Source organism: Vigna angularis, chromosome 2, assembly GCF_016808095.1.
Source record: "Vigna angularis cultivar LongXiaoDou No.4 chromosome 2, ASM1680809v1, whole genome shotgun sequence".
NCBI classification, from domain to species: domain Eukaryota; kingdom Viridiplantae; phylum Streptophyta; class Magnoliopsida; order Fabales; family Fabaceae; genus Vigna; species Vigna angularis.
Window position 1 is genome coordinate 29,711,702 of NC_068971.1, and position 144,179 is coordinate 29,855,880.

General features: G+C 34.8%; 9 protein-coding genes and 1 long non-coding RNA gene across 12 annotated transcripts; 7 read left to right on the plus strand and 3 right to left on the minus strand.

Moving 5' to 3' along the window:
- Positions 1–9,024: 9,024 nt before the first annotated feature.
- LOC108329238 (uncharacterized) lies at positions 9,025–26,132 on the plus strand. 3 transcript variants are annotated; one of them, XM_017563361.2, is made up of 9 exons: positions 9,025–9,164; positions 10,098–10,427; positions 10,649–10,682; positions 10,883–11,110; positions 11,871–11,960; positions 21,820–21,885; positions 21,968–22,059; positions 22,141–22,188; positions 25,530–26,132. In XM_017563361.2, exons 1-9 carry the CDS (start codon positions 9,157–9,159, stop codon positions 25,639–25,641), a joined length of 1,008 nt encoding a protein of 335 aa, XP_017418850.1. In that variant the 5' UTR covers positions 9,025–9,156; the 3' UTR covers positions 25,642–26,132. The 3 variants fall into 3 exon arrangements, with proteins under 3 accessions (XP_017418850.1, XP_017418852.1, XP_052728739.1); XM_017563363.2 differs by lacking the exon at positions 21,820–21,885; XM_052872779.1 differs by lacking the exon at positions 11,871–11,960.
- Positions 17,999–21,810, plus strand: LOC128195405 (secreted RxLR effector protein 161-like). The gene has a single exon (XM_052872780.1). It carries the CDS (start codon positions 18,937–18,939, stop codon positions 19,693–19,695), a length of 759 nt encoding a protein of 252 aa, XP_052728740.1. The 5' UTR covers positions 17,999–18,936; the 3' UTR covers positions 19,696–21,810.
- A 6,475-nt stretch (positions 26,133–32,607) lies between the features above and the next one.
- LOC108327855 (glutaredoxin) lies at positions 32,608–34,556 on the minus strand. The gene is made up of 4 exons (XM_017561578.2): positions 34,399–34,556; positions 34,216–34,304; positions 33,057–33,155; positions 32,608–32,961 (listed from the first exon to the last, which is right to left on the minus strand). The coding sequence occupies exons 1-4, from the start codon at positions 34,452–34,454 to the stop codon at positions 32,882–32,884; spliced, it is 324 nt and encodes a 107-aa protein (XP_017417067.1). The 5' UTR covers positions 34,455–34,556; the 3' UTR covers positions 32,608–32,881.
- Positions 34,557–35,785: 1,229 nt separating this feature from the next.
- Positions 35,786–36,893, plus strand: LOC108328768 (uncharacterized). Its single transcript, XR_001832150.2, has 3 exons — positions 35,786–36,037; positions 36,128–36,453; positions 36,618–36,893. It is a non-coding gene; the product is annotated as an uncharacterized LOC108328768 (long non-coding RNA).
- Positions 36,894–65,092: 28,199 nt separating this feature from the next.
- LOC108328258 (cysteine-rich receptor-like protein kinase 42) lies at positions 65,093–68,845 on the plus strand. The gene is made up of 6 exons (XM_017562091.2): positions 65,093–66,041; positions 66,601–66,717; positions 66,835–67,185; positions 67,288–67,522; positions 67,802–67,946; positions 68,063–68,845. Exons 1-6 carry the CDS (start codon positions 65,228–65,230, stop codon positions 68,444–68,446), a joined length of 2,046 nt encoding a protein of 681 aa, XP_017417580.1. The 5' UTR covers positions 65,093–65,227; the 3' UTR covers positions 68,447–68,845.
- A 3,575-nt stretch (positions 68,846–72,420) lies between these two features.
- On the plus strand, positions 72,421–84,788 carry LOC108327083 (DExH-box ATP-dependent RNA helicase DExH17). Its single transcript, XM_017560795.2, has 29 exons — positions 72,421–72,590; positions 73,311–73,388; positions 73,809–73,992; positions 74,150–74,311; positions 74,641–74,878; positions 74,972–75,008; positions 75,106–75,152; positions 75,380–75,417; positions 75,551–75,572; positions 75,683–75,895; positions 76,031–76,187; positions 76,273–76,324; positions 80,527–80,598; positions 80,748–80,797; positions 80,913–81,030; positions 81,105–81,168; positions 81,237–81,320; positions 81,417–81,542; positions 81,626–81,822; positions 81,902–82,090; positions 82,191–82,442; positions 82,523–82,569; positions 82,737–82,754; positions 83,092–83,171; positions 83,270–83,459; positions 83,556–83,593; positions 83,701–84,054; positions 84,231–84,373; positions 84,510–84,788. Exons 2-29 carry the CDS (start codon positions 73,321–73,323, stop codon positions 84,705–84,707), a joined length of 3,438 nt encoding a protein of 1,145 aa, XP_017416284.1. The 5' UTR covers positions 72,421–72,590; positions 73,311–73,320; the 3' UTR covers positions 84,708–84,788.
- Positions 76,816–77,841, minus strand: LOC108327082 (probable NAD(P)H dehydrogenase subunit CRR3, chloroplastic). Its single transcript, XM_017560790.2, has 3 exons — positions 77,411–77,841; positions 77,203–77,333; positions 76,816–77,111 (listed from the first exon to the last, which is right to left on the minus strand). The coding sequence occupies exons 1-3, from the start codon at positions 77,614–77,616 to the stop codon at positions 76,987–76,989; spliced, it is 462 nt and encodes a 153-aa protein (XP_017416279.1). The 5' UTR covers positions 77,617–77,841; the 3' UTR covers positions 76,816–76,986.
- An 8,544-nt stretch (positions 84,789–93,332) lies between the features above and the next one.
- Positions 93,333–110,618, plus strand: LOC108329237 (uncharacterized). The gene is made up of 9 exons (XM_017563360.2): positions 93,333–93,651; positions 93,819–93,885; positions 93,990–94,067; positions 94,481–94,533; positions 101,097–101,180; positions 103,655–103,707; positions 103,797–103,861; positions 103,969–104,027; positions 110,022–110,618. Exons 1-9 carry the CDS (start codon positions 93,415–93,417, stop codon positions 110,109–110,111), a joined length of 786 nt encoding a protein of 261 aa, XP_017418849.1. The 5' UTR covers positions 93,333–93,414; the 3' UTR covers positions 110,112–110,618.
- A 2,728-nt stretch (positions 110,619–113,346) lies between these two features.
- Positions 113,347–114,063, plus strand: LOC108327476 (uncharacterized). Its single transcript, XM_017561172.1, has one exon. The coding sequence runs from the start codon at positions 113,347–113,349 to the stop codon at positions 114,061–114,063; it is 717 nt and encodes a 238-aa protein (XP_017416661.1).
- Positions 114,064–125,786: 11,723 nt separating this feature from the next.
- LOC108328518 (uncharacterized) lies at positions 125,787–126,908 on the minus strand. The gene is made up of 2 exons (XM_017562395.2): positions 126,629–126,908; positions 125,787–126,337 (listed from the first exon to the last, which is right to left on the minus strand). The coding sequence occupies exons 1-2, from the start codon at positions 126,724–126,726 to the stop codon at positions 126,061–126,063; spliced, it is 375 nt and encodes a 124-aa protein (XP_017417884.1). The 5' UTR covers positions 126,727–126,908; the 3' UTR covers positions 125,787–126,060.
- Between the last annotated feature and the right edge of the window lie 17,271 nt (positions 126,909–144,179).

Sequence of the window (144,179 nt, forward strand, 5' to 3'; positions counted from 1 at the left end):
TCCATAAGAATAAGTTAGGAGGCATTGAGATAACAGAGGAGGAGTTAAAAAAGGCTCTATTATTTTGAATTGTGATTTGATGGGTACTATTCAAATTTTTAGGCATGAATGTAGGAGGAAATACAAACAAGAAATATTTCTGGGACCAATACTGAACAAGATTAAGAAAAAAATATCTAGGTGGAAAGGAAGATTGCTTACAAGTAGTTTAAATTATATTTTTCACAAAATATAATTACAATACAAAATAATTTAAACACTCGTAGATATTCCTTCTTTTCTCTTACAATAGTAAGCAATACAACAATGAAGTTTGAGAGGATTTCTTTTCTCTTTTTCTCTTCTCTTCCTTTTCTCCTCTTCAGTTCAGATGTATTCTTTTTCTTGAACTTTTTGTTTTCTTCTATCTTGAATGCTTGTAGGATGGATGTTTTGTTGTAAGCTTCTCACTTGCCTATCCTCTTAAGCTTGATTTTTCTTTCGAAAGGTCTTCTATTTAAATGATTCATGAGTATTTGTCCGTTAGACTAAGCTTTTAGTCTTGATACTTGTGTTTTCTCTTTCTTCTTTGTACAACAACCGTTAGATAAGTCAACTTGTCAGAGCAAACATATTTTGCAGTACTTTACTTGAAATATGTTGTATGTTTCCTTTAGGTATGGCTTCAAGTGAAGCATATTTTGTGAATATCTCCTTTGTCTCTAACATCCACTTTTGATATTTGATTTGTAGCTTTGTGGATGCAGCAAATATGATTTTTCTTATCACTTTTGTTGATTTTAAATGTTGAGCAATTAATGTCATTTAATGCTTGCTCAAAACAACAAAGTGTTTTTGATTTCCTACCGTTAGGTGACTTTTTTCAATTAAGCTCTTTTCTAAAGATACCAAGTGTTGTATAGAGTCTTCATCGTTGGACGAAGTATTATTTAAGTTCATGGTATAATTTAGTCAAATAAACACTTCTTTTGGTTTTGTCTCTTTCCAAATAGATAGCATTTAGGTTATTAAAGCTTTTTTTTTTAATTTTAAAGATTAAAGTCTTTTTTCGTGTTTTGTCAAAGACATCGTCTCGACTATTTTGTTTCCGAGAGTTATGTTGAATACCTCTTTCAGGCATGATGAGCATCAAGCGTTTTACTTCAACTCTCTTAGACGCTTTAGGCACAATAGTGTTTAGCCATGTGTCTGGGTGTTTTAACCTAGATGTTTTTCTGTTACCAAAAATCCTAAGTGCTTTCCTAAGCTTTTCTATGTTGTGGATTCTAGTTTTAAGTCTTTGTGTAGGTTTTCTATCTTTGGGGATTATGGTTCTAGGTCTTGTGTTTTCACCTTAAGTTGTTTTTGTAAGACTCAGAAAAATAAGGGTCTTAGAAATAAAGTAGTCTTGAGACTCTGGTGTTTTTGTTTGGTAATTAGTGTTCTTGAGTGTACACCTTTGTTAGAACATAATTGTTATGTTATTTCTTTTATTTTATTTATATTTTTTCCTAGGGGCAAAATGATTTTTTACCTTTTATTAATTAGGTGTAAGAAAATAAAACAAGGGGTGTAGAAAGGAAAAACATGCAAATTAAATAATATGGAAAATTAATAAAAAGATATTATGTAAATATTTTAGAAGATTTAGTTGTTGTTATTTTAAAAAGTAGTTGAAATAAAATAGAAGATATAATTTTGGTGGGTTTAGATATTTAAAAGAGATGTTATTATTATTATTATTAGATATTGTAGATATTTTAAATGACATATTGAGATATTATTATATATAATTAGATATTATGGCTAGATAATAATAATAATAATAATAACATATATATTATTGATAGACTCATTATAATAAATTAGAATAAAATGTATTTTAAGTGAGAAAGTATTAGAGATAGAGTTGGATTCATAAAAAATAAGATATAGAGAAAGGGGTGGTTTTGTGTTTAGAAACCCTAGAAAACTCAAAGAGAGAAAATAGAGGAAGAGAGGAGATTGACGTTTTTGGAGAAGAAGAGAGAGAGAGTAATGGGAAACTCTTAGTGCAAAAGAAGATTGATGGTGTTTTAAGGTTATAGATAAAGCCTTAGGATTGGCCAAGGTATGGGGAAACTTACCTTTATTTGTTTATTGTTGTATGATAGTGTTCTTGGTTATTTTAAATTGATAATCCTTGTTGGTACATGTTTGTATGATTATGATTATGATTATATATTGCTATTGTTGGGCAAGGGTGTGTATGCATGAGCATAGGATTTACGAAATATTTGTGTTGGATTTTCCCAATGAATGTATGTATGTTTTGTTGGGTTATCTCAATGGAGGGTTTGATGCTAAGGGAGAACAAAGTTATGATGCTTGAGGGTTTCCATGCAAATATATGTTATAATAGTGTTGTGATAATCATATGATGTAAATTTAGGTTTATTGGGGTATAACATGTATGATGATTGGGTTTGGATGATGCAAGTGTTGTGATGTATGTATTTGAGTATGTTTACATGGATATGTGATGCTTGAATGCACGTATGGTGTGTTGAGTATGTTTTCACATGATTTATAGTTGATGTATGTATGTTTGAATACTTGAATTTTATCCATAATGTGTTTCGTTGCGACAATAATCAATTATCATTAGTTATAATCGATTATCTACGCATCAATGTTGAGTTTGGTTGGGGAATAATCGATTATCTGGGACGATAATCGATTATCAAAAGTGATAATCAATTATCACAGTGTATTTTTGGGGGAAATGGCGAATTTGATGAAGAATGGCGTGGACCAAGCCTAGGAAGCAGTGGAACGCGTTCGTACTCAAGGAATGAGAGTAATGAGTATGTTTAGAGTCAGTTTTGACTTGTGATTGCGAGTGGAGCATGAGTGGAAGAGGAATGCATAAGAGTGTGTCTGATTAATGAGCATGAGGCATGGGAGATTAGTCTACTTGTTGTACCTAGTAAATCTTGGTTCTATCTGCAGATAGGTACTCCCTTTGGCATTGGTTGTTGAAAAGGGGGTGACTCTTTTTGACATTGGTTGTTGAAAAGAGAGTGGCATTCTCTTTGGAAAATAGTTGTAGAAAAGAGAATGATGTTCGAGTGCTGAATCTTCTATAGTGAGGGGGTTAGATGTTCTGCCTTATGTGATAGGAGAACATGTCCAAAGCCAGAAGAAGGATGACTCGAGTGTATCTGTATGGGAAAGCTACATATGAGGCTGTAGGAGTGGCTACAGTCAGTGAGGTAGGGTATAGGGGTGTAACTGAGTCTTGTCATGATGAAGTTCATGGTTTGGTGATGCTCATGGTGTGACTCATGATTGGGATAATCATGTTTATGGTGTACCTATGATGATGATCATGGTATTGAGGATGCTCCAGGTTATGCTATGTTGATAGTGGTGTTAGTATAATGGTTATAGTAGGTAGTTAGCATATATGCTAATGAGTGGATAAACAAGGGTCTATGTGTGAGATGTTAGTGACATCAAGGGTTAGAAATCAATGATCAAGGATGGAGGTTTGAGGATTGGGGATCGAGGATCGAGTAATTCATTTTGATTGAATTATTTATGTTAGAAGATTAAGAATCCTATTGTTATTATTTCTATGTATGGGGTGTTTAATTATGGTTGATATAGTCAGAAAGTATGTATCTTGTGGTGTGTTGATTATGGTTGATATAATCAGTATGTATGTATCTTATTGTTATGATTGTTTTATCGGTAACTTACCTCATACATGTTTGTGTCTGTGTGTTTGTGAATGAAATTATCGGCGATGATTGTATAATGTGTTATATGTGAGCAAATGATATTGCAGATGTTCTAAAGGAATGATAGATTCATGAGATGACAGGGGAAGGATTTCAGTTTCTTTAAAAGGTTATTTTGGTATAAACTTTTGAAACAAAGTAATTGTAGTTGTTTTATTTCCTTAGTCATTTATTCACATGTGTAAGAATGTAATTTGACAAGGCTTTTGGAACTGTTAGATTTTGAATGAATTATGCATGTTGAAAGGTTACGATTTCTTTTTAAAAATATGTTTCTGCGCTATGATAAAGTTTTGAATTTACCCGTTTTAGTAAACCTGTGGCATCTTAGAAGATGGGGCGTTACAGTTTTCCGATTTTTATCTTGTTTTAATGTTATTTGATTAAACTTCAAAACATGCAAACATTTAGGCACATAAAGGATTTTGTCTTAGCAATCTCCCTTTTTTTATGTTTAAAAAATACACATTTAAACGATATAATCTACCTTAGTTCAACATTTAGTTTTAAGTTTTGTATGTTTTAGTTTGTTATGTGTTTTACATCTTTTATTGTTTTTATCTTTTGCATGCGATTAGTGGACATAGTCAAAGAAAAAATATTGCGTATAAAGATAAAAGTGATAAGCAACAATATAAATTAAACAATAGATAAAATGAACAAGTAAACAAATAAACAACAACCAACAATATTTTATTAAAACACAAAACAAATTACATGAATGTAAACATGGACTCCTAAGATAAACTCTAAGAATCTGGAGAAACTCCCCCTGATTCTATGTTATCCTAACTTCTGGTGTACTCCCCCTGGGTACATGCTCCTTCCCCTTATTTTATAAGCATCAAAAGGGAAGGAGAGAAAGGATATCACAACCTGACGAATGGGATCGTTCACATAAAATCATATTATAACAATGGAATAATATGATGATGGGATAAAGGAGAGAAGGTGGATCATGAGGCAAGGGAGGAACGAAATAATGGTGGTTGGGTAAGGATGGTTTAGGTTAGGAGGTGTGTAGGTAAGGTAGAAGAACTATGTGTGTAAGACAGGTAAGTTAAGAGTATAGGAATAGGAAAGGATGTTGAGTTATCATGTGCTTTGTGTTCCGATGGTCGGATGAGATGACAATGACAGTTAGGAGCTTTGGAAGAGGGCTACAATGGTTTGGAATGAAGTACCTGAAAAACACTAGAAAAGGGGGTTGAATAGTGTTTATGGAAAACATTTTTCGCAACCCTTTTGATATTGCATGTTGTCGAACGTATGAAATATTCTTTTAAAGGTTTAGATGCTCGAATTGAAATATATATGCTTTGATAAGATTGTTGTGCTATTCAGAATGTTTTTACTACAATATTTGTAAGAACTTCCTTTAAAAATAAAGGATCGTTTAGGTTGGAAGTTCCTACATTTAAAATATAAAGCTCAACTGTAGGTTTTTCAAGAGGATCGTTAGTTAAGAGAAGAGAAAATAGCATAAGAGATTTTATACTGGTTCGTTCCAACTGAGTTATGTCCAGTCTCTTCCGTAGAGGGCTCCACTATAATCTTCACACGATTACAAATGAATATTAGCACCACTCTTGGTACTCATCTACCTCGTTGAGATTTTCTTTGACTATTAGCATCACTCCTGGTACTCAGCACCTTGCTGAGATTTCCTTTGAGTATTTGCACCACTCCTAGTACTCATGACCTTGTCGAGATTTCCTTGAGTATTCGAACCATTCCTGGTACTAGACTACCGCGCCTAGATTCCTCAACTAAAACAGAGTTCAATTGTGAGTGTTTTAATTCTCTTTAGAGTTGCAATCAATGATTGCTTACAAGTAGTTCAGACTATATCTCTCACGAGAGGATTTGAATACAATACAATGTAGTCTAAACACTCGTAGATGTTTCTCTCTTTTCTCTTACAGTAGTGAGCAATTTGATAATGAAGCTCGAGAGTATCTCTTTCTCTTTTTCTCTTCTCTTCTCTTTTCTTCAGCTCACGATGTATTCTTTTTCTTGAGCTTTTTCTCTTCAGGATGTATATGTCATTGTAAGCTCTTCTTTCTTAAGATTTTCTCTTAAGCTACCCTGTTGATTTTCTTCTTGAGAGATCTTTTATTTATAGGCTTCATGAATATTTGTCTGTTAGACTGAGTTTGTAGTTTATACACTTGATACTTGTGTTTTCTCTTTCTTCTTTTCATAGCAGCCGTTGTGTAAGTCAACTTTGTCAAAGAAGACATATTTTTTCAGTTCTTTGCTTGAAGTACGATCTTTTTAGACTTTGTTTCAAGTGAGGAACATTCCATGAATATCTCTTTTGTCTCTAACATCCACATTTTGATATTTGAACTGTAGCACTATGGATGCGTGTATAAATTAGAGTAAATTGTGCATGCAACAAATATGACTTTTCTTATCACTTTTGTTGTTTTTGAACGTTCAACATTTAATGTCATTTAATGCTTGTTTAGAACAACAAAGTGCTTTTGATTTTGTATCGTTAGGTAGAATTTTACAATTAAGTTCTTTTCCTTGAAGATACCAAGTGTAGATGTACACTTCATCAAAAGATGAGGTACTTATAGAGCTCGTGATATCGTTTAGTCAAGTAAATGCTTCTTTAACTTTTGTCTCTTTTTAAACAGATGAAGTTTAGCTTGTTTAAGCTTCCTTACATATTTTTAAGTCTTTTAATGTATTTTGTCAGATATATTGTCTCAACCTATTTTGTTTTCGAGAGAAGCTAAATGCTTATTCTAGGTATTATAAGCATTAAGATTTTATCTCAATCTCTCTTAGACGCTTTAGGCAGAACATCATTTAGCCATGCGTCTGGATGTTTTAGCCTAGATGTTATTCTATTTCCTAGGACGTAAGTGTTTTCCTATGTTTTTCTATATTTGGGGATTTTGGTTCTAGGTTGTGTTTGTTTGGGGTTTAGGCTCTAAGTCTTGTGTTCTTTACCCTAAGTTATTTTCTGATTATTACTCTATTTTAATGTTATTTGATTAAATTTTAAAACATGAGAGTGTTTGGTTGTATAGAAGAATTTGTCTTTAACATTGTTCTATTTTGCATTGTTGAATTGAGATAATTTTGTTCCAGTAAATTTTGTCCATTTAAATCCATTGTTTTATTGTTTCTAGTGTTTGTGTTTGTCATTCTAGTATTTTAAATGGTGAATTGTTGTTGTTTGAGCCATTTCCAGCTTTAAATTCAATTTTTGTTATGTCTAGTGCATTCCAAAATTCTGATGTAGTTTTTATTTTGTTTAATAATTCTTCTGTGATCTGCTTTGATTGAATGTATTGGTTTGAATTCAAAACCATGTGTTTGCTAAATATCAACCAATTATAGGCAGTGAGATATCAATCTAGGCTTGGTGATATTAGCTAGAACATTAATTTGTTCACTTAACTACATCATTTAAAAATTTTAACTCTTATATGTACATTTATAAAACATAATTAACATTTATATAATTAACTAAATATAAATATAAATAAACCTAATCTTGTTAAAATTATTTAATGAAAATATCAATTTAATAAAAATATTTGTATAAGATCTATATACAAACTAAATTTTGTTTGAATTTGAAAAAGGAAAAATTGTTTAATTTAAATAAAAAAAAGATTAAAATGAGACAAAATGAAAATAGAGGAACCAAATTAAAACTAATATAATGATACGTGATACTGCGTTATACTATTATTGTCACGTGACACCATGTGAATTTGATATGTGACAATTTTTTTAAATTAAAAAAATAAAAAATAATTAAAATAATATTTAAAAAGATAAAAAAAAATCATGAATAAGACGTGACATCTCTTTAAGTGTGTTAATACGATACTAACAACAAAAACATTACGACCATTTTTTGAAAAGTACAAACCCAATTGAGACAAAAATAAAATTAAAAGAAACAAGTAACCAAAACTAACAACCTCAAAACTATTTAATCTAAAACATAATTAATTATAGTTAAAATGTCTAAAGATAAAATATTTTATACAAAATACATAAAATAATTGTTATATAATATTAATTTAACTGTCAAGTTATATATATATATATATATATATATATATATATATATATATATATATATATATTTAAAAGTGTTATATTTTTAAATAAAATACAGGCGTCAAAGCGTTTCGTGTTGTTAATATATCTGTGCCTGTCACCGCCATCTTCAAGTGTCATCCCCACCATCTCCAAATGTCTTCACGTTTTAAGCATTTGATTTTTTAAATAGGTTTTGAAAGAAACTAACCAAATTAATATTTTTTTCGTTTAATTTTTATTATAATCTTTCACAAACATTAATATACTTATGAAAAACGTAACATAAATTATTTTAATGTATAACTTTTCTAATTATATACATAAAAATATTATCTCTGTCCATTATTCATATACTATATGGAAAGAGGTTGGTAAGTAAAGAAAATTGAAAAGCGCCGCTTCATATTTGGGTAGCCACCTCACAAGAACATAACTTTCCGTATCCGTAAGGCGTTTGCGATCTTTCATGCTGCAAAACTTCTCGTGCTTCCACATTCCACGTGCCACTGCATGCCCAACCCCAAACACCACGTGGACAAATCTACCAAGTGAAAGTTTATTCTATTTCATAAATAAAATATCCATAAAGGAAGTTAACTACAAATAGAATAATAATAGTAGTTAATTTTATCACATGGAAGCAATTGTATCAGATAATTAATCACGAGCTTATTGGAAAAAGTCACTCGTGCCATTTTTCTTTTTCATTCAAGTATTTTCCACGTTATAGAACAATTTTTAAAACTGAATTTATTTTTTATATAACTTTTTTTCGTTAAAATAACTACTTACCAACTTATTTTTATTCTGAGTGATGATTAAAAATAATATTCTCTAAATCTAAAACAAATTACACTCTTCCGTAAAATTAAAATAAACAAAGCCCCTAAATACATTGTTACTCGACTTTTTAAGACTCAAACGGTGTAAATATATATTGGAAACAATACTAAAAATGTATTCTCTATTACACTAGCATATTTTATCATCAAGTGAAATTAGTGAATTTATTAAAAATAATATATGTTATACTTTATTTAAAATATTTTAAAATAAAAATATGGAAACATATTAAATTTAAAGAATAAATTATTAAATGTGAAAAAAAAAATGTCCGTGAACACCAACAATGTACCTAAAAATATAATTATCAACAGCAATCCACACATTAATTGAATTAAATAAAGCCTGTTAATTTATTTATTTTTTCTCGAAAGTGAATGGTTCCATCACCAACAAAATCACCCAGGCTTTACGAAACCATAACTCACCGCTTCCCACCTTTCTTCATTGCCACATCCATCTTCTCCTTACAATGTCCTCGTACGTTTCTGAACTTCAATTTCTTTTCACTATTCTTTTCTTTCCTTCTTTTGGCCCTTTACTTTGCTTGCAAGCCTATTATAATGTTCTCTTTCTTGTTTTTCGGAAAACTGTTACATATTAACTTCTATGCATTCAAATTTCTATTACTTTTTTTTCCTTTTTGCATGTTTCAATCTGTCTGGTTTTGTTTTTCTACAGTGCTTTGTTAATGGTAATGTGTTATTGCTGTATTACGGGAAATTAGCTCCACATTTGGTGAAATGGTTGCACTATTTGCTCAGCGATATTGTAGCATTGCTGTTCACATATATCAGTAGGCAAAAAGATTTGAAAGACACTGATGGGTTCAAATTTAAGTACCTATACGATGTGTTATTGTTTCTATTGGGGTCACATATCTTGGCCTAGTTATTGAAGTCAAATTTTGGACTATAGTTAGTTAATTGGGAATTTTCATTCTGACCTGCACTATTATGACGATATTATCAACAAGTGATTTTTGATCAGGGGATTGGATTGTAATCGTTTTATAATATTCATTCACTGCAAGAGTAGAAGCATGATAATCCCTGTAATCTCTTGATGCAGTAGTATATGGGATCCATATAATAACAATTGTTTTATATGTGTAGTTAAGCTGATAAAAACATATTTGTAGTTAAATTGAAATAATAGTGGTCGCATATAATCGTAACAATATATGATTGCATTTTGACCTCAAAAATCACAATATCTGTAGCACAGTTTTATATCCCTGCTAGTGTCAGCCGTACGTACTTGCTCAAACTTATTATGTTTTGGTTTACACTGCTACCGATTTATCAATAGATTGCACTTTATCTGTAAAAACACTTAATATTAAAGTGCAGCAAATAGAATATTTTGGAAACAAAAGTATGTAACTTAATTATTAGCATCATTGTTTATCAGGATGCGGCAGCAGGATGCCACTGATACAACCACCCTCAGCTATTGGTTAAATTGGAGGTTCCTTTTGTGTGCATTTTCTGTGTTGCTGCCAACGATCCTTGCATTTCTTGTAATATGGAAGGATATACGTTCGAGGAAATTCAAATCTGGCGAAGGAGAACATCAGCGAGAGGGAGCTTTGTCTGGTGATGAAGCATGGAAACCATGCCTTAAAGAAATTCACCCTGTTTTTTTGCTAGTTTTCCGTATCATTGCATTCTCTTCTCTTTTGGCATCGCTAGTTGCCAAATTTTGTGTTAATGGTGGCTCCATATTTTTTTATTACACTCAGTAAGTATTCCCTTTCTATTGACGTAAGTCTTGTAGCACAAGTATAGTGACGCCTTAAAGCTATACTAGAAAGCAAATTCAGCATTAAGCTTTATAAACGAGTTTGAAGCCATTTATGGTTTTTAGCTGTCTCAGTTTTATCAGTTTCATTTCATTGTTTTCCATTTCCTTCCCATTAGCTCCAAACACATCTGATGGTGGTTATTTTGAATTTCTTGCAGGTGGACCTTCGCTTTGATTACAATTTATTTTGGGGTAAGGCTTGTAATTTTTCTTAGAGGCCTTCAATGAAATCATTCCTTTTCCATACGTATTAAGTCAGTTTACGATGCTTTATATTCTATAGATATAGTACTTAGGCGGAAGCTTTGTCAGAAAGTGTTATCTATGAAGTAAGTGTTATCTATGAAGTCTTGGCATATTTGTAACTCACAAGATGAAATTTCTTTTTGTAGTGTGCATCTATGCTATCAGTTTATGGGTGTTATCAGTACAACAGACCAAGGACCACCTTTAATGTAGATATTGCTAGACTAGATGCAGAACAAGGGCCATACATGCCTCTCTTGCACCAGGATACCACAAATCGGTCTAGAATCGATCACCTTGCTGATCCCCATGATGAAATACACAAGAATCAAATTACAACCATATGGAGTTATATTTTTCAAATTTTATTCCAGGTATGGAGAAGAAATCGACAGGTTTATAGAGAATTGGATAGGCATGTTAGTTGTATAATGAAAATCAAACTCAACCCTTACTTCTTTGCTTTCGTTATGTTTTTGTTTATGTTATTGTGTTTGTGTCTCTCTTTAACATTTTTATGTCTTTTCAGTCTTACATCTTCTCTTTTTTTCTTCACTTTAATTTTTATATTTTGTTCTTTCCTTCAGATACATGATTATACCATAGATTGTATATAATTTGTTAGGTTGCCAAATGATGAAGTCCAGCCTATGTTTGGAAATCCGTTGGCAAGTATGTTGAGAGAAGGAATGCTTTATTACTTTCAAGTTACATATATATGGGCAGTCTTGGCAACATGTTTCCAAACTTGGTCTAAGTCTTGCAGCTTTGGACCTTATTGCATGAAATTCTGATAACTTTTGCATCACGTTGTTAATGATTTTCAGCTGGATATTATGGGTCTGTTTGGGTAATTTTTTGAACAATTACTTCCTAGAACTAAAATAAGAAGAAAAGATGAAATCATTTTACCCATAAACTGAAAATTTGATTTTGAAGAAAAAATTTAGCTTATGGAAAAAGTTGTCATTTTTTTGTTCGTATTTTCTTTCTCTATAAGTGCTTATGAAGAAGTTCATCTAAACAAACTCAATTTACTTGCACAATGTCAAGGATTTAACTTTATCCTGGTTGACTACGATGTTGCATTAGTATTCCCCTGATTTTATATGCCTTTTTAATACCTTTAAATAGATGAATGCAGGGGCGGTGATGCTTACAGATTGTGTTTATTGGATCATTATATTTCCATTCCTTACTCTGAAGGATTACGATTTTACCTTTGTGAGTAGAAAACTTCTGGATATTCCTAGTTCTTTCTGCTTTCTTGTTCGTGTTAAAATTGACTGCTTAACTTTCTTTACCTTTAGCTAACCTAATAGGTTGATGTGACATCCACATATCATAAAGGTTTGAGTTTGTGGCACATTCGTTCTCTGATTTTTCTATCCTTTTTTTAATTTATATGCTTTTTCCGTACGTCAAGAAATTACTGCATCAATTTGTGTCACTTATTCGTATCCTATACTTTTGCATACTTTACATATACTTACATAAAGTATCTGTTAGAAAAATTGTTTCTAATATTATTCACAAACCAGCAATTGCTCTTATATAGACATGACATAATAATTGGAAATCCTAATTTATGATAGATATATCAATCTGATAGAGCATTAAAGGTATATGAGAGGAAGAAAAAGAGACGAGGGCAGAGTAAGGAGAACTAAGAGCGGGAAAAGGGTAGTGTCAGTTAGTAGTTAGTTTGAAGGGAGGGGAATACTATATATAGGAGGTAGTTGGTAAGGGGGAAGGTTAGCCTTTTTGTACATTTGAGATAGACTGGGGACTTGTTGGAGTGGGAGGGAGATAGGCTTCCTTGAGGGTGATTCTTGTATACTGAATTCTTTCATTCATCTAATAAAATACATACTATTCAGACTGTTTGTGCATGTTCTTGAGAGAAGGAGAGGGTTGATCGACTTCTTGACTAAAGAAGTCTATCACAATCCCTAAAATTCGGTGATCTTGTACAATAAATATAAAATATACTGACATCCTATTAATCCTCATAATTATCACTATAAGGAAATATTAGCTGCAGCATAGATCAAGGGATTTTGACATTCCTCCTCAAGTTGGTGAGTGGAGTAATCTATTCCCAACTTGCCAATAATAGATTGATATATAGCACCAGTGAGCCGTTTTGTTAACGTGTCTAAAAACCCCCTAAATTTTAGAATCTCCTTTGAACTGAACTCTGTGGTCGGGGAATTTCTAAGTAGGCTTTTTTGTGGTTTGAACAATGGCAATGTAGGCCTAGAAGAAATATAGTGGAATAAGAAAGGGTTGTGGTGTTCCAGTAGTGCAGGTTTCACAGGTGAATACGACGGAAGAAAGAAAGGGGTGTAGTTTTGCATCAATGAGGGCCGACCAAGAGATTACAAAACTCCTAAGAATTTTAGAGCTCTTATACCATGTTAGAAAAACTGTTTACGATTTTATTCATAAAGGAGCGATTGCTCTTAAATAGAATACGTGCACATATAATAACTGACAATCCTAATTTATGATATATATAATCTATCCCTGCAATTTATAATCAATCATCTTCTACAATAAATATACAGTATACGGTCAGCCTATCAATTCTCCTAATTATGAAATGTAATTAAATCTCTTATAACTCTAACATAATTCAAGGGATTTTGAGAATATCAAATCTATGAAACACTAGTACTTTTATGATGAAAATAACTTTTATTTTGAGAATATCTAAGAAATGTGATTTTAATTTTGATTCATACAATTGCAATTATATATTTATTATGTCCTAATAATGTTTGTATATTTTTACTCTTGTTTTCAAAATAAACATATTGTCTTATCAGATACACATCGTATCCAATACATGTGCATCATAGTTACCAAATCTTGAAGGAGTTTCTCATAATTCGATTTTTATGTTGGATTATGGGAATGTAATAAGATTTTGGTATCATATGGTTGCTAATCCAAGAGCTCACCTTCAATTTGCTCAAATTTCTCCTAATTTAGTTTTTAGGTTGGGTAATGGGAATGTAACAAGATTTTGGTTTCATATGGTTGCTAATCCAAGAGTTCACCTTTAATTGGCTTGTTGATAAAATTAAAAGGGGTGACGGGATAGATTGTTGGTTTGAGTCCTCCCTACACAACGAAAAAAATACTAACATACTAACCATTGACATTTGCCATAAAAAACTAAATACATTGAGAATGTAAATAATTTGAAACAATTGAAGGTCTTAACTCTTAATTACACAAGTAAATAATTGTTTGAACAAAACTCAAGAACATGTGATTTTGATTGAGTGAATACAAGAAAGTATAGAACATGAAGAAGAAGCATCTGATACTGATAGGGTCTGGAAGGTTTATGAGAGGAGAAAGAAGAGTTTAGAAGCTTAATTGTAATAAACAGTTAAGAGGCGGGAATAAGCTCATATAAATAGAGCTGTTGAATTTTTTGTAGAGTGTGAACAGTTTATTCTTTGTATAGACAGGATTCTGTTATCCTGTGGAGGGGGGAATTGGGCTCCCTTGGGTGTTGGGAACGTGTACAGATTAAAGAAGAAATCAATACAAAAGCATTCTTTTGTTATTTGTGTGTTGTTGGTGCGTGTTGGTGTGACTTTAGATAGGTTTCGTAAACAGAAACCTACCAGATACACTATAAACAAACCTTGCAAAAAATTTCAAGTGCTTTATCTTATAAGTGATTTTGAATATAGTGAAAAACTAGGTGTTAGATGTTAAGTTGTGTGTTTATGTTAATTGGGCTCAGCCCATTCTGTATTTAGGGTTTAACCCTTATCTTACATTATAAATAAACTACCCCATGTGTATGCTAAACACATAAGGGAGATTTCTCCTAATCTTCTCTACTATTTCATATGGTATCTATAGGTTAGGTTTTGTTCCAGCCAGTTCCACAGTCTCCGGTACCCGTCGTCGCCGTTGCCGTCTCCGTCGCCGGAGTTCCAGAATCGACCGACGACTATACCATCCGGATCTTCTCGGTCGGGCGACCACCGTGGTGCAAAGATCACGGCGAACGGACCATCCACGTGCCTCCACGCGCCACCACAACAGTCACCAGATCCGCCGCTTCCCGCTGCACGTGCCGACGCGTCGCCGGGGAGATCCGCCGCCGACCAGGACCGTCGTGATCGCCTCCTCGTCCTCTTTCTGGATCTGTTGTCGTTGCGTCAATCGGAGCACTTTGGATTTTTAGGGTTTCTCCCTCTCCATGGCTGCCCAACGTGATGATCGGAGTCGGTCTCGCCAGCCAGGTAAAGGACGTCCAAAATGTGACCACTATGGTAAGCTAGGCCACAAAATTGATAGATGTTATGCGCTTCATGGACGTCCTCCTCGACCTATAGCAATGGCTAATTCTGATCCACCTCCCCGATCACCGTCTGCAGACTATCCTACTTCATCAAATACCATAAACAACCCTGCACTCTTTCAAGAATTTCTCAGATGGTATGAGGACCGTCAGCACTCTAGTTCCACTACATCTGCTTCTGTTATACGCACAGGTACTCCTTTTGTTGGTCTGACTCACTCTCTCGGATGTTGGGTCCTTGACTCAGGCGCCACCGATCATATCATTGGTAACAAGTCCTTGTTTTCTTCCTTGTCATGTCCGAATGATTTACCCTCGGTAACAATGGTTGATGGGTCTAGAGTCTCATCTCATGGTATTGGTACTGTTCATATTTTTCCGTCCATATCCATTGATAATGTACTTTATGTCCCTGGGTCTCCTTTTAACTTATTGTCCGTAAGTTGTCTAACTCGTTCCCTTAATTGTGTTATTTCATTTACCAAAGATTTTGTTTGGTTGCAAGACCGGAGTTCGAAACACATGATTGGCACAAGATGTGAGTCTCATGGCCTATATCATCTCCGCCCTTCTCCACATGCTGGCGTAATCATGAAGTCACCATCCCTTCTTCATGCTCAGTTAGGTCATCTCAGTCTTGCCAAACTGCAGCAACTTGTTCCGAGTTTGTCGAAATTATCAAGTTTGTCGTGTGAGTCTTGTCAGTTAGGTAAACATACTCGTAGTTCCTTTCCTCGTAGTGTTTCACAAAGAGCGTCATCCCCCTTTTCATTGGTTCATTCTGATATTTAGGGACCTAGTCGTGTTAAGTCCACTTTAGGATTTCAGTATTTTGTTACCTTTATTGATGACTATTCCAGATGTACTTGGTTGTTTCTCATGAAGAATCGTTCTGAGTTTTTTTCTATTTTCCAATCATTTTTCAATGAAATAAAAACTCAGTTTGGGGTTTCTATTCGCACTTTACACAGTGATAATGGCCGTGAATACCTTTCTCAACCGTTTAAACATTTTATGGCTTCTCATGGCATTCTTCACCAAACCTCATGTGCTTATACCCCTAAAAAAATGGGGTGGCTGAGCGCAAGAATAGACACCTTATTTAAACAACTCGTACACTTCTAATTCATGGTCAAGTACCCTCACGTTTTTGGGGTGATGCAGTTCTCACGGCATGTTTCTTATCAACCGCATGCCATCTTTCGTCCTTGATAACAAAATCCCTCATTCTATCTTATTTCCTCAAGACCCTCTGCATCCATTACCTCTTAGAGTTTTTGGGTCTACATGTTTTGTTCATGATTTTAGTCCTGGTCTTGATAAGTTATCTCCTAGGTCTCACAAATGTGTCTTCTTAGGATTTTCACGGTCACAAAAGGGCTATAAGTGTTTTTCCCCTTCCCTTAATCGTCATTTTATCTCTGCTGATGTCACTTTTGATGAATCTTCTTTTTACTCTTCACATCTATCTTCTAGTTCTGTACATCTACCTGCTACTGTTGATATTCCTATTATCTGTGATCCTCCTAGTGATGCTCCACCCATTTTGTCTCCTCCTTCTTTAGACTCTCATTCACCACAGGATCGTCCTTCACCACAGGATCGTCCTTCACCACAACCCCTTCAGGTTTATAGTCGCCGCAATTGTCTCCCTCATGACTCACTTCCAGTGCCGCCTCCTGTGTCTCCTCCGGCTCCAGCAAATGAGTCTGACCTGCCTATTGCCCTCCGTAAAGGTATACGCTCTACCCGTAACCCTTCTCCCCATTATATCGTTCTTAGTTACCACAGATTATCTCCATCTTTTTACACTTGTCTCTCATCCATTTCTTCTGTGTCAATTCCCAAGTCTGTGGGTGATGCCTTAACTCATCCTGGCTGGCGTCTGTTGAGACTTTGGCAAGTGTACCAAATCGTTCAAGTAATAAAACCGGTAAGACCGGATATCGTTTCCCAAGAGACTCGTGTCCTAGACAATCGTATAATATCTAACTAATTTAGACTAAAGAATGATTCCATGTTTTTGGGATTTTCATGCAATTAAATTAAAGATAAAACATAAAGGGTAAAAGTGATCTTTGATTATGCAAACACTTTGAAATGGAAAGATTAGAAATGATATGGAATGATATTGTTGGGGGTTGATTTCACCTACTTCACTCTTATGTATAGAAAATCACTTCCTCTTCATTAATTAGCCAATGTCAATCTTCTAATTTACTCAAACCCAATCCCTTGGTAGAAAGAGCCTAGACTTACTTCTTAAACTCCAATCCCTTGGAAAACCTAACAAGTTCATCCGCTTTAAGAATTGAGATTCAAGACAACCAAAGGTCCTAGTTCTATCCCTAGATACAATTTCCTTTAGGTGTTTAATCCAGTTCTAGATTCACCCAATATTTCCCAATATCAAGCAAACCCTAAGATCAAGATATGGTTGAATTACTCATACAAGCTTTAAGTAGAGGAATTAAACACTAACAATTAATCAAAGAGGCATATAATCATTCAAAACAACTGTAATTTACATAAGAGATCCGTGGTTACATCAATCCCCAACAATAATGAAACTAGCTCTCCATGAATGGAGAGCTTGATCTTACAACAAAGGTGGAAATGGAAGAAGGAGGAGGACCCAAGGATGAAGAAGGGCTGTTCCCACAGCTCCTAGCTCGCCTCTGGACGCTCCAATTGAGAGAATTTGTGTCTGGGATGCCAAAGATGCAAACCCCTTCGCGTTCCAGAACTAAATAAGCTGTTTCTGCCAGATCAGCAAAAGTGGCGCCCGGCGGCCCGACAGACAGGCGCCAGGCGCGCTCTCGGTCAGCATTGTCACGCCCGGCGCCGCCTAGGTCAGTAGGCGCCCGGCGTGACTCTCTGCAGCAGCCTGGGTTCTTCATCTTTTCAGCTACTCTTCTCTCTTTTCTTGGGTTTTGGCAATGTTCTTTGGTGAGTATCTTCTCCCAGCTTCTTTGAATGGGGATTAGCCATCAAATGGGCTAATTACAACTTATAATGTAATCACATACAAATACAAGAAATTGAGTTAAACAAGACTAAAAGTAAAGGAAGAGTTGACAAATTCCATCAATTTGATGTTGGATAATGAAGTAAAATTGGTCATTATCAGCGTCAAGCTATGCTGGATGAATTAAGTGCTTTACAGAAAAGTGGAACTTGGGAGCTTGTCCAATTACCATCTGGAAAGTCTGTTGTTGGTTGTAGGTGGGTGTATGCTATCAAGGTTGGCCCTGATGGCACAATTGATCGTCTGAAAGCTCGACTGGTTGCCAAAGGCTACACACAGATTTTTGGTTTGGATTATGGTGATACTTTTTCTCCAGTGGCAAAAATGACCTTTGTTCGCCTATTCATTGCCATGGCCTCTTCGACAATGGCCTCTTTACCAACTTGATGTCAAAAATGCTTTCCTTAATGGTGATTTGCATGAAGAAATTTATATGGAGCAACCGCTTGGCTTTGTTGCTCAGGGGAGTCATCGGATTGGTATGTCGTCTTCGCAAATCCTTATATGGCCTAAAACAGTCTCCTCGGGCATGGTTTGGTAAATTCAGCTGTATTTTTCAACAATTTGGTATGTCTCGCAGTGAAGCGGATCATTCAGTGTTCTATCACCACTCAAGTACTGGATGTATCTACTTAATAGTGTATGTCGATGATATTGTTCTCACAGGAAGCGACTATCTTGGCATCTCTCAGATGAAACAACACCATTATCATCATTTTTAAACCAAAGATCTTGGCAAACTCCGGTACTTTTTGGGTATTGAAGTAGCACAATCCAATGCTGGTATTGTCATATCTCAGAGGAAGTATGCTTTAGACATCTTGGAGGAAACAGGGTTAATGAGCTGTAAATCTGTTGAGACACCTATGGACCCTAACATCAAACTCCTACCAAATCAGGGGGAGCCTTTCTCAGATCCTGAACGATACAGAAGATTAGTTGGTAAATTAAACTATCTTACTGTTACGCGTCCTGACATTTCCTTCGCAGTTAGTGTGGTGAGTCAATTTCTAAACTCCCCATGTGAAGACCATTGGGATGCAGTTGTTCGCATACTGAAGTATATTAAAGGATCACCTGGAAAAGGTTTGCTATATGGTCCTAACAACGATACAAAAATCGTTTGCTATTCAGATGCTGATTGGGCTGGTTCCCCTTCTGATAGGAGGTCTACTTCTGGATATTGTGTCTCTATTGGTGGCAACCTGATATCTTGGAAAAGTAAGAAGCAAAGTGTTGTGGCAAGGTCCAGCGCAGAAGCAGAATATAGAGCTATGGCATCTGCTACTTGCGAGCTTGTGTGGCTTAAACAATTACTTAATGAATTGAAATTTGGAGATGTCACTCACATGACACTTATATGTGATAATCAAGCTGCTCTTCATATTAGCTCTAACCCTCTCTTCCATGAGAGAACCAAGCACATTGAAGTTGATTGTCATTTTATTAGAGAAAAAATCATATCCGGAGATATCAAGACTGAGTTCGTTAACTCAAGCAACCAGTTGGCAGACATGTTCACCAAGTCCTTACGGGAACCTAGAATTGACTATCTTTGTAACAAGCTTGGAACATATGATTTATATGCTCCAGCTTGAGGGGAGTGTTAGATGTTAAGTTGTGTGTTTATGTTAATTGGGCTCAGCCCATTCTGTATTTAGGATTTAACCCTTATCTTACATTATAAATAAACTACCCCATGTGTATGCTAAACACATAAGGGAGATTTTTCCTAATCTTCTCTACTATTTCATACTAGGTATAGGGTTAATCTCCTTTATGTAGAAAATACACATAGGATAATGTATCTATAATAAAGAGAATGTAGGCTAAGCCCAAACACAAATGAATATGTAAATATAACATAATTAACATAGAGACATGTTTTCCTAATTAACATAAACTGCAATATATCCCCCTCCATTTCGTCTAATAAATCATTGTGATGATTAAATGAAAAGTGCAAATAGACCTTAAGTTAACGTAAACAAAAATTATATTCTTGAAGCTTACTTTTGTATAACAATGAATGTCTTCACCATCTATGCAAATAAGAACTGAGTCAAATACAAGTTTTTTTCAAATACCATTTTGGAATTAAGCACAAGTTTTGTCTGCCAATTATCCTGACACAAGCATATTTCAACTTTGGTCCAATTGTTTCCATAGTACGATGTTCATGATTTGGAGTAAAAAGCTATGCAATATAGGAAGATAAATACTACCACCTATAAAGGATCTTGCCTAAATTAGAGAAGGGCAATTAATGTTGCATGAAGCACATTTAATGTTTCTCAACTTTCAAGTTTGACAAACTATTAAAGAAGAAGAATATGTTTAAAATGAGTTCAAAGCTACTCAACTTCCAAAAAAAGGATTGCAACGAATACTTTCTTCAAGGACCTATTTAAAGACACTTCTTGGAGAAAAAGAAAAAAGAAGAATAGCCATTGTTTGCAAGAGCTAAAACTTTGTCAATTTTTCTCTATGCCCTAATGTTTTGTTAGAACATTGTTTGTGTTCATTTAGAAAACTAGTAGAGAGAGCTCAACCTTGTAGAGGCTATCTTTTTCAAATGAGTGAAAATTGAGATTTTCTTTATCTTAAGCAAGAAGTGGCTTATTGAAAAAATATGTGGATTAAGCCAAGAGTGACTTGTTGAAAGAACACTCGACAGGGATTAGTCAAGAGTGACTGCAATCCAAAATAATATTGTGATTAAGAAGTGGACTTTATTAAGTCTAACTCAATCCCACAAAACTGGCATGTAAAGTGAGGTTTGTTCCCACTTATATACTATGAAATTGCCTTATCTTTAGTCGATGTAGGACTTCCAACACATCCCCCTCACATGAGGTATATACATCTTGTGTGTGGGACTAGTGGAACAATAGACTAACGAAAAACAAATTTTGCTAGGATAGGCTCTAACTCATGGCTCTGATACCATGTTAAAAGGTGAATTTTAAGGCTAACTCAACCCCACAAAATCGACTTCTAAGGTGAAGTTTGCACCTACTTACATACTTTAAATTGGCCTTATCTCTAGTCAAGTTGAGACTTCCAACACACCCTCCTCACGTCTAGCTATATACATTTTGAGCGTGAGAATATAAACATTAATAGGTGGTCTGATAGCAGCCCGATAGCAGGTGGAACAATATGTCCAACAAACACAAATCTCGTTAGGAAAGACTCTAACTCATGACTCTGATATCATGTTAAGAAGTGAACTTTATTAAGCCTAATTCAACCTTACAAAACCGGCTTGTAAGGTGAGGTTTGCAACCACTTATATACTATGAAATCGCCTTATCTCTAATTGATGCAAAATTTCCAATAGGTTGTTTACTTAGTGAAACTTGACTGGTTGGTTAAGAATTGAACATAGTATGTGCTATTAAACCAACCAGTTTAAAAATAGTGAGTAATCTTCCCCGCTTAATCTATCATATTCTATGTTATGTATGTTAAGCTAACTTAAAGAAAGCAGAGTCTTTAAAGCTCAGTTTGTGAAAATTTTCTTATGAGAAACTACAAAAAATGTTAAAACACAATCAACACTCCCTTATGTTTTTCACGATAATAACCACATACAAAGTAGATTTTTACAAAATTAATAAAGCAAGATATTATGCTATATCATTTATTACGATAAGACTTCTTTTTTCCTCCTCTTATCTCCTAATGATATAATCTGATCAGTTCTGCATCTTATGTAGATGACAGTGAACATGCATACACTAAATGTTTTTTTTCTCCTTGGAGACGCAGCTCTAAATTGTCTGGTGAATATTTTAATAATTTTTTGAGATTCTTATTTGGGGTAACTGCAGGAGAGATTTTGAATTAATTTATTGTATGTTTCAGCCAGTACACTGGTCCGGAATGTCTTTCTTCGTGTTATGGACAAGTTTATATGTCATTTTCCAGTGGACTTTTCATGCCTTTTCCTGGATTTGGTAAGCTACACAATGCTTTGGATGTCAAACTTTCCACACGCACTGGTTTTACTAACAATATGATAACTATGATTACTACAGGTGGCCATACCCGTTCCTTACTTTGTCATCACCCTATTCTCCATTGTGGTATGCCATTTTTCTCTACAATAGTCATTTAGATAATTTCAAATCAATTGACAAAGTGGAAAACTTATTTGAAATTTTTCGGGCAAAACTTGTGGATTTGTGGGAACAGCATATTGCCTTTTAATGTAAGGTTTTATTATTGAGTTTTTTTTTTCTGTAAAATGTACTTTAGAATTGTGAAAGGACAGTTTGGATACAATGAATTTTGTAGTCATCGCCTTTGCGGGCAATTGATGTGAACCCTAATAGAATAAGGTATATGTTACGAGGCAAAAAGGGCAATGCGCAGAATCAAAATCAGGAGAGAGAAATGCTTGACTAACTGCCTACCTGAGGAAAGTGGGGTGAGGTATGCACAAGTTGTTTGGAGAGAGAGATGGTTGAGGTGAGAGAAGGTTGTCTGGGTCCACTGTTGAGTCCTATAACAAGAAGGACGATCGTTGATTATGAGGGAGAAGTTGAGTTGTTAATAGTTCCATTGAAGAGGATGGTTATCCACAAGGATAGATTGGTGTTGCCCAAGTAGTTTTCCAAGCTTCCTACCATTTCATCAGAGTTTCATTCATCTCCCCAGGGAGGTCATTTGTGTTTTTGTAGAATCCACAAGCACATTTCATCTGTTTTTAACTGGGAAGGTATGGAAGCTGATGTCAAGCACTTTATGGGTAAGTATGATACTTGCCGACAAAACAAATGAGACATTGTCCCATGCAAGATTATTACATCCTTTGCCTATTCCTTTACACTTATGCTCTGAAATTTCTATGGATTTTAATAGTGGGCCACCTAGGGTATAAGGAAAGGATACAATCATCGTGTTAGTGGATAGGCTCACTAAATATGCCCATTTTGTCGTGTTGCCCTTTACTGATAGGAGGTGGTTGAAGCATTTATTACAGAAATAATTTCATCTGACATAGATACAGTTTTCCTTATTCAATTTTTGATAGAATTGTTCAAGATGGCGGGTACCAAATTCAAGTATAGTTAAGCTTTCCCTAGACAAACAGATGGCCAAACTGAGGTGACCAATAAATGCCTTGAGTCATACCTACATTGTTCTGCATGAGATAAACCACGTTCTTGGCATAAGTGGTTGAGTTGGGAAAAATTGTGGTTTAATACCAAATTTAGTGTCTCCATAAGGATGACTCCTCTGAAGGCATTATAAGGAGAAGGAACCTCTCACCCATCATTAAGGGCCTACTTTTCCATCTACAGTTGAAGCAGTAAATTCCATGATGGCAAGCAGAGATATTTTCCTTAATCAGCTGCAAAACAAAAAAAAGAAAAAAAAAAAAGAAACTGAATGTGGTGTAACAAAGGATGTATAAGCAAGTAGATAAGCATAGGAGGGATGTGTAACTAGAGCAAAGAGATTAGATTTGTCTCAAAGCTGCTCCTTACACGAAATTTGTATAATAACTGTGTTATTGCTGATGAAAAGTGAAAAAGGCTGTCTCTTATATATGGAAAACTTTGGCCGAGAGGAGGAATGAGAAATTGATTTCAAAATTTTATGGCCCATTTCAGGTGTCAGAAAGAGTAGGTCCAGTTACATATTAACTCCCTTTACCTTTTGAATGAAAGATCCATCCAACGTTCCATGTTTGCAAGTCAAAGAAAGCAATTCTAGTTGAGTATGCAACAAATTCTAGTGTTTTACTGAAGATTGAGAAATTCAACCTCAATTGCAAGATATCCTGAAGTTGCGTTACAATAGGGAGGTGCATGCAGAAGTTCTAGTGAAGTGGGTTCAGCCGCCTGATTGTGACAATGCATGGGAAACAATTGAAGACCTTCAACTTCGTTTTCTAGATTTGTACCTTCAGGACAAGGTTAAAGTTTTACGGGTGAGTTTTGATAGGAGAAAAGTAGTTAAGAATGAAGTGTATGTAAGGGCTAATGGAGGGGAAACACAACTGCTACTTAATAGCTTATAAATAGGAGGATAAAGGGTGGTAGTTGCAGTTAAGATTTGATTCATAAGTTGTAAGGAGGAGTGGTCTCTCCAATACCTCATCGTGCCTAGGTCACATTGACCACTAGACATTTGATAAAAGTATAGGTGCATTGCCTTGCACTTGCTTCCAAAATCTTCCATTCAATCAGTTGAATCCCATCAGCTAGCCAAGGGAATATTTAGGTAATTTTCAAAAGCTTGACTATCAAGTGGGAACAAGCTGAACAGAATAAAAGACATCATGGTTCATTGCCCGGAAATCGAACACAAAACTAATGTCAGATGTTTGACAGGCACAAAACCAAAACAATTGTGGCCTAAGTGGTTGAGTTGGGTAGCATACTGGTATAACACCAATTATCATTCAGCCACTAAAATGATTTCTTTGGAGGCATTGTATGTGAGTCACCTACAACACTAGTTAAAAGAGATGTCAGTCAACAATCTATGAAGATTAGTAATTAGAATGACAGTTGAGACGAATGGCATATTGGAAGAGTTGAAACACCAAGTGCTAAAGGCTCAAAATGGGATGAAGCAATTGGTTGATAAGCATATGCGGGAAATTGAAAGAGGTTATAGGGATGTGGTATTCTTGAAGATACAGCAATAGAAGTTGAGTCCATGCTACTATGCACTACGAAATATCAGATGAAACTGGTTTTGTTGCTTATTGGTTGAAATTGCATGAAGGAGCAAAAGTGCATCCAGTATTCCATGTCTAGCTGCTCAACAAACTAGTGACTGCAGAATTATGAGTCAACCGCTCCGTAAATGTGTTGCAAGGATTCGAGTGCAAGTCCAACTAGAGGTGTATTTGGCTATCAGAAAAATGTAAACCGGAGAAGTAGAAGTGATGATTAAGTGGAAGGATTTACCGAACTTCGAAAATTCGTGGGAGGACCTAGCTACCATTTAGGAGCAATTTCTTAGTTTCCACCTCGAGGACGGGGTGTGTGTTAGGAGGCGCAAGAAGGGCGATGCCCAAAAATCAGAATTAGGAGAGAGAAATGCCAAACTAGTTTCCTACTGGCAGTAGGATTAGGGTGTGCACATGTTCTTTGGAGAGAGAGGGGAATGTAAGTAGAAGGTTGAGATGAGAGAAGGTAGGAATTAGTTCGGGCTTGGAATAGAATTGGGCATTCTCCGATTTGTTCTTATTGTAAGTTCTCATTCCGAGATTTAAATCACTTCGGTTCAGACAGGAGATTCCATTACTACAATACGATTGGAACTGCTTATATTGTTATAATTTCGTGGTTCTTATTAGCAACACATAGCATCAGTACCATGACATTCATACAGGATTATTTCTGGGTCATTTTATTTCCTCCTTCTCCTTGAATGTCTAATTCAATGTGTTTTTCATGATCTGTAGGTACTTGTTGATTGCATTGCTACATATTCCATGTTATGCCATGTTTAAGCTGATTGTAGAAATCAAACATTATTTCTTCTCGAAATGGTTCCCTTCCTCCACTCAGTTCTAAAGATTGAGTGGTCTAAGACTTGGGCCCCTGAAGAGCTAGAAATGGCTTAGCCTGCACCGACTACATTTAGCTCTCCCAGCTGCACTGTGGATGGTTGAGGTTTGTTACTTGCTTATGGCTCAAACAAATTAGTGATAGTTAGCCAACATAGTAAAGTGAATCTTCCAAAACCGAGTTTCTGCTACCATTCAACTGCTTTCCAGAGCAAAGTAGAAGCAGGATTTATGTAGGAACGAATAGAGTAAGGAGCCATTAATTTTATGGTACAATATTGTTCTATTCCTCAATAGTTGGGACTAGGAATCATGTTCACTATGTGATTATCAATGTACCACTCATCGACTCATGGTCCCACGTGTAGATTTGTATTCAATATCACAATAGTCCGGGAAATGGTATATTCCCATTTTTGCTAAAGTAACTTTAGAACATCGTTTGTATTGTTTATTGGCTTAATTATTCCTTTAATATTTGTAGTTATATTTATTTTAGGTTCTGATTTCTACACATTAAAAAAAATCATTTTACTCCCTACAAACTCCATATTTATCTCATTTAATCCTCATGCACACTTTCTTCAATTCTTTTTCGTTTCTACTGTCTTAAGTATAGGGATATAGGATATTAATCGAGCAGTTTTACTCTTTTTTCCAAACTTGGGAGATTTGATATAGTTGAACTGAAAATACATTAGCTCGTTTTAAAATAAAATTGTTATGTGTAGCATATTAAGATTGTCTATTGATAGATATTTAAATGCATAACATGATAAAAACTGTGTTCACTTAAGCCTTTCTAAACTCATCACATGAATATATATATATATATATATATATATATATATATATATATATATATATATATATATATATATATATATATATATTTATATATATATATATATATATATATATATTTATATATATATATATATATATATATTTATATATATATATATATATATATATATGCTCACGCACATACAACTGTACGTACAAATCTTTTATGTTGGTTCATTCACTCACAATGGCTTGGTTTGTACTTTTTGCCATGCAAATATTCTTTATACAAAGGGAGGAGAAAATTCCAATTTTTTTATATTGTTTCATTCATAGTAATATTTAGTATGTTTCTACGACTAAAGATTTTTCTACAAATATTCTTTATATCAGTAACAAATAATGGGTTAGAATTCTATTTAAAAGAGTTTGACATTTTCTACAAAGATGAAGACATTGTGAGACATTACAGTATATGTTGTCTCACTTCACGCTTGATGAAAGGTATTAGGTTGAAGTTGTTAGTACATGTTTTTTGGTCAATGAATTCGAAACTTCTATTAAGATATGATTGGATAAGCTAGATGATTACTCAATATTAAAGGAATTTGGTCCAATATACTCTTATTCAGATGATGATAAGCTAGAACCTAGAGTCAGGACTGAGTTCTTGTATGTTATGAAGTAGGAACGTAAGGGTTCAAAATTTAATCATAAGCTTTTTGCATAAAATTTCTTTACTAAAATATAAAGGAAGTTCAAGTAAGTTTGGAGGGTTGACATTGAAGCTGGAGATAGATGACTCTGAAGCAACCATCTAAAGCATGGTCTCGTTAGAGTGATAGGAGTCTTTAAGGCTTATTACAAATTTCTTGTGAAGTCTCATCCTTGGAGCAAACAGTCTTGTACTCAATCTTCTTCGATCCTAGCATATCATCAATGTAGTTTCTATAACTTTCTCAATTGTCCCAATTCCCTTGTACTTGTTAGCCCATCCGTCGTAGTTGCGGTTTTTCTGGATTGAGCACTGGATGGCATCAATGGTTGAATCTTGGTTCACATTGATTTCTTAACTTCTTGAATTGTAATTGAGTTTAAATATGTTATTTTAATTAAAATTTGTCCAATTGGAGTTAACTAAGTTTCAACTAAAATTATTGATTAAAATAAGTTTTGAAGTCTTGATTGACCCTAAATGATCTAGAATGATAAGCTTAGTTAGATGATTTAGGTTGTTGAACTTCACAAGATGATATGATGGATCATCTATGAACTTACTTTTGATGATACGTGACTTATATGTTTTAATGTATATAGATGTTTTTTTGAACGTTTAGCATGTGTTTTGTACAATTGAGGTATAAATAAGTTCATTATTTATAGTTGATACAATGGTTAATGGTCTAATATGGACGATGCTAGCAGTTTGATTTGGTAATTATTTCAGTGCATACGAATAAGGAAATAAAGTGTTTTGTAGATTAAAAAGTTAAGTTGATTCATGACATGTTCGGTAGACTAGATTGTCTTATGTGTGGATCACTAGGTCGTTTAATGTTTCATTATTTGATGTGTGTATCATTAGACTATCCCATGTGTGTACCATTAGACTATCCCATTTGTGTACCACTAAATGTCTTATATGTACACTATAGATCGTTTGATTATGTAAAGTTCCATTGGACCATTTATCATGTTAAACCTTATGTAAAAAGAATTGTTACTTTGAAATAAATTAGTTGAAGCTCAAGATTCTACTTTTGAAATAGATTCATTATGGAGAGAAACATGTAAATAAAGAATGTCACAAGCACAACACATTCATCACTCTAAACACTCATCACACCATGTTTTATACCATTTATCACCACTTTTCTATTTTTTTATTTTTTTATTATTTTCGCATGGAGAGTTAGGTCTTTTTAAAATGATTTTCTTGTTAATTCATAGGAAGTTCTAAGATTGTATTCAAGTTTTGTTCTTCAATTTAGAAGTCTAAATCATTTTTTTGTCTAATTTTGATATTTGCTTTTGAGATTATTGTTAAATATTTGTTGATAATTCGATTATTTTCTTTCAATGAAATTCATATTAGTTTGTTTAATTTTAACAATTTTTTTCTTATTCAAATGGTAAAAGAATAAAAAAAATTGTTTTTGTTATGATACTTAAATTATTGCTCTAATGATCATTTGATGTTTTTATATAGTTATTTTCTATATACTCTAATACTTAGATATCTTTTGTATCCTTTAATACTTATATGTTTATTTCATTGCTATGATATTTCTCTTACTCTAATACATGAATTATGCATCTTTATATTTGCTTTGAACAATGATTTATGACTTGTGGGAAGTCATCTACCATTCATACATTCTCTCATTGAATATATATCTCTCTCTCTATATATATATATATATATATTATGTATATCATTTGCATAAATGAAGGAACTGAAACATGAGATAGAGAAGTTCGATGGAATTTTTAAAGAATTATGAGTTTGATCTATTATACCATCTAGGTAAGACAGATGTAGTGACAGACACTCTGAGCAAAAAGATGGTACATGTGTTATTTATAATTGTTAGAGAGTTAGAGTTGGTTGAGATGTTCAAAGATATGAGACTACAGGTTGAGTTGGAATCAGATTTCATCATATGCAGTACTATCGTGGTATAGAGTGATCTACTGGGTTTGATCAGAGAGCAACAATTGTTAGATGTTGGGTACAGTTCAGGGTAAAGAGTTTGCTTTGGGGATTGATGTTATCTTGAGGTTTAGAGATAGAGTTTGTGTCCTGGAGAATGTTGAGTTGAAGAGGATGATTGTTGAGGAAGGGCATCAGAATCGTTTTAGCATGCGTCCTAGCATGAATAAAATGTATCAAGATTTCAAGGAGTTGTTTTGGTGGTTTGGAATAAAGAGCGATGTAGCAAAGTTTTTTTGTTAATGTTTAACCTGTTAGAGAGTTATGGTAGAGCATCAGCGACCTGGTGGTTTGTTGTAGCAGTTGAAGTTGCCTGAGTGGAAATGGGATAGCATGGTTGTAGACTTCGTTACTCATTTACCACAAAAAGGTCAGAGGTCATGATGTTATCTAGGTTGTAGTGGACAAGTTAACCAACAGTGTTCATTTCTTGACAGTAAATCTGAGTATGTCTTTGGTGAAGCTACATAGTTGTACATCAGAAAGATAGTGAGGCTGCATGGGGTACTATCGAGCATTGTGTCAGATAGGGATCCGCGATTTACATCGAAGTTTGGCAGTCTTTACAAGATGAATTGGGTAGTAGGCTACATATGAGTTTTGCGTATCGTAATGGTCAATCTAAGATAACAATCCAATCTTTAGAAGATTTGTTAAGGACGTGTGTATTGGATCACTTGGGAGTCTGGGATGAAGTGTTGTTGTTGGTAGAGTTCACCTACAATAACAGTTTCCAACCGAGTATCAGAATGACACCGTTTGAGGCACTCTATGACAGAAGATGTAGGACGCCGCAGTGTTAGTATGAGGATATGGAAGCATTACTGGTGGGGCCAGAGTTGATTCGGCAGACCACCGTGAAGGTGAAGTAGATACAGGAGAGGATGAGGGCATCTCTGAGCAGGCAGAAGTCGTATGCTTATCAAAGACAGATACTGCTTGAGTTTGTAGTTGGGGACCATGTTTTCTTTAGAGTGACTCCTACTACTGGTGTAGGCAAAGCCATTCGTTCTAAGAGGTTATCCCCTAGGTTCGTTGGTCCTTATTAGATTTTTTGTCAAGTAGGAATAGTGGCTCATGAGATAGTTATGTCTCCTCAGCTTTTAAATCGTCATGCAGTGTTTCACATTTCAAAACATAGGAAATATGTGTCAAACCCCTCTCATGTGCTAGAAGTGGAGGATGTGCAAGTCAGAGATGATCTTTCAATGGATGTTCAACCTGTTGGGATTGTGGAGAGTCAAACGAAACAATTTAGAGGAAAAATCATCAGTTTAGTCAAAGTTGTTTGGGATAGAAGGACATGTGACTCTACATTGGAGTTAGGTGGTGTCATGAGAGAGTCTTATCCTTATCTATTATCTAGTAAGTCTAATTTTTGAAGTCAAAAACTTTTGTTGTTGGAAAAAATGTAAGAACCTAGAAAATAGAGTATTAAAGTTAATAGGTGCTTTAAAAATAATGAGACTAAATGTTTTAAAATTAAAATAATTCAATAAAATAAATATAATTTCTTAAAGTTGTCTTATTACTCGATGTTTTTAAAGCTACGTTTCGGTGTAAGATAAGGGAAGCTAGTTATTTAACTTTATATTAAGTTGGTGGTGTATGTTTGGTAGTTATATGGATGTTAATTTGATTTAACTATGATTTTGACAGACTTCTTTTGTTAAGAAATATTATATCAGATTTCAATAATTATGTCAGTGTTAGTTCATTTTATTTATGTGTATTTGATTATTGTATGATTAATTTCTAGTGTGATACAAATTTTGATGATATTGTTGTCATGAATTGTAAGTTAGGAATTGATATTGATGTTTGGAATTGGTTGTAAAGTTTATGAAGTAATAAGTTGAAAATATAAGAGTTTTATAGTTAAAATAACGGTTTTAATGTCCAAGATGGTGAAATAGTATTTGGACTAAAGAGGTTTGATTTTCAGGGCCGGTATAGTGGTAATTGAGACTTGTTAGAGTGATGAGATGCTAAAATTTTGATATGGGAAGAGAAGATAGACTTTTCTCCACAATTTTGAATGATTTTAAGTGTAAATATGGAGGTTTGATTAGTGAAATTTTGATATAAGGAGTTGGGACTAAATTTAGAGTTTAAGGTTGTGTTTAAGTCGTTTGGAACTTGTCTAGAGTTATAGTTTGTTAAAATTTGTGTTAAAAGTGATAAAATTGAATTTAGTTAAGTTCAAAGTAGTCAAGTTGGATTTGAGGTAGCTAATTAAAATTAAGATGTGCATTCAAATGTTTCTTATTGCCTAAAAGATCTTAGTAACAAGTTAAACTTATATAGAGGGTAGCAAAGGTCATATCAGAGGTGAATTAGGTTTTGGTATGACGTTGAGTATCCCTTAAACGTTCTCAAACGTGTTTTTTGTGTGAGCTTTGGCCTTGAGCATCCCCTAAATGCCCTTGGACACCTTTTTTGCAAGAACTCACTCGAGCGACCTGAAACACCCTCTAAATGCTTCATTTTAATGAGTTTGGTGTCTAGACACCCTAAATAGCGCCTTAGCCAATTTTTGGGTTCTTTAATTTTGATTTATCTTGTATTTTCTAATGCATTGTTTTGAATCTTTTGTTGTATGTAAAATAGTTTAAAGTGAATTTTATTATAATACATAAAGTTGTAAGTGTATGTATATATATTGAATGGAAAGTTGTGAAAATAAGTTTTACACAGAAATTTCTTGATGGTGATTTTAAATATTGTAAGTATGAATATAAGAAGTTCAATCTTAAAATTTATTTTAAGACTCTAATGATTATTCATTTTTAAATAAAAAGAAGTGAAACATGCAGTTAGAGTAGCAAAAAAATCCTAATTTAAAGATTTTACTTGATTCAAGACAACTAATAGTAAAAAAATCCTAATTTAAAGATTTTACTTTGATTCAAGACAACTAATAACTGACTAACCTTATATAATAATTTGAAATAGACCAGTTGTTTCATCACTATAAGTATAAGAACTATCATAGCTAATTATTCATACTAATCCAGATAGTTTAATTCTTGTTTTGTTTGTATACGATTTGATTATGATTATTCGATGAATGTGAATAGAAGATGATAAAATATCAATAAAACAAGCCCGCAAAAGGATCAACAATCAACAGAAGTATAATCTCCTTAAACTTTATAGATATATATAATTTTACTTAGTTACTTGTATATAAAATTTGTTTTATAGTTATGTTAGATGATAGTAAATCATTTTATATTTCTTGTCATTCTAATTCTAGTTTTATTCTAATTCTAGTTTTATTAATTATGTGATAACTGTCATAGTTTAAGATTATATTTTAAGATATTTCATTTTTGGCATATACATATATTATATATATGTATATATATACGTATAAAAGGCACACAAGGATAAGGATAGGTCAGAAATCAGAAAACTTATCATACCATTCTTTTGCAGTGAATTTGTGCCTATCATTTGTAAATTATAAACTGATATAACTTACCTTTTCATATAACCGCATGCAATAACACTGCACAAACACTGCTACAGACCAAGCCTTGCACCTTGCATAAGTAGACTTATTTATATGGTGCAACTTAAGTTCCTTTTTTCACATAGCAACAAAGATTCGGAAAGGGTAGTTTAAGGAGAATCACACAGGAATAAACACAATAACTTCAAGGACTACAATAGTATCCAACCCATACATGTGGGTGGATTTTTATTATGCTAATTAACTACCTAAACAAGGAATCGAGCTCCTTTAAGCAGTTGATTTGGTAATAGCTCCAGCTGATGTCAGCAGAGGCACCAGCTTACCCTGATTGTGCAGATCAGTTGTGTCTGCCCAGAAACACAAAATGTTTAACTAGCTGTATGAAAATGAAACCTAAAGATTAAGAAACTTGAGAAGATCGATAAAAGTATCTAAATCTTACTGTCACAGCCACCAATGTGTTTTCCACCAATGAAAACATTAGGCACGGTTCGCTGACCAGTCCACTCAAGTAATGCTGCTTGGATATCCGCTCCATCAGCTGCAACATGTCCAACCACTTTCATTAACACACAAAATCACATCCATGAATCCTCTTCACTCATTGCAAGTAACGAGAAAGACACAAGATGCACCCAGAACCCGTTACTATCTTACAGTGAAGCTGTTGGAGAGACCAGGGTACAAAATCACAAATAAAAGGAAATTCAAATATAGAATTCCATACATTTTTGTGAAAAGCCATTAGCTTCCACACGACAACAGCAAAAACAATGAGATTTATTATAAGAAAAATAACTCGGAACCAACCAAAACCTTGTTATTGAGAGGATCAAACAATGCTAAAATTACCTAAACCGCTTAATATTATTAATAATTTCAAATAGTGACGCTTTAAAAGTACAGTTGCAACCCCAGTTCATTAACAACCTAGGAGTAGCGTAAGTAATAACCGGGTGTACCTAAACCAAATTCTCTATTCCACTCTTCTGCATATACACTAAATTTGAAGCCAAAAACAATTATATTAGAAGGAAAATGTTATAGAGCCCCTGTGGTTAAGAAAACATGAAATCTTGTAAAACGAACAAAAGGCCTGTTGGGATACAACGTAGAAGGGCTCTGGAGATTTTTTTTCTACTGAAAATAGACTTTCAGAAGTAAGCTTTCGTATTCCTTCAGAGCTTTTTCCAGTAGAAAAATTCTCAAAAGCACTTCTAGCTTGCATCGAGAAAGGCTCAATCATTATTCTGTAACTGTGAAAGGGATTGACAGATGTCAAACGTTTTTCCGCATTCCTCGACAACTATTTTACAACAGAAAATCAAAAATAGGTGAAAGCCAATTTGGATCTAGCAAATTTTCTCCCAAGCAATGAGGATAACGAAAACATAAGAAAACAGAAAAAAAAAATACAGATAGCGACAAACTTAGTGTTCAAAATCGAAAACCGGCTGAGTCTCTTGTCCTTATTGAACAGCGATTCCTTAAAAAAGAATAACATCGGTAGTGCACGCCATAAGAATATTAATTTATTTTTACGACAGAAAAGAAAGTAAAGGGATTTAGCGAAAAGGAAAAAGCAACGGAAAGACACTCACATTCAACGTCCAACTCGAGGAGCTTGTAAGTGACACCAAGGCTAGCGAAGAGTTGCTTCACTCTGACGCAGAAAGAGCAATAGGTTTTGCTGCAAACGCAATCAGAAAATACGGTTAAAGAAAATATCGATCCAGCATCGTTGAAATTCACATAACAGAAATGGAAGGAAAAACAAGAGAGACCTGAAAACGACGACGGGATTGGACGACACGATCTCCTTAGCTTTGGCAAGAGCCATCTTGATGTCTCACTTTTTCTGGCCTTTGATCTGTATGTCACACTAATAATTTTGGTGCCCTGTTTGGATAGATATAAGGTAAGAAGAAAGAGAAACAGAGAAGAAATGTTACGTCAGCGCATACGTATACCAACCGACTCGCTCTCCGGGATGATTGAAGCCCGCGAAATTCAATGGGCCATGAAGCTATTGCTTTACTCATCCTCTGGTATACTAAGTTGACTCCCCCTGTTAACGAAATTATTTTTGTTTTTTTGTAATCATAGAATTAATAGTTAGTTTATGCACGTATATTTTAATAATGAGACTTATCATGGAAAAAAATAAAAAAAATACAACGAAATTATTTTCCTTGTATTTCTATAGATTTTTTAAGAACACATTATGTTTAGATTTAGATTTCCAATTAGACAATTAAGATTATAGAAAATCTCAACGATTTCTGACCAAATACATATGTAGAAGAGCTTGGAAGCATGGAATCTTACACCACTTGAAAGAGGTTAAATTGAAGTCTCACATTCAGTCATGTAGATGCATTAATTTTATCTTGATTTTGTATTATAATTCTTACATTTTTGTATCATGAAGTATATCAAAGGATCAGGTTCTATAAATAAAGTTTCATTGCTTTATGTAACCATAACTTTGATTGTTGTCTTCTTGTTCTCTTAGATGATATACGACAATAATTTTATTCTATTCTTCTACTCTTTCTGAGAAACTTTAAAGAGATAAAAGTTTTCTTTCTTCCACTACTAAATTTAGAAATAAAGTTTGTGAGAATTAGTGTAAGATTTGATTGATATGACAGATTTAAAAAATTAGTTTAATTGGTAGAAATTAAAGATTACCAAAATGCCCCTAGTTATTAAAGTAATATAAAATGTTATTTGTTAATGTTATATTTAATTGTAAAAATGTTTATAAAGAATAAAAAATTAAAAATAATCATTAAAAATAATTTTTAAAAAGTAAAAAAATTATAATTTAGTAAAATGAATTTATTTCTAAATGTAGTATTTGTTTGTAATATAATTTACTATCAAGTAGTAAATTAATATAAATTAAAAAAATTATATCTATTACGAAAAACACCAAGATAAACCAATTTACAAGTTTGAAGCATCAAAATAAACTTTTAAAAGTTAATGGGATACACTAAAAAAAAATTAAAGGAGTAAAAATGTAAAATATTTAATAGATTTTATGGTAAAAAAAACTAGATCCACAATTTAAAAATTAGTGATTAATATTTATTTAATTATACTAAACTTTGTTTGAAAAAATAAAAAAATTAACCTCCTTTAATACGAATCATAAAATGGAGTTTATATATGAAACGACAAAGAGTGATGTCGTGGTAGAATCTCCGCATCCTCTGAGCAAGCAAGCAGGTAAGCAAGCGAGTGCAGAAAAAACCCTAAAACCCGAATCAAAGAGCAATTGGACCATCACTCTGGCATTGGGTGAAGTGAGAAGCGTGATCAATGGGTGCAAGTCGAAAGCTCCAGCGAGAGATAGACCGTGTTCTCAAGAAGGTTCAGGAGGGTGTTGAAGTCTTCGATAGCATCTGGAACAAGGTGCTTCATTCGCGTCTCTCACTCTTTTTGCTATTCTTTTTTCCAATTACACTGTTTCTGAACAAAATGATGGGTTTTGTTTGGGAATAGGTTTACGACACGGACAAAGAAAGAGAAATTTGAAGTGGACCTCAAGAAAGAGATTACGAAGCTACAGAGATAAAGAGACCAAATCAAGACGTGGATTCAGTCCAGTGAGATCAAGGACAAGAAGGTGGTGGTGGCTGAATGGCCGGGTGCAAACCTTGCTCATGCTCAACCAAATACATTTGCTTCTTCAATTTTTCAAGGGCCTGGAACTGGATACCCAATGTAGCGAACCGAATACAGTGTTTTTGAAAATACTTCGCAGGAGTGGAACCGAATACCACGCTCCTGGAACCGAATACCACGCTCTTGGAACCGAATACGCCTCGGTGAAATTTCATTCCAAGAACTATTCATTGTTTTCTTTCACTCTCAAACCCGCACATTCATAGATTATATATTAAAGTGATATACAGAGATGGAATTTAATCAAACATTGAGGGCACATATGAATTTTTACAATAAATCCCTCCTAATCTCTCCCCCATCGCAGGTGATCAAAAATGTATCCACGCAAATCCGTCGTCGTCCATCCGCTCTTTTCTTCTCAAGCGAACATGAAAGAATATGCATTTCTTTGCTCTCAAAACCGCATGAACAGTTAAATCTGTTCATGCGAACACAGTCTAAAAGATTTGTTATTAGCGTGAGTGATGGAACAACAAGAAGTGTGAGATAAGTTTTTAGATTTATTAGAGTTCATATATAATTTTAGTAACATTTGAGTAATACCATATAGTATTATGCGAACAAAAATGTTTAACTATTGGAGTTGGTAGAGCCTTATAGTCTTGATAACTTCACTCAAGTTTGTAAGATCTTTCAAATTATTGAAAAATATTGATTTTATTACTTACCAAATTTTCTTGCCACCAAATTTATCAAATTTATACCTTGTTTTTCATATACCACAACTTACATAATACATCTGAGATCCATCTTACTTAATTTAACTTAATTATGTTTAACTATAAGATAAACTCACATATGATTGTTGGTGAGAAAATCAAATAATTATGTGATAAACCAAGATGACCTAGAACCTTAATGAAAAAGAAAATACTATATGAGAATTTAAAGAAAAAATGTGAAAAGTGTAGTTCTACCTTTTTAAAACCTAGTGAATTTTAAGGGAAAATTTTCTAAAAGAATGAAATATTCGAAACACCTTATATTTACTATAAGTTATTCAGATTAAATATTAGTTATTATGTTACTATGTTTGATTCCTTTATAGTTTACAAAAATTAATTTACTTCTCATATTGTGTAAATAAGTAATTTTATAAAATTTTGAATTTAAAATGTTTTAAATAACAAATTGATGAACTAAATGAGTATAAAATGTATTTATACTAAAATTGAAAAAAATTATAATATCACAAAAATTAGTTGTTAATTCACTTGTAATTAAGTTAAATGTGTACATTATAGTGTAGGATTAGTTTTTAACCAAATGCAAGGTATTATTACAACATAAGAACATTTTTTTATTTATTTACTATTTGTTGACAAGATAACTTCTAGTACAAGGATTAATGGTAAAAATTTGTTCTTATTTTCTTCTTTTTTGTCTTCACATTATATACATTATATCATGATAATTAAGATTATATTTTTTCTAAATAAAATTTATTTGGCTTAATTATATATTTGGTTCATGTATTTGTTAAGTTAGTTCAATTTCGTTATCGTATTTTTTTTTCTTCAATTAAATCTTTATTTTCTTAATATGATATAATTTGTTCATTTCCATTATATTGACATTAATGTCATGCCTGTATATGTCACGTGTCAATTGGTGGTATTTTTAATTTCTTTAATTTAAAAAAAACACAATGATGGGAGTTCTCCTCCAAGCTATATGATTCAAGCTAAGGGAAGACTCCAAATGATGTGGAAGCTTGATTGTGATCGTTGATAGGTCTATATAAGGTGGTGTTTGGGTGTTCTCAAGAGAGGTTGGACCAATCACTAGTACAAAAACAACCTTTTAAGTCTCTTAATTTAAGTATGTTTTCAAAACAATAGACTTAATAAATGTGCGGTGGCACTTTTGTAAATAAAAGTCAATATTTTAAATATGTTAATCTCATAACAGACTTAAACTTTAATTTTACGTATGTTAAATTTCAAACAAACTTAAATTTTGTATTTGTTGAGTTTTCTACCATACTTAAATTAATATTTTAAGTTTTTTTAATGAAAAGAGAACTTAGTTTTATATAAGATCCATGTCTAACCTAAAAGGGAACTTTTTTCTTCATATATCACATAACACTTCTTTCTCCACTTTCTTCACAGATCTCCCTACCTCTGCCTCTGCCTCCAAGGGCACGCATGTCATAGTCGTTGCCTCGCAGGTCATGTCTCGCCACCCCCTTTCATGTCGTTGTCGTCATGGCCTCTCGCGTTGTCGCGCCGCCGCCTCTCGCGGTGTGTTACCGCCACTGCCTCCTCTCGTGTTGTGTTGTTGTTGCTACCTCTTGCACTGCGCTGCCACAACTGCCTCTCGCGTTGCTGCTGCCTTTCGCATTGTCGTTGTCGTTGTTGCCACTCGCGTTGTTGTTGTCTTCACTGCCTCTCACACCACTGTTGCCTCTCGCGCCATTGTTGTCTCTCGCGTCGCCGCTACCGCTTGCGTCGTCACTACCTCTCGCCGCTGCCGCTGCTACCTTTCTTTTTAAGGTTTTAGATTTTAATCTCTCTATTATAGTAATTTTTAGGGTTAAGAATTTTTGGGATTTTAGGATTTTTTGGGAGTGATTATTAATGGCTCCAATTTCTCTTCTCCTGTTTTTGATTTGTATTATGTTCTATAAAGGATATGATTTGATTTGTGGGTTCTTATTGTATTTCTTTGGTTGTGAAGATAAATTGAATTGGGAAACAAAAAGATGAATTTTGTTGTGGTTGATTGGGGTAACAGCTTAATCTCTTGTAGAGTTGCCAATGGAATATATGATTAGATTTGCAATTTTGGGTGAAAAATTTGGTGAAAAATTTAAGTATATTTCTTAATAATAGATTTAAAATTTAAGTCTCCCGAATCTAAATCTGTTCTAAAACAGATTTAACAAGCTCAAAATAAAAAATTTAAAAAACCTATTTTGTACTAGTGAATTCAAGAGGAAGCGTGGCTAGAGTAAACCTAGAAGGGTGTTCTAGCATTTTGGTGACCTAAGAAAGTAGTATAACAAAAATTTGGCAGCATAATAATACTCAATTCTAAGGTAGTTTTAACATGGGAGAATGATAACAGTTGAAAAATTGTTATTTTTATACTTAAATTTGACATTAAAAACAACCTTTATGACTTAGAAACTAGCTTGGAATCATGTTTTTGCTTATGTTTTTGAAATAAGAGAATTGAATGGGTTTTATGCTTGGTTTTCCATGTTTTTGCAGGTTTTAAGATGAATTGAATGAAAGAAGTGAAGTAGCAAGGAGTTAGATTCAGAAAAGGAAGAAAAAGTGCACAAAAGAAGAGCCACAAGTACCGCTCAACACCACTTTTACCGCTGAGTGGCACTTTGAAGACCCGTAGTCACCGTTGAGGGGCAAAACTGCAACTGAGCGTCAAACTGAAGAATTGCGCTTACCGCTGAGCGCCATTTTTATGGGCCTTGGGCCACTTTTCTGTAATCTTTAGGAAGCTATATAAGGCTTTAGTCAAATTAGGGTTAGTAACTTTTGGCAGAACAAAGCAAAATCACACTTTCTTCACCCCTTAGAGGAGGATTTTGGATGCTTAGGCTCCACTCTTCAAATTCTAGGGTTTTATCTTTCATTCTTTCATTATTTTTCATCTAGTTTCACCATGATTATGGTGAACTAAACCTTCATTGTTGTTGGGGAATCAATGTAATCCTTTGAAACTCTCATGTATTGAATTGGTTCTTTAATTCATATGTTTTCTTTCATTAATTGTTATGGTTTTTCTTTTATACTCTATGCACGCTTTGTTTAACTCATTCAATTGCATGATCATTGATTTTATTTGTATGGACACATATAGATAAATCTAGATATGAAGAAATTCTCCCAATAGTAATATTGCCTAGACATAGGGATAGGAGGATTGATTGTCTTTAAGCTTTTGTGTGAATGTAATGCATGAATAATTGCTAGGGAGACAAGACATTGTAAACTAGTGATTAGGAGTAGGCTTTCTTCACCAAGACATTGGGTTTAAGGTAAATTAGAAAGTGGCATTAACATTAATGAAGAAGATGAATTCTTGAATACATGAGAGTGGATAGGATGAATGAATTGAAAACCCCCAACAACATCATCATTCTATAATTTCAATCACTTTTGCTTCTTTTGATCCAATTGATCAATACATGCATTCATATTTAATTTTCAGTATTTGCATTTAAACCTACAAGAATTTATTCACAAGTCTAATTCAATCAACAAATCACATAACTGTTTAGGCCATGAGTCCTTTGGGAAACGATACTTGGTCTTACCATTTATTATTACTTGATACGATTCGGTTACACTTGCCGAGGGTTAACAAAGAAACACCTTTATTTATAACCTAAGAAACCCTAGAGGTTACTTAGTAAATGGAGAGCAAAAGCCCTAAGTGTGCTAACATTGGGACCAAGAAAAAATCTTCTTCAATCAGGGTGTAACATGTCCCAATGGTGTCTTGCCAAGTGACAAGAGCATGTGTCTCACAAAAAAGAAGAAAAAGAAACTTGGAGTCCACTCCTCTCAAGGGCCCCACAAGCTTTTAAAACTTTTTCCTCTCATGTGCATAAAAGGAGAGTCTTTTTCTAGAATATTTGTGCCCCAAGTTAGGGTAAAAACCCTAGAGTCATGTATCTCCTCAAGGCCCATCTACTTTAGGCCTAAAACCCTACACTACAAGCTCAAGGCCCAAATATAAGACCCAAAGAAAACTCTAGACTAATTAGCTCATTATGCAAGGCCTAAAAGACATTGAATACTACTAAGCTCATAATACAAAGGCCAAAAGACCTACTCTACTAAAAACTCATTGATGGCTTAAGAGAATAAGAGCTTGGGCTTACCTTCCACAAATGACTTCAAATCTTCTTGATTATGCTTGGCCATGCCTAAGGGGTTTTCCATCATTCATTCTTCCTTGAAAAGGACTTTACCTCAAATCAAAAGGGTCTTCTCCTACTTCATTCTCCTTACTTTTGGTTAGGTTTGGTTTCCTTCCTCCCGGATAAATACCTCCCTACAATAAATATAACACAATATGAGGGTTAGATCAAAATTAACAAAAGCGTATAGCTCCCAAGGATCACACATATTTGATCATATGAATGATAAAGGCATTGGAGTTTAGGAGCATATTCTTTTAAGCTCTTATATGCCTTGTGTTGAATCAATGTTCATTTGGAGTGACTCTCTTTTTCAACATAAGGTTTTATTTGGTCTTGTCTTTCCCTTCTACTAGAGAAAGATGGAAAGATGACCTCTTTTGTTATAACATTCATTGGGCTAGTGTTTGTTACTTTAACACTTTGAACATTTAATCTCACTTATATGAGCAGAAGTGTACTTATTTTTCTTTCTATCTTTACCTTTTTCTCTTTTATTTCCCATTTACACTTGATCATCTACCACTTGAGAAGGTGTGAAAGGATGATGTACAAAATTTCCTTCCAAATTAGTATTTAAGCTTAACTACAACTTATATATGTGTTAAAATAACCATTTTAGAATTTATATATCTAATCCTCCACCTAAATATTCAAATTAATTATATTTTTTATATTTTTACATACAAAATTCCTATTTAAACTTATATATTTTTTTAAAATTATCAAAAATGTAAATGTAAAATGACACTTGTAACTTTTAAAAATTTATATTTGTCACATTATTAGAAAATTACAAGTGTCACTTTACATTTATATATTTTATATTTTTTTAAAAATTAGTTTTGGATTTTATTATGTAAAAAAAATTGAATACTTAAGTGAAGTGATTAGATGTATAAATTGTAAAATATATAACTTATAAACTTAATGACTAATTTGATCTTAAATTGGAGAGGGACCAAATTGTTTCATTTTTAAAAAAAATAGAACTAAATTGAATCAAAATATTAAGTATAGGGATTAAATTAAAACCAGACACTATCATGTAGTAGTAACACTAACCCATGTCATGTGACACTATCACTAATATGTAACATTGTCACTACTACGTGACACAATAATAACTTAACACGTGACAATTTATATTTTCTTAAAAAAAATAAAAAATTAAAAGAAAATTTGAAAAAAAAAATGAAAATATCACGAATTGATATATGACATATACGAACATGATGTTAATAAAAATGACTAAATCAAATCAATTTTAAGAAAAAAATAACTTAATAGAAAATATATATGAAGACAAAATTCAACCGTCTAGCACACACCATAATTAAATATATAATATTAAATCAATTTATTTTTTGTTTCATGTTATACCCTCAATTTTCATTGTATAATTTTATCCAATGAAAAGAAACCACTAGTACAAAAATATCGTATAACGTCGTTGTTTTTTGGCCTTTCACATTGAATTTGAGGTCGACGTCATATCGAAAGACGTTAAATTGACGTCGAATTTAAAAAATTCGACGTTAATCAAATTGACATCGAATTTTGTTTATATTCGAAGTTAAACAATTTTTTTGTTTTTTTTAATTAATTGTAATCCATTTTTACAACTCTACTAGACCTGAAAAGCAAAACAACAAACAATTTCAGTTTTTGGTATTTTATGAACTATGAACATGTACTATAATATCAACAACAAATAACAATAACAAACAACAAACAAGTTCAATCAAGCAACAACAACAAACAAGTTCAACCAAATAACAAGAACAAACAAGTTCAACAAAAAATAAACAAACAAGTTCAACAAATAAGTTCTTCAAAACGAAAACTAACCTTCAAAAAGTGGGTTGGTCGAAATAAAGTGTTTCCACCAGTGAGAGAGAAAGCAGAATGCTCCTATGAAGGATAAGAACACGAAAATAATCGGTCTAAACAAACGAAAATTATATATAAAATAGTTAATTAACATGCATTTGTATCAAATGAAAGAAAGATTACATGTGATGGTCGTCAAATTTCGTTCGAGAAAAGTTTGAGAAGAAAAGAGGGTCTCACGCGCTAAGATAAAGTAAATGAATTTTCAATCTCCCGCTCAAATTAAAAAGGGGAAACTTTTGGCTGACAAATAATACGTCGAAGCTCCTACAAAATTCGACGTATTATATGTGATTTAAAAGAAAAAAGAAAAAAAAGAATTAAAAGAAGGTTACTTTTTAGTTTTTGGCTGACAAATAATACATCAAAGCCCTTACAGAATTCAACGTAGGTTTAAAAGAAAAAAGAATTAAAAAGGGTGACTCTTTGGCTTCACTGACAAATAATACGTCGAAGCCCTTACAAAATTCGAGATATTATTTGTTGTTTAAAAAACAATAAAAAAGAAAAAAAAAATTAAAAAGGGTGATTTTTTGACTTCTGACTGACAAATATTACATCAAACCCCTACAGGATTCGACGTACTATTTGATCGTTTAAAAGAAAAAAAAAAGAGTAACACATTGATTTAAATAAACGCGTGACGTTATACGCAGTTTTTGCGTTAACAACCTAAGTTAGATTTTTCTTCCTTAAGTAATTTTCTTTGTTCCTAGTTAATTATAGTGTCACTTTCGTTAGTTCGATATAAATTTATTCATTTTGCTTCTTTTTATTCTTCTTAAATTATATTTCATTAATTGTATTTTCATACCTCTCAAAGGTTCATTGTTATTTCAGTCCCAATGAAAAAAAAATTGTCCTAATTCTTCTATTTCATTCTAGTATTATCAAAAGGTCCATTGAGGTAGGGCCAGATATATCTCACCAAATCTTCAACCATTTTATACATATAATGGAACATTCAGCTAAATTTTCTATATTTAACTTAACTTTAATCCATATATTCATTAAAAGTTAACTAAAAGTATCTATATTTGTTTACTTAAAGGCTATCCTTGAAATAAAGTTGCACTTAGTAATATCTCTTTGAAAATATGTATTACGCATGTCTTGGAAACAAGAAATACGACACGTTTCCATTGGACCAAGAACTCAATTGTGGATATTTTGTCTAGTGTCATCCATCCCAGAGCTGATCCTTGCAATTGGTGAAGTGCGATGACATGTGACAGGAGGAACCAAGTATGCTTTTTTATATACATATATAATTATTTAATAACTTTTCTATAATATTTCTATAAATAAGTTCAAACTATTATTTTATAATATTTTTTTAAAATTAAAATATAATACACCATAAAAATATTATTATATTAGTTTTTATTCAAGTGTTATATTTACAAATATAAATGCATATTGAGTAAATTTTATATATATAATAACTTTTTTACAAGATTTGTATAAATAAATTGAAACTATTATTTTAATTTATTTTTTAAAAATTAAAATATAATACACGATTAAAAAAATACTATTATACTAATTACTAGTTTTTTTTATTGAAATGTTATATTTGCAAATATAAATGCGTTGAATGGACTTTTGTAAGACCCTAGAAAAAAACGAGCACCATTAATCCCCTGTCTCATCCTCCTTAATTGTTCTAAAAACCCTTCTGCCGTGCATTAAAAACGCACTTCCAGACTCACTACCTTCCTACCAGGTGTCGTGATGGAATGTTCCTAAATCAGTAGTGGAAGACAAGTGGCAGCAAGAGAACGGACGTTGGTTTTTAAACAAAAATGATTTTTCTGAAGTCCGCGTCACTCTCTGCATCCACTCTTCTTCTTCCTCAGATTTTAACTTTTCATTTTCTTCACCTTCTCTCTAGAAACCTCTACCTTCTCTCTACTGAAACTTCTTCTTTCTCTTCTCCGTTCATGTTTCAGAAACCGTAGAACCATTCCTGGTGTCGTGAGCTTCGTTTTGAACCGATCACCTCAACGTTCTGATACTGGTAAGTCTCTCTTCTTCGTCGAACATTTTCTGTCTCATGCAAAGCCGAATCCTGGTTGCATGAAGGGTTAAGTTCTTAGTATTTCTTGGTTTTTATGGTTAGATCGGGTTGGAAGAATTAAGTGATCCTGTGAGAGTAGAGAACTGTTAGCGGACGAACCAAACACCTTGAGTTAGGACGTTCACTTCTGATCCAGGTAAGGGAAGCTTATTAAATTTAATTCTTGAGTTATACTGTGATGCATGACTGTTCTGTGAGTTATACTGTGTCGGATGCATGTTCTGTGAATTTTATTGAGTATGATCTATGGTATCAGACTTTACTATATGATTTTGATGATGAGATAATGTACGAAAAGTATGGATTGTGCTATGATATGAGTAATTTAATGTATGAAAGTTTATATTGAAAAATGTGTTACTGTAAGTTGAATTTAAATATGAAATTCTATGATAATGAACGTTCGTTATCGAAACGGTCTTTGACCGATCGGTATTCTCAGTAACTCCTTTGAAATAGTTGAACTCTTTCATTTGGGAAGAATTCTGGTTGAGGATGAGTTGTGTCGGTCTTCTACTTAGAACTCATGATGAATAGTGTCGAACACCCTTGTTAATACAGATCATCCATCTGTGTCGACCGACAATGTCGAGCACCCTTGATAATACAGATCATCCATCTGTGTCGACCTACTGTGTTGAGCAACCTTCTTAATACAGGTCGTCCATCTGGGTCGACCGACCGTTTCGAGTACTATTGTTAATACAGGTCGACCATCTGTGTCGACCAACCCTGTTGATCACCCATGATAACACAGATCATCCATCTGTGTCGACTGACCATGTTGAGCAACCATTGTTAATACGGGTCATTCATCTGTGCAGACCGATTGTGTCGAGCACCCTTCTTAATACAGGTTGTCCATCTGTGTCGAGTACCCTTCTTAATGTAGGTCGTCCATCTATCTTGTAGCCGGTATTACTTTATTTTGGAACGGGGCAAATTCTTCGGTCTCGTCCCTCACAATTGTTCTCGTTATAAAGAGATCGTGAATTTTATGTACTTGGACTGAAAGACAAAAATGAAAATAAAAGTGAAAGATTATAAATGATGAACATTATATGAGATGAATAAACGGTTGTGAATTTTGGACGAGCGTTCCAGGGAGGAACGACTCATGGTTGAATATGGAATTGTGTAAAGTATGACTGTGGGCATGCTAATGCTGGCTTGGTCCATCCTGATATTCCGTGATACTCGTCTTCACGTAGAGGAGAGTAGTTCATGTGTGGGAATGGCAGGTGGTCCTTAGTCCATAAGTTAACATGGGCGACGTAAGAAACGGACTAACCTCGAGTGGCAGCTGTCGAGTGTAATACAGTTACTACATCACTCGGGTGCAAGGACACCTGTAGCTACACAGATTCATACAGTCCGGACGGTCAGTCTAGTATCAGGAATTGATTTGAGTTAAGGGATTGATTTAATTATATGTTATGAAATATTTGATATGTTTGATGTATTATGAAATGAATGATTTTCCTTGAATTAAATTCAATAAGCTTACCATGTGTTCTTTTCCTTGCGTTGTCAATCGTCATTGTATGTCCGTCCTGTCTATGCGATGATCATCCGTGTGGATGTGAGCAGATGGGGACGCGTTACTTGAGGAAACACTAGAAGAAGAAGGTTTGGAGGATGCGAATCTGGTGGAAGTTGAGGTGAAGTCCGAACAGTAGACGTTCGGTTTGTATCTTTGCTTTGTAAATGGGTTGGTCGGGGGCGCTTAGGTCGAGCGTGGTATTGTAATTAACTTCTTGTAAGGCCGTTCAGCCTAAACCCTTGCTTTCGTTAATTTAAGACTGAATTGTTTATCATTAAATGTAATTAATTCTACTATATGGTGTTACTGTATTTTGGGATGTTACATTAGTGGTATCAGAGAAGTTTTGTTCTATTAAAAGGACACTGTAGGTTATGAGTGCACTGTGTTTTTGCTGTGTGCTTAATATGTGTTTAATGAGTTATTTTTTCAAACTCGTTGAACATGACTAACGCTCTTCTTCTCGGTTCCAGAAAACAAATGGCTCCTAGACTCCCTCCTCCACCGCAACCTATTGACCCTGATGCGTCCAACAACTCTAGGTTGTTGGAAACGGTGATTGAGAGACTGCAACAACAGAATACGACTCTGATGGAACAGAACGCTACTCTGATGCAGCAAAATCAGAACGCTCTGCAGAGTCTGGAGGCCGCTCGCGCCAACTCTGAAGCGACACAGAGGCAGTTGATGGATATCCTTGCCGCTACCAGAAGTACACCGGGAGCGTCCTCTTCGAACGCTACTCAACATGCTGAATGGAGTTTGGAGAGCTTTCTTCAACATCATCCCTCCAAGTTTAATGGAAAATGTCTTCCTGATGAGGCAGATCAGTGGCTGCGGGACATGGAGAAGATTTATAATGCGAAGAGGTGCCCTGACGACAACAGATTGGCGTTTATTGAATACCTGTTGACTGGTGAGGCCAGCCACTGGTGGGCGAGCGTGAAGACTATCCTGACAGACGCTCATGCTCCCATCACTTGGGAAGTTTTCAGGAACAAATTTTATGAAGCGTTCGCTACGCCAAGGAAGTGGAGTTCCTTCAGTTGGTGCAAGGGGGAAAGTCTGTATCGGAGTACACCAATGCTTTCAAGCAGTTGTTGAGGTTCAACACTATGGCCACTAGTGAAGAGTGGCAGTGTAGGAAGTTCGAGAATGGGCTAAGGAGCGACCTGAAGGTGTTGATATCAAGTTTATGCATTCGGTCATTTCCTGCCATGGTGGAAAGAGCCAAAGTACTAGAGAAGAATATGGCAGAGGTGGAACGTCAAAAGAAGCAGCCACAGGTGGTTAGAGGACCGGTCGTATCCAGGGGTACTGCTAATATGAGAAGTACTCCTTACACTCGTCCAAGTCAATCAAATACAAGTGGATCACGAGCGCTGATCACTGCCGGACAGTCTGGGCAGCCAGGAAACATTACTTGTTTCCAGTGTGGAGGACCACACTATCGTTCGTCCTGCCCTCAACTGGTGGGAGGTAAATTCTGCACTCGATGTAGAAGAAATGGGCACTTGGAGAGTGAGTGCAACATGGGTGGACGCGCTGTGTTGAGGCCACCAAATGCTGGAAGGAATCAACCGAGAGGTGGCAGAGCACAAGCAGTGGGGCGCGTATATGCTATAACTGGAGCGGAAGCAGCAAGTTCAGGTAACCTTATAACCGGTGAATGCTTGCTGTATGGGATATCTTGTCGTGTGCTGTTTGATTCGGGGGCGACTCACTCCTTCATCTCGAAGGCGTGTGTTGAGAAATTGGGAATAGTTGAGAGAGATATGCAGTTCGACCTGGTGGTGTCGACCCCAACGGCTGGAGAGCTTAGGACATCTACCGTATGCATTAGATGTCCTATTGTGGTTGAGGCGCGTAGTTATAAGGTGAATTTGATCTGTTTGCCTTTGAAGGATTTAGAAGTGATTTTAGGAATGGATTGGTTGGCTACCAATTGCATTCTTATAGATTGTGGAGCGAAGGAATTAATCTTTCCTGGTGAAGAAGAGGAGAAATTGTTAGTGATGCTCGGTCAGTTGAAAGAAGATATTATGGAGGGCGCCAGCTGTTTTCTCATCATGACACATGAAGACGGAGGAGTTAAGGATGCAAGTTTGGAACGATCGTCCAAGGACAATAATAGTGGAGGACGATCGGTTGTGGACAAATTTCTGGACGTATTTCCGGAAGAAATACCTAGACTTCCTCTTCATCGTGAAGTTGAATTCACCATTGATTTGGTGACGACAGCAGCTCCTATCTCGGTTCAGCCTTATCGGATGTCGCCTGCAGAGTTAGCTGAACTAAAGGAGCAGATTGAAGAGTTGATGGAGAAACAGTTTATTAGGTCGAGCGTATCACCCTGGGAGCGCCCGTGCTGTTAGTAAGGAAGAAGTATGGCAGCTCTCGGTTATGTATAGACTACAGGAAATTGAATAAGCTGACCATCAAGAACAAGTACCCGTTGCCAAGGATAGATGACCTGCTGGATCAATTGCATGGGGCTGCAGTGTTCTCAAAAATTTATTTGAGATCCGGGTATCATCAAATCAGGGTTAAGGAGGATGACATCCAGAAGACAGCGTTCAGGTCTCGCTATGGGCATTACGAGTACGTGGTGATGCCGTTCGGTGTTACGAACGCCCCAACAGTGTTCATGGAGTATATGAATCGCATCTTCAGGCCTTATTTGGATAAGTTTGTGGTCGTCTTCATAGATGATATTCTCATCTATTCCAAGACCGAAGACGAGCATGAAGAACATCTTAGACTTGTACTTGGAGTGTTGCGGGAGAAGGAGTTATATGCCAAGTTGTCTAAGTGTGAATTCTGGATGAAGGAAATTCAGTTCTTGGGGCATGTGGTGTCGGCTGGAGGCATCTCTGTAGATCCAGCTAAAGTTCAAGCGGTACTGGAATGGGAGAGTCCACGTTCAGTCACTGAGGTGCGTAGCTTTGTTGGTCTAGCGGGCTACTACAGGCGTTTCATTGAAGGTTTTTCTAAGATAGTCGCACCACTAACGCAGCTTACGCGCAAGGATCACCCGTTCGCTTGGACCGATCGGTGTGAAGAGAGTTTTCAAGAGCTTAAGCGGAAGTTGACGAGCACTCCGGTTTTAGTGATTCCAGACACTGCCAAACCATTTGAAGTCTACTATGATGCCTCTCATCAAGGTTTAGGCTGTGTGCTGATGCAAGAGAGACGAGCAGTGGCGTACGCTTCTCGACAATTGAAGATTCACGAGAGAAACTATCCGACACACGACCTGGAACTGGCGGCGATCGTCTTTGCTCTGAAGATTTGGAGACATCATCTGTACGGAGCCACCTTTCAGGTCTTCAGCGATCACAAGAGTCTCAAGTACCTCTTCGATCAAAAGGAGTTAAACATGAGGCAGAGGAGGTGGCTTGAGTTTCTAAAGGATTATGAGTTCGAGTTACTCTACCATCCAGGGAAGGCTAATGTAGTGGCGGACGCCCTAAGCAGGAAATCATTTCACATTTCAGTTATGATGGTGAGAGAACTCAATCTGGTGGAGAGCTTTAGAGATCTGAGATTGCATTTTGAATTGGAGTCGAACAGTATCAAATGCTGCAACTTCAGAATAGCAAGTGACGTGTTCGACCGAATCAGGATCAAGCAAAGGGAGGATGAAGAGTTGGTGTCGATCTTGAGTGCACTCGGTACAGATAAAGCTAAGCATTTCAATACCGGAACAGATGGTCTTCTACGCTACATGAATAGGACTTGCGTTCCGAATGATGGAGAGCTGAAGAGAATTATTTTGGAGGAAGGTCATCACAGCCGTCTTAGCATGCATCCTGGCATGACCAAGATGTATCAAGACCTTAGGAAGTCTTTCTGGTGGCCCGGAATGAAGAATGATGTCGCTCGTTTTGTGGCATCATGTCTAACCTGTCAACGAGCGAAGGCGGAGCATCAAAGACCTGGCGGATTACTTCAGCAACTGGAAATTCCTGAATGGAAATGGGACAGCATCTCCATGGATTTCGTGACCCACCTACCACGTACGGTCAGGAATCATGACTCAATTTGGGTGATCGTGGATCGACTGACGAAGAGCGCCCATTTCCTGGCAGTAAATTTGAAGATGTCGATGACCAATTTGGCCAAGCTCTACATTCAGGAAATTGTTCGTCTGCATGGAGTGCCGTCGAGCATAATTTCTGACCGAGACACGAGGTTGACATCTCGGTTTTGGCAATCCTTGCAAGGTGAGTTGGGAAGCAAGTTGCAGATGAGTTCAGCTTATCACCCTCAGACGGACGGCCAATCGGAGAGGACCATCCAGACGCTTGAAGACTTACTGAGGACGTGCGTCCTAGATCACTTAGGCGTTTGGGATGAAGTCTTGCCACTGGTGGAATTCACGTATAATAATAGCTTTCAGGCTAGCATTGGAATGGCACCGTTTGAAGCTCTCTATGGTAGAAGATGTCGAACGCCACTCTGTTGGTTCCAGGAAGGAGAGAACGTGCTAACTGGACCCGAACTTATCCAGCAGACGACGGAGAAAGTGAAGTTAATCCAGGAGAGGTTGAAAATGTCGAGGAGCAGGCAAAAGTCCTATGCCGACAAGAGAAGAAGGCCGTTAGAGTTCCAAGCTGGCGATCACGTATTCCTTAGACTGAATCCAACCACAGGAGTAGGCAGAGCTATGCGACCAAAGAAATTATCCCCGAAGTTCGTCGGACCATATCAAATACTAAAGAAGATTGGCCCAGTAGCGTATGAGCTAGCATTGCCTCCTCAACTGTCGAACCTTCACCCAGTTTTCCACGTTTCCCAACTTCGGAAATACATAGCGAACCCATCTCACGTACTGGAGTTGGAAGACGTTCGACTTCGTCCAGACCGAACGTTGGAGATGCAGCCGGTGCGCATTGTTGAGAGTGATACCAAATATTACAAGCGGAAAGCTGTCCGAATGGTGAAGGTAGTGTGGAATGAAAAGACGGGCGACACTACGTGGGAAGTCGAGAGCGCCATAAAGGGTTTGTACCCTCACTTATTCTCGAGTAAGTCTTAATTTTCGAGGACGAAAATTTTTGTAGTTAGGGAGAATGTAAGACCCTAGAAAAAACGAGCACCATTAATCCCCTGTCTCATCCTCTTTAATTGCTCTAAAAACCCTTCTGCCGTACATTAAAAACGCACTTCCAGACTCACTGCCTTCCTGCTAGGTGTCGTGATGGAATGTTCCTAAATCAGTAGTGGAAGACAAGTGGCAGCAAGAGAACGGACGTTGGTTTTTAAACAAAAATGACTTTTCTGAAGTTCGCGTCACTCTCTGCATGCACTCTTCTTCTTCCTCAGATTTTAACTTTTCATTTTCTTCACCTTCTCTCTAGAAACCTCTACCTTCTCTCTACTGAAACTTCTTCTTTCTCTTCTCCGTTCACGTTTCAGAAACCGTAGAACCATTCCTGGTGTCGTGAGCTTCGTTTTGAACCGATCACCTCAACGTTCTGATACTGGTAAGTCTCTCTTCTTCGTCGAACATTTTCTGTCTCATGCAAAGCCGAATCCTGGTTGCATGAAGGGTTAAGTTCTTAGTATTTCTTGGTTTTTATGGTTAGATCGGGTTGGAAGAATTAAGTGATCCTGTGAGAGTAGAGAACTGTTAGCGGACGAACCAAACACCTTGAGTTAGGACGTTCACTTCTGATCCAGGTAAGGGAAGCTTATTAAATTTAATTCTTGAGTTATATTGTGATGCATGACTGTTCTGTGAGTTATACTGTGTCGGATGCATGTTCTGTGAATTTTATTGAGTATGATCTATGGTATCAGACTTTACTATATGATTTTGATGATGAGATAATGTACGAAAAGTATGGATTGTGCTATGATATGAGTAATTTAATGTATGAAAGTTTATATTGAAAAATGTGTTACTGTAAGTTGAATTTAAATATGAAATTCTATGATAATGAACGTTCGTTATCGAAACGGTCTTTGACCGATCGGTATTCTCAGTAACTCCTTTGAAATAGTTGAACTCTTTCATTTGGGAAGAATTCTGGTTGAGGATGAGTTGTGTCGGTCTTCTACTTAGAACTCATGATGAATAGTGTCGAACACCCTTGTTAATACAGATCATCCATCTGTGTCGACCGACAGTGTCGAGCACCCTTGATAATACAGATCATCCATCTGTGTCGACCTACTGTGTTGAGCAACCTTCTTAATACAGGTCGTCCATCTGGGTCGACCGACCGTTTCGAGTACCATTGTTAATACAGGTCGACCATCTATGTCGACCAACCCTGTTGATCACCCATGATAACACAGATCATCCATCTGTGTCGACTGACCATGTTGAGCAACCATTGTTAATACGGGTCATTCATCTATGCAGACCGATTGTGTCGAGCACCCTTCTTAATACAGGTTGTCCATCTGTGTCGAGTACCCTTCTTAATGTAGGTCGTCCATCTGGGTCGACCGACCGTGTCGAGCCACCTTGTAATATAGGTCGTCCATCTATCTTGTAGCCGGTATTACTTTATTTTGGAACAGGGCAAATTCTTCGGTCTCGTCCCTCACAATTGTTCTCGTTATAAAGAGATCGTGAATTTTATGTACTTGGACTGAAAGACAAAAATGAAAATAAAAGTGAAAGATTATAAATGATGAACATTATATGAGATGAATAAACGGTTGTGAATTTTGGACGAGCGTTCCAGGGAGGAACGACTCATGGTTGAATATGGAATTGTGTAAAGTATGATTGTGGGCATGCTAATGCTGGCTTGGTCCATCCTGATATTCCGTGATACTCGTCTTCACGTAGAGGAGAGTAGTTCATGTGTGGGAATGGTAGGAGGTCCTTAGTCCATAAGTTAACATGGGCGACGTAAGAAACGAACTAACCTCGAGTGGCAGCTGTCGAGTGTAATACAGTTACTACATCACTCGGGTGCAAGGACGCCTGTAGCTACACAGATTCATACAGTCCGGACGGTCAGTCTAGTATCAGGAATTGATTTGAGTTAAGGGATTGATTTAATTATATGTTGTGAAATATTTGATATGTTTGATGTATTATGAAATGAATGATTTTCCTTGAATTAAATTCAATAAGCTTACCCTGTGTTCTTTTCCTTGCGTTGTCGATCGTCATTGTATGTCCGTCCTGTCTATGCGATGATCATCCGTGTGGATGTGAGCAGATGGGGACGCGTTACTTGAGGAAACACTAGAAGAAGAAGGTTTGGAGGATGCGAATCTGGTGGAAGTTGAGGTGAAGTCCGAACAGTAGACGTTCGGTTTGTATCTTTGCTTTGTAAATGGGTTGATCGGGGGCGCTTAGGTCGAGCGTGGTTTTGTAATTAACTTCTTGTAAGGCCGTTCAGCCTAAACCCTTGCTTTCGTTAATTTAAGACTGAATTGTTTATCATTAAATGTAATTAATTCTACTACATGGTGTTACTGTATTTTGGGATGTTACAACTTTCTATTTATAATAATAGCGTATGAATTATTAACTCTATTACAGTAAATTTAAAATACTATTTAGCTTTCCACAAGAAACAAATAAAATTTAAAATATAAAAAAGAAATTTAAGGTTAACTCATTTATAAACAATAAAATATATGAAAGTTTTAATAAAAATGACATTTGATTGATAATTCACTGTAACAATAAAGTTAATTTTGAAAGTTTACACAAAACCAATTCATAATTTATAAATGAATACAAATCTCATCTTACAAATTAGTTTTATAAATTTACTTCTAATATAGTATCAGAATCATGATTAAAATCTATATCCGGTAAGTTTGTATTCTAATTAAGCTCATTGTTTGAACAATACTAGCCAATTTTCATTCCAGTGTGAAAAGGTTTCTATCCCATTTTTTTCCGGAGCACTTTCTGGTTTCTGTTGCTTTGTTGGTGTTTTATCATTTTGAAATGCTCAAACAGTGCAGCGGGTTGATGTACTTCCAAAATTATTCTTTTGACTTGGAGTATGAATTAAGTCGTAGAGTTGTCATCCATAACTTTCTGTTGGACTTTTGGAGTTGAGAGTTACTAAATTGAGATTACATAAAATATCGTTTAAATCTAATTTATATAAGAAATCCATGTCACTCTTAATCTAAAATTATATAGGTTTATGAATTTTTTATTTTATATGACATTTAATTTTATTATTTTTATTCAATGTAAAAATTAAATTATTCGTAACACTTCTAAAAGTATAGAGAAATTAAGAAGGCGTAGTGTGTAATGTTCATCCATGTAGTGAAAATCACCTTCACAATATAAGGAAAAGGGTGTAGAGGTTGTCTGCCTAATTTATCTCGCTTCGTTCCCTTGAAAGGAGAATTTGAGTCCTACACTAAACTCTTGAAATTATAATGGACTTGAAAGGATCATTATTTGATCGTACTGACTCTAAAATCATGATATAATGTAAAACACATACAATTATATATACAAAATTAGTATTAAATTTAAATAAAGTATTTATTGCTTCAATTAATTGATATTTAAATTTAAATTCTAAATTTCTAAACTTTAAATATATAGAAGTATGAGTAACAATCCAATTTTTAACAAATAAGTGTTATCAAATAGATTATTACATAATTATATCTCGATATAGTTTGTAATAGTTAGAAATTATATCATGTAGAGTTGAATATTTATTAAAATAGTATTTCAAAAGAAATAAAGTTCAATTCATATTTATAATACAAATTATGAAATTAACTAGACATCCCCGTTGCAACCTTAGTGTTCTCTCACGTTACTACATTATTTTCTCCTCTCGTAAAATACATGTTCATAACAAATAGATACCAAAATCACAACAAAACATACAAGGCAAAGGAGAGAAAATTTAAATCATACTACTATTTTTAAATCCAATTTTCTTAAAGAAAATCATATAAATTTTGCAAGTCACACATCACACTCAATCATTAATAATATAAAGAATATCATACATACAAAAACTCTCATGATTCTTTCGTAAACAAATTATACATTTTGACACAATCTCCGAATGACTAATACATTAAGTAGAAATCTGAGATTTTGCATTTATCATTACTCATTCACTTCTACCTCTCCAGAGTTATAACTATATCATGTTCGGACCGCTTTCTAATCCATAGAGTATGACAGGATAAATTCTATATCTGAGTTTGATCTCTTAGTGAAGCTCCAGATATGAACCTCTTTCAACTCTTACAACTATGTATCTTTCTCTATGTAAGTCTAATATTAATAGAGTCAGAATAATCTAATTATTGATTATGATGTCAATATACTTCATACATCACTACACATAGTAGTGTTCCTACATTAGAAATCACTAAAACTCACTATTAAGTGAACACATAGTAGTCCTTGGGTAGCACCCTAGACCATTGAAGCTCACTGAATTAAATTTTTAATGTTACACATAAAGCTTCCTAAAAAAACGGATAAAAAATAAATTTACTCTACTTTTAGCTTTAATTGGTTGGATGTGTAGAGTTCTTTTGCTAAGATCACTCCTATGATCTTTGATTTTTAAAATCATGAAGAATAAAATCATAATTCTAGAAGAAGATATGAGTAAAGTTTAGATAGAAATTCTAGAAAGATAATAGTTTTTATAAAATAAAACATAATGGAAATTATATTTATATCTTAACATTTTATTAATGAAATAATCGGAAGTCATATTTAAAAATCACCACTATTTTCTAGATCCTTCGTATGAATATAACTTTCATAAATATGCATAAAAAGAACATTAAATTTGTTATAATCACTCTAAATCAAACAATTTTTATTTAACAAGTTAGGTTACAAATATAGAAGTTAATGCAAAGTTGAGAGGAGTATACATAGTTGATGTCTTTTAGTCTCTTATTTTCAGTGTTTTTGTTTCTGTAATCTTTGTTCTTGTAATTTTACCGTAGAATAATTTTAATCTGTTAAGTGCCATCTAAACTAGTTTCTTAATTTACAAGACACTATCTAAATTATACAAAAATCTAAAAAAACAATATAATTTAATATAAGAATGGCAGCGAAACAAATTTACTTATAAAAACTAAAACTGAACTTCATATATTTTAGAAAAAAAAAAACATTTTCTCCATAAGTTGTGAAAAAAAAATATGATATACTTTAAGCTATTCTAATGTTTATACTATAATTTAATATAGTTCATTTTATTTAAGTAAGTACATCTTAATTAATTTATTTTTACTTAAAAGATCAAATAGTTATTTTATCAATATAAAAGGTCTGATTGGTGAACAAGTATGCAGAATAAACTAAACTTTTATCAATTCATATTAAATATTGTAAGAACTTATATAGTATAAATGAGACAAATCGAAAACGTTATATTCTTTTAACCTACTATGTTGAAAAACTACTTTGTTATGCTCATTGGTCAAATGTCTGCGTTGGCAGCATTGCACGCATGGACAGATGTTAGGTTAGCAAAGGCTACAGACAGCACTGTAGCACACCGACGCATTGTTAATCACTATCAAATTGGAAGTTGGGGATCACTTACGTGGCACATTGTTTCAAACACTCTAGGAGCTTCTACAACTAAAGAATCTAAAGCAATAACTTCAAATATTAGTTTTTGTTTTTTTATGAACAAATAAAATATCCGTCCTCGTCTTTAATACAACACGTTTTGAATATAAATAATCTAGTTGAACTTTTTAAATATTATGAATGACCTAAATTAATCTTATTAGCATTTTTAATTATTTTTAAAATAATTTCTTATTGTCCAATAATACAAAATTTAAATATACATTATTTTAACAAAAATAATCAAAAAATATTTAATTGAATTTTGAGTCCCTAATAAAAACTTTCAATTAAATTGACAATTTAAAAAGGCAACATTAATTTAAAAATAGTGAGACTTTTTATTTTAATATTAATTTTTTAAATATAAATAGTTTTATTATAAACGAGTTTTATTATTTTAAAACATATTATTTTTTTATAAATTACTTTTTTAAAGTTATCAAACTTCTTTTTAAGAGTTATTTCTCTTTACTTGTTTGAGTGAAGAATTCAAACGTAGAATTGATCTGCGACGAGTTCTTTAATTTGGATTTATTAGTTTCTTCGTTTAGGTAAGTTAAGTTTTAGTTGTTTTTTTAGTCTTTTTCTATTATTTTTTTTTGCATGTGAGACTTTTTCCACTTGCATGCGTCATTTTAGTTATCTACATGAGTCTTTGTTGATCAATGATCATAATGGTATACCCTGATCGTGTTTGTATTGTTCATATGAAGAGATAGAACTTCTTGTGCATGTGATATTCATAACCATCAGCCAGATAAATTACATTTATGATTATTTAAAGATATTTGAAGAATTTACATTATCAGAAATGAGATTTCATCAACATAAAAGCCAAACCCAAAGTCCAATCAAATTCTATATGAGGAGACTTGAGAAAAGTAGAAAAGGGAGTCTAGGAACTCTTTGGAGGCCTAATTTCAACCTTCTCTCTTATTCCACGTCATTCCCTCTTTTCCTCTATTTTTATAATATTTTTATCATTCATGGTGTCTTAAGCCTATCGAAGTTGATTTTACTGTAATTTCTTAACTTGATATGAAGTTAGATGAAATAAATTTGTTCGTTCTTTTGATTATTGTTGTGATTTATGTTTATTTATGTCTTGTGTCTCTGAATCAAGTAAAAGTAAAGATTTTTACATTGTTTTAAGTTAGCTACACAATCTTGATGTATCAACTAAAAGTAAAGATTTTGACAATAAGTTAGCACAATGTTAATCTACAAGACAAACAGTGAGCGAATTGCAAATATCTTGACAATAAAAAGTTCTTTTTCTTCTCTTCATGCAACCCTTTTTACATATATGTCTTCGAAAAATATTTGTTACTCAAATCTTTTGACTTTCTTGTAGGGATGTTGCCTTTATAGTAGAGTCAGAAGCTACGTTGCGTCTTGACAGAGCAATTGTGTTGAACATATGAAAAGAGCATGCATAAAGCATGTATGAGACATCCCTTGAATATCTTCCTATCACTTAACGTTGTTTTGGTTTTGAGCATGCTTTTTGATAAAGTTGATAATCTGGACAGAAAAAATATAGCACAACATAACAGACAAAAGTATACTAGAATATACATGCATTAGTGTTGGTTATATGTATCCTAGACTATCTAACTTTTTGATAGATGCATTCGCGATTAGATGTTCTATTATGAACTTTATAGTGTTTAATGCTTATTAAACATACGTTAGATGTTCTTGTATAGATTAGGCACTTAGAGAGTAGCATTTAGCACTTTTAATAATTGTCCTAGACGATTAAGCACTATTTTGTTTGAGACATTATATTAAACTTCAAAATAAGGTTTGCATAGACAATCTTGTCTTGACAATCTCCCTATTTTTTTATGTTTAACAAATACACATGCTAACATGAAATAAGTACCGAAGATATAAAAAACAATTGATATACAAGACGTGATATATTTATTTCAGAGCATATGCATAACTAAATTCAATTCTATCATACTAGTTGTTTTGTTGTCTTTTTTCAGAAAGATTTTTCACGCAAGTATATCAAAGCAAAAAATTATTCTAATTGTTATTTCATAGAATCAGAGCATATGGTAAAGAAATCATAGAGACATATTTAAAGTACCTGAAAAACACTAGAAGGGGGGTTGAATAGTATTAATGGAAAAAAATTCGCAACCCTTTTAATATAGCATGTGTATCGCGTTTTGGATTTGTCAAAATGAATACTTAAATGCTCGACCTTGTAAATGATAATAAAAGATAGTTGTAACGTCCTAAATTCTAGGATGCCATGGTTTACAAAAATCGATAAATTTTAAACTTTCTTATAGTGCTTAAATGTATTTTTTAAAAACCTTATCCTTTAAACATACATAACTTATTTAAAGCATAATGGTTTCAAAAGTCTTGTCCAATTACATTATTCTAAAAGTAATTAAAATGACTAAGGAAATAAACCAACTACAGTTAGATTGTTTCAAATGTCTATACCAAAAGAAATTTTTAAAGAAACTCAAATCTTTCCCATCATCGCACGAGCACATCTCTGGAACATCTGCAATATCATCTACTCATGTATAACACATTATACGATCATCGCCGATAATATCATTCACAAACACAAACACAAACACATATGGGGTAAGCTACCAATAAAGTAATCATAATAACAAGATATAAACATATTGATTATATCAACCATAAACAACCACCCCATACATAGTAGTAATAACAATAGGATTCCTAATATTTTAACATAAACAATTCAAACATAATGAATTACTCGATCCTTGGTCTTTATCCATCGATGTCATCTCCAACGTCTCAAACTTAAACCCTTGGTCTATCTACCCATTAGCGTCTATGCTAACGACCTACTATAACTATTATAGTAACACCGCTATCAACATAGAAACACCTAGAACATCTCAAGTACCATGATCATCATCATAGATACATCACCATCATGATTATCCCAATCATGAACAACACTATGAGCATCACCATACCATAACATCATAGTGGAAAGAGTTTGTCTCACTCATGTGCCTACCTCACCGACTATAGTCGCTCCTATAGCCCACCTGTAGCCTCCCCTATAGATCATCTGTAGCCTCCCCTACAGATATGCTCAAGTAGTCCCGCAATTTCGCGAAGGAACATGTAGTATTGCCACATAAGGACAAGGAATACACCTTCACCCCCATACAAGGAAGACTCAATACCCGAATAACCCTTCCAATGCACATAAGGCGAAAGGAAGTATCTATCCACAAATACAATCGTGATTTACGAGGTACAACAAGTAGACTTATCCTCCACTCTCATGCTCATCAATCACATACTCAGGTACATCCCAACACTCACTCATGCTCCACTCTCAACCACAAGTCAAACTTGAATGTAAGAAAAGAAATGCCTCATATCTCAAGCCAAGAGGGGGGTGAATTGGATTAGCCCTTTTAAAATGATCTTTGCAAAATCTTTATGAGTTCTTTAGCTTTCTTGAAAGAAATAAACAAAAATGATGAATGAACAAGAGAGAAGGGATACAGAAAGATCAACACGGACAATCTATAATGGTTCGGCTGATCCCAAGCCTACATCCAGTCCTCCTTCAACAACGTGAGTTGAAGGGATTCCACTATAAATGATTGAGTTTAAAGAAATATAGAAATACCCTTCTCAATGCACTCCTCTCATAACTCAAAATCAATATAGCAACCCAAGAGAAGAACAATCATCAATCTCTTACAATACAGGAGCACTCACAGCCCTTAACCCCTGGAAAACTCGCACAGGAACACAATACAAAGATTGTCAATGAAGAACCTGATCTCTAAGATACACGCCTCTAGTGTAGATCAAATCAGAACAACTTTAGCACACTTTTCTTGAAAGAATCTTGATGAGTAAGACACCAACGAAGCCTTGATTCTCTAAGATCACTTCTTGAACGCTCTTGTAAGTATTTGAAAATGATAGCAATTCTTGTTTTGAAATAGGTCTCAAGATGCATATATATAATTTTTTTTGAATCCTAACGCATTATAATCGATTAAGGTTTTTATGTAATTTGTTAAGCTTTTGCTTCTATTTTAACATATTATCCTGAGCATCTAATCGATTATATAATCAAATAAGCCAGTTATTAATTCAATTGACAGTTATAACAAATCAAACTTTAAATGCAAAGGATTAGACAAAGTAAATTGTTTTAATCGATTGAAAACTTATGTAATTGATTAATCCTATACTTAAGCAAATTGTCTATCCAATTTCCATTCTAAACAGATTAACTCACTTATGAAACATGTTATGGCTTGCTTTCTGTTTTAGTCGGTTATATACATTTTATAATTGATTACTATAGAACAATTTGTCTCTATTAAGCTTACTAAGTGATATGGTAAAATCTAACAAATTATATATTATGTTTAATCATATATTTCAACCAGAAATGAGATATTCAATATGTTTTAAAGCATGATTCATTTAACAATAATGAATTCATATATCAAGCACAAACAAGATAAAGAAAAAACAATTTTTATGTCATTTATTGCGCAATAAACTATAAAGTCATTGTTTTGTTCATCATCAAAAACCAAGATACATAAGGAGGTTCAAGCTTCTCCTATCAACAATCTTCCTCTTTTTTTATGATGATCAACAAGAAACATGTTTTCCAGTTACTCTCCCCCTTTGGACATTAATAAAAAATGGCAGAACAAGTAACATGAAATTCATATGTGCTAAAAGAAACATCAAAAGTTTTTTACAAACCATTTAAGAATATGATGCTCCCCCTATTAAAAAGAGATATATCACTATGACAGTGTATGAGCAGTATATAAATAGTATTAGAGTATATCTTAGCTCAGTGTAACACTTCAAAACAGTATATCAGAGGTATATGATATGTATCAGAGCAATCATATTGATTTCATCTTAATGTAGCATTTGATATCAAGTGCATTTTCCAATACTCATGTAAGATACACAATGTAGATGAAGCAATTGAGTATTATGCACAAATGATAGCATGAAGTCGACGTGGAAAAGTTATATTATGCACAAATGAATGCACAAATGATGCACAAATGGGTTGAGTATTCACACAACTCCTAATACTAAACTACCACGCCTAGATTCCTCAACTCAAACTGAGTTTAGTTCTAAGTATTTTGATTCTGTTCATAATTGCAACCAACGATTGCGTACAAGTCATTCAGACTATAAGTCTCATAGAGAGGATGTAAATACAATACAAAGGCGTTTAAACAATCGCATGTGATTTTCTTTTCTTTCTTACATTAGTAAATAATATAACAATGAAGCTCGAGAGTATTTGTTTTTCTTTTTGCTCTTTTATTCTCTTCTTTTTTTCTCTTTTGTAGCTCAGATGTATTATATTTTTTGAGCTCTTTCTTTTCTTCTCTTTTGAATGCTTGTAGGATGGATATTTCGTTATAAGTTTTTCACTCGACTATCCTCTTAAGCTATCCACTTGATTTTCTTTTGAAAAATCTTCTATTTAAAGGCTTCATGGATATATGTCTGTTAGACTTGAGCTTTTAGCCTTGATATTTGTGTTTTCTCTTTCTTCGTATATTAGCCGTTGGGTAAGTCCATTTTTCAAAGCAGACATGCTTTTTTAGTACTTTGCTTGAAGTAGGTTGTACGTTCTTTTTAGGCATGACTTCAAGTGAAAAACATTATGTGAATATTTCCTTTGCCACAAACGTCCACTTTTGATATTTGATCTGTAGTTCTGTGGATGTGTGTAGAATAACTTATCTGCAAACAATAGAGTAAATTGTGCATGCAACAAATACGTCTTTTCTTATCATCTTTGTTGTTTTTAAACATTGAGCATTTAATGTCACTTAATGTTTGCTCATAACAACAAAGTGTTTTTTTTATTTTCTACCATTAGGTAGCTTCTAACAATTAAGCTCTTTTCTAAACATACCAAGTGTTGTTAAAGACTTCATCATTGGACAAAGTATTGTTTAAGCTCATGGTATCGTTTAGTCAAGTAAACGCTTCTTTCGTATTTGTCTCTTCTTAGACAGATAACGTTTAGCTTGTTTCAAGCTTTCTTTTGTATTTTAATCTTTAAATATTTTAGATTGTTTTGTCAAAGACATCGTCTTGACTTGTTTTGATTTCGAGAGCTAAGTTAAATACCTTTTTCAAGTATGATAAGCATAAAGCGTTTAACTCCAACTATCTTAGATGTTTTAGGCATAATAGCCTTTAGTCCTACGTCTGACCTAGATGTTTTCCTATTTCTTAAGAACCTAAGTGTTTTCCTAAGCTTTTCTATGTTGAGGATTCAAGCTCTAAGTTTTTTTGTAGGTTTTCTATGTTGGGGATTCAGGTTCTAATTTTTTTGTTTTCACCCTAAGTTACTTTCCAATTATTTTCCCGTTTTAATGTTATTTGATTAAACTTCAAAATATGAGAACGTTTAGGCGCATAGATAATTTTGTCTTAACAAAGTTAACCAAAAATGGAGGATAGACTTATCTCTTGAAGAAACTGATAACAATCATGGCTCTAGATACCAAATAATGAGCTTCCTCCAAGTTTGCTTATATCCATGGTGAACGATGATGAAGACATGATGATGGGAGGCGTGAAAGCTAAGCGAATGGGTTGAGCCTTTTCTGTTATTATAATATTCTTTGATTATCTTCTAAATAATCCAATATCTTCGAGATATATTTGATTATTATGGAAATCTAAAAAGATTTAAGAAGATATTACGATATTAAAAAGATTTGACAAATATTATCTTTTGATATTTAGTGATATAGTTAAATAAGACAATTATTTAAAAATATCAAATAAAATATCTAAGATGTATTTGGCTCAAATTATCTTTTATCATAAAGATTTATCAATTATCAACTTCCTCTTTCATAAAAAGTTAGAGAGAATCATAAGGTCCAATTTTTGTTTCCTATTTTCAATTCCTAACTTAGCCAAATTAAGATCCACTCAGCCAAACCTTTTCACCTTTTTATTTTTTATGTTTTATGTTTGACTTGACTTTTTATGATTTTGATAATTTAATATTATTGATTTTATGTTTAAGGTATCATTAAACTTTAAATGATTTATTTTTATGCTTTCATTAACTTAATTAGCTTTATTTTTAAAATGTCATAAAGTTTTAACCACTTTATTTTCCAACTATAAAAACTTAACTTAGCTACTATAGTTACACTCCATATTAATGTTATTGAATTAATTCAACAAATTATTAACCTTAGTTTGGAATTATCTTTTCATTTTTATTATATATATCTTTTAAACTATTGAAAGAAATTGTGTTTTTTACCTTTTTTTAATCTATAGATTTATTTGATTATTAAGGATTTTATTTTGAATATCAATTATTTTATTATCAGCCATATATATTGAAATCTAAACTATAAAATTATATTGTCTTCAATTTTGTTCTTTTTTTTATATATTAATAATGATAAAAAAATTTAATTTACGTTTAATTTATTAAATTGCATTCTCTCTCTCTCTCTCTATATATATATATATTCTCTGGTCATTGATCTAATATATTGGTAGGATAATTGACTGCATTCATGTTCACATTACTTTTTAAAACCCATCAACAATTTTCTTTTGGATGGCAAAAGAATGGAAATCCGTTGTAAGAAGCGATTATCGGCTATGTTGTTCACACAGAAGATCTAGGAACAATCACTCTTCTAGTAGGCCATTCCACAAATACGGGAAAACAGCAATAAAGCATCAATAAATTTTAAAGTTGCCAATTGTAACTATTCTAATTTTTCCCATGCTTTCTCTCTGTCATGCCTCTTCTTTCAACACTCATTCTTACACGCAGCAAGAAAGAAAATAACACGTTATAATAACTCCCACCCATACATGGTTGGCAATAAAAAAAGTAGTTAGCCATGATATCAGACCCAGAAATGAACACCAAAAGCATCACCTCAAATCTAAGCCACCACCACAACAACCCGTCATCATGGGTTCTCTTCGCCACACTTTTCCTCTCGTCTTTGTCCTTCTCACTCTCCGATCCAAGAATCACCGAAGCAGGGCTCTACTGTGGAACCGCCAAGGCCCCTCTGAAAGCCAACTACATCCCAAGTTTCACCAAGGAAATGGAGAGCCTCTCGCAGTTGGTGACCAACCAAAACTGGGGCACTCACTTTGTGAACACTTCAGGCTCGTCGATTCCCATTTATGGCTTTGCACAATGCTTCAAGGACCTGTCCAACACCGATTGTCTTCTCTGCTACGCAGCAAGCCGTACCAAGATTCCACGTTGTTTACCTTCTGTCTCTGCGCGCATCTACCTTGATGGCTGCTTCTTGCGCTATGACAACTACAGCTTCTATGCGGAGGTCAGTGACCCTTTGAGGGATACAGTGAACTGCACCTCACAGCATGGAACGGTTGTTGATAAAACTGAAAGGTTGGAACTTGAGGAAAGCGTTGGAAGGGTGGTTGAGACTGTGACCAACAGGGCTCTGGCAAATGGTGGTGGCTTTGGTGTGGGAGAGGTTGAGGGGGTTTACGCATTGGCACAGTGCTGGAATACCATTGGGAGTGATGGGTGCAGAGAGTGTTTGAGGAAAGCTGGGAAGGAGGTGAGAGGGTGCTTGCCTAAGAGGGATGGGAGGGCCTTGAATGCTGGCTGTTATTTGAGGTATTCGACAAACAAGTTCTACAATGAAGATGGCGATGCCGATGGGAAAAATGGTGAGTATGTGTCATTTTATTTCAAACAAGGTTTTCAATTGCAATCATTGTCACGATTTCCTCGCGATCTTTGAAGGGAAATTGTGGATGAACGTAGTGATCTTTTAGTTTCAATCAAGCTTTTAAATTGCAGTTGCAGGCACGGTTTTCTCACGATCTTTTATGAGAAATTGCAGATGAATGTGGCCACAATTATTGTTGAGTCACTAGTTGTTTTCTACAGCCTTGGTTTCAAGTTTTTCCCTTTTGTTTGTCAAATGGGAATTGAAGCTTATCTTAGAACTTTCATATACTTTCATCTACTTTGATTTTAGTACGCAATTTTAAGTACACTTTTTGTTGTCAACAAAAATTCTGTCACACTTAAGTCATTATAATTATGACTCGAATGCTTTTCAATGTTTCTACACTGGCCTATATAGAACCCAGATCTTAATTCATAGACGGCGCTCTGAGTGGGGGAAAATTTGTTTCGTTACAGTAATTTTCTTTTTCAACAACCAAACAACTAGTGTTATTTTGAAGTATTGATCTCATTGCCTGATTTTTAATTTTTCAGGATTCTTAAGAAGAGGAGGAGTAATAGTAGCAGAAGTGTTAGCAGCAGCTGCAATTTTAGTGCTTAGTCTCTCTGCCTCCTATATAGCCTTCACAAAATTAACTAGGATTAAAAAAGGTGAACATTCTAAAAAAGGGTTTATCATTACTACTTACTACACACTATAAAGTCAAATTTGTGAATTGTTAGGTCTTCACTTTCTTATGCTGTGTTTCTTTTCTCCTGCGTCACCAGAAAACAATAATGTTGGTCAGATTCCCTCTTCCATAACCAAATCTAGCTTGAATTACAAGTACGAAACTCTTGAGAAGGCCACGGATTATTTTAACTCTTCAAGAAAAATAGGCCAAGGTGGAGCTGGCTCAGTTTTCAAAGGTATTCTCCCAAATGGGAAAGTTGTTGCAGTTAAAAGATTGATCTTCAATAACAGGCAATGGGTGGATGAGTTCTTCAACGAAGTGAACTTGATTAGCGGTATTGAACACAAGAACCTTGTCAAACTATTGGGATGTAGCATTGAGGGCCCTGAGAGCCTCCTTGTGTATGAGTACTTGCCCAAAAAGAGTTTAGACCAATTTATCTTTGGTATGTTCCTATTATTTTATTATATTGTGAAGTCATTTTTTGTTTTAATTTCAAATTCTTATCTATAATTTCATGAAGGTGACGTACTAATCTGCTTTGTAGAAAAAAACAGAACTCAGATTCTAAACTGGAAGCAGAGGTTTAATATCATTCTTGGAACGGCAGAGGGGCTTGCATATCTTCATCAAGGTACCAAAATAAGAATCATTCATCGAGATATCAAAAGCAGCAATGTTCTTCTGGACGAGAATCTCACTCCCAAGATTGCAGATTTCGGCCTTGCCCGGTGTTTTGGAGCAGATAAGTCACATTTGAGCACTGGAATTGCTGGAACACTGTAAGTGCTTGGATTTAGCATGTGATATTGAGCATGTTCCATACAACATTTAGAGCTTCGTTGTATTTTCCATTATTTGGGTAACATCAGCTCCGTATTTCAATTTCGGTTAGTCAATTTCACATAAACAGAAATTCCTAACATTAGATATAAAAGTAAAACAACTTTTTCCCATAACAATCACAATAGATCTTGTAAGAGGGTCAAATGGAAATAATATCATTGGCCAATTACATCCCATAATCTTAATTCGTACCTGAATTTTTATTTTTGGATTAGAGGTTACATGGCTCCTGAGTACCTAATTAGAGGACAACTCACAGATAAAGCTGATGTGTATAGTTTTGGAGTACTTGTTCTTGAGGTTGTAACTGGGAGGAGAAACAATGTCTTCCGAGAGGACTCTGGCTCGCTACTACAAACTGTAAGATTTGTATGCCTAACTTGCACAAAAATTGAAACAACCTTTTTCATTTTCTGGGCTACTGGTTTCAACACTTTCTATTTGGAATTACTCTAAATTATCATTTTTGACACCAGGTTTGGAAACTTTACCGATCAAACACATTAACTGAAGCTGTTGATCCTTGCTTGGGAGATGATTATCCTGCAACTGGAGCATCAAGGGTATTTCAAATTGGGTTGCTTTGCACACAAGCTTCTGCCTCCCTAAGACCATCCATGTCTCAAGTTGTTTACATGCTGATTAATTCAAATGAAGACGTTCCTACACCGAATCAGCCCCCATTTTTGAACACTGGAATGCTGGACTCAGATAGCTCCATTAAGTCTTATAGCACTAACAGCTTCATATCCAATGCCTTGAAGAAGATTGGAGCATCATCCTACAGCTACTCAGAGTCCTCTTGTTCACGCAACTCAGATGGGCCATCAAGAAGTGAAGAATCAATTGTTCAAGTTTGATTTCCTACTGCAATCACCATATCACAGTTTTGAAGGCTTTTGTGGCTGCAATAGCTGTTGCCTGACTCACATTTACTCACAATCTACGGCAAGATCATGATATTTTTTAAGGCCTCTACAAGATGACAACAACCATAATTCAGAAAACATTGGCATTTCGAATATGTTATTTGGTTTTGGGTGGTCATGTCCAATTTTTTGTTTACTAGAAAGAGTTAAATGTTATAGTTAGGAGTTGGGGAGACAATTTATAGAACCGAAAAATGTAAAGATAGAAAGGAAAAGAAGGTCGTCTTTTGAAAGGGTAGCAAGTAATCTAAGTTCAACGACAGGTCATTAAAACATTAACCGTAGATGTGACATAGACATTTGTTTTACTTCCCACACCCCCACAATTTATTCGTGCACTCTCTAAAGTTTTGAAAATGACTGTTTTACCCTTTGTAAAATTTAAAAACTTTTTAGGATTAGTTTTTCAGAATTTTTGAAACAAATTTTTGGAAATGAGATTTTTCAAACAGAATTTGCAAAACAAGATTTTCAGAATGTGATTTCCCAAATAGAATTTTCAAAACAAAATTTTTGGAATAAGATTTTTAGAATACAATTTTCGGAACAAGATTTTTTATATTCATGAAATATATTTTGAAACAAGTTTTTCAAAATGAAATTTCTGAAATAAATTTTTCAGAATGTTTCTAATGTCTTCTGAAATAGGTTTTCCCAAACATCTATTATTTGGAAAAAGTTTTTCTACGGTTTATAATGTCTAGTTTTTCAGAACTATTGAAACAAAATTTTGGAAATGAGATTTTCCCAAATAGAATTTTTCAAAACAAGAAATTTGGAATAAGATTTTTAGAATACAGTTTTTGGAATTGAAACAAGTTTTTCAGAATAAAACTTCTGAAATAAAAATTTTAGATTGTTTATAATGTCTTCTTGAATGAGTTTTTCTAATCATCGGAACACATGAAATATGCTTTGAGAAAAGTTTTTCAAAATTGATTTTTTTCCTATTTTTTTTTCTCTCTCTTTGCACAGTTCTCTCTTTCTCTGCAACTACGATGATGAAAACAATAACGACAGTCAGAGGCGGATCTTCTTATTAATGGGAGGTCTTAACCTTCCAATTCATTTTGTATTTATATAAATTAATATATGATCTAAATTATTTTTTTAAAATTTTAATATATTTTATATATTTGAAATTCTAAATATTTTATATATTTATATAAAGATTTTAATATTTCTAAAATATTTATTAAAAGGTATGTCGGTTACAACTGAAGTGTTTGATTAGTGGTAAAAACGTATTTGAGTCTAAAGTACAGGGCGGAGAGCCTCTTATTGTTTCCACAAATTTTATTAATGGTTCTGTATCCTTGATTCTTCTCTTACACAAATTTCAAAAGCCAGAATCAAATGAAGATTTTGTCCTAAAACTTTTAATGCTCGATTTTTGAGTTTTAAAATTTGTGGTCTCTCTAAATTTGAAATACACCAGTTTAAGCATTATCGAATGAATTTAAACTAGTTTCTGGTGTTTTTAAGCTGTTATTTAAATCACTAAAATGCAGAGAGAAACTAAACTAGGTTAGTTCGTTGGACATAATGTTCTAGGTGTTATAATTTTTGTTTATATTTGTTTAATTCTTATAAATGAAAAAAAGAGAGTAAAAAATAATATATTTTTTTAAATTGTAAAGACGACAAAACTAAAGCCAAATTATACTCTTAAAAATCTAAAGTCATACATAGAAATTTTTTGGAAGAACTAAAACCATAGTTATTCTAACAAAATTAAAACTCACATGGTTGTGATTTATAATATTCATATTATAAAAGTGAGATATTTTTTTCTTCCATCTATAATTAAACCCTAAAAAAATTAGAATTTACATTGTTGCTACATTTAAAAAAAAAGCAGTAGTCCTTCTAGCTTACCTCCTTAGGCTATACCCTGAAAAAAGTTGTTAGTATACCAAATTTTAGTGATGTAAAGGAGATGGTTTTAGTAGTGACCCTTTTATACAATTATGTAGCTTAAGTTTATATATATATATATATATATATATATATATATATATATATATATATATATATATATATATATATATAAATTAGCTCACCACTATTAGAAATTGGAAAACTACATTAATAAGATGATTTTTATGTACTACATGATCAATAAGATCTTTAATTTTTATTTTATAAATTATACTAATAAATTTTTTTACTTTTATCCAAATAGTTTTGGAGTTGTTTTTTATGATAACATTATAGAATTCAAGAGAAGAAACGGAACATCTCATACTTGTGTTGGATGTTCTTAAGGATAGACAACTTTATGTGAAGTTATTTAAGAATAAGTTTTAGTTTGAAGATAACTAAATGTGATTTTTAAAGGGTAATATATTTATGAGGATAAATATACAAACAATTCATGGTTATACTGACTACTCAAATTACTTTTGGTTATCACATCTTAATTTCTTTCTTAGTTTAAGATTTCACAAACATTAAAAACATTAAAAGAAATCATTCTTAAAGAAATGACAATTTAAGCTTATAGAGGGTAACTTCACAAAGTGAACAGTTATATAAAGGTTTCACTCACCCATAAAAAAACATTTAGAGCTCAATCATAATTCAAAGTATAAGATTTGTATTTGAATTTTTTGTTGTGTCTTGTTCTTTATCTTAATGTTGTCTTATAGGCATTTGAAGATCATGGTGGCTTCAACAATCTTGTTATAACTTGTTCTTCTTTGAAAAACATTATCAACTACATTGATTTGGCCTTGTATACATTAATTTGCTCCAATTGGAAGCTTGATATGAAAAGTCTTATTTCGAATGAGCTTTTTAACTTCTCTTTAAAAGGAAACAATTCATAAAAAGCATAACAAATATATCAATAAGATTTAAATGAGGTTTAAAGAACATTATATTTCTTTCAAATCACTTTTGGTGTTCTAATATGAATGCTTGTAACAATATATGATTTATATGTATAAAAACTCTCTCCAATATTTAGGTTATTACAAGGTATATAAGTGTTTATTATTTCTGAAGATATTTTCAATTAATTTTTCAAAAACATGTTGTTATGACTTTTGATTATGAGATACGATTAAGCATGAATATAACTATTATTAGTTTATCTAATATTGCAAGTTTTCACTGAATGATCCAATGCACTTTAGCTATCACTAAATACACATTAGAAATTTAATGTGTATATAGAATTTATATATCCTTTTTACTCTACTATGGTTAACATTTTTTTACGTCAGTATCTTTCATTGTAAATTTTGTATATTATTAGAAATAAAAGTAGGAAAACAATTTGTATATACTAAATGAGTCAAGTATTATTATAAATAATTAGTAAAGAAACATCCCTTGACGCTCCTATTTCTTTACATTTTTTATTATATTGTTATCTTATAATTTTTTATAAATAACAATTTTTTTTATGTGATTTTATTTATTATATTAAATTAAAATAATTAAATATATTATGTATTACATATTATATTATAATAAAAACAATTCAATTATATAAAATCAAACATTTTAAACACTTACATTTTGATTACACACAAAACCTGAAACTCTTATTAGTGTTAAGTAAGAGTTACTTTCCAGTGTATTATTAATTTATCATTTTTACTATTTTAGTTTTCGCCCTTTATTATGAATTTTGTATTATCACTTAAAAATATTATTAATATTGAAGATAACATAAGAAAGGAATTTATATATAACGTATTAGAGAATTTTTGTTTCTACTTTGTTAGTTAGATGTTACGATAAAATATTTGTATATATGAAATAATAATTTATTAAAAGAATAAAAGTTTCTAATTTTGAATAAAAAGGACATAGATACTGATATAGATTAACATTTTCTAAGCGAATTATTTGGACGAAAAGCCTCGCCGTATTCCCCCGCCAAAGAGCGTCCAACTATAAATAATACCTGTTCAACTTTCGTCTCCCTCCTGCACACTCCATTCAAAAGTACCCTCCCTTAAATCCTGAATCATTTTCCTCTCGCCTTTCTATCTAACCCTTCTCTCAACTTCAAACCCCACTCTGAATAATTTAGGAACTCTTCTTTCACTTCTTCTCCCAGGTCTCTCTCTCTCTTTCTCTCTCTCTACTCGTGAAAGCACACTTGAGAAACTTGATTTGTCTCTGAATTTTAGGATACAATAGGAAAATTGTTTTCATCTTTGTTTCCGATGTACTTGAATTCTATATTGAAGCAGTCAAGAATCGTCTTTCTCAGATTACATTTATGTGTTTGAGTTTGTATCGGTCTGTGTTGCAATTCTACTCCGTACAATCTAGATATTTCGAATCGATTAATCGTTCATTACATTCGAGTATAGCATGGAGATTTTTTCCGCTGAGAAATTATTTGATTTTGGGGAGAACGATGAGGATTTCTGAATTTATCCGGCTGAGTTTTTTCATGGTTTCAATAGTCAAGGATTTTAGTTGTCGATTTATTGAAAATATTTTAATTCGTTTTGTTGAGTTAGAGAGATAGGTTGAATTACGTTTAACTGATATTTAGAAGCTTTGGTTTGCAGATATTTGTTTACAGAATTTGACGGATCTCTTTTCATAATTTTTTTAATGTCAGTTACTGTCATTCTTTAGTTAAATTTTTTTTTAGTATCACTATTGTCTGAAAATTAGTCGGAATAAGTAGTGGTTCTATGTAGTTTTAGTTTTATATCTCAATACTTATTAACGATATTCTTGATCATGTTAGCTTTATTACGTTCATTTCTGTAAGTTAGAACTGAAGTTCTGTTTTTAACTTCTTTTTGTTTCGTTAATTCAGCATCCTGACTATGGATTCATATTCTTTGAAGTCTGCGTTCGATTTGCCTCCGCCTTTTCGTTCATGTTTTAGTTTCAGGTACTGTATATATAATTGTTTTATGTGAAAGATATCATAAGAGCTTGTTTGGCAAAATAATATAATCAATTTCGTCTACCTTGTTCCACACATTTTTCTTGTTTCACAACAGTAAAAGTGAGATGACATCTTTCTTTCTTGATAACTGGATTTTCTGTGCACATCAAGGAACCCAAACAAGCTCGCTCTTTCATTTTCCTCACCCTCTCTTCCTCTCTCCCTTGATGCAAACAGGCATAACGCTTTAGTTCGTGTCACACTTCCCAAGGTCTTAAATAAGAGATGAAAGTCATCTATCACTTGTCTTTAAAACATAAAACAAAATTCAGTGTTTTTCCTTCCAACCCTTTGACTGATCAGGTTCAGAAAATACTGATTTCCTGGCTTTGTCTCACATGACTTTCACTATATGGCATGCAGATATTTTAATTCACTTCAGAGTGAATGCTTTCCTATCTGTTTTCACTCTGATGTAAACATGGTCATCTCTGCACCAACTGGGAGCGGTAAAACTGTACTCTTTGAGCTTTGTATTTTGAGGCTACTTTCCAGGTTCATATCTGCCGGGGGAATATTCATACATGAAAAGGGATCTCTTAAAACAGTAAGTCCTTTCCTGAAAGAAAAAGCCTATGGTCAAGTTATTTTTTAATTCGTGTTAATGTTATTAGCCCAATAATAATGAATCGTATGAAGCACATTTTGATGAATATTTCTGTTATGTATAGTAACTATCAATCATCTTCACTCTTCGTGTTAAGATCTATATAGCCCCATCCAAGGCTTTAGTACAGGAGAAGCTCCGTGATTGGAATAAAAAGTTTGGGCCATTAGGAATAAATTGCCTGGAGCTGACAGGTGACAGTGAATCTTACACTCCAAGGAATATACTAGAAGCTGATATTATTCTCACAACTCCTGAGGTCAGTATGCAAATGGAAGAACATAAGCAGATCAAGACCATTTGTTATAATTTTTTCTTATTTAAAATATTAAATGGATATATTTTACATTCACCCGAAAAATGGATGTATTTTAATTTTACAATGAATTATTAAGTTTATGCATGCATATCTTCCCCGATACCCTTAACCTCCAGAAGCATATATTTTTCAATAAGAAATTAAACTACACTTAGAGATTTATGTGTGATAAATCAGCATTCCGTGTACACAAACAAAAGAAATAGGCTGACTGATTTATTGACACTCTGGGAGATAGCTGAACTTGATTTCTTTTTTCCAATGAATAGAAATTTGATGCAGTGTCACGTTACGGTATAGAAAGTGGTGGCTTGAGCTTTTTCAGTGACATTGCACTTTTACTAATCGACGAAGTTCATCTATTGAATGATCCACGTGGAGCTGCCCTTGAAGCAATTGTTAGTAGAATAAAAATCGTTTCTGGCAATCCAAAATTGAAATCAAATCCTCTGGCTCAGGTCCGCTTCCTAGCTGTGTCTGCCACAATTCCAAATATTGAGGATCTAGGTAATTTTTATTAATTGATGTTGTTACTGTGAAATTCAAATAACATGCCAACAACCGTGGCAAGAATTTTATGTAATACATGCACTATTGCAGCAAAGTGGCTTGAGGTTCCTGACCAAGGGATCAAAAGGTAGTTTTCCACCTAAACATCTATCTAGGACTCTATCCTATAATACTGAAAGTCGATATTGAGACCAATTCTGCTTTGCTTTTTTGAATGTTCCCAGGTTTGGAGAAGAAATGAGGCCCGTAAAGCTGACAACCAAGGTTTTTGGTACGCAAATATAATAGAACTCAACTATCGTTAATTTAGTTTCTGATCAATTATCATTCCATCTCTTGCATCCCACTACAAAATCTATTCGTCCAAGTTGAATCAGCTTTTTTGTCAGAAAAAATAGGGATGAAAGCAACAAAGATAATGAATTTGAATCTGTGAATTTTATTGAATATTAGTAATATATAAATGTTTTAATACCCTTCTTTACCATATTTGTATAGGCTATGCCCGTGCCAAGAATGACTTCCTCTTTGAGAAGGTTTGTTTGAAGTTGACAAAGTTTAGAGATTATCAATCTTGATTTTGCTCTAGGAGCTGCTATATTTAAATAACCCATTTTACTAATCAAACTTATTTTTATTTATGCGTTATACATCTCTACTACCATGCAGCGCCTTCAAAATTATATTTTCGGTTAGTAAAGATAAGTCACCCTGCCAATCCATAGCTTTTAGTTTTTCACTGCTATTGAAATTTCTATACAATGAGAACTATTTCCAGTTTATATGTACAAATGATTTCAGATATTCTCATGCAATACTCGAGAGGGAAATCTGCTCTTGTATTTTGTTCAACAAGAAAAGGAGCACAAGAAGCTGCTCAGCGACTATCTCAAATAGTAATGACTTTTGGTCAATCAAATCCATTCATTAAGAACAGAGAGCAACAAGATCGGCTGAGGGAGGCTTCTCTGTCATGCAGTGACAAGCACATGCAGTCATACATTCTTTACGGTGGTATGAAAGGAATCTATTTATTGTTCTGGGCATTGGATAAACTATGAATGTTATTTGAAATTGACTACAGTCCCATGCACGTGATAGGACTTCCAATTGGTTGATTGTGACTTTTAGAAAATGGTTTTCCTACAGTTGGTTATCACAACGGTGGGCTTTGCCTCAAAGATCGCAATATTGTAGAAGGCCTTTTTCTCAAGGGAGATATTCAAGTACTTTGCACAACAAATACGCTAGCCCATGGAATCAATCTCCCAGCACATACCGTGGTTATTAAATCAACACAGCACTTGTATGTCATCTTTTTTTATGCATTTCACTGTTGCACGTTGAAAAATATGTTTTTACAAGTTGGTTTATTGAAATATTATGGACAGCAACAAGGAAAAATGTCTCTATATGGAATATGATCGCTCCACTATATTGCAGGTTAGCTTCTTAAGATTCATTATGATAATTGTTGAAGATCTCACAAATGTTTAGAGATGTCCAAATAATAGTATATATAATTTGAATACTGTTTTGAATTTGATAATTCAAAAAATATTCCATGATCATCAATCCAAAACATTGAAAAAACATATATTTTTTATTTTTAATTGTGTGTAATCTACAAATTTTCAGAATTAAGTAAACAAAGAATTTTTCATATTAAGAAAATTTAGAAGGTATTGAAAAAATTGATTACCTGCAACAGTAATCAGATTATTCAAAAAGAGAAAAAAAAATCTAAAATTAGGAGTGAGAAAAAATTAGACCTGAAAATTAAATTATAACATTATTTTAATCTTTATGTGCAGATAATATTGATCAGAACAAGTTACTCAAAACTTAATAAAGTTAGCTTACTGTAAAAATAATTCTTGGAACACATTATTTATTAATATAAAAAAGTCAGAAATTTATATTAAAATTTATACTTAAACTGAAATAATAATAATAATAAAAGAAATAAGTTTCAAATATTTTCCATCTAGAGCAATAAAACATGTATACACTGATATCACAAAAAAAACAATGGAAGATAACTAATGGAGCCAAAAAGGAAGAAAAAAGAGGTTGTGAAAATCATACATATATTTGACGTATGGTCACATGAGTAGATCATCGAGGAAGGGGTTGCCGAATGGTAATTCGATGGCTCCAAAAGCTATTAGGAATAAGATTGTCCAAATCGGTAGCATCCATTGAACCATAAACAGTAAGATTCCCTTTCCTGCAACAACAGAAGGGAGAGGGAAGAGAAGAAGGACGTTAAAATCACCATTAATTAGAAATGAGAATGGAGCTGTGAAAGGAGAAGGTACTGGAAGAAGTGATTTTGGACTCGGCATTAGCGTCGAGCCACTCTCCGGTCTCTCTCATCTTCTTCTGCACTCTCCCTTCCATGGCTTGACCCAGGAACAAGTCCATCACCGTCTTTCGCATGTCGGAGCCCCTGTTCATCAGAATCAACTACGTTTTCAGGAACAAGCGAAACTATTCGACGAAGATTGAGAGAAGAGAGGAACGCACGGTAGAGGAAGGGGTTCGGTGTCTCTGAAGCTTCCGGCGCCGACAATGCGTTGCATCTGCATAACAGAGGGTTTCGGAGGCTCGCTCGGAACCCTGTTTCTGCTGGAAAAACGTTTCGTTGGAAGAGAATTTGAATCTGAATCGGAGATTTGGGGAATGTTCCCACTCCCCACTGTGGGTTTGGATACACTGCACACGCAAAACATGCTTCCTTCTTTCAACTTTCCTCCAAAGCCTTCTTCCCATATATATAACACGGATAAGACCACGCCACCCTCAAAATATCTCTTACGTTGCAAACCATACACAAAGATAACAAATATCTCATCGTTTCTTTATTTTAAAGGATGTAATTATTTGTTTCAGTTACAGATAAGTAATATATGAGGGGAAGTATTTCAAGCCAAAATTACTTTCCTAAAGGTCTAATTACTATATGTGCTGAATGGCAAAGAGATGTTTCTTAGTGAACCTTTAGACATGTCTTTATTGAATTTTCTTAAATTTGGCAATATCTTTATGTCAATTTACAGAAGTGTCCTTCTGGTCTATATCCATTTTAGATACACAATATACTTGTTGTTTTTCCAAACTGAAGCTGAAGCTGTGATTTAGCATCACGACTCTAATCTAGGAAAAGATATGCAGTTCTTTTATTTTATTTGTTTGTGAATGTTGAAATTATAGTATTTCGTAATAAGATGTACATACTCTTTTTATATGCTCCCCTGGTGTTTTTATTAATGGATGCATAGCTTCTGATAGTGTGATTCATGATTATGCTTTGTGTACCAAAATATCATTGTTTCATGTGTTTCCTGGTGTATGGTTTCCTTTGTGGTTGCTTTCTGGTTGAGCTGGTGCTTATTTCCACTGTAACAATTTATACCTAAATGCTAATTTTGTCCTGGCCTTGAACAACCTCTAACTTCACCTTGAACACATTTCACTATAATGGGGGCTTGTGGCCATAGTCGGCTTCAAAGGGGTTGCAGCTGTGTGGAGTCATGATAAGTTGTGTTATACCAATATTCGGCCCATGGTAGTCATTGCAAAAGGTGACATAGCATGTTGTGAGACATTACAAGGAAAATAACTATGACTATGTTTTCCTAATTGACATGACTCATAATAAATTAGATAAATTTGACAAATTGAAAACAAGTTGTTGCAATTTGGCAAGATTGAGATGACCTAATTGAGTATGAAGACGAGATGAAGACTATAACTATGCCAACATGTGTAGAAAGACAGAGATGATAAAGGCCATGAGACTCATATCCAGTGCCAATTATTTGTCCTGATTCTGGTCCGGTAAACAAACAAAATTTTTGGTTAAAGAAATAACATAATCAAGAGAACAATTTAGACGATTAATGGATAATAAGTTAAAAAAGGACCCAAGTACACAAATAACATTACTAATGGTTAAAGATGGAAAAAGATTAAGAGAACCAACACTATGAGATAAGACCCTATATCCATATAGGATAAAGAACAAAACAAAGATTTTGAATCAAGAACTCACGGTCCAAGATAAGAAGGTTGAGTTAGGCCAACAAAAAATATACCTATGCATGCAATAAAAGCAATGGAACTATAGTTTTGATGATCTCATACCACTTGAGAAATTCATTGAATAGAGCAAATTGGTCTCTTCTATCAGAAGAAGCAGCGAAAAAAGCCATGGAGAGAGAAAAATCCTAAAAAATCAAGGTTCTCTAATCAAGGCATTAAACACAGATTTTGAAAGAGGAGAAGGAGGCAAATTCAATGCAGTTGATATTGTTGTCTAAATGATACGATCCTATCCAGAAAAGAATACACGCATTTCTGAATTTGATTCCTCTTGTAGTATAAACAAAGAAAATCGGTGAACAATATGAAAATAAGACAAAGATGGAGATGCCACAATCTAGTAGATTGATGGGTCAATGAAGATTCGTCACTAAAATCTCAATCTTTGATAACATGTGTCTTATGACAAGAAGCAAGAGAATCCTCTCTCGATAAATTCAAAATTCATATATTGACTATCAAAAGCTTTAAGCTTTAGATACCATATTGAATATAGTAAAACTAGGTATACGATTAATCTCCCTTGTATCTAAAACACACCTAGGATAATATATTTATAATGAAGAATGATATAAGTATATATGGCAACCAAAGATAAATGTGGTAAATAGAAGATATTGTTAAAAACAATATCAACAATATCTACCAATGTCAAACAATAGTAAAAGTCTAGGTTTCCCTAATTAACATAAAACGCAATATATCTAGCAGTAGGGTTGTTGATTCCTTGTATCAAAAGTTTTCCTAATAGGTTTCAGACAACATTTTCCTTGGTGGTATGGGATGGTATAGGTAAGGATCATATGTTCAATTTGAAGCCCCAAAAGTGAAGAATGTAATGCCCTTATGATTTCTTGCCATTTGAAAACATTTTGTATTGAATTTCGTAACTAAAATAATTCTTTCCCTTTGAATCATAGAATAGAATTTTCTTCAAACATGATTGAGAGGAACAAATTCCCACCAAACAAAATTTCAAGAATCTGAAAACTAAGTAAGAACCCAACACAAATTTGGGTTGAAAAGAGCAAAAGGGAAAGCTTCTAGAACATAGCAAGAGATTTAGGTTGTAGAGATAAAGCTATGATACCATATCCATTGACTAAATGCCTCTCATTGGTTGGAGATCCCCATTTAATAAGAATCCTTAACATTATTCAAGAAAAATATTGTGTGTAGCTATACAAGAGATTTATGTTTAAGAGTTGAAGCTCTGGTACCATATTAGATTTGACTGAATGGTTCTCATCATTGAGAGAACCCCATCTAATAGGAATCTTTTAAAGTTATAAAAGGAAACTTTACCTATATCTGTACAATGATATTTTGCTTAATATGTGACTAATTTAGAGTTATTAAAGTTTGTCAACTAATGAAGTAAAACAGCAAGTATGCAATTTTTTTCAAGTATGCATTGTGGAGAAATTACAGGGAAATCGATAAAGATGTAATAAATCAGGAATTTAACTAATAAAAAAATAGCGTTTAATTGTTTCATGTTGTGTATATCATTTGAGGAAAAAGTATTTATGGTTCAGATGTGTGGAAGGGCAGGCCGACCCCCATTTGATGATACGGGCATGGTTATAATCATGACAAGGAGAGAAACGGTGAACTCTGCTACTTGCATATATATATTTCCTACTCATTTCGCTCTCTTATTTGTTCCTGTACTCACAATGTTCTTTAATTTTGACCACGAGCTCTACTGTTTCACATCACGTGTTCTTATCTGCTCTTACATAATGTCATACGACAGGTTCATTTGTACGAGAATCTCTTAAATGGGTGCGAAGTGGTAGAATCACAGTAAGACTGTCACCCCCTAAATTGCTGTATAGATATTATGGCTTTGACTATTCCTCATGGCCTGCTAACGTTGCATATTTACCACATTCGGATAATTAGTGTTTGCTTACTATAGATTGCTCTCGTGTTTGACGGAGCATTTACTTGCGGAAATAGTTCAACTGACAGTATCTGATATTACAAAAGCAATTGAATGGCTTAAATTCTCCTACTTGTATGTTAGAATGAAAACGGTAAGTAACTCCGGATGCCTATAATTTTGTTCATTAGTTTCCTGTCCCATCTGACAATTCTTATGCACAAGCAGAATCCTATGAACTATGCAATTAAGAAAGGCATTTCTGGTGATAGTTTAGAGAAACATGTACAAGGTACAATTGTCATCATTTCCCCCTCCATTTGTTTCCCTCGATAAATCATTGAAGCTATTTTCTCTCAGATATATGCGTGCATAAAGTTAAAGAGTTATCCCAATGTCAAATGGTCTGGGTTGATGAAGACGGTTTCCTCTTGCGACCATTAGGTATTAATATATTTTAAGTATAATGAATATTCCTGATGTATTGGTAAGAGATTACAATCCACATTGATTGCTGATGTCTTCTTTTTCCTGCCTTAGATCCTGGAAGGTTAATGACAAAGTACTATTTGAGATTTGACACTATGAAACAGATAATGCGGACTCCTGAAAGTTGCAGTTTGGAAGATGCACTTCATGTTGTGTGCAGTGCAGAAGAAATTGCATGTGCGGTTATATTTGTATAAAGAAATTAATAACCAATGCATTGACATTAAAACTTGACAATTCTGCACTGTAAAAAAATGAAGGGATACAGCTTAGACGCAATGAGAAGAAGCTCTTAAATGATATCAATGCTGATAAAGATGGACGGCTTCGCTTTCACATTCTTGGAGATAAAGGGAGAAAGAAAAAGCGCATTCAAACAAGAGAAGAAAAGATATTTATTTTAGCAAATGACTGCTTAACTGGTGATCCATCAGTTCATGACCTATCTTTGATTCAGGTGTTGCATTGTAACATCAGTTTGTTTTGTTGATCAACATTCTAAAATCTTTAGTGATTGGGTAAACTTGATGCCACAGGACATGAATTCTATATGCTCAAATGGATTTAGAATAGCAAAATGCATGAAAGAGTACTTTGTTTACAAACGGAATTACAAAGGAGCTGTGAATTCAGCACTTCTAGCCAAATCACTCGACCAGAAACTTTGGGATGACAGTCCATACCTTCTGAAACAGTTACCTGGAATTGGGATGGTCACAGCAAAGGTAATATTTATTGATGCGTTGATGTTATTAACGCATAATAGTTAATAAATATGCACAAGCAACCAGTTGGGTAATGTTCTTATTTTGATATTCTTTCTAGGCACTGCATTCAATGGGAGTCAAATCGTTTGAGGCACTTGCTGAAGCTGATCCTAGGAGAATAGAGCTAGTGACTGGTCGAAAATACCCATTTGGTAACCATATTAAAGATTCTCTACTATCTCTGCCTCCGAAAGTTGATGTGAAGCTTGCAGAAATTGAAAACCATATAGAAGGAAAGTCCAAGATAGTAGTGACGTTGACTAGGAAAGCAGAGTCAGGCCAGTCAGTTAAAGGACATTATGCTGATATGGTGTGTTATTTGAATGTCTTCTAAGGAGAATTTCTTGCATATGACAATTAAAATAAGTTGCACAAATTTCTTTCTCACAGATCATTGGTTCAGAGGACAATACTATTCTGTTTCATGAAAAGATAAGGTGATGACTTACTAATTCAGTTTTTCGACTTCATATTGTACAAGAATTTACAATTCCTAAAAAATATTATTGATGGTATTGACTCGTTGGTATTATGACAAACTAAGTGTACAAATTGTTCTTTCTCATCTGATCAAGGTTTAATGTTCCCCAAATCGTTACCACAGGGTTGACCAGTTCCCCAGGTACATGATTAAAACCTAGCCTTTATATTTTAGTAAAACCTTAAAAAAATATTGTAGAGCATTCAAGACTACAACGGTGCAAATATTTTTAATTTGGAGGATTTTGAGAACAATGTTTAAACAAAACATCACTGCATAAAACAGATTAACATATTGGACATTGTAAATGTGAAAAGGCGGCTTCAAAGTTTTGTTGCATGAAACTGGATAATGTAAACTGTTAAGCTTTAAATAATTAGAAATGCAGTTCGAGTTGCTTATGCAAATGAATGAGTTACATAAATCTTACTGTCACACAAATTTTAGGCTGTGATAAATTTCTTTTTTCATTTTGCAGCCCATACTGTGCAACAATTCTTGTGCCCATTCCACAAGAGAAGCAAACTATCAAAGCTGATTTTATATTTGAGGAATACAGTAAGATTTGGTCAATAGAAGTCTAAATTATATCTTCTCCAGCATAATTTGTCTAAATTGTGCGGTTGTCACTCAATAGTTCAGTTTGGTCTATTCAGTTGGCATTGATGTCCACCAAAAGCTTTCCTTAATGAGAGAGAGCAATTCAATTGTGCTTTTGAAAAGAAACAGGAAGCAGGCTTCTTGTCCTCCAACAGAAGAGATATATGTTATAGAAGATGACAACATAAATGTACCTCATTTACCAACGAAAGAACTGTGCACCCTGAGCGTGGACAAGGATTCCATGTTAGTCGTTTTCCCTTGAAATGCATGATATAGTTGTTTATGTTCTCCTTGTTAATATAATCTTCAGACCTAAAGTTTTTTTATGTTCTATTGCAGTCCAAGTTTCGACCTCTTGGATGAAAGTTTAGATGAAGGTACAACTCCAGATGATATTGACCTTTATGAGTTTGGAAAACATTTTTTCATCTTTCTTCTGCTCTACAGTGGGTTTTGGCAATCGTAATGAGCATTTTTCTTGTAGTGGAAGATGGGCATTCTCTTGAGGTGGAAGAGGAGAAATGCAAAATGATCACAGAGAAAACAGTTTTTGACCACATTCGTCAGAAAGCTAAATGCTTTTCTCTCCTATCTGCATTTGATAACATTCGCTGTCCATCACTGGAGGTCTTTCTTTCAAAAGATAATGCCCGTTTGAAGAGGCGTAATCATCATCATGAGATAGTTGTGCTGGATGATGAAGACGGACTTGAAGTTCCTCAACCAAATGGTGTCAATTTGCCGGTTGAGCTCAAAAACGCAGAACAGGATGGTATCCGACCTTATCTGACTTTAAACGATCATCATATAGCTGGAAGTTCAAATATAGTTGATACAGGTATCATGTGATTCAGCAAGTAGTTTTGTCGCTTTGCATATCATGTTATCATTGTTTCTTTCTATATACGGAGAAACCAACTGAAGAAACTGTTTTTGACCATATACGGAGAAAATCCAATGAGTTTGCACGGATTAATAAGATTGACTATTTGGAATCAATAATCCATAAAACAGAGTTATTCTCAAAGAATAATCTCAGTTCCTTGAGCGCTGCTTTTGGTGTGGCAAGAGAGACAAATTCCTTGGACATTGACAACGAGAATATGCTTACTTCATATGTGAAAACTGCTGCTGAAGTATGTGCATCCAGTATCCAGGTTGGTACCTGTAAATGTAAAAAGAAATGAAAGATTCTGTGGTATGGATGGAGAACTAAATATTTATAGTATTTCAAAGCACTTTTCTTTCATAACTTCCATTTATATCCTAACAGTTAGTTTTTCGATGGTCAAGGAGAAAAAGCGGTTGTTAGAGGACTCAGGTCCCGGAAGCTTTGCAGTTAGTAAGAAGCATCGTTGCACTTCCAGAGAATTTATAGAAGAGCAGTCTAGCCCAAGTGAAATACGAAGACAGTGCTGTTCTATAGAAACCACGGGCCAAAACGAAATAGAGTCATATCTTGGGTTTAAAAGTGTATTTTCCTTTCTCTAAGTGGAAAGCTGAGTTGCTAAAAAGAGTGTGATACATTCCTTAAACTTTACTCATTGAACGAATTTCTGAGCAAAATCCCTGTGTGCTGAGTTGCAATCGTTTTTATTTCCTGCAGCTTTTCAATTTCTTTGCGCACCCATAAATTTTTAAAATGATATTTTATCTTTTAATAAAGTGACTTTTGGAATATATGTTGTGGAAACTTTTGGAACTGGATTTTTTAAATTTCTGGAATCAGATTTTCGAAATAAAATTTTAAAAATTAATAATTTTAAAAAGATACTGTCATATTGTTAAATCTTAGAAGTTTATTGGGAAGAGCTACTATGGTTGTTATGGCAACAAGTTTGTAATAATTTGAAATTACAAAAAGAATCTGTCATCTTTAATGTCATAATTACATCTACCACCACTTCACAGGGGGCAAAATGAGTATTTCAAAAGAAAAATTGAAAGTGGAAGAGGAAATTTTGGCATACAGAGGTAGTTCCCTGAAGCCCTCTTATCATCTTGTAACTCATCTAATCACATTTTTCAGCAAATCACATTAAATTTTTATTGAGAACTATTTTGGTTATTAAGCATAATTCACTAAAGACATTATTAGGCAATAATAAAAAAAATATAAGGTTTGGAAATCAGATTCATGCACTTAGACTCGGACAAGGAAAGTCACTCTTTAAGAATTAAGGGTTAAATATGTGTTTAGTCCTCAACTATTATGCGATTTTAGATTTAGTTCTTCTTTCAAACTTTGATACACTTTGATCATTGTCTTTAAGAAAATTATAATTTCTCGTCTTCCAAAACCAATTATGTTAAAATTAGGCTGAGCTGGCTAACAGTGTGCCACGTATGATGCTAGCTTTCATAGTAACCTTGTGCCACGTTTCTTCCTCCTCTCAATCTCTGTCTCCGATCGTCGGGTCGTCTTCTCTTCCTCCGTCTCTGTGGCAAATTGTTTCCCTCTACACTGACCAGGCCAACGTCAACATCTCCCGCTCTGTCTCCATCGGCTGCATCGTCTTCGGATTAGGGATTTGGTGACGCGCACGAAAAGCATGCGAAACCGGATCTTGGATTGGGCAGAAATTCTGATGAGCCTGAAGGACAATTCCATTGAGTTCCGCCTCACGGTGCCGATTCAATACTAGTGAAGATTGTGGAATTCTTCATCTAGGTATCCGAGATGTAGCAGTTTGTACATTTTATATGTTAATACTATCACTACTTCTGATTAAACATTTGTGGTTCGCTTTTATTTTATGAATTTGGTAGAAGACAAATTACTGAATGCAACAGTTTTAATTGTTCAATTGTTTTTTTGCTTGGAATCTAAGAATGTAATCTTGTCCTTTGTTAGTATGGTACTAAGAAGTTGTTTATGGAATTATGGTTCAACACTTACTGGTTATGACTTGAAGAGAGTAGAGTTGACGTATTTATATCTGTGTGGTGAAAAGTTATTCCTTTTCATCCATATTTAAAAAAAAGAGTTAAATATGTTTTTAGTCCCTCAACTATTAAGTGATTTTATTTTCCATCCCTCTTTCAAACTTTGGTACACTTTGATCATTCTCCTTAAGGAAACTATAATTTTTCGTCCTCCAAAACCAACGGTGTTAAAAATCAGCTGAGGTGGCTAACGTTTGGCCACGTGTGATGACATCTTTCCTTTCTAACGTTTGCCACGTTGGATCTTTTTCAATTCAAAGTGAGAACATTGTTTTATTAGCTTCATTGGTAAAGTTTGCTTGAGAGTGTGGTCTGAAGGGTGAAGAGCAAAAATGAGATCATCATTTAAGCTGGAAAGAAGGGTCAAGGACAAGAGCAAAAGGTTGGATTTCATCTTCTTGAGCATTGGTGTAGTTGGTCACGTAAGTTCATTTTTCTCTTTCGTGTGAATAGATGGATGGATTTGGGATATACGGTTTTGTTGGGACTAAAGGGATCCAACTTGATTTACTTTCGAAATCACTGTTTAAGGGAAATGAAAGCTGATAGTGGAGGAATTGGTTACACGCGAAGGAGCATTGGTTCAGGAATGTCCCAAACATTTGGATCCTCGTCTCACTTAGCTTCAAAAATTTGTGGTTGTGGGGAAAGATTATTGTTGTTGTTGAAGGCAACTACATTGAAGAACAAAGGGAGACTATTTTATAAGTGTAGAAATTGGGCAGTAAGTGAGAAAAAATATTTTACTTATTTTGATGAAGTTTGTATTCCTGATTTGTAATTTCTTTTGCAGAGTAATTGAAGTTGTAACTACTTTGAATGGGCTGATGAAGGAGATTCTGAAATTGGAGGAAGCTTACAAAGGAAGAGTGAAGAAGTTCAAGTTTGTATTGAAAAAGTTGTATTGGATCTAAGGAAGAAGAAGGACAAGTTGAAGAGGAAATTAGAGCAAGAGAAAAAAAATTTCAAAATGATATTGGTCTTCTTTGTATTGTCTTGGGCATTAACAATCATGTTTTCCATTATGTTTGTGTTGAAGATAAATTGTAATTAGATTGGTAATGTTGTGTTGTAGCAGAACTTTGAAGTGTTAAATTGAATAAAATATGGAAGTTCAGTTCAATTCTACGCTGATGTTTGTCTTATGTGCAAATGTATCAACATTATTGCTGTCATTTTAAATCAAAGAGTTTGAACATATAACTGGGTGTTGTCATTATGTGCATGCATAGTGGTTGTAAGTTTATTTGATATAAAATCTGATACCAAAAAGCACCAGTTGGACTTGGCTGACAATATGAAGTAAAAAATAATAAGTTTATGTCAAATTGAAGATGGTTCAACTTATTTGATACCATAAATTATACTACACATTTGGGGAATGTAGACTGTTTTCTTTTCAAATAGAAATTTAGAATGTAGACTATTTTCCTGTCTAGAAACAAATCAATGAATTGTGCTCTTGTTAGCAAATAATGGCACTGGAAGAAATTGACAGAATTCAAAAGATACAACAAAAATAACAACTCTGTCTAGTATGAGATACGAACCCCCCTAATGCGTTCGAAATAACAACTCCAACAAACCAATTTAAAGCGCAATGACTGAAATGGACTTGAACAATAAAAAGTCATTGAAGTGGTCCCTGAGCACTTTAACTAACATTGCATTAAACTATAAAAAGTGGTCCCAGAGCACTTTAATTAACACAAAGATTGATTGAACAATAAGAAGTGGTCCCTGACCACTTTAAATAACATTGCATGTGCTACTATAGGACAAAAAAGTGGTCTACAAATACTGTGTCGACTACTAATGGTCTCGTTAAGTGGGTCACATTCAGTACATTAAAGCATTACAAAAAGTCACATGCCTACACTAGAAATTCAATTGCTACTAGCTTGAGACCCTAGAATTTGTCCACCCAGTCTTGTGGATGTTCTTCTTCCCCCTTCACGCATACTTGCAGCCCCTCCAGGTTGTGATGTCGATGCAGCCCATGCATCTATGCCAGCTCCCCTTCTTGATGTTCTTGGTCCTTGTGAGCTTGAAGCAACCCCTGCATGTGTGGCAACTCCCCTTCCTAATGTTATTGGACCTTGTGAGGTTGATGCAGATGGTCCAGCAATTGAAGTTTGTCTTGTTGATGTTCTTCTAGATGATCTTCCAATTGATGCAGATGTTCTTCCAAATGCTCCCCTTGTATTCTGTGAAAGGAGTAAGGTAGTTAGAATTGACATACTTGTAAATAAATCAACTTGTAAATAACATGACCAGGAAGAATTACCTTGGTTTTCTGCTCCTTTTTACAACTTCTTACATTGTGTCCATATGCATTACAACTGCTACACTTCATACTAATATTTTTCTTGAACAACTTTTAATGATTGACATATTCATCAACTTCTCTTCTTCTTAACTTTTTTGGCCTCCCAAGAGGTGTTTTATAAGTGGGTGGTAGTAGTGGTGTAGAGTCAGATGTAGACCAAATTTGTTGTCCATTTATTGGAATTATTTGAGGTGCATAACAAGTTTGATAAGCATGTTTCTTGTAATACTGATGAACATAATCTTCTGGGTTTTCTAATTTGTAATGTATGGAAGCAACAACATGTCTACAAGGTATTCCTACCAAATCCAAAAGTAAGAAGTATAACTATGATTACTTAGATCAACTACAAACTTGTCCATTGTAAAGCCATGAGTGACTTCAAATTTTGCACCCCCTGCCCAAACTAGAAGCCAATTCTCACTCTTTTCAACTTTCTTATCCTGCCTTTTTCTTGGTTTAGGCATAACTGTGTTTACTTTTTCTCTAAGTGTTGCAAACCTACTCATAATGTATGACCTAATCCATTCCATCATAGTAATTATAGGTTTATCTCTTGCCAGTAAAAGTGTACCATTAAATGACTCAGACAAATTATTGGTCAACACATCACATCTAGGATAAGTACTAAATGCATGTTTACACCAAGATTTAGTTGGAATTGTCATCAACCAATTATAAGCATCAATATTCACATTCTTCAACTCACCCATTTTTTTTCCCACTCATGAAAGTATGTTGCCTTGGCATCCCCTATCATAAGGTTTCTAATGAGCAGGCCTCCACCAAATTTCTTCTTATAGTTGTTGTACAAATGCCTTAAACACAACCCATGCTCCACCCCATTCAAAATCTCATCAAATACTGTCATAAATCCCTACAAACAAATGACATCATCTTTTAATACATAATCAAATGAAATTACAAAATAAAGTTTAATTTGAAGCTACCTTTTGTTGATTCGAAATAAAGATCCAACGTTGACAATCTATGCCACCAATATCACCCAACAACAGTGTCAAAAACCACCTTCATGTGTCTTTGCATTCATTTTCAACCACATCAAAAGCTAGTGGAAAATATTGGTCATTATGGTCTCTTGCCACTGCCACTAACAACTGACCTCCATATGTTGTCTTCAAATGACATCCATCTACCCCAATGAATGACCTACAACTACCTAAGAACCCCTCTTTACAACCGTCTAAACACATGTAAAATGACCCAAACCTTAGTGGCAAAGTGGGTTGGGGTTGATTGACCTTAATCTTGAAGGTTCCAGCCTTCACTCTTAACAATTAGGCCACATAATCATAAAGACGACCATATTGTCTTTCTCCATCACCCACTAAAGAATCCATTGCAATTTGTTTTGCTCTTCCAACTTTCAAGGGAGTTATTCCAACACTAAATGACTTTTTGATTTCATCTTTGGTTCACTGTCATGCCTCCCACATTTACAAATTTGTCTACTAATACTTGTGCAATTCATTGTACACTTGCACTTTTGTTACCAAAAACCCTTCCAAACTTGTGACGCCCAACTAGAGTTTTCACTCTAAAAGTTTGGCTACCTCCTACCTTGCTTGCCATAATTACAAAACCACATCCCTTTTTACAAACTGCCCTCATTCTCTTCAAATCATTCTTAACAAACTTCACTTCTTTTCCATTTAAAACGCTATGCTCTTGTAGTGCACTTTTAAAATCTTTCAATGACTTAAACTCCATATCCAATTTAAATTTGTAGCTCTTGGTCATATCATCTGCTCTATACTTTAGAAACTTCCTCCTATTCTCACTCACAACCTCATCACTATCTACATTTGAAGACAACTCATCTGTATTGTAATCTTCATTTATCTCATGCTCTCCAACTTCTTCGTTAACCATAAATGACCCCTCACCACCATTGTTTCTTCTCTTGATAGTTTTCCTCACAATTTTCTTTTTCTTTTTCATTCTACTCCACCTCTCCAAAACATGATTAATATTTCTTCTTTCTTCCTTCACCCTCTCATTCTCCATCCCAAACCCATCATCATCATCATCATTTGTCATTCTTTCCTCTTCACTGTCATCCACATTTTCCACCACTTCGCCCTCAACCACATTGCCCTCTTCCTCTTCCCCATCCTCATCAACATAAGGTTGTTCCTCACCCCTCTCTACATCTTCGCCCCCAACATTCCTCTCTCCCTCTTGGTAATCCATTAGGACATCTTATACTTTCCACATTCCCCTCCACCCCACCAACATAAGCATCTTCTTCATCCACTGCGTCATCTTCTTCATCTAGATAACCATCTTCTTCACCAACATAACCATCTTCTTCATCCACATTAGCATATTCTTCAACAACATAAGCATGTTGTTCATCCAAAATAACCTCTTCTTCGTCACCCATATTTACCTATTCCTCTATCTCCTGTATGTCTACTTGATCTGCCTCTTTAGCACAACTAAGAAACTTAACTTCAACTGGCTCACTAGGTTGGACATAGATTTCAACCTCATCGTTATTTGCCTCTGCATATTTAGCCAACAACATTGCTTCCCTATCATCACTGAGTATTCTTAGGTTGTTCATCGCCTTTTGTTTCGACCCCTTCCACCATAGCTTGAACTCTGCATCATACTTGAATTCTCTAACAAATCCCACTGCATCAAAGTAAGACCACCTGTTGGGATCAATTCCTTTTATAACATGTATTTCTCCTCCCACATATTCTACTCCCTTATTGTTCATGAACTTCCCCATGTGATGCAGAGAAACGTCAAAAACCATTGCTAATCCTACATTGTAAAATTAAAAATTTACACACACAATGCACAACAAGCAATGGAGCCATAGTAAACCAAAAGTTAAAAATTACGTTCTTCGAATCGCCTTTCTTTGACACAAAATGCACAACAAACATTGGAGCCACAATAATCGCGAAAGCAAATTGATGGAACATGAACCCTAATCGCGATTTAGCTTCAAGTTAAAAGACAATTACCAACTCCAATTTTCATTTGCGTAAAAAAATCCCAATATTTACTAAGTATAAGAACCCTATTTTCCTTCATATGATTTAATCACTGAACACATGTCATCAAACATGTAATCACACGTGGCAAATGTTAGAAAGGAAAGATGTCATCACACGTGGCCAGGCGTTAGCTACCTCAGCTGATTTTTAACGCCATTGGTTTTGGAGGACGAAAAATTATAGTTTCCTTAAGGAGAAGGATCAAAGTGTACCAAAGTTTGAAAGAGGGACGAAAAATAAAATCGCTTGATAGTTGATGGACTAAAAGCATATTTAACCCTTAAAAAATGGATTGAAATATATGGAACAAATTCCTAAAAGGGAACATGTAAAACTTGTATATGATGTTTAGAGGGTGTATGTAGTGTGAAATTCATTCAGTATACTTGCTATAGTTGTTGTCATTCAAGAACTAACTACAGTGATGTAAATATGATGCAACTGCTATAGAAAACCTCTGTTTCCTGAGAAAGAACAACAAGAAAGCATACTTTACTTTCTCTTTTATTCTCGAATCTAGGTATTTCTATCCGTTGAATGCATCTGTTACTATAGAGTTGGAGTGTTGGAATATTGAGGGTTGCAATGTTGCCTCTATTGTTTTGGTATTAATATCAACATTAACCAATTTTAGTTTCTAAAACCCACTCAAAAGTCGTCAAACCTCCAACCAACAATATTCATAATAAATGAATCATCACTTTCGGAAAACTAGTCGAAAAAATGTTTCTTTTTTCGTTTCTAATGACTAAAATATCTTTTTTTTACTTTGTCTCTATTTTCAAAAGTATGTATGATAAAAAGAAACCCCTTTTCATGCACAGAACGCAATCACCACCATTTCAGAAAAGAGCTCAAAAACCCAAACTTAAGCCAACCCCATTTCAAGAAAGAGAAACCAAAGGAAACCCAACAAATCGAAATCCGAAACGAACCTAGATGCCAAGATCGTAAATAGTGTACTATAGAATTCTAGTTGATGGATTCATCATCCGACGAACAACATAGATGCCAAAAATGGATGTCATGAGTAATTAAAATTTTCACTCTCGAAACTTGGGTATAAATGGACACTAGAAATGGTTGTTAGATGCATTTGGAAACTGTTATGGAGTTTCTAATTCATATGCCAAGTTGAGGTATTTCCATTTCATTTGGGTACCCTAAAAAATGTGGAATAAAATGGTTTTTTTTATATTCTTTACTCTGCTATATAATTTTTCTTGACTGTGCCATCACGAGGAGAGGGGTAGGGAGTGGAAGATGATGAAGGTGTTGGTGAAGAAGGCAAAGTAGAAGATGTCAAACCTTCCGTGTAAAAAAAGTAGAGAGAGCTGACTAAGTCTCAGAAAAAGAAAAAAAATGATGTGGCACACCGTTAGCCAGTTCAGCCTAATTTTAACGGCGTTGATTTTGGAGGAGGAGAAATTATAATTTTCTTAAGGACAAGGATCAAAGTGTACTAAAGTTTGAAAAACACACTAAATCTAAAATTGCATAATAGTTGAGGAACTAAAAACATATTTAATCCAATAATTAAATGTATTTCACATTTTATAATAGTAAAAATTTATTATAATTTCTAATAAATATATTTTTATTTTGTAAAATCTAAAACATCTTCAATGATATATTTTTATCGTATAATGTAAAATATATTTTTAAATATGAATAATTTAAAATTATATTTTACATTATACAATTCAAAATGTATATATATTGTACAAGGTTACAACATGATCAAATTAAAATAAAGTAATAAATGTTTTGTTTTATTAAAATCCCAAAAAAAGTCCCTTGAGTACATAAACCAGTAAGAGGAGGAGAATAACAGAAACTAGTTAGAGGAGGAGAATAGCACGGAAGAAAAGAAAGAGTACCATTGACAATGGCGTCGGTGGCAGAATCACCGGAATCTGAGACACACCCAGCATCCGACGACTACCCCAAAACCAACAATCCTCAAATCTTTAATCAAACGACGCCGTTTATTGATTACGCTGCTGCGCAAGCCCAGCTTTACCACCGGGTCTTCAACGACAGGGTTGATTCAACAATTGATGCTGCAAAATCCCGTTTCGCCCAAATCCGCTCTACCTCTTACGCTCATTTTAACCAGACCTTGGTAAAATCTCTTTCTCTCTCTCCCGCGGAAAAATTCACAAGGAAAATGACCTATGTATAAATTTGATTCGCCAATGTATAATTGGATGACATAACTCATTCCTTTGGTTTGGTTATTCTCTCAAAAATTTTCGTCATCTCATTTGCATGATTTTTATATCTGTTTAGGATTCTTTGGATGACCTCAAGTCTCAGTACAATGCTTATGAAGATCTTTTGTTTGGAAAGATCAAAGGTTTGCATTTTTGTGGTTTTTGTTTTTCTGGCGTTAGGTTTCTTCTGTTTTCTACTTATGAACTTTCTTATGTTTAGGGTTTTGTGGTTGATGTTTCATTGCAGAGGGTGTACTTATTGCCGCTTCGCATCCGTTGATTACATGTGGAGCTGCTGCTGCCCTGGGTCTTGTGGTACTTAAGAGTGAGATCCTGTGCCTTTTACTAGTGAACTATGAATTTAGTTCTTGCTTAGGGTATCTGTAAATTTCTCCTTTAACTGTTTTCATTAATTCCCCAAATTGTACTGTCCCAATTTGTCCTGTAACTCTTTAATCTTCGTAATGTATAAATTGGGTGACGATTATGTATTTGAGGGAGTAATTTGGTGCAAAAAATCATTGGAGGAATAATATCTGTCATTAGTTTAGCTACAACAATGTTTGGACGTGGTAATTCCATAGTTTGAGCGTATACTCTTGATTTTAAAGCTGATGGTATCATTTCTGACTATACGTTATGTTAACAGAAACAATGTTATTGACCTTTTTCTATTTGTTCCTTATGTTATTCTATTAGCAAATTATTTATTTTTCTTCAAATTTGGCTATCCTGTAGGGCCTCGGCAGGTCTTGTACTATAACACTTTGCGCCTTTTGGTCAATGAAGAGGTGAGTAATGACCTCATTATATCTCTTGACTTTTCAGGGAGAAAGATGCCGGATTTTAGTTTAATTAATCACGACTTGTATGTTTATCAAAGATGGTGGAACACATTCCATTACTATGCTGTTATAAGCACCATCTCTTGAATGCTAGTGAATATAAATTTCAAATTTGTTGTGTAACTTGTGTTGGACTTAAATGGAGGCGGGGAAAAAAGTCAGTCAATCCTTGAAACAAGAATGTAAAAAGGGTAGAAGGAACAAGCTTTATTAATGAACATGCTTTATTTGTACTTTTCCTTTGTTACTTTTTACTTTTTATTAATGGTTTAATTACTATTTTGATCCCTATATTTTTGTATTTTGATTTGTTTTGGTCCCAATATTTTTTTTTGGTTCAATCAAGTTCCATTATGTATTAAATTAATACAATGTGGCCTTTTCATTAATTAGTATTAACGTTGTTTGGAAGGTGCACGTGTCAGTTGAATAAAAGACTTAATTAGTAAATTGATCCTTATAGTTTTCTTTTAAATTAGTTGAGTCCCTATATTTTTTACATGGAAATAATATGGTCCCTTTTTCATCAGCATTGTTCCCCACGGATTTTGGAAACAAATCCAAAAGTCACAACTGGTTCATGTGTCCTTTTTTGTATTGGAATAAAGGAGTTGATCTTGTATCTAAAAGAGGTGATTTTGGTGGGATGGTGTTGCCGGAGAAGAAGGGTTTATAGTGCGAGAAGAGGGTTTGGACTCACCTGGTCATAATGTTGATTTCATGAAAGGGATCACATTGTCTCTGTTTAGGTAATATAGGACCTGGGATTAAAGTACAAAAGATTTAGAGTGAATATGAGAGAGTGTGTTTAAAACCCCTCTCAAGAGTTTCATATTTGTAATATCTTGAGATACGTCAGATACAAGAACATAAGAGAATTCCTAAAAGACTAGGTTTAGCACAAAGCCGCACCTAAGAATAAATCTTATTAAAGATCATTTATTCTAACAATAGGGACTCAATTGACTCCAAAAAAGAATATATGGACTATAGGAACCAAATTAATAACTAAACCTTTTATTAGACTGGCACATGGTCACCTTCCAAACAACATTAATGTCAATTTAGTGGAAGGAATCACTTTGAATCGGTTTAACACATAATGAGACTTGATTGAATAAAAAAAAAATGTTTGGACCAAAACAAATCAAAGACCAAAATATAGGAACCAAAATAGTAATTAAACCTTTTACTAATTGTAGTCCATATGCAAAAATAGTAGAGCTTAGAACTTTTACTCACTAATGTACAAACTGGCATAATGTTATGATAAACATCCAAGCATTTGGACAGGGGAACTCACACTCCAAAGCTAGCTTTTAAGTGGGGGAATCAAGCAGTTAAATACTTCACCAAACATGCCAGACTACTTGATATGGTACTTAGGCACCCGATAATACCAAGTCTAGGAGGTTTTCACACTACAACAGTTTACTCGTTGACATTTTACTCAACTTCTTTGTTGGTCATAATACTTCAGTGGTCAGAATCCTCCATAGGCAGTCCTTTCTGATATACTAACAACCAACTCCCATACTAATTGATGCATCCTAGCACTTTGGGAAACCCACCTTTCAAATTTGGTACTTAGGCACCTTGTAATATCCTTGTTCTTATTCATTAGTTAGAACCTTTCACTAGTGAGGACCCTGTATAGGTATTCCTACTTGAGAATTAAACTGTAAAATAATTCTAGAGGGCTTGATTGATCCCTCTCATAATCTTCTATTTATAAAAATAAATTGATATAAGAGTACATGATAAATAGGGTAACCCTAGACACAATATAATCATGATAAATAGGATAATCCTTGACACAATATAATGATGATAAATAGGATAAATATCCTAACACTCCCACTCAAGCTGGAGCATACAAATTGTATGTACCAAGCTTGGAACAAATAAACTCAATCCGAGGACCCCTTAATGACTTGGTCAATACATCTGCGAGTTGATCGTTTGACCCAATAAACTCAGTATATATTTCTTTAGTCAACAACTTTTCACGAACAAAATGACAATCAATTTCTATATGTTTAGTCCTCTCGTGAAACACTAGATTTGATGCAATGTGGAGAGCAGCTTGATTGTCGCAATACATCTTCATAGCATGGATGTCACAGAATTTAAGCTCTTGAAGGAATTGTTTCACCCATATAAGTTCACATGTTAGTGACACCATTGCCCTATATGGTTGATCGAGCTACTACCTTATGTTTCTTACTTTTCCAAGAAATAATATTTCCTCCTAGAAAAACACAATATACTGTAGTAGACCGTCTATCAATAGGTGAACCTGCCCAATCTGCATCACAATACCCAGAGACCTGAATGCTTCCTTTATCTTCATATAACAATCCTTGCCCGGGAGCCTTCTTTAGATATCTTAGAATGCGAATGAGAACATTTCAATGGTCAACCCATGGAGCCTGCACGAACTGACTAACTACTCCAATTGCAAAGGATAGATCTGGCCTTGTAATAGTAAGATTAATCAGTTTTCCAATCAGCCTCCTATACCTCTCTGGATCGGAGAATAATTCACTTTCTTCTGTTCTTAATTTCTGGTTTGGGTCCATGGGACTACTTGAGAATTAAACTGTAAAATAATTTTAGAGGGCTTGATTGATCCCTCTCACAATCTTCTATTTATAAGAATAAATTGATACAAAAGTACATGATAAATAGGATAACCCTAGACACAATATAATCATGATAAATAGGGTAATCCTAGACACAATATAATCATGATAAATAGGGTAACCCTTAACACAATATAATCATGATAAATATGGTAACCCTTGACACAATATAATGATGATAAAATAGGATAAATATCCTAACACTCCCCCTCAAGCTGGAGCATACAAATTGTATGTACCAAGCTTGGAACAAATAAACTCAATCCGAGGACCCCTTAATGACTTGGTCAATACATTTGCAAGTTGATCGTTTGACCCAATAAACTTAGTACATATTTTTTTAGTCAACAACTTTTCATGAACAAAATGACAATCAATTTCTATATGTTTAGTTCTCTCGTGAAACACTAGATTTGATGCAATGTGGAGAGCAGCTTGATTGTCGCAATACATCTTCATAGTATGGATATCACAAAATTTAACCTCTTGAAGGAATTGTTTCACCCATATAAGTTCACATGTTAGTGATGCCATTGCCCTATACTCGGCTTCCGCGGTTGATTGAGCTACTACATTCTGTTTCTTACTTTTTCATGAAATAACGTTTCCTCCCAGAAAAACACAATATCCTGTAGTAGACCGTCTATCAATAGGTGAACCTGCCCAATCTGCATCACAATACCCAGAGACCTGAATGCTTCCTTTATCTTCATATAACAATCCTTGCCCGAGAGCCTTCTTTACATACCTTAGAATGCGAATGAGAGCATTCCAATGGTCAACACATGGAGCCTGCATGAATTGACTAACCACTCCAATTGCAAAGGATTGATCTGACCTTGTAATGGTGAGATAAATCAGTTTTCCAATCAGCCTCCTATACCTCTCTGGATCGGAGAATAATTCACTTTCTTCTGTCCTTAATTTCTGGTTTGGGTCCATGGGACTGTCTACCAGTCTGCAATCAATCATGCCTGTTTCTTGTAATATATCAAGAGCATACTTCTTTTGGGAGATTACAACTCCATCTTTAGATTGCGCTACTTCAATGCCTAAGAAGTATTTGAGACTTCCAAGATCCTTGGTATGAAAATGTTCACACAAGTACTCTTTTAGTTGTGATATTCCAACAACATCATTTCCTGTAATGACAATATCATCAACATATACTATTAAGTAAACACATTTCCCGAGAGAAGAATGACAGTAAAAAACCGAATGGTCTGCTTCAATGCGTTTTAGCCCAAATTTTTGAACAATGGAGCTAAACTTTCCGAACCAAGCATGTGGGGATTGCTTGAGGCCATATAGAGATCGATGCAGTTTGCATACCATACTAGACTCCCCTGAGCAACAAACCCAGGAGGTTGCTCCATATAAACTTCTTCCTCAAGATCACTATGTAGGAAGGCATTCTTGATATCCAATTGATGAAGTGGTCGGTGACGAATGGCTGCCATGGCAAAGAAGAGGCGAATAGTAGTCACCTTGGCTATAGGAGAGAAAGTGTCACAATAATCAAGATCATAAACCTGAGTGTAACCTTTTGCAACAAGCCGAGCTTTGAGCCGATCAATTTCACCATCAGGGCCGACTCTAACTGCATACACCCATCGACAACTAACCGCCTTTTTGCCCGGGGGAAGGGACACCAGCTCCCAAGATTACTGTGGTCAAGAGCCTGCATTTCTGCAATCATAGCTTGTCGCCATCCCGGATGATCAAGTGCTTCTTTCACATTCTTGGGTATAACAACAGAGGACACTGAGGATAAAAGAGAAAAATAGGAGGGTGACAATCGATGATAGCTAAGAAAATTATATATGAGATAAGAGTTTCGAATGGAGCGAGTACCTTTTCTGAGGGCAATAGGCCATGCTGAATCATTTTCACCAGGAGGCGTGAGAGGAGGTGACGAGTGAGAAGAATCTGAAGTAGGAGATTCACCATTGTCTTGGGGAGGTGGACTATCCATTGGGGCCTTGTATAGGATGATTTGAGTATGTGGAGAAACGAGTGTAGGAGGATTGTGATCAAGACTTGGAATGACAGAGACAGTGGAACTACTTGACTCAGCCATTGGAATAGGAAGGACTTGCTGGAGGATAGAAACATCTTAAACAAATGGAGAGAAGTAAGGAGTCTGTTCAAAGAATGTGACATTGGCAGACATGTAATACTTCTTAGTTTCAGGAGAGTAACACCGATATCCTTTTTGAAGTTGAGAATAGCCTAAGAAGACACATTTGAGAGCGCGAGCGGAGAGTTTGTCGACCTGGAGACATGTTATGAACAAAACATACACAGCCAAACACTCGGGGAGATGTATGAAAGAGAGGATCATTAGGAAACAAAATGGAGAAAGGGACTTTATTATCAAGAGAGGAGGAGGGCATCCTATTAATAAGATAACATACTGTTAAGATGACATCCCTCAGTGATAAACAGGAATATGGGCACCAAGCAAAAGGGTACGGGCAGTTTCAACCAAGTGTTTATTTTTTCGTTCCACTGTACCATTTTGCTGCGGTGTATGAGGAAAAGTAGACTAATGTAAGATACCATGGGAACTCAAGATGGCAAAAAAGGAGGATGAGAAATACTCTTTTGCATTATCACTTCTTAATATTTTGATTACTTGACCAAATTGATTCTTGATTTCATTAAAAAAGGATGTAAAGATAGCTAACAATTCAGAATGATTTTTCATAAGATAAACCCAAGTACATCTTGAATATTCATCAATAAAGGTAACAAAATATCTAAAACCAAAGGAGGCGATACGACTAGCTCCCCATATATTAGAATGGATGATGAAAACTAGAATTACATATTGATTGAGACCTTTTAGGAAAGGAAAATCTAACATGTTTTCCTAATTGACATGACTCACATTCTAAGGTTTGGAAACCACTAAGTTCAAGACACATCTTTTTTAATTTGGACAAATAAGGATGGCCAAGTCGATCATGTAGCAATTTAGGATTAAGAGCAGCAACACAGGACACCCTTGGACGAGATCCAAAATGGTATAATCCACCAACTTCATATCCTTCTCCAATCTGTCTCCCCGAACCACGCTCCCTTATAACAAAAGATTTATGATCAAAGGTTATTGAACAATTTAACATTTTGGTCAACTGACTTAAGGAAATTAAATTAAAAGGACAATTAGGAACAAAAAGGACAGAGTTGAGATTGAGGGAGGGAGACAAAGAAACATGACTGACTCCTTTGGAGGAAGTTTTAGATCCATTTGCTACGAGACAGAAACCAGAGCGGGATCGACTCGCTCTGATACCAACTTGAGAATTAAACTATAAAATAATTTTAGGGGCTTGATTGATCCTCTCATAATCTTTTATTTATAAAAATAAATTGATATAAGAGTACATGATAAATAGGGTAATCCTAGACACAATATAATAATGATAAATAGGATAATCCTTGACATAATATAGTGATGATAAATAAGATAAATATCCTAACATTCCTTCTTGAGACACTGACAAAGAATTTTGATATCAATTGTGAAACACCCAAGTACCTAGGGAACCCACAAAAGCTGGCTAAAATGGGAGGAACTAAGCATCCATACTACTCAGTGTGGGACTTAGGCATCTCATAATACTCAGTTCCTTATCTTATTACTATAAATATTAGTATCAATTGAAGTGGACATCAATGTGAGTTGTGATTTGTAATACAAACGAATGTTATAAAACTCATTATTTTATTTTCACTTGGTTGTGAAAAATGCTCGCATTTTGTTCACTAGAAATCCAATGATATGCATGTGTTGAAGACCATGCAAATCTGCACAGTAACCTCGATTATACCATTGGCATTTGTTTTTGGATGCAGTCTATGATTTCTAGAGCCCATGCTGAAGTTAAAGAGTTGCGACAATCAATTCAACTTTTAAAGGCTGAAGGTGAAAAGTTGGAGGTAAAACTATATCTCATTTGATATGGGAGTATAGTCTTACAGAGCTTGTAATATTTAATTTTCAATATTTCATGCATTAACAGTTTCTGTGATATAGATTCCATGCATCTTAGATTATAGTGGTATCTTATTGTTCTCTTGTATATTGATTTGCCATTAATTATCCTTGTAATTCTCTTATATTATAAATCCATTCTGTCTGGTGGAACTATCACTCAAGCATATTTTCAGAAGGTCAAGATGCATTTACATCAATTGTTCTATCAAAAAGAAGTTTGGTCTCTGTAGAATAATATCATTGTCTTTTCAAAGATAAAATCTAGGAATCACAAGTCCTAGCTCATTATTGAATCCAAGAATGACATGTCCTAGCTCATTGTTGGGAAGAGACAAGCTCCTTTAACAACAGACACTATTGGGTGCGTTTTAAAAATAAAAAACTGTAGTTGTTATTACAAGATACTCCGTCTAGTCTTTAATATAAAAATCTTCTTACATAAAAACACAGACCAATAAAAGTAATTTATTTAGTTTCTTTTGTTGAATTTTCAAAACAATGTTAATAATGTACCAAAACATTCAAATTATTTAATAAGGGCAACCTATAACATCCTAAAAATAGTAGAAAACTATCTTTAAGATTACTGCATTTACTGGCATTAAGCAAATGTGGTCACACCAAAGTACATAGCGTGTGTGTGTGTGTGTATATATATATATATAAAGTGTAATTAAGGTCCTATGTTTTTCAAAAGAAACTAGCCTCTGAATATTACTGCAAAAAGAGAGAGTATCACTACACGATATATATACTATATCATATATCTAGTACTCTTGTCTTCCACTTCAACCAACTCTCTTAAGGTCTAGCTTCATCGTCACTTGCAGCCTCATCTACTCATGCAATAATTGCGATCATAGCAAAAGAGAAATGAGAGAGAGGGAGAGGGAGAGGGAGAGGGAGAGGGAGAGGAGGGGGGGAGGGAGAGGGAGAGGGAGAGGGGGAGGGAGAGGGAGAGGGGGAGGGAGAGGGAGAGGGGGAGGGAGAGGGAGAGGGAGAGGGAGATTTATATACTGAAATTTTCACAAACTCAACTGCAGTAAACCAACTTTATAAGATGGTATTAGAGCTTCTTATCTTGATTCTATCAAGAGTCACTCATTATATTATACATGTACCAAATCCAATAATGTTGCACGTGAGGGTGCATTGGGAAACACCCAAGTCCCACATCAACTAGAAATAGTGTTAAAATATGATATATAAGTGGAGTCAATCCTCACCTATTAAGTTAGTTTTATATGGTTGAGTTGAGTTAGACTTAAAAGTATTTTGTAAGAGAAAGACACGAATACAGGGATTTACTATCACCCAAATTACCTTAGAATGTAAATATACAATATTGAACTCTATTTACATTTTGTATAATATCAACAATCAACGGAAAAAATCCACCAAAGCCTTAGCTAAGAGATTTGGATATTGACATCCATATAAAATTACTAGGTGGAAATGGATAACCTCCTTTTCAAATGGGTGGAACCCTCAATTTTCCGAAGCATCTTCTCATCACTTCCATTAAAATCCTCTCCTAAAATACTCCAAATTTTATAAATATTATATAGGTCATATTTCTAATCAATACAGGGCTAAACAGTGCATTACACTCTAATGATGGTGCTAGAGGCTGTCTCATTGATGTCTGAATCATGGCAATGCTAGTGTTACTATACTAGATCCAAGATAGAATTCGATTTTACGGCCAAAATTAGTTCCACAAAATTGCTTAGTGAGGTAAGAATTGCCCTAGCTCTTTGGGGACTGTATTTTATCCATATATCCAATTGATGAAATTTCAACACTAACTTCTCAAAACAATTATGATTAGGAGATAGGGTACCCTGCTAATTTGATGCAATGTGGCTAGGGACTTAGTAGTGACTCATTGACCTAGTAATTTGACTGAGATAAATGTTGGCATTCTACATAACAAAGGCGACACTCTTAAAGATTCTTATGGGGAGTATGACTTTACACTATCCCTTCAATATCATGGGATTGACCTATGAATTCGAGATAATCTATTTGGCAAGAGAGTGAACTACCCAAACAGACTTTAAAGTATATGTTAGAAAAAAGAATAAGAGGAGGGATTTGTGGGTCTTGGTTAGTTATGGGGTTTGATTAACCTACAGGTAAAAGTAAACCCTCTTGGTCCATCTGGGAGGGTTATCTCTCTGTTTTGTGTAATAGACTGGAAACCCAGTGTGGAAGGAGAGTGCTCCTTTGGGTATACACTTGTGTATTTGTCTTTCTGTTCTTTAGTGCAGTAAATCATTCTTTCTTTCCAAATTTTTCTCTCTTTGGTTCTTGGAAAGACTTGATTCTTTGGTTTAAAGAAAGGAATTAAATCATCTCCTCACTTTGACTGGTATTTCTGTTCAAATATTAATGGTATACTTGTTGTTTTCAGAAGAGTGCATTACATGCAGAGGAGCAATTCTTACATGGAAGGACGAAACTCAGGTTTGCAACTTTTGGAAGAGGAGCCGAATGGTTTTGTATTTATGCATTGATAACAATAATTTTTAAATATTTCTAATTTATAATAACAGACAAGCCGGAAAGCAGATCCGGAATGTGATTCACTCAGCACATAAAGTTGAAAGACGAGCACATGGTAAGCAAAATATTGTAATTTCTTTATAAGGATACCCAACCTAATAAGTTAGTAGAGGGACCTTTCACTTTTGGTTTTGATGTTTTGGCTTGGTCTTGGTATGCTAGGTTTGAAAGATATCCTTGGAGAACTCCCTAAAAGAGAAGCATCCCTTTTCCGATCACAGGTAATTATTCTATTAGCAGAGTCCAATGTCATTGCTTAGGTTTAGATGAAAGTTTTCAAGAGCTCAACCCATGAAATAGCATCATGAAATATGTAAAAAAAATTTTAACTTCTTTTTAGACATTCTTAACGTGAAATAATTGTAGCTATAATATATAAGAATTCAATACATACTTACAAGACCCAATCAGGCATTAGCTTAATTATAGGATTGGGCATAACTCAACTTGTGATTATTTAGATCTGTTGATGATAGAGTATGGAAGGTTTATGAGAGGAGAAGGAAGAGTAGAGAAAGTTAGAAAGGTAAGGGGGGGAGTTGTTTAGAAGCCTAACTGTAATAACAGTTAGGAAGAGGTGGGAATGAGCTGCTATAAATAGAGCTCTTGTATTTTTGTTTGAGGGTAGTTAGTATTCTTTTTGTAAAGACAGGACTTTGACCTGTGGACGGGGATTAGGCTCCCGTAGATATCACTATACTTGTACATTGTTTGTTTGGCAATACAGAAACACTATCTTTTTTTCCATCTGAGTTCTTGTTTGCTGGTGTGTGTGAGTGGGCTGGATAGGTCTCTTTTCCAGAAACCCATCAGTTGAGCTTTTTCCATCTGTTATTTTGACAGGATATGAATGTGGACATTAGAAGGAAGGGAAGACAATAACAAAATATAGTTGAGAGGGGTTTGGGGGTCTGCTAGGACAGTTAGGAAGCAGGGGTAGGATAACTGTCCTGGTGGGGTGTTATGTTCAGATTAGGAGGAGTCTTAAAATAGGGAAAGGGTTGTCTAGGGAGGGGACTTTTTGGAGAGTTTTGTAGATTGAGCTTAGGCTCTTTGTGAAGGGGAAACCCTTGGAGGAGAGAGGGCTCTCCTATTCTTGTATTCTTTTCTTTCAAGAAAAATACAACAAGGCTATTGCAGTGTTTCTGTGTGTGTTTTCAGATTTCTGGTTTCAAGAAACCTAACATATTTCCTTTTTAAAATTGAAAACGAGTACTTATTCAGATTAAAAAGCATGCTGTAAATACCTAACCTAATCCCAAAATCATGGGATTACTTATATAGATTTGTGATATAAATCCAAGTTGAGAGAATCTTGAAACATTTTTCTCTATCATATTTTGATAGGATATGTAATGTATATGTTAGGAGGAAAAATAATAAAAAGTAGTTGTTAGTAGGTTGTTAGGGTGAGTGAGGCTTCCTACATATAGTTGGGGGGTCTTTGTGTGCAGGGGACAATTTTTGATAGTTTGGAGAAGGGTTAACAGGATCTTTGGCATCCTGTGTGAAGGGAACATTGTCCCTTGGCTGCTCTCATACTGTAGTTGTGCTCAGAATCAATAATAATAGTTCTACGCAGTGAGTATAGGTGGTTGCAGTGGGTTTTTCCAGGTTTCCTCTATCTAGGAACCTAACATATTTTGATTCTTAAGTTGATATCAAAGCTCATTTCATGGTGGCTTGGCATTTCAAAAACTCAAAGCTCCCTCTAGCCGACAGTCTAACTGTCCAGCTGTTGTTATTGGTGCCAGTTTAGCATAGATGATAGTTGTCTTGGACAACCAAGGATCTTCCAGTTGACTAACCCATTGTGCTTTGTCAGTCTTCATTTAGTAATGAGACCTCATGTTTTTGCATTAACAACTTCTTCAGCATGTGTTCCCAGATGCTGCCCTTGTAACTGTCATTGACCTCCTCGTTTGTTCCAATCTATTTACCTAAGCATATATATGTTGATCATGCTGTCCTCACTTGAATCCATCTGTGTTTTTTTTCTGTCTTACATAGCTTCTAAACTAGGGTTGTTTGGCTTCTCCTTGTTAGCATATATGAAAATACCCAATAATTGTTTTTTTTTTTCTAAATTTTACCTTATTTGGTTTGGTTATTTGCAAGGAAGGGGAAGGGAAATTTTTTCTCACCCCTAATATTGGAGAATTTTGAAGGGTGAGTGTTACGTATCCGAGTAGGAGACGTAATTAAACATGATCACAATAAGTAGAAAAGACAATGAATGAATGATAATGGATGAATGAATCTTTTTTTATTGATGGTAATATCTGAATAAACAATAATAAACAATAATTGGGAGCATAACCTCCTTCAATTACTTGGGAGCATAACCTTCCTCACAGGCCGCTTGTCAACAAACTCAATAATCAAAAGCATGCCCTAAACAATAGCATCTAGCTTTATTTATATTAAATATTTCCATAGAATATAATTCTATTTACTATAATTAACTTATACTGAATATTTCCCTAGGATATAATTCCATTTACTATAATTAACTTATACTGAATATTTCCCTAGGATATAGCCTTATTTACTATAATTAACTTATAGTGAATATTTCCCTAGGATATGGCCTTATTTAGTATAATTATTTCTAAATATTTCCCGCCTATCCTAACCGCTGTCCCAGTTAGGATGGTCACTCTTCAACCGATCGGCTTCAGCTCTTCACCGCCTTCCACCGTTCGGCTTGCTTCCCCTCGCCTCCTACCGTTCGGCTCCCCTACCTCCTACTGTTCAACTCCCCTGCCTTCTATCCTATCACCTAGTATCCTATCATTACACTCCGCTGCAGAACAACCTTGTCCTCAAGGTTGGAACCGGGGGAGCTTGATCTCATGGCTCCTCTTCAATTCAAGTTTGGGGGTTTGGGTGGTGGCAATACCTCCTCGTCCTCCGCCAATATCACAACTCTCAAACTCTTGTCCGAGCAGTGGTGACCAGGACCGAACGGTCCCCCACACCTGATACACCTTCTCTCCTCTCTCCGTTTTAGGGATTCTGAATAAGGCATATTCCTGGTGTTTCTCCCATTATTATCACTACCCTCCTTCCGTACTGACCCCACACTCTCGGCGTCTCTCGATCAGCCTAGGTGATAGTGATTGGCTCCGGACCGCTCGGCGACTCTCGATCGGCTTGGGTTATAGCGATTTGCCCCGGGCCGTGTCTCCTCACCGTTCGTTCGTTCCAAAGACGATGGGTTCTTTGTCACGCTCCAATCCCCAACCTTTGTCCAGCCCTAGGCCTCCTCGACATCCCTTGAAATTCTCATAGCCACACATGTCTTGTTTTTCATTTGCAATTGCTAAACTTTTACATGATCGTTTGAGACATCTTCACTTGTCAAAATTAAAAAATGATCATTGAACTTCATAGTCTTCAAATTTTAGAATGTGATGTTAGCTAGGAAAACATGCTAGATCTTCTTTCCCTAAAAAGTCTTAATCAAGATGTAATTATGTTTTTAGTCACTCGTTTAGATAGTTGGGGACCAAGTTGTGTCTAATCTTCTAGTTTTACATATTTTGTTACTTTCATTGATATATATTCCAGATATACTTGGATATATCTTATGAAAGATCATTCTAAACTACCGGCTATCATTACATTCTTTTTTTGAATGAAAACAAAAGTCAATTTGGCCAAGTAATTATAATTTTAAGGAGTGACAATGCCAAAGAGTACTTCTCTAATTTCTCAGCAGTTTTAAGTTCACATGACATTTTATACCAGTTTACTTGTTTTTACACACCTCAATAAAATGGTATTGTAGAGAGAAAAAGCTGACACTTAGTTCAGATTGCTCATACCTAATTGCTTGGTGCCAATATATCGGTTCATCATTATGGTGATGATATCTTAAAAAGTTTGTATTCTTATTAATAGAATGTCCTTTTCTTCAACAATAAAGTTCCTTATCCCATTTTTTCTTCCCAAATGATCATCTCCTTCATGTTTCCCCCACGTTTTTTGTTGTGTAGGTTCTGGTTATTATTTATCTCTATGGTTGGATAAACTCTTTGCCAATGTGGTTAAATGTGTATTCTTGGACTATTCTCGACTTCAAAACGGGTATTGTTTTTACTCTTCAAAAACCAATAAGTACAATATGTATGCTAATACATTTTTTGTACAAACTCTTTTCTTCTCCTCGTATGTCCAAGATGTTTATTCCATCAAGTAGGTTCTTTGTATACCATTAGTTGAGTTTGGTGTTCCTCATGCTCCCAACAATCCTATCCCCATTCAAAATCCTCTTGAATCATCATCACCTCCTCTTATTACCTACCAATGTAAGACCCAAAATGACTAGTCCAATGCTCCTCCCAGGTGAATCGTCTTCATCAAGTTTGTCTTAGCTATCACAAGATGTCTCTTTTATACCATTTTTTGTCTTTTATTACTATTCCTAAAAGTGTGAATGAAACACTCTTTTATATCATTAAATCGGACAAGTTTACATGTTCACTCACTGCTTTCGAGTTAATTCGGAAGCAAACTCGGTTTTGCAATAGAATCGTGGGATCAGAGGTGGAATTAGTGGAATCGATCGAACTCGTGAGTTTGCTCTTGATTTGATCAGAGGTGGAATTAGTGGAATTGATCGAACTCGTGAGTTTGCTCTTGATTTGGTAAGTTTGACGAGCAATTTTTTTTTTTCGCAAAAGAAAATCATTTTAAGGCTCATTTTCCAGATTAGGGTTTTAGACTTGGTCTCTTTTGTCCTGGTTTTTTGCTTCCTTGGTCTCTTGCGAATCCATCTCATTGTCACATTGTGTCACTGTTGCTCACTATCTGTGCTGTTTGGCCATGCGTTGCTGTCGCTCAAGGTTGCCCAAGGTTACCGTTACCCATCATCGCCATTGGTCGCCATCACATTGGTGGTTTGTTTTATGGATCTTCCTATGCTGCTTTACTGTTGCGGTGGCTGGTAAGGCAGAGGGCCTTGGAAGATGATTTTTGAGTTTAGAGTTTCTGTTGACCATATGGGCCTCAAAGATGGTTTTTGGATGCCAAAGTTTAGACACCTTTTTATTATATTAAATATGTTATATATAATTAATTAAAATTATTATAAAAATAATGGTTTGGAAATATAAAAAAATATTTAGAAATATATAATATCATTAACTAATAATAATAATAATACTTCAATAAAAAAATATAAAAATTATTTATAATATCATATAACAATAAATTATTATAATATTTATAAATATTTTAATATTTACGATCCGAGTTTACTAAAGTCTCACAAATTTTCTTTCCAAACATGCCCCATACTATAGGAGTTGAAGTTTGCTTAGGATAGGAAACATTTTCTTCAATATTGATAAGTGTGGATGACCCAAGTGAAAATACAAAAGTTTGGGAGATGTCTTTTACTAATTTGTTGACCCATACCACACTCCCTCATAACAATAAAATTGCCACAAAAACTTATTGGATAATTTAATGACTTAGTTAACTGACTTAGAGAAATAAGGTTAAAAGGAAAAGTCGGGACAAAAAGAACACACTTTTACATCCAAGGAAGAAATGGAAGCTTGACCAATTCTCTGGAAAGCAATTTTGGACCATTGGCTAAAGTAAGAAAATGAGGAACTCTTGGAGACGAAATGGAAGAATGAGGGAATTATACCGAAAATATGATGAGAAGCACCCAAATCAAGTATCCATGGACTCTAAATTTCCACGGTTTGAGAAATGCAAGTTGGTGTGATAATCGCTTCTGCACTTATATGGTGGAATCACACTTTTTCTTTTGGAGGTATTGCATGTTTCTTGTCTTCTATTGTCCCTCCACCTTTGGTATTAATTTATATCTGCTTCATAATGGATGTTATATTTCTGGATAATGTTTTGTAATTGAAAAGGATGATTTCCTTGAACTTTACTTGGTCTCATGGTTGTCGTTAACCTTCCTAGCTTTCTGCTTCTTGTTTGGTCCATTAAAAAATTCTTGACAGACAAGTGTTTGAGCGTCTGCTGGGTTTAGGCTGAAAATTTGGAATAATAACTTCGGTTGAAAAATGAACTACTCCTTTGCTGTCATACTGAGCCATCACTTGTAGTTGATGTTAATATAACACATTTCTTATACGGAGTGTTGCGACTAATAGCAGCTATTAAGGAATAGAGTATCAACAGACTTTGCTTTTAGTGATTTAAATTTTGTATTGTCTGGTTGACAGGTTTCCCAACTTGCTTCTGAGGCAAAGAAAGAAAAAAGTACCTTGACCAAGGAGATCTCCAAAATTAGCAACTATGGCATCTCGGTTTGAGAGACTCTGCTTCAGCATTTTCTAATTTAAGTCCATCTGAGTCTTCTGATCAAGAGCATCGTCTGGTGATCTTTTCAGGACTAACAAAATTCTGTTGTTATATTATAATATATAATATTGTAAATCCCTTCGGTTCGTGAAGTTTGCCTGAGAGGGAGGTTTCATGCCCAGAGTAAAGAGAATGTTAATTAAAACGCATAAAGTGGCGTAACTTCACAGAAATGAAATTTTGTGCGGTCTCTGTTTTCACGATTTATAAAGTTCAGTAGGCTACGGTGACATTGTAGTACAATGCATCAGTATGACTCATTTTACATACATATTGGGAATGTTCATATTGAATTTGTTACAAATCAATATGAGCATGACTCAGTTCAAAACTTCATTTGACATTTTGGAGTTGTTACAAGTTACAAATCCTTGAGCATTGCTTGTTTAGAATTGTTGAACCTCGCCTTGAGTTGGGAAATCAGTCTAATGGATTGGGTTATTTGTTATTTGTTTTAATTTAATAATTTTCTTTTTCTAAATGTTTTAGCCAACTCAATTTGTCTTGTGCAAAAAAATAATGTTTGTTTAAATAATTTAAAGTTTTAAGATTAAATTTTACTATTAATAAATATTATGTAATTTTTAAATATTTAATAATTGAAAAATAACTTGAATATTAAAAAAGTTTATAATTTAAGATTGAGAGAGAGAGGAGAGAGACGGGACATAAGAATGAGAGAGAGAGAGAGGAGAGAGAGGAGAGAGACGAGACATAAGAATGAGAGAGTAGAATGGGTTGAGGAAAAAAATTAGAAGACATGTCACAATGAACGTAAAATTTTTAAATTATGTTTTATTTATCAAGGTTTTCTTTTAAAATTTTAAATAAATAAAACGATTTCAGAAGTTTAAAAATTAGTTATTTTCATAAACTTCTCATTCCAGCAATATACCTCTACATTTTTAATTTCCCAAAATAAATTACTTTTTAAATTTCTCATCGAAATGTAAAGGTAAATTTGAGCTTTAAAAGGAAACCATACTCTCTTTTCTAACTTAGTTTGATTTCTTGAATCCTAGTTAATTTTTATTTATTTTATCTTTCTTTCTTCTAACTTTTCATTTCGTTTTTTCCCGTTTGATAACAGAATCTCATTCTTAATTGTTTGTTTTAATAGACATCATAGAACAATGTTACAAGCATGTACAACTGACTTGTTTTATTCTGCAAGGACGGTATTATTCCTTTCCAATCTATTCAGTGTTTTCAAATTGATGATGATGAAATGGACGGAAATGCACCCCAATAATTTCCTCATGCACCTCTATTTTTTTAAATGTCTATTTTATCCTTTTTATTTTATAACTTTCAACCTCCATTAATCTTCATTGTGCCCTCCTCAGTGAGTTCACGTTTGGATGTTTTTGGAGAAAAGTTTAATAGTTTGTTTTGATTAAGTGCTATACAAACAATAAAGTACAAGATGCGATTAAACTATAATTTTTTAGACCATGTTTTCTTTCATATCAAATCATGTAAGATGCAAATGTTATCTATTAGGCGATGCAAATGTCATATCTATTAGGCGATGCAAAATTGTGTAGTCCTTTTTACCTTTGACAAGCAAAGTGTTTGCTTAGATGACAAGTGTATAACCTTAAATTAATATAATATTCACAAATATAGTTATTGTATCCGTAGGGACCGGACAGCGTATAGACCGGACGTCTGTATGGCCAATGACTACCTAATTACGCGATTTTGTCACTCGTCATCCGGAGGGGCCGAGCAGCGTATAGACCGAACGTCTGTATGGCCAGTGATTACCCAATCACGCAACTTTGTCGCTCGTAATCCGGATGAACAACAACTCATATATATGAGCCGGCCGACTGTAAGACCAAATATCAGGAGGCCGACTGACCCTACTGCCAGTTGACCAGATTAGGATTAAGATTAAGGTAAGTAGCTGCTAAAAGCTATTGGGCCAAAGTTGGGCTGTGATTAACTTTTTACTAATTCCAAGCCCATAACAAAAACTATAAATACAGGTCAAAGGTGAGTGGTAGGAAGGGGCATTTACTGCACATTTATTATTGTTCTATTGAAAACGCCATTGCTCTCAAACTGACTTTGGCATCGAAGAATCTTTGGCAGGTCTCCCCACCCGCACGTAGAGGAGTGAAACGAAGAGTAGGAAGCGAGACCGGACGACCGAGAGACTGGAAGAGAGAAACGTGGAGGTATTAGACGACTCAGCCCCTACAACCGAAACATTTGGCGCCCACCGTGGGGCCGAGTTGCTTTTCAAACTCAATGGTGACCACGAGAAACATGAGCATGGACGATCCAGTGGAGATGATTAGAATGTTACAGCAGAAGATGGACGAGATGCAGCAACACCATGAGGACGAACTTGTGACCGTCAAGGCCGAGTGTGAGGCACGGATAGCCCGAGAGGTCGTTGGAAGGGAAGGCGAGGAAGAATGGGCGAAGGAAAAGGGAAAAGCCGCCGCAGAGGATCAGGCCGAGCATAATAGCAGACACGATAAGACTTGGAAGCCGACGGAGTTCGAGGCCGAAGGGAGTAAAGCCAAATCGATACACGCGGAAAGCGCCGCGGAGGATAGACGGATGGTGGTGAAGCCTGAGCCTTCGTCCACATTATTACTCCCCTTTGTCCAAGCAATCATGGATGTCCAGATATCTGAACAGTTCGTTCCGCCACAATTTAAGACGTATGACGGGACCACGGATCTCGAGGCCCACATCAAAACTTTCTCGAACGCGATGGCGTTCAGGACAAGCAATGATGCTATCTGGTGTCGGGCATTTTCATTGTCATTAGAAGGAGAAGAGCTCGAATTGTTCAATTCTCTTCCCCCCAATTCTATAGAGAATTTCACCGGCTTACAACGCCTATTCAACCGGCAGTTTGCCGCTAACAGTACTCAGGACCTGACCATTTTCGAGCTGGTCACCCTGAAGCAGGGCAAGGAAGAAATGCTGAGAGCGTTTATGGATCATTATCAGAAGACCGTGCGGCGAGTGAAGGGATTGAGCCTAGAACTTACCCTACATTACATCCTCCCCGCCCTCAAGCCAGGACCGTTTAAGGACAGCGTCTATCGATGGGCCCCCAAAACTATGAAAGAGTTGAGGAAGAGGGCGGCGGACGAAATCAGGGTGGAAGAAATGAAGCTGTCGTACAAAAAAGAGAGTTAGGAGCACAGGGGGGAAAAGATGGACGGGGGGAAATCGAGCGCTTCGGCAGGAAAACCGGGCGGTCTCAAACAGAGAGAACCACGTCGAGGACCCCGTTTCCAACAATACACCCCCTTGAACGCCCCTAGGGAGAAGATCCTCCGAGAAGTGCTAAGTGCGGAATTGCTCCCTAAACCCATGAAGCGACCTACTCCGTCAGGCGCGGACGGAAGCAAACACTGTGTATACCACAAGAACATGGGTCATACTACGGAAGAGTACGTGACCCTAAAGGACAAAGTTGTAGAGCTAATCCGGACGGGACAACTGAAAAAATACGTTCGAGTTGACCGTCCTCCGGTACCCGGAGAGCGACCTAGCCCGCGGCAGGCCTATAGGCACGACAAATCTAGAAACAATCGGACTGATCGTCCATGCTCGGAGCAGCGACGAAGCAAAAGCCGCAATAGAAGTCGTGATCTTCCTTTGCGGGGACACATCAACACCATATCAGGAGGTTTCGCCGGGAAAGGGTCATCCTCGTCCGCCCGAAAACGCCATGTGCGGGCTCTGCAATCCGTTTACTCAGTGGACAAGCTCCAGCGTACGATGCCACCTATCACGTTTTCGGACGACGACTTCCATGCCCCTGATCCCGACCAAGACGACCCGATGGTGATAACAGCGGAGATCGCCCGGTACGGTGTAAGTAAAGTCCTGGTGGATCAGGGAAGTTCGACTAACATCCTCTACTGAAAAACCTTCCAACAGATGGATATATCGGAGGACCTCATCATCCCTTATAACGGGCAAATAGTAGGTTTCTTGGGTGAAAGGGTAGACACCCGGGGATATGTGGAACTGCGCACTAGGTTGGGAGCTGGGCGGTCTAGCGAGGAGAAGAGGGTCCGGTATTTGCTGGTAGAAGCTAACACCTCGTACAATGTGTTGCTTGGCCAACCGTGCCTCAATGCTTTTGGAGCGATTGTTTCCACTCCCCACTTCACTATGAAATACCCCTCGGAAAAAGGGACCATATGCACTGTCCGAGCGGATCAGAAGACAGCCATGGAGTGCTACGCCGTAGGCCTTAATCTTTACACACGACAAGTGAAGAGAAGAACGACCGATTCCGAAGTAGCCATGGTTGACCTTGATCCAAGGACAAACACGAAGGAACCTATAGGAGAAACACAGTTCGTCCTAATAGGGAAGGACCCTTCCCAAATCACCACCATGGCGCGGGGCTTGGAGCCCGAATTAGAAAAGGAAATTAGGTCGCTCCTATGGAAGAACCGAGACTTGTTCGCGTGGACAGCGGCCGACATGCCGGGGATTCACCCCTCGGTCATGTCCCAAAAATTGGAATTGTTTAAAGGAGCCCGCCCGGTGGCACAGAAAAAACGCCGAATGGGCGAAGAGAAAAGGAAAGCTGTGGAAGAAGAGGTGGGTAAACTAAGAGAAGCCAGTTTCGTCAGGCAGGTTACCTACACCACTTGTCTAGCCAATGTGGTAATGGTAAAAAAGACCAGCGGAAAGTGGCGCATGTGCACTGACTACACCGACCTGAATAAGGCCTGCCCAAAGGACTCATACCCCTTACCAAGCATAGACGCTTTGGTAGACGGCGCCTCCGGTCATCGGATGTTGAGCTTCCTAGACGCTTACTCGGGGTACAACCAAATACTTATGTACGGGTCAGACCAGGAGAAGACGACCTTCATCACTGAGAGGGCGAACTTCTATTATGAAGTAATGCCTTTCGGCTTGAAGAACGCCGGAGCCACCTATCAACGCTTGATGGATAAGATTTTCAGGGAACAGATCGACCGTAGCATGGACGCCTACGTAGACGACATGGTTGTTCGCTTGACGGACGGCGTGGGTCACGTAAAGGACTTGGAGGAGGTGTTTCACCAAGTCAGGAAGTTCGGGATGCGGCTAAACCCGGCCAAATGCACATTCGGAGTGGTTGTTGGAAAATTCCTAGGTTTCATGCTTACATCCCGGGGGATTGAAGCTAACCTTGACAAATGCGAAGCCGTATTGCAAATGCAAAGCCCAGCCACTCTTAAGGAGATTCAAAGACTTGTCGGCCGGCTCACGACCTTATCACGATTCATCCCGAGGCTGGTCGAAAGGGTCAGACCTGTCTTGCGGAAGATGAGAAAGGGATCTGGCGCCGTATGGGATACTGAATGTGAGCAGGCATTTCAAGACGTCAAGACCATCCTGCTGAATCCACTAGTGATGAACCGTCCCACGCCGGGAGAAGATCTGCAAATCTTTTTGGGCGTATCGAAGTCGGCCATCAACGCCGTGCTAACGCAAGAGCGGCCCGAGCCAAGGCTCGTATACTTCATCAGCCGCACCCTTATGGACGCCAAAACTCACTATCAACAAGTGGAAAAGGTGGCATTGCCTTTGTTAAACGCATCCAGAAGGCTCCGACCGTACTTCCAAAGTCACTAGGTGATCTTCAGAAAATCCCAATTTCTAAAATCCTTAGGAAACCAGATCTGGCGGGGCGCATGGTGGCTTGGGCGGTGGAACTAACGGAGTTTGGCCTACGCTACGAACCCAGGGGATTGATCAAGGGTCAACACTTGGCTGATTTTGCGGCGGAGTTACCCCACACAATCCAAGATGAGTGGAGCCTGTACGTCGATGGAGCTTTCGGGAGATCGATAAGTGGCCGGACAGATTCCCAATTGGTCGTAGGCCAGATGAACGACAATTTCCAAGTGAAAGAGGAACAATTGATGAGTCGACATTCAACACATCCCCCGTGAAGATAATACCCGGGCGGATGTGCTATCCGGGGGTTAATGTCTGATACCACTTGTAACGCCCCAGCAACTTAAGAGAATATTGACTGCCCCCACACATCACCACGAGGCTTTCCAATGAGTTTTGTCCTCACTCGCACACTTTCTGGAAAAACTTCCCAGAAGGTCACCCATCCCTAAATTACTCTAGGCTAAGCACGCTTAACCATGAAGTTCTTATGAGTTAGGCTACCGAAAAGCAAATGCATTTGGTGATATAAGTAGCCAAATCAATCCCTTTAAGATATCCTTCAACTGTATAGTCTCATACATATACAGTCTCTAGATCCCTCTCATTCCGGTGTATGTTTGATTTATCCATGTGTGCCTTCCACTCGAAGCCTGCCAGGAGCAGCTCCTTGTTTGTGCCCCTTGCACCTCATGCCTCTTGCACCGGCGATCACTCCCCGCCCTCGTTAGTGCCCGTGTGTCACAGAGGAGACGCGACGAGTGCAACGGTAGTGGCGCAGCGAGGGAGGTGTTTCATTATGGTAGGAAAAATGTTAGTCGAGGGAGGAAGAAAAAAAGTTCGCGTGAAGAAAACTGTTTGCGTTTCTGGAAATGTAGTCCTATAAAAGGATATTACCTCTTTTCCTTTACTTAACTAAGGCAATACAACGCTACTACCTTGGTTGTCATTGCAACCGATGGCTAAATGTTTCAGAAAATGGCAATTTTCAAAATAATTCCAAACTATACGAATCGGTTCGCAATTAACCCGAAGCAGAAACACCCTATGACATCGGTTGACATTACATGAAATTGGAACATTCAGTTCTAAAGTTGCAGTTTTCTGGTAGGACATACTGCCTTAGTTTTGCGAAGAACCGAGGCAATATGTCTTCTTTAGAACCCAATCAGTAAATATCAGTGGTAGCAGAGGGATTTGGTAGGGCTAGCTGGGTTATATGACTCGGTTCCCCCTGGAAACCGATGCAATATCCCCCTTCCGAGAAAGGCGTTAGCTAATAGGTCTGAGTTAATTGCTTTTTGCAAGGTTATATGCCTCGGTTCTCCTTTGAAACCGAGGCAATATCCCCCTTATCGAAAAGGTGTCTGGTGAAAGGTCTGACTTAGGTGTTTTCTACAGTATTTTATGCCTCGATTGGTGAGACAACTGAGGCAGTATATCCTTTAGGCATTGGTTCAAGAAGAACTAAGGCATATAGTTTCAAAAAAACTACAGAATTGCCACTGCGTTTTGATATGCTTTGATTTTTCTGAAACCGAAGCGTAATGTGCGAGTTAAAACCCTCTTTGTTTACTAGTGTTAGTATTATCAAAGATAAGATCAGAAGGTACCTCTAAAGAGTCAAGCCGAACCTGAGGAGAATATTGAGCCACTTAGTTATGATTAGAAGACACTATATTATCCAAAAAAGAAGTGTACATAATTAGGATTGGTTCACTTCCTTCAGAATGATCCTCACATGATAATTTATCTTCACGATATAATTTTATATCTGAGATATCAAACATACTAAGATCATGATTATGCACTTCACTTTCATTGTCTTCCTAAAGTGTAGAATCAACATAAACAAATTTATGCTCATTAAATGTCACATCCATAGAGATATAAAATTTCTTTGATAGTGGATTGTAAGCACGATAACCTTTTTGAGTTGATTCATACCCAACAAAAACACATTTGATAACTCATTCTTCAAGCTTTGTATGTTGATTTTGGTGTAAGTGAACATATATAACACATCCAAAAACATGAGGGGGTAAATAAACTATAGAAGGAAGGATACAATGATCGAACAAAACATTTAAAGGCCTTCAAAAGTTAAGCACACTAGAAGGGGTTCGATTAATTAAATAAAATGTAGAGCTCACAACCTCATCCTATAAATCCAATGAGACATTACCATATATCAAAAGTGATCTTATCACCTCTAATATATGTCTATTTTCCTCTCAGTTGTTACCAATGAGAATCATTGATGCTTTGAAGAGATTTTGATGATGATGCACTTGAAGCCTTGAAGAATTATTTACATACATTATTAAAGCACTTTTGTAAAGAACTTTGTACTAGACTTTTATTTTCACTTGTAAACCATTAAGAGTCTTGTAACTTGCTCTTTAGTATAACTTACTTGCGGCAATAATCGATTACCCTGGGGGATAATTGATTATCATGTGTAGAATGAGAAAACACTTCAATTCAGGATAATCAATTATTTCTCAAGATAATCGATTATCACCAAATGTTATAATTGACTAGGGTTCGCCAATAATAGATTATCAATAGTGATAGTCGATTATCATTACTTTGAAAACCTTATAACGGTAAAAAATAATTGATTATCACTTTTGGTAATCGATTATTATTGGCAGTTGAGAAATGTCTTTTCAGTTTTTGACCATGCTCGAACCTTGGGCTATAAATAGAGTTCTCAACAACTCTAAGAAAAATACCTAAACTATTACAAAGTACAAAATTTGTTCCAAAGAAGCTCTAAGTGTTTAATATCAAGTGCTTGAAGATGGAGAAGTTAATCTTAGTATGTCTAAGGTGGAAGCGATTCTCTACCAAGCTGATTCAAGCTATTTACATATCATCATGTGTCGAAGGAAGGTGCTGCTATAATCTCTTATCAGTTAAGAGAGGTGTTTTCTACTTGATATTTTTTTCACTTGTCTTGTATTATTGAACTATCTTTAATGAAAAGTTAATCACTTCTTTTAGAGTGATTAACAACTGGACATAGAATCTTTTGATTCAAACCAATATAAAAATTGTCTGTGTGAATCTTCTCATCCTTTCTCTACTTTATTTTATTCTCTTTGAAGAAACTTTTTAAAGGGAAAACGAAGTTTTTAGTAGAACTAATTCACCCCTCTCCTCTTAGTTTGTGTTTGAACACAAGTATAAGCTTTTCGCTGCGCGATACCAGTTTCTACACCAACCACTCTATTTTGTTGTGATGTATAAAGACATGTAGTTTGATGCAAGATCCAGTTAGAGTTCATGAACTCTATTAATTCAGTTTTAAAATATTCTCCTCAATTGTCTGATCGAATTACCTTAATAGATGTGTTAAATTGTGTAACGATCATATCATGGAAGGAAGGAACCACATCACACACGTCACTTTTATGTTTAGGCAAAAACACCCAAGTTACCCTAGTACAATCATCAACAAAGCTAATAAACCATTTTTTTTTCCATTATGTGTAGGTTGTGGAGTAGGACCTCAAACATGTGTGTAAATTAACGAAAAAGAAAAATCAGTGTTTTTTATTGCTTAAAGGAAACACAACACGATGAGTTTTTGTCATAACACAAGTTTCATAAAGAAAATCAGAAATATTGCATTTATGAAATAATGATGGAAATAATTTTTTTAAATAACCAAATGAGGGATGTCCCAACTGTCTATGTCGTAACCAAATTTCCTTTTTGTTTTAATCTTATATGTAATCATTCACAAGACAAGACAATGCTCCTTTATGAGTTTGTTGAAAAACATTTTTAAGATAGTACAATCCTTAACTCTCTCTACCACTAGCAATCTTCTCCTTGGAATGGATGGTTTGAAAAAAAACAATGGGTTGGGTAAAACAAAACAACACAAGAATGTGATTTGGTTAACTTGCTAACGGAGATAAGATTAGAGTTCAACGTAGGGAGAAATAAAACATCAGGAATCAATAAGGAGGGTTAAAGGGATATATACCTACACCTTCAATAGGAGATGAGACCTCATTGACATTAATAATAACAATTTTAGAACAATTAGGGAAAAATTAGTAAATTTATGAAGGTTACAAGTCATATGATCAATAACACCTGAATGAATTATCCAATCACTACCCTTAGTAACAATAAAAAGATTAAAGACAGAGTTAGATATACCTGACTTGGTCACAAATCTGACAACAGTAGAAATATGGCTCTTGGAAGCCACAAAAGTTCCAAAATCATGTTTCTTTGATTGATTTTTATCGGAAGGAGTCATCATAAATCATCAATGAAAAAAAGAAGCATTGATTTTTATATTGTAGAGAATATGGTGTTTAACTCTGATACCATATAAAAATGTTTTTCAAGAATAATTTTGATGTATTTTTTCAGAGATTAGTGTATCATATATATACATACAAAGGTTCTATGATTCCTCATCTATTAAAAGAATGACATTGGTACAAATTATAATAATGTCTAAATTGTAACTAATAAAATATTTGACATATCTTAACAGATATGAGTAGTTTTACGATTTGATATTGGCTCAACACAGAATCTAAGGTTCATGCACACGATTTAGGATAATAGAGAATAAACTTCACTTAGAATTTAGTGAATCGAGTAAACGATTAGAAATTCAACTAAATGAGGATTTAAGATCTTGTATAACTATTGAGAATGAGAAATTTCACTGGGAATTTGAGAAGAAAAGAAAGTTAGAAAAAAAAAAGAGAAAATGTCACTTAATATTTGAGAAAGATAGATCATCATAGTTTTCAGAATTTATATAAAATAAATTACATATACTTCATTTAAAAAGTTAAAATAATAGATAAAACTGTTCTCACCAATATTTATTTAATAAAAAATAATTTATTAAATTAGACAAAATTGATATAAGATTTTTTTCTTAAAACTCAGTCTTGAGTGGACCGACGTAAAATATATATTAAAGTTTTAAATAATTTTACCCTGTCAATTGATAAAAAAATTTAAAATATTTTACATTGTCATAAAATCAATTTAATTAACTCTAATAAATTCCATTTATACTGTTTTTTTCAACTTAGTGTTAATTAGCCCTATCCAAAAATCTTACATAATAGAACATAAACTTTTAAAATAATTTTAATTTTAATTTTTTATATTACTCTAACATCGGATTATGTGACTCCAACAATAAAATCCTATTTAAGTAATTTTTTAGAAGCTAATTCATTGTCTCTCTCGTTATTGAAGCCATTGGAAAAGGTGTAAAAGTATTATATACTATATCGCGAAATAATTGGTTCACTCACCTCTCTATTACTTAGTACTACTAGCTAGATCCAAAAATAGAAAATATAATTCATGCTCCTTTCAAAATGTTGAAAAACCTTAATCGGACTATGTCCTCGATTGCCCCTTGCCTTTCTCTCACTTTCTACTCACTGCCTATTTGCGTGCACAGTACACATAGGGACATGAAAACACATTTACATATATATAAAATGGAAATGATAAAACCGAGACATTGACCACCAAATGTAGTAAATTTAGTGCCAATGTTATTCATAATCAACATCTATGTCTCTACCCACAACAACCCTAAGCACAATTATACACAGTACAAGGTTTAAATATAAAGAATGACCAACATTGTCCCAGTAATATATAATAATTACTATGCTTCGAGATCATCTTTTAGAAATCCGAGGAATGAACTGATACTAGTAAAATATATGTCTCGTGGTCGTTTCGTACCATCATATCAACCTCCATCATGGACTAAATTAATTCCTTAGATTTCAAGTGGTAAGAGTTGACATTTTCTATCGTAATGCTGTCCATGTGTTAAAATGTAAGATTATCCACGTGTTTTTTCATTAATTTGAAATTATAAAATTAGTACCCTCTAACTGGTGTGTTTCTTATTGGCGTCTTCTTGAATATTTCCCATAAAATATTGTGGAGAAAAATATGCCTTTTGCGTTTAACTGAGATTTATAAGTTCATCAAGATCCTCCATTTGGAAATAGGAAAAGTATAAAGTTGAATTTCTCTTTCAGATCTACTTGAAAGCAAGGGTGATATTCTATATTCTTAAAGCATTCATTCTTCGTGAAAAGTTTGTTGAGCACAGTTGATGGAAAAATGTAAGGAGTAAAAATACAAAGTTTTGTTTTCTTCTTCGTAATTACATAGCTTAATAATACACAGATAGACACAAAATGCAAGAGCCCTTGTATGTGGCTTATTAATTATGTGATTAAATGTTTCTAATAGTTTTTACATGATTGCATGATTGAAATTCCCCTTTTTTTTTTCATGGTGTGATAAAGAGTCAAGTAAAATGGGTGTTTATATGAAAGGGGTGGAAGTAGGAATGACAAAAAAACTCGTACCCGCGGGTATCATGGATAAAATCCGTTACGGGTATTTAGTACCTGCGGATAGAAGATACCCGCGGGTATTTTAATACTCGCTTGTTAACGGGTCGGGTTCGGATATCACACTATCCGTATCCGTGGGTATCCCTTACCCATTAGAAAAATGAAATTACAATTTTATCTTTTATTTTTTTTTTCTAAGTTTTCAATTAGACTTTCTTATAATCTGCTGTAAAATTGGACCAAGCCCAAATCCCATTTTAGGGTTTTTGCCAAATCATAATAACATCCATCTTTAGGATTTCTTCTTCAAATCAGAATGTCCCATTCCTAATCGAGTTGGCCGCCTTCTACCGCTCCGACTTCACCGACGGTGGAGCTGAAGAGTTCTATGATGATTTTGACCTCTACAACCGCAACAGAAACAAACTCATCTTAGGTGGGCGGAGAGCAGTCGACTGCCGCGAGTGGAGGAGGAGACAAAGACGGGCACGAGCTTCGGGTTAGAGGCTTTGAGTGCGGTCTGGAGCTCAAGGGAGGCGCGCGCGACAGTGACGACTTAGTCTGCGGTGAGGCGGCAGAGGTGACGGATGAAGTGGTCGACGACGTGAGGAGACTGCGACAAGAAGCAGATCTAAGATGCTTTAGTGCAAATCTGAGATGCTTTGGTGCAGATCTGAGATGATGTGGTGCAAATCTGAGATGATGTGGTGCAGATCTGAGATACTAGGGAACGTGTGACCCAGGGGCAGGAAGAAGAAGAAGGAGGCTGCTCCTAGTTGTTTGAGAAGAAGAAACCCTAGTGGTTTCTAATCTAAAAAATAGTAAATGGGTCAGCCGCTGCTTATTATTATTTTTTTCTATTTTTGCTTTTGGCACCTGAGCTTGTATAATAAATACACAAAAAAAACGGGTATCCGTGGGTAAGAAAAAATCCGCGAGTTTTTTTTTATCCGGGTATCCAGCGGGTAGCGGGGCGGATAACGGATACATTTTTTATATGCAGGTCGGGTTCAGATATCACACTATCCGTGTCTGACCCGACCCGTTGTCATCCCTAGATGGAAGCAATAAATATTGACCCTGATATTTATGAATTGTTATAAAAAAGTTAATATCTCCTTTCCACCCTCTCTTGTGCATTATTACTAAGAATAATGATCCATGTATATCTTGATTTTATATATACTTAATATATACTTTTTTTATTCCTATATTTTTTTATTCTTTCTAAGTCTATATTAACCTTTTTAATAAACATGATAAATTTTTGTTATCAATAAATGGTGTTTTCTTTGGAACCCCGCAAGAAATTAGGAGTTAAAAAACTAGTCGTTACTAATATTAAGATCCATACAAGGGATTGATATATTTAAACTAAGCTATTTTTTAAGTACAGAACTTGTATTGACTCGTATGCTGGTGGATTTCATTTTCTAAGTGCATCCAATTGTGGAAAACCAGCAAGTTACGAAGGGCTCTTTTCTCCTCCTAAATATGTCCTTTTATTTTCTAAATCCATCATTTTATCATATTTCAACCAATTGCTTAGGCTCCTCTAATTGATGAAAAAGTACCTAATATTCCCACTAACAATATTAGTTATCACTTAAAAGCCACATTTAAGTTTTTTGTCCAACCGAGTTTTATGTCGTGCAACTTAAAAGTCACATTCTTTGCACTAAGTATCACTATAGGGGTAAGGCTAAAGCATGGATCCTATACGATCTAATCTCAGAGCAACATATATCAGTATTTATGTTGAATCACACCAGCAGCAAAAACAGTAAAATAAAATAAAAAGAGAACCTTGAAATGATCTAGTTTAGTTAATTAAAGATTGTACGCTCTACCTGGCTTCTTGCATTGTATGTTTTGGTTGAAGAGATGGGATAAAAATATTATGTGGGTAGCAGCAAGGTAGCTTGAATAGTTTGCAATGGAAATGTGCGGTTGGTATTGATTTAAATGATTGCATTGAAGAACGGGAATTGACTGAGAAATTGCATGTGGAATGAGCATTATTGCATGTATAAATATGTGTTAGATCCTACATTTGGAAAGTTGCTTGTAAGTTGGACAAGGAAAGGTAGAGGGGATGGAGGGGAACCAAGCAAGCACGTGACTCATATTGATGATGGATTAGAGAGAAAGGAAAGTGTGAACAGATGAAGGAGACCGCTACTGGGGTCATCATGTGTTTATTCTACCGAGCCTCACATATCAAACTTAAACACATGACAAGAACATGAAGGAACAAAACAAGATCATCATGCTTATGAAAATATACAGTATCTCAAATTCACTAATCACTATCTTTGAGTAGGCACTGTAGAAAGAGTTGCTCTTTGTTACTGGCACAGTGGCACACATAAAGTTCATCTCTTTGTTGTCACTTCACAAGGTCCCAACCGTATAGGAATTGGACTAACATGAGGGTCAGACAAAGATATGGAAGAGAGAGAGAGAGAGAGTGAATTTTGTAGGTGAAACTTTAGAGAAGGGAAGGGAAAAAGAGGAATTTGGTGCAGAGTAACGATGAATTTATTGTCTCTTCAAAGGCCCAACAAGAAAGTATTTGTTGGTTTCTAATAAATGGGCAGAACAGGCACAGGGAGAGAGGCCTTATCAGCTTGTGTACTTTAGAGATATTTCACAAACTACGGGTCAACACTGTACAAACTTTTGCTACAAAAATATCAACACATTTTCAAGACATAAATGTATGGTCTACAAACAACCACCACAACTGGAAACTCTACTTCGTCTAATCACTGTGAACACTCTCTTTTTCCACCAACAACTTAATACTAGAAAAATAACAACACAAGAAAAGACCTCCAAGGAAAACTCTTGCGTAGACTTTGATCTCTGGTAAACATGGCCATTAAGATTGCAGAAAGCTGAGGGCGTGTTTTATGAAAGAAAATAAATAGAGAAAAAGGAGAAAAAATTGGTATTGGGTACCCATACTATCTAACTTACGTGGTGAAAATCCTTCACTTCTTTTACATCAAGAACCTTCATTTTCTTTGACATGGACAATAATAGAGAGGGCCTAGCAATTAAAGGCTATCAATGAATCTGAAAAAGTTATGGCAGGCTTTCTGGTACTATGAAATCTTCGCCCAAAAGGAAACCAATGCATTCAATTCATCTCAAGAGCCTTAAGTTAACCAAGCAAACCATGAAAAGAAAGAACTCAGTTAAAAGCTGAATTTCACTTGAGTAATATTTCTTATGGACTAAAACATGAATTTCTAGTCATACAATAGTGTTTTATAGCTTTAGCTTTTATATATATTTATATATGCGTCTATTGAATTAACCTTTGCGTCTCGAAGTTGGATTCCATTAAAATATTATTTTTGAATCACTTCAGTAACCAATCTCATGCACGAAACCTACTTCATGTGTACCATGCATTATCCTCGGTAGTCTTTTTAGAAAAAGAAACGTAAGAAAAATCAGCATGATTATTTTTGCTGATGCTATTCGTGAATATACTTTATGCTTAATTACATAATATAAACAGTTTAAAACACCAAGATTATAATAGATAAGAAGTGGAGAGAAGAGCCGTAAACTAATTAATTATGCCATAGATTACGGGACTATATACTAGATACTAAAGTAGCATTGTTTTATTCACAACTTGCTTCAAAAGCCACTCATCAAGACGAAAGGATCATAGTAGAGAAAAACACTCAAGAAACACACTCTTTGCAAAGCTACTACACGCTATTAACACAAAAACATCTTTAAAAGACACAAAAGTCACCTATTATATATTGTCTTGTTTTTTCTTCTTCCTCTTGGTTTGGATGTGACTCTAGCTTTGTTTCCTTTCCCTCTCTTAACACATTACATCCTTGAGAAGCTTGTACCTGCGTGTGCCGGGTCGTGGCGACGGTGTGGGACTCTTCCCCTTCTCAGAACCACTCTCTTCACGATGATCATGCTGTTTGATCATTTTCTCGCCGGAATATTCCGAACGGTGGGTGGCTCCGGCCTCGTTTCCAGTCACCGGTTTCTTCGAATTTGACCCAATATGTCTCAAGTTCTTCTCTTCGCTCTGGCACCAATCGCACAGTTCTATCTCAGGTAATTCGCCGTAGTAGTTGCTACAATACCTGAAAGACTAGACTGATTAAACTTCAATCCGTAAAAGTGAAAAGCACAAAGATAAAATAAAAATCAAATACCAAACATATTCCATATGAAAATAACGATGAAGATAAAAGCTGGCAAGAGTAGGACCACGATCGTGGTTCGTGTATGATGGTTGTGAAGATAAAAGAGGTTCTGAATTAAAGATGATTATGAGTAGATGATGTGTGTGATTTAGTGAGCACGTGCTGAAGAAGAAGAAGAAGAAGAAGAGGAAGGGAATGAGATGATTTAGAAGAAGAAAAGGAGCATACGAGTGCTGGAAGCGATTACGGCATTTGTTGCAGCGAAAAAGCTTGTCAGGGAAACCCACGTCGCCGCACATGCAGCAAACCGTTGGAAGATCCACCATTGTTTTCGGCGTGCCCGAAGATTGAAAGAAGAGAAAAAGAGAATTTAGAGGGGAGAAAGGAGAGAAAAAACGCACCCAGAAAGCCAAAGAGCACACGAACACAGAGAAAAAGAGAGAATATGATCACTACGAGGAGAGAGAAACTCCAAGTTGAAGAAGAAGAAGAGGGTAGAGAGAGAATTAGGGATATGAAGAGTTTACAATTTATATAGAGAAAGATTACCGGTGCGCATGTTGAGTCGGTGTGTGAAACTGATGTATAAGCCATTTTTCATTTATTTAATTAATTAAAAAATTATATTTATTCTCGCACAAGTGATATCGATTTCAATTTCTTAATCAATTGCCATAAGATTCGAATTTGGATGATACTAATAATAAATTGAAGCATAAATTTTATAATTATTATAACCTAAAGAGAGAAACAGAAAGAAATAAAATAAGATAAAAAGTGCAGAAAAATATTGATAAAGAAAAAATTCAATAAAATAGCCACATATATATTCATTCACAGGTAGACCACAGGTTGCTCGCAGTCATTTTCAGTTAGGGCAGGCAGGGAAAGAGAGAGAGAAAGTGAGGGAAAAGACAGTTATCACCCATGGCTGAGGTTGTTTGATTATCATTTCTTACCTATCTTTTATGTGTATTTATCTCTTTCCCTTTTTCATCAGCTTTTGTCCGGTTTGTGGATTTTGGAATTGCCTTATAAAATTTGTAAGTTAGTCGTCAGAGACTGTAGCCATGTCATGACCATTTCACTCCTGCACAAATCACCATTTAGATAACTAACAACGCAAGCCAAAACAACCCTATTATTAGTAATAATCATACCACGCTAGAGTTAACACGTATACTTCATTCTGCGCAATTATATTTTACTCACACTTTTCTATTTAACATGTTCAACAAAAAAAACACGTCATTATCTTTGTTATTAATCTCTTAAACACGGCTTTTTATTTTAGTGAGATACAACGTTGTCATCAAAAGGAGATATTTTATTAAAAATAGTTCATCTTCGAGATTATATATAATATCGCAAAAGCATGTCATTCTATATCAATAGTACAATTACTAGGCTCAATCAATAATTATTATTATTATTTAATTTTTTTTATTAGTATTATAAAATGACAAATATTCTACGTACCATGGGTATATTTAACTTAGGAATAATTAAAATTTAGAAAATACATATATATATAAAAATCATTTAAAATTATAGTTGTCATTAGTAATTTAAAATAAAGTAGCTTACGTCGGAGTTGAAAATAAACTTAAGAAATCGAGGGCAATAATTTTTTAACGCGGGTACTTTTTTAATGATGTTAAAACAAAGAGACTGAAAATAAGGTAGAAGAAGAAAAGAAGAGCTTGCAGTATTGAAAAAATTATTGATATTTTATGAATTTTAAAATATATAGATAAATAATTGTGAAATGATGAGCCCATGATAACTAAAGTTTATAAGAGGTGGTCTTAGGTTGCAGAACGAAATCATTGGTTAATCAGATAAAATTGCTTGTAGAAATGATTTGCGAAAATTAATGTAGTATATTGTATACTTTTTTTTATTAAATTCGTTTAGTATTTTGTTTAGTGTTTAAGATCATCTTAATATTCAAATATCCCTAAACGTTTATTCAATAGGTAATGCTTGAATTATTGTTCTTATGAAGAGATCCATTTTTTGTGATTTAAAAAGATCGAGTCTAGTAAAAAGATATTTTTGTTTTGCCCTTTTTTCTTCCTTTTAACAACATACTATGCATGTTTTACAAGTAAAAAAAATTGAATACATTGATATGATGCTTAACTCGTTGTTTTTGCTCGTATGTTACATCTCAATGTTTCCCCAAACTCATTATGGCAGTTTATCTTTACTTTAACGTTTCTTCTTCGCTCCAACATTGGGTAGACTTCCTTAGCAACCAAAAAGAAAATTTCATGATATGGAAATACTAACTATTATGGTTTTAAAAATATATTTTTTAAATTTACTTGACTGTGTATTTCATTTTATTACCTTCCAATATACTCAATTCTGGTATACGTCTTTGGTTCAATCGATTAATTATAGTCCATAAGCTAAAACTAATCAACCAAAACATGAGACGTGTAATCTGGTGTGGATTTAATAATATTTCGCATGAACAATTATATATATATATATATATATATATATATATATATATATATATATATATATAATTATGATTGAACAAAATAAAAGGGATTTTATGTGTCTTGTAATCAGTGACAGAGATAGAAAAAAAAAGGTTCTCTCCAACTACTTGGATGTGAATGGGGACAATCAAATCCGCATATCCCCAACAACTGACAATTACCTGCGAATCCTTGGAAGGCAAATTCAATCCGAGTCAGTAGCTCCAGCTCCTCGTGAGAAGGATAATTTGCAAACACAAACTATTTTCATAATGGATAAAACTTTGATAAAATTCTACGTATCGTTTAGACTGTGTTTCGTATTTCGTAGACTTTGTGTTTGGTATTGTTTTTGTCAAAGTTAGGGACTTCAAACAAGGTATTCAAGTATATTTTTTTTCTTCTTTAGCGGAAAACCCAGTTTATTGATAGTACATTTTTTCTACTTCAGTGAGGAAGAACATTTGAACCTTGTCCTTTAAGATTCACATCATTATCCTATTTTGAGATATGTGATAAGTTATCATCGATCTATATAAAAAAAATACTAATTAGTTTAAAAAATTCAATAACGTAAAGTTAGTAGTTAAAAAATTAGATAGAAAAAAAAATTCAATTTTAATTTTTTTTTCAATAAATATGGAATTAATTCTTAATAAATTAAATTTATCAAAACCTATATAAAAAAAAGTTAGTAAAACACAATTCAAACAATAATAAAATATAAATTTGATAAAAACAACACATTAATATAAGAGAATTAAAACAATAATATTGAAACAGGTCAATTTCATTCCTCTTTACAAATAGATTAATCATCGGTTATTTAAAGATTATTTTTAAACTAATTATTGTTGTAGAATTGCAACTAAATAATGTAAAGTCTCAATTGAATTGTTGACGTTATCACTTTTAACCAAATATCAATCTCAATTAAAAGTAAGAATATTTAAATTATCTACCGTAAATTCAATCAAAGTATAGTCTTAATCAAATTTTACTATGCCTAATCATGTTTATTTCTTTGCGTCCTCACCAAGTAAAAAGTTAATTAGTCAAAGTAAAATCTTGACTAATTTTAATTAAATTGATTACCTTTAATCAAAGTAAAGTCTCAAGGAGAGCGTAGAAAAATGAATCAACCAAAGGGATATGCATGGTCTTTGCATCGGATGCAGCCAATATTCGACGTCAAACCTTTAAAATACACCTGATTGAGGTCGTACCCGAATCAATTTAATATGCAATAAAGTGCAGTATAAACTAGAAAATGACTCCTAGGTCGTCTTTCAAAGACCAAACTTTGGTTCAGGAAATTGGTCGAACATGTGGTGGAGGGTGGTTTTTGAACAATTTTGTGAATGGAAATGAAACAACTAAAACCTGAATTAAACTACTAATTCAAAACGATTCGTCACTAGCTTAATTACAACGTTTCCAATCACAGATTAACAACAATTAAACATTACTCTCACTCCTAATTCAACACTAATTAAACAACTAAACGAAGGTTAATCCGGTCTTTAAAAACGTGAATTAAGCAAACACATTGCACAAGTCTAATCAATTTTGCACCTACAATCCAATTAACTAAGCAAAAATCAAGTACCAATTAAGCAACTAAGCGTATACCTAATTGCAAGCACAAAACCGAACTAAGTTCATGCAAGGCAATAGCACCATCAAAACGGTCCAGAAATCTTAAGGAAACGATGCAATTTAACTAATGACAAACCAAGAATACTTAAGCTATCATTGAAACAAAATTCAAAGAGCGAAACAAAGTGGAAATTAAAAGCATTACAGCAAGGAAAAACGTAACAAAATCAAAACGCAAACAAAATGAAAATGCAACTGAACTGGAATGAAATTGCAAAGCTAGAAATTCCAAGCTATTATTATAATTATTGGACTTTGTTTCTCAACACCAAGGGGGGGGGGGGGGGGGGGGGGGGGGGGGGGGTTAGTGGGTGAATTGGTGTTTTATAAAAACTCGCACTTTTCTATCTTTTTCGCAAAATGGTTCTTGAAAAACTTTCTTGTGCCATAAGCAATGTGTGCAATGAAATCAGTATGCGTGTAAAGACTCTAAAAGAATGAATGAACAAATGTAAAGAGATAGGGAGAAGAAAATCAAACTTAGTTTTTATACTGGTTCGACCTCAATGCGTACATCCAGTCACCCTCCCAATCAACCTTAGATTGGAGAGAAATTCACTATAATGATTAGAGTATTACAACTACGACTTTACAGAGCAACTCACAAATGTAAACACCTCACAAAAGCTCAATTAAATATAGAACAACAAAACCTACCAACACAGAACTACCTCGTTCCTGTCGTAGCTACCCCTTTGAGATATCCCCTCTCAAAGTCAAGAGTACACCACTCTTCTTCCTAAAACCACACGTATAGGGAACAATAAATCAAAGATTGCAAGTCTTCTTCTCCTGATCAAACAGAATGCTTCTCAAGAATGCTTCAAGATCTATAAACCACTTCTCGTTCTTGATTCTTGGAGCCTTTGATCAATTAGATATGAAAGTGTAATTCTCAATTGTTCTACAAAAAATCGGACAATTCGTCAATATATAGTTTTTGTCAATTCTAACGCAAATCAATCGATTACAACAATAACATAATCAGTTACATTAAACACATGTAACAGAGTTACAACAGTCAAAGCAAATAATTGAATGTTCAATTAATGTAATCAATTTTCATTAAATGCTTAGTCAAACACATTTAAAAATATGACCGTTATAGTAGTTATGACAAGCATAAGTCAGTTTCAAATCTTAATAGACTTAATTGAATACATAAACTATGTAATCGGTTAAGTTTTAACACTCAGAAGATTTTTGAAAACATTTCTTTCTAAAAACTCATCACATCACATTTGAAAAAGATATGTGCAAAGACACGAGTTTTAATTGATTCATCAACAAATGTAATCGATTCAAAATTAGTTATTTTGCCACAGTTTAAAACTCAAGCTGTTTGATGGCTTTAATTGATTACCACACACTGTAATCGATTAAGTCGTGAAAATATGCTTTTGTGCTTATGGTTTTTATATCACTATATATATATATATATATATTATGCATACACATATATAGTTACTTCATGAACACAATAGTTGATAACGATTGATTTCACTGTTATTTGAGAGTAAATTTTGATATCAAATGATCCTTTTTTGACTTAGAAACTTGTTTGTTCTCTTGATTTTAGTTTATTTTGGGAAATAATAGAGTTGAGGTTACACTTGAAGATTTTATCACTAAATCCCCTTGTTTTTGTAGGAAATTAGGATGAATTGGAAGAGGAGTTAAATTGTTAAGAAGTTGGAAGTCATAAAGGACAGAAAGAGCACCAGAAGTGAAGGTTGCAGAAGGTCACACTCACGCTTAGGCGCCCCTTTCACGACCCTCAGCGCTGGAGCCTCCCATTCAAGCCTGGGCTCCCTTTTTGGGGCGTTGAGCGCCATCTTTCCTGCCACGTTTCACGTGTGAGCGACCTTCATTGGACGCTGAGCACCATTCTTCTTGCAAGCACGTCTGAGCGCACTAAGTAAGGGCGCTGAGCGGTGGCAACGTTGGCCCATGGCCCAATTCAGCCCTATTTAAGGATTAACTCAACCTAGAGAGGTTATCTCTTGACAGAATTGACACAAATTTAGATTTTCTCAAACTCTCTGAAGGCAAAGTGGATGCGAAAGCTCTCCTTTTCAGTTTTTAGGGTTTTTCTATCTTTTTCATTCCATTGCTCATCTAGTTTCTCCATGACGATGGGGAACTAAACATTCTTTGTTCTTGGGGGATGATGTAACCTTGTGAACTCTCATGTATTTGAATTGATTCTTATTTATTTATGCTTCGTTCATTAATTGTTAGGGTTATTCTCCTTTGCTCAATGCTTGTTATGTTTAACTCCTTCATGGCATGGTTATTGGTTTTCGTGATATGGACACATATGGGGAAACCTAGATCTGGAGAATTGCTCCCAAAAGCAGTATTGCCTAGACATAGGGATATGAGTTTTGGTTATCTTAAGCTTCTGTGCGTATGTAATGTGTAATTAATTGGTAGGGAGACAAGACATTGGAAACTAGTAATTAAGGATAGGCTTTCTTCGCCGAGACATCGGGTTTTGAGCAATTTAGAAACATATTCATCTCATACATTGGTTTTTAACATTAATGAAGAAGATGAATTCGTACATGCATGAGAGGAAAATTGGTGAAATCTAAACCCCAACAACATATTCATCTCATATTTTCAACATCATCCATTCACTTTTGTGTTTTTCTTTCAATTGGTCAAAATTGCATTCATGTTTATCTTTATAGCATTTGCATTCAAAACCACTAAATTGTTCTTCAAAAGTCTTAATTAGTTGGGTAATCACATAATTGTTTAGTGCCGTGAGTCCTTTGGTGGTACACTTGCCGATATCTTAACAAGTTTTTGGCGCCGTTGCCGGGGACTCGTGGTTTAAAATATACTTTTGTGTTATTTTTAACCGATTAGACTTTATCTTTTATTTTTATCTTTTTATCTTTTTTTTTCTTTTTTTCTTTTTATCTTTTTATCTGTTTGTGCTAATTGGGTGTTCTAGTGTTTTGTTCTCTAGTGTATGCAGGGTGCAATTCGGACTAGGAGCACAAAAGTTTCTGAACCTCTTCTTGAATGTCTTGATAACAGTAGAAGAAAAAGGAGAAACAAGACGTCCAAAGAACTTTCCCCTTCTCTTGAGACTCTGTTACAGCCTTCACCTCAAAGATCTGACCAGGAAACTGAAAATATGGCTGAAGAGCAGAATGGTAGACGTATCCTGACAGATTTTGCAATAGTCATTGAACCTCATCATTTTAATAGCATTGCTAGGCTGAGGGTTAATGCTGAAAATATGGAGATGAAGCTTGCGTTGATTCAATTGGTGAAGAGCAACCAATTTAATGGATTGCCACATGAAAATCCATATGAGCATCTGACCACATTGAATGAAATATGCAACACTGTGAAAGACTCCAGAGGAAGCCTATGATTTGATTGAAAATATGGCTACGAATGATAATGAGATGCACACTGAAAGGACTCAATTGCAACAAAAAGGGAGTTCTACCATTGCAATTGTAATTGAAAACGAAATTGATTCATTACAAAGAAAGGAAAAAAAAAGCAAACCTAAAAGCCCCCAAGGGGGTGTGGGGGGTTGGAAATTGTCCCAATGCTAGGAAAACCTAAGAAAAACGAAAAGTGGAGAGAAGAAAAGAGTTCCTAAAATCTGATTTACGGGTTTTAAAAGCCACATTTACCGTTTTGCCCTTCATATGGGCTTCTATTAAAATTGATCAAAAATAGGCCCAAAAGTCAAATCTGGTCCAAAATTGAGATAATAAAAACTACAAATGAAATTAAATGATGTGGAAGCCCTCTTAAAGTCCTAATTATATTTCCAAAATTGTCCTGCAATTAATAATGAAAATAATTAGACTTATATAATCCAAATTAATTTAGAATATGAATTACTGATCAAATTAAGCCCAAATAGTTAAAATGAGACAATAATGGAGAGTTAAATACAATTCACTAATAAGATTCGGTATGGAAAGATAAGTGAATAGTACCAAATAAAGATTCATCAAAATAGACCACACTTAGTCTTTTGCACTCCTGGGCAAAATCAGGATGCATAACAAGGAACAATTCAAAAGACAGCAAGAGAGTGACACAACATTTGGAAACAAAAACAAAAAGATATACATCTAAAAAACAAATTTACACAATCCTCTAGGAATCTGGAAAAAGAAAATGAATAGACAACATCCAACACACAGATTTGAGAGAAAGCAGATGATCATGGAAATCATCTAGGCAAGTCAAAATAGGGTAGAATAATCAATCAGCTTAAGAGGTGAATCAAAAGCAACAGAACCTCATATATGAACTATCGTTGTATCTCTCAAGTGTCTAGGGTAAACAATTTCAACTCAATGCACTCAAGAAAGCAAGCAATAAACAGAGTTGGCAAGTCTATAATATTAACACTCAAAACATATGCATGTTCAAATCAAAAGGTCCTTCATGGTTGTAATGGGGCCAAGGACAAGGGAGAATAAAATATGGATGAAGAGCTACAAACCAAAAAGAATAGAGGAGAAATGGGGAACAAGCGAAAGTTCAATAAAAGCACACCCAAAACCTCTAATTCAATCCTCTTCTTGACTCCACTATTCAATTTTTTTTCGGATTTTTGTGGTTTTTTTTCTATCTTTTCTTGTCTTGTCTCTTTTCTTTTCTCTTTTTTTTAAGAACACAATTGTAAGAGAAAAGCTACACAACATATTTACACAACAAGAAGTAGACAAGCCAATAAAACTGGCTAGCCAATTCATAAGTGTTGATAGGGGGAGTAATATGAGTCTTGAACCAAAATTCCTGATGTGTTTGTTTTTTATGATGACTACACAGTGACAGTAACAACACATAGATGTTGTCATGACACAACAGAAATGTGTTTTTTGTGTTTGATACACATGTGGATATGTAAAGGCTTATTTCTATTAATGCATATGTTGACATACTGTTGGTTCTGCATACTACTAATCATGATGTGTTTATATCTTTGTATGCATACTGTATGATTCTGTGTGATGAAAACCACAAGCATAAAAGCAAATCTTCATGACATAATCGATTACAGTATTGTGGTAATCAATTAAGTTCATCAAACAGCTTAAGTTTAAACTGTGGAAAAAGAACTAGTTTTGAATCGATAATATTAAGTGTTAAATTGATTAAAACTCGTGTCTTTGCATATATCAGTTTCAAATGTGTTGTGATGAGTTTTTGAAGAGAAAAAGTTTTCAAAATCTGGTTAAGTGCTTAGCTTAATCGATTACACATGTTATGTATAATAAATTAAGTATGTTATCTTTCGAAAACTGTTTTCAGCTAAGTCATAATAGCTATAACGGTTATATTTTTTAATATGTTTGACTAACATTAAATGCAAATCGATTACATTAATTATGTATTCAATTAAGAGTTGTGTTAGTTATAATGATGTACATATGATTTTAATGTAACTGATTACATTACTAACGTAATCGATTATATTGCGTCTGTCATGGTGAAAACAATAAATTGACGCATTAGTTGCAATTCAAAAAGAATTGATCATTTGTATATTTTCATATCTGATATCTTTGATCTGAGAAATTTTTTTAGATTGCTTAAACGCTCCAAGAATCAAGACTTGAAGAATTTGAAGAAACTTGAAGGATTCTTGAGAGGAACTTTGTGGATGTGACTGACTGATCTTGTCTGCATTATTGAGGTGTATCTGCATTGATCAGAAAATTATTCTACAATGTTGATTGTGCTGTTTCCCGGTTCGTTCGTGAGAGGAACAAGAGTGAGGAGCTCTTGGACTTTGAGAGGTGTTTCTCAAAGGGGTTTTGCAACAAAAACATGTGGTTTTGCGCGTGCAAGTGTTTTCTTTCTATATTTGATTGTGAGTGGGAGATGTGATTTGATAACTCTTCAAATTTACGTATTTTTATGTGTTTAGGAGTCCTTCTTAGCTTCTCTTTGTTCTTAATTGTCTAGAATTAAGATAGTTTTAGGTTTTGCTTTAAATTCTATAGGTTTGTATATTTCTTGTTAAAAATAGGTTTTTAGGAGGAATTTTTTAGTTGTTGTTAAAAATTAGAGATTTTATATTTATTTTAGAAAATATTTCTTTTTAATTGTTAGATTTCCTTTTCTTTTCTTTAATTTGGTATTGATTTTTTTTCCTTGATGCAGATATGAAATAGAATGGGCTGTTGCACTTAGATTGGGCCTTGACCTTTTTAGGCTGTTTGAAGCAGAAAGTTGTTAGCATGGATATTGGGCCTGGACTTGAACAAAAGGGGCTGATCTGCTGTTGCCACACTGATAACGGTTGAAAATACCATTATTTGTGATTCAATTTTGATATTAAAACAACCCTTTTTGACTTAGAAGCTTGCTTGAACTCATGTTTTTAGTATAGTTTTGTGAATAAGTGAGTAGAAGGTATACTTGATGATTTTATCACTAAATTCCCTTGATTTTGTAGGTTATTGGAATGATTTAAAAGAGGAGTTAAAGTACCAAGGAGTTGGAATGCACAAAAAGAGAAAAAGACGTAGTGCATAAAAGGCAAGCTGAAGCTGAGTGCCAAAAAGGGGCCCTGAGCGCTAGAAAAGGGGGGCTGAGCGCTAGTTTTTGTGCTGTTAGGCGCCTAAGCGCCCCACTTAAGGCGCTGAGCGCCAACAACGTTGGCCCATGATCCAATTTTGATCTATTTAAGGACTTGCATGACCTAGGGTTGGTATCTCTTGATGGCTTGAGCACAAAAACACATGTTTTGCTCCTTTGGAGGCAGATTTGGGGATGCAGGAGCTCTCCTCTTCAGTTTCTAGGGTTTATCTATCTCTTCCATTCCATTGTACACCTAGTTTCTCCATGACGATGGGGAACTAAACTCTTTTGTTGTTGGGGAAGATGTAACCTCTAAACTCTCATGTATTTGAATTTGTTTTGAGTTATAATATGCTTCATTCATTAATTGTTAGGGATTTTCTCCTTTACCCTATGCTTGTTATGTTTTGATCATTCATAGCATGATTTTATGATTCGTTTGAGTATCAAGAGATATCTTACGAATCACGATCTGGAGAATTTCTCCCAAAAGCAGTATTGCTCAAGGATGGGGATATGAGTTTTGGTTGACTTAAGCTCCTAATCGTAATGCAGAATTAATTATTAGGGATGCAAGGGATTGTGGTCTAGTAATTAAGGATAGACTTTCTTTGTCGAGGGCTCGAGTTTTGAGTAATTTAGAAAGTGACGTTAACAATTTAATGAAGAAGAAGAATTCATATATGCATGAGAGTGATTAGGTGAAATCTAAACCCGAACAACATTATCATCTCATATTATCAACTTCATCCATTCATTCTAGTGTTTAACCTCAATTGATCAAATTGCATTGATGTTTATTTTTATTGCATTTGCATTCAAAACCCCAAAAATTGTTCTTAAGTCTTAATTAGTTAAGCAGTTACACAACTGTTTAGTGACGTAAGACCTCGGGGATACGATACTTGGTCTTACCATTTTATATTACTTGATACGATTCGGTACACTTGCCGACGCTTAATACACACTTGGGATATGTTGTTGATTGGAAGCAATTTAGGCCAACGTTTTTGGCTGCAACATTGGATCATTTTGGCCAGTAGAAACTCTTTTTGGTTGGCTTATTCTTCTTTGAAATGGCTCCTGGGTTGAATTGTTCAGAATGTGGTTGATGGGTGTCACACCCGCACCAAATTTGATGTGCAATAAGAATGCAGTATAGACTAGGAAGTGACTCCTAGGTCGTCTCTCAAGGACCAAATGTGGTTCAGGAATTAGGTCAAACACGTAGTGGGAGGGGGGGGGGGGGTTTGAAAGTGTTTTTGCAAGGAAAATTAAACTAAATTAAAACTGGAAGTTAAACATAACTAAACAGAACCGAAAGCATTGAATGAAATATGGAAAACATGAAGACCGAACGATTCTTCACAAGGTCGAACGGTTCTACTAACCAGGGCGATCGACTCTAACAACAAGCGTGTTGGAGACCGAATGGTTTTGTTTATAGACCGAATGGTCTTGGAGAGGACACCGATCAATATTAAAACAGTAAAATGGAAATGCAGATTAAAGCCGAACGATCATAAGGATGGACCGAACGGTAAACATAAGCAATGATGAAGGACCCGTTTGGTCATGACAGACCGAACGGTAGCAATGAAAAACCGAACGGTAATTCGGTAAATGCAGAAATAGTAAACGTGCAAAATTCAAAACACAACAAAAATGAAAGTAGAAAACACAGTAGTATAGCAAAACAAAACTTATACAGCTGAACGTGAATTTGCAAATGGAAAATGCACCAGAAACAGAAAACGTCAATGAACAGTAAAATGACAAACTATAACAGTAAAGAGGACGAAATGAATAGTAGAACGCAACAATGCACAGTAAAAGACCAAATGCAAAGAAGAAATGACGAAATGAACAGTAGAAAACCGATTGGCAGCAACAAATGAACAGTAAAAACATAAAATGAAGATGAAGCTTGAGGGTAGAAACAGATTAAACTATGAAATTGTAAAGTGAATGAGTTCAATACATGAAAATAAAAGAAAGCCAAAACCTAAACTCCCCCAAGGGGAGGAAGAAGAAGACGCTCCCAAGAATGTAAGTGGCTGTTGGGAGACTTGTAGAGAAATATGCTTTTAGGGTTTTTATATAACCCTAAAGACCAAAAATACCCTCTTAATGGGCCTGTCCTACAAAGTAACCTACAATTGGGCCGAAATTCCTAAGGTTTGACCAAATCACCTTCTAAAATGAAATTAAACTACACCATTGACGTGGCCACCCTATTGAAGTCCAAGAATGTGCTTCCAACACTGCTGCTTAGTTTCTCTGGTCACATACTCTGACCGTTCGGTCATGAAGGGCTTAGACAAGTTGTATGCCATTCGGTTCATCACTACATCAAACCGTTCCGTCAGTAAGCTCTGCATGTTTTTCTAACCATTCGGTGCAACACTACTCAGACCGTTCGGCCCAGCCTTCAGTGCAGGCTTACAACAGGCTGTTCGGTCAAAGCTTCCAAGACCGTTCGGTTGTGAATTTGGAAAACCGTTCGGTCAGGACTTCGTCAGACCGCTCGGTCAAGACATTTGTCAGACTGCTCAATCAAATAGTCTCTAACCGTTCGGTCCTAACAGTGTCAGACCGTATGGCTCTGTGTAGTACGTTCAAACCTTTTGTCAACCTTTCAAACAGTGATTGTCCTGCAAATAGTAATTGAAATAATTAAGTCCAAATAATTCAAATTAATGAAAATAAGAATTAGTCTTGAAATTAAGCCCAAATAGTGAAAATGGAATAATAATTTAGAATTAAGCACAATTCACTAACAAAGTATGGTGCGAAAAGCTAAGTGTATAGTGAAAAATGGTGACTCATCAGTGGTGAGTGGGCTGGAGACTTAAGTGGATTGCAGAAAAGCCCAAGTTAAAATGCACAACTCTGACTTAGTCATACGGTGCGTTTTGTTGCTGGGAAATATCTGCCACTTTTAGGGGTCTATCTCTTGAGACTTCATTTGGAGGAGAAAGCACTCTCTCGAGCATAGTTAAAAATGAGAGAAGAAACCCAAAGCTAGGGTTCGCAAGGAGAAAGGGCGAAGCGAGAAGACAAAGTCGTGCCCAAGTGCCACTTACCTAGATGATCGAGGCAGCAAAGCATACGTGTTAGAGGCTGGCCGGTGAAAATGGAGAACACGATCGGAGGGTGTGAAAAGAAAGCGAACGAAAGTCGTCCGATGAGGAAGCGTCACGAGCAAGTTTCTTTTTCCCTTTTCCCTCTTTCATTTTTTCTTTTTCAACCCTATATAAAGGGGTTTCTGCCATGTAAATAGAGAGCATAAACACCTTTAGACACACTTTCAGTTTTATAGTTTACACTCTTTAGATTAGGGTTTTTTACGCTTTTGTAGAAGTAGGGTTCTTGGCTACCGGATTTCACCTTGAAGCTTGCGGGAGTGACAGTCGCGAGTGGTTTGGTGAGTCTAGTAGCATGTAAATTTCTTTTTCGTGTTAATAAAAGTTTAATTTCGTGCCCTTTTTCTTTTCTTGTTTGAGTTGAGATTTTTCTTTGCTTTTGATTTCTTGTTTTGTTCGAAGAAATTGATTTAGACTCTGTAACTCTGCATTTCAATGATTCCTTTGGGAATTAAATGACTCTACAGTGAGCATTCATTTTCGAGATGTCTTCTCGTGTCAGAGATGAGTCCAATGCATAAAGATTCATCAAATTTATGTTTCTCCTCTTTTATTTCTATTAATTCTGGTATGTGTGATTTCAATGTTGTAATTGGACTGTGTTTGAGCATTTTGAAGGAAAACATCTAAATTTCTACATCTGTTTTGGATGTAATAGGACCCCGAGGTGGGCCTAGATTTTCAAGGGGTCTTCTTGAGAGATGTTAAGCTTCATAATTGTCAAACTAAGTTCAATTTCAGTGTTGTATTTTCATTCTTGTAAAATTGTGCAATTTACATTTCTTGCTAGTTATTCTGAGTTCTAGTATCTTTTATGTTTTTCTTAGCATTTATCTTCACTGCTCATTACATTCTGAAACTGATTTTTTTTTTATTCTTTTGTTCGTGCTTTAATTCTCATTGTCTTATTTTGTCAAATTCACATTGTTCTATTTCTTTCTCTGAACTGTATGGTTTTGTTTTACTTAGGATTTGAAGTATTTGATTAGTTATGTTTAGTTGATTACATTTAGTTTAGGTAAATTGATTCTTCATTTTTGTTGCATGTATATAGTATAGGTTTATTTCTGTCAATTTGGATAATTAGTTCAATGTATTTAAGATTCATAGTGTAGTGTAGTATATGTATGATGTTCATTTAGGTTTAGTTGCATGATGTAGATTTTACATTTATAGTTTTTAGGTTCTCTTATTAGGCAATAACAATGTTCAGTAGTTAGGTCCTTTCTTTTGCATTAATTTCTTAGTCTAGTTTAGGTTTCATATTAGAGTTTTATTTTCTTCAGTTTAATACAAATTCTTTCATGTTTTTTTTATTTTGTTATTTCTAGTTTTATTATTTCCCCACCTTGCATTAGTAATTAGGTAGTAAATAAAATAAAAGACTTAACCCTACACTTTAAGCTTAATTTTAGTTGAGTCCCTGGATTGATACCTAAGTGATGAATCACTATTTGGGGACAACAAGAGTGTGACCACATCAATAATTGTATCTAATTTCGTTTTGTGATTTTAATTATTCTAGTTTGGACAAATTTTCACCTTTGGGACTCAATTTTAGGACAACCACATACTAAGGGCATTTTCGTCTTTTGGGGTTATAAAGACCCAAAATCAGATTTTAGAAGCTCTCTCTCCTTCATTTTCGTTTTCTCCTTTACGGTTTGGAGCATTTGGGCGTTTTCTTCCATCCCCCATTTGTGCGGGTGGGAGGGGGGGGGGTTAGGTTTGCTTTCTTGTATTGAATCTCGTTTATGTGTTTAATTCCAATTGCATTTCTATTTTTGTTCCTTTCTTCCAATTGCGTTTTCAATTTCGTTTCAAGCTTTGCATGTAAGTTTCATTTTCGTTTGCTGTTACATTTTATGTGCTATAATTCCATTTCGTTCTTCTATTTGGGTTTCGTTTTAATGGTAGCTTAAGTGTGCTTTGTTGGTCATTAACGAAATTGCATTGTTTCCATGAGATTTTTGAGTTGGAATTGTGATTTTGCTGCTCTAATTTGGCTCAATATCCAATATGTTTTGTAGGGTATATGCTTAGTTGCCTAATTGGTGTTTAATCTTCGCTTAGTTGATTGGACTGTATGGTGCAGAATTGATTGAACTTATGCATTACATTCGCTTAGTTTGCAATTATGAAAACATGGTTAGTCTTTGCTTAGTTGGTTAACTTGTGTTGGATTAGGAGTTAGATTATTGTTTATTTGTTGCTAATCTGTGATTGGAATCATTGTAATTGAGTTAGTGACCAATCGTTTTCAATCTTTGTTGAATTCGAGTTTTAATTTAGTGCATTTCATACTACAAAACTGTCCACAACCCCCCACCAAGTGTTCGATCTAATTCCTGAACCACATTTGGTTCTTGAGAGACGACCTAGAAGTCACTTCCTAGTATTATACTGCACTTTATTGCATATTAATTTGACTCAAGTACGACCTCGATCATGCCCCCATTCAGTGGACGTCAAATCCTCCTCTACATTCATCTGATCATTGTGCATTTAGATGTTTAATCCTTGTATTGTTCGATGTTTTCGGTGACCTATTAACGTCGGCCTGTGTAATTCGACGTTAATATAACGTCTCCTAATATGATGTCGGCCTCGAGTACACTGTTAAAAGCCCAAAACCACCGACGTTGTACGCTATTTTTGTTCTAGTGAATATTCACATACTTTTGGAAAATATGGATTTAAAGATCATGAGGACCTTTCAAAGGTTGTAATGTGGCCAACACAAAGGTAAGAAAAATTTAGGAAATAAAAAGTTAAAAAGTTTGGATAGAAAGAATTAAGGAGCAATGATTTTGGAAAACAAATATATTATTTTCTTTGTTCACTTTTTGAGAAAACAATTATCCTTCTTTTTCCACATTTTGTTTCCCACTTTTACTTTTTCTTATGTTTTTTTTTCATTTCACCCTTTTTTTTCCATGAAATTTTTTCTTCCTTTTTCCATTTTTATTATTTTGTGGGTGAGGTACTCACCCAGACACTTTATTCATCACTTATTCCTAACACAATTCATTAGCTCCTTCTTTCATCCTAAGATAAGGGATAGTATGATCTTTTTTATTTTAAAGGTTTGCAATTGGGTTTTAAGAAAAAGAAGTTAAAGGCTCAAAGGGACTATCAATGGATTAATATTAGGGTGGACTTATTTTGCCAAGTAACTAAAAACAAGAAATGCCTCAATCATATCAAATAATGCATATATACCTAAGTTACAAAACAAAAGAATCAAGCTAAATATTATAGTATAAACAAAACATGAGCAAGTCACTCAAGAAAAGTAGGAATGACACATGGTGGTTCATCCATCATAATTAGGCTCAAAACTCACAAGGCTAAAAAATCTTTCACAAAAAATTCAACCAAGTAATTCTCAAATTAACTTAATTAATAATTTATAATTATGAAACAATAAGGCTAGCTTCTAATCAATTCAACAATTTATTCAACATAAAACATGACCACTATTTCAAGACTATGATAATTCTAGTTACTAAATCAAATCCTAAAATCCTTATAATCTCATATTGTAAGCAAAAGGCTACACCTGAAGTAGTTGACTCTACTGCTTCAGCATTAACAAATTCAACAACACCTTTAGTAAAATTTGTATGTCCAACGGTAGACATATCAGCATGATGTGATTCTATAACTGGTTGTTATTTTGATCTTTTAGCAAAAGTAGCTTCCACTCGGTCCAACCTCTGATTCAATTCCTTAATCATTTTCATGAATTCAATATTCTCAACCTATATCTTCAAAAGAATTTGAAACTCAGGATCATTTAGTTGACGTAGAATCAACTTACTTATATAGATGAAGTAGTAGATTTGACAATTTGTTGCTAATAACCATATGAATCATGTGGTTGTTTTGGATAGTAAT

What these genes read in the sequence shown, in the direction of transcription:
- LOC108328518 (XM_017562395.2), bottom strand. Translation starts at nt 126,726, where the DNA reads ATGGTGGATCTTCCAACGGTTTGCTGCATGTGCGGCGACGTGGGTTTC. An exon ending in CGTAATCGCTTCCAGCACTC is followed by an intron (nt 126,338 to 126,628) that starts GTATGCTCCTTT and finishes CTAGTCTTTCAG; the next exon opens with GTATTGTAGCAACTACTACG.
- LOC108327476 (XM_017561172.1), top strand. Translation starts at nt 113,347, where the DNA reads ATGGACGGGGGGAAATCGAGCGCTTCGGCAGGAAAACCGGGCGGTCTC.
- LOC108328258 (XM_017562091.2), top strand. Translation starts at nt 65,228, where the DNA reads ATGATATCAGACCCAGAAATGAACACCAAAAGCATCACCTCAAATCTA. An exon ending in CGATGCCGATGGGAAAAATG is followed by an intron (nt 66,042 to 66,600) that starts GTGAGTATGTGT and finishes TTAATTTTTCAG; the next exon opens with GATTCTTAAGAAGAGGAGGA. An exon ending in ACTGGAATTGCTGGAACACT is followed by an intron (nt 67,523 to 67,801) that starts GTAAGTGCTTGG and finishes TTTTTGGATTAG; the next exon opens with AGGTTACATGGCTCCTGAGT.
- LOC108329237 (XM_017563360.2), top strand. Translation starts at nt 93,415, where the DNA reads ATGGCGTCGGTGGCAGAATCACCGGAATCTGAGACACACCCAGCATCC. An exon ending in GCCTTTTGGTCAATGAAGAG is followed by an intron (nt 94,534 to 101,096) that starts GTGAGTAATGAC and finishes TTTTGGATGCAG; the next exon opens with TCTATGATTTCTAGAGCCCA. An exon ending in CATGGAAGGACGAAACTCAG is followed by an intron (nt 103,708 to 103,796) that starts GTTTGCAACTTT and finishes TTATAATAACAG; the next exon opens with ACAAGCCGGAAAGCAGATCC.
- LOC108329238 (XM_017563361.2), top strand. An exon ending in TGATTACAATTTATTTTGGG is followed by an intron (nt 10,683 to 10,882) that starts GTAAGGCTTGTA and finishes TTCTTTTTGTAG; the next exon opens with TGTGCATCTATGCTATCAGT. An exon ending in CATGCCTTTTCCTGGATTTG is followed by an intron (nt 22,060 to 22,140) that starts GTAAGCTACACA and finishes TGATTACTACAG; the next exon opens with GTGGCCATACCCGTTCCTTA.
- LOC108327855 (XM_017561578.2), bottom strand. Translation starts at nt 34,454, where the DNA reads ATGGCTCTTGCCAAAGCTAAGGAGATCGTGTCGTCCAATCCCGTCGTC. An exon ending in AATCCCGTCGTCGTTTTCAG is followed by an intron (nt 34,305 to 34,398) that starts GTCTCTCTTGTT and finishes TTGCGTTTGCAG; the next exon opens with CAAAACCTATTGCTCTTTCT. An exon ending in CCTCGAGTTGGACGTTGAAT is followed by an intron (nt 33,156 to 34,215) that starts GTGAGTGTCTTT and finishes GACATGTTGCAG; the next exon opens with CTGATGGAGCGGATATCCAA.
- LOC128195405 (XM_052872780.1), top strand. Translation starts at nt 18,937, where the DNA reads ATGAGCTGTAAATCTGTTGAGACACCTATGGACCCTAACATCAAACTC.
- LOC108327083 (XM_017560795.2), top strand. Translation starts at nt 73,321, where the DNA reads ATGGATTCATATTCTTTGAAGTCTGCGTTCGATTTGCCTCCGCCTTTT. An exon ending in GCTGACAACCAAGGTTTTTG is followed by an intron (nt 75,153 to 75,379) that starts GTACGCAAATAT and finishes ATATTTGTATAG; the next exon opens with GCTATGCCCGTGCCAAGAAT. An exon ending in TGTATGTTAGAATGAAAACG is followed by an intron (nt 81,031 to 81,104) that starts GTAAGTAACTCC and finishes ATGCACAAGCAG; the next exon opens with AATCCTATGAACTATGCAAT.
- LOC108327082 (XM_017560790.2), bottom strand. Translation starts at nt 77,616, where the DNA reads ATGTTTTGCGTGTGCAGTGTATCCAAACCCACAGTGGGGAGTGGGAAC. An exon ending in ACCGAACCCCTTCCTCTACC is followed by an intron (nt 77,334 to 77,410) that starts GTGCGTTCCTCT and finishes TCTGATGAACAG; the next exon opens with GGGCTCCGACATGCGAAAGA. An exon ending in GTCCAAAATCACTTCTTCCA is followed by an intron (nt 77,112 to 77,202) that starts GTACCTTCTCCT and finishes CTGTTGTTGCAG; the next exon opens with GAAAGGGAATCTTACTGTTT.